This window comes from Lytechinus pictus, chromosome 4 (genome assembly GCF_037042905.1).
Source record: "Lytechinus pictus isolate F3 Inbred chromosome 4, Lp3.0, whole genome shotgun sequence".
Classification (NCBI taxonomy): Eukaryota; Metazoa; Echinodermata; class Echinoidea; order Temnopleuroida; family Toxopneustidae; genus Lytechinus; species Lytechinus pictus.
Genome location: NC_087248.1, coordinates 9,051,896 through 9,153,277, shown reverse-complemented (window position 1 = coordinate 9,153,277; position 101,382 = coordinate 9,051,896). Strand labels below are relative to the sequence as shown.

At 36.4% G+C, this 101,382-nt stretch overlaps 2 protein-coding genes across 2 annotated transcripts; one reads left to right on the top strand and one right to left on the bottom strand.

Annotated features, from left to right (window-relative positions):
- Positions 1–24,200: 24,200 nt before the first annotated feature.
- Positions 24,201–51,516, bottom strand: LOC129259061 (proteoglycan 4-like). The gene is made up of 13 exons (XM_064098321.1): positions 51,477–51,516; positions 51,204–51,390; positions 44,001–44,163; positions 42,786–42,900; positions 41,284–41,469; positions 40,378–40,560; positions 39,916–40,079; positions 38,827–38,975; positions 37,481–37,683; positions 33,642–33,911; positions 32,170–32,304; positions 28,164–28,300; positions 24,201–26,585 (listed from the first exon to the last, which is right to left on the bottom strand). Exons 2-13 carry the CDS (start codon positions 51,369–51,371, stop codon positions 26,434–26,436), a joined length of 2,025 nt encoding a protein of 674 aa, XP_063954391.1. The 5' UTR covers positions 51,372–51,390; positions 51,477–51,516; the 3' UTR covers positions 24,201–26,433.
- A 6,110-nt stretch (positions 51,517–57,626) lies between these two features.
- On the top strand, positions 57,627–63,756 carry LOC129259598 (gastrin-releasing peptide receptor-like). The gene has a single exon (XM_064098904.1). It carries the CDS (start codon positions 59,819–59,821, stop codon positions 60,668–60,670), a length of 852 nt encoding a protein of 283 aa, XP_063954974.1. The 5' UTR covers positions 57,627–59,818; the 3' UTR covers positions 60,671–63,756.
- The last annotated feature ends 37,626 nt before the right edge of the window (positions 63,757–101,382 follow it).

Genomic DNA, 101,382 nt, shown 5'->3' with positions numbered 1-101,382 from the left:
GAGGAGTAAATTTCAACTAAAAGTCCTCTTTATAAAATACAATTGGAAGATTGCTCCTGAAATTTATTTTGGGTGTGTGTAGGGGGGTTTCCCTTCTTTCAGTTTGTAAAGAAAAACAACTGGCTAGTGCTTTAATTTGAGTAGCCCACACCCCTATATACTCTATGTGTTTTCGTATATTGAGGAGTAAATTTCAACTAAAAGTCCTCTTTATAAAATACAATTGGAAGATTGCTCCTGAAATATATTTTGGGTGTGTGTAGGGGGGGGTTTCCCTTCTTTCAATTTGTAAAGAAAAACAAGGGGCTAGTGCTTTAGTTTTAGTAGCCCACACCTCTATATACTCTATGTTTTTTCGTATATTGAGGAGTAAATTTGAACTAAAAGTCCTCTTTATAAAATACAATTGGAAGATTGCTCCTGAAATATATTTTGGGTGTGTGGAGGGGGGTTTCCCTTCTTTCAATTTGTAAAGAAAAACAAGGGGCTTGTGTCTTCGATTTAGTAGCCCACACCCCTATATACTCTATGTGTTTTCGTATATTGAGGAGTAAATTTGAACTAAAAGTCCTCGATCTTTATAAAATACAATTGGAAGATTGCTCCTGAAATTTATTTTGGGTGTGTGTAAGGGGGTTTCCCTTCTTTTAATTTGTAAAGAAAAACAACGGGCTAGTGCTTTAATTTTAGTAGCCCACACCCCTATATACTCTGTGTGTTTTCGTATATTGAGGAGTAAATTTCAACTAAAAGTCCTCTTTATAAAATACAATTGGAAGATTGCTCCTGAAATATATTTTGGGAGTGTGGAGGGGGGTTTCCCTTCTTTCAATTTGTAAAGAAAAACAAGGGGCTTGTGCCTTCGTTTTAGTAGCCCACACTCATATACACTCCTATATATTCCTCGTTTTTATATATATTGAGGAGTAAATTTGAACTAAAAGTCCTCTTTATAAAATACAATTGGAAGATTGCTCCTGAAATATATTTTGGGTGTGTGTAGGGGGGTTTCCCTTCTTTCAATTTGTAAAGAAAAACAAGGGGCTAGTGCTTTAGTTTTAGTAGCCAACACCTCTATATACTCTATGTTTTTTCGTATATTGAGGAGTAAATTTGAACTAAAAGTCCTCTTTATAAAATACAATTGGAAGATTGCTCCTGAAATATATTTTGGGTGTGTGGAGGGGGGTTTCCCTTCTTTCAATTTGTAAAGAAAAACAAGGGGCTTGTGCCTTCGATTTAGTAGCCCACACTCACATACACTCCTATATATTCCACGTTTTTATATATATTGAGGAGTAAATTTGAACTAAAAGTCCTCTTTATAAAATACAATTGGAAGATTGCTCCTGAAATATATTTTGGGTGTGTGTAAGGGGGTTTCCCTTCTTTTAATTTGTAAAGAAAAACAACGGGCTAGTGCTTTAATTTTAGTAGCCCACACCCCTATATACTCTGTGTGTTTTCGTATATTGAGGAGTAAATTTCAACTAAAAGTCCTCTTTATAAAATACAATTGGAAGATTGCTCCTGAAATATATTTTGGGTGTGTGTAGGGGGGGGTTTCCCTTCTTTCAATTTGTAAAGAAAAACAAGGGGCTAGTGCTTTAGTTTTAGTAGCCCACACCTCTATATACTCTATGTTTTTTCGTATATTGAGGAGTAAATTTGAACTAAAAGTCCTCTTTATAAAATACAATTGGAAGATTGCTCCTGAAATATATTTTGGGTGTGTGGAGGGGGGTTTCCCTTCTTTCAATTTGTAAAGAAAAACAAGGGGCTTGTGTCTTCGATTTAGTAGCCCACACCCCTATATACTCTATGTGTTTTCGTATATTGAGGAGTAAATTTGAACTAAAAGTCCTCTTTATAAAATACAATTGGAAGATTGCTCCTGAAATTTATTTTGGGTGTGTGTAAGGGGGTTTCCCTTCTTTTAATTTGTAAAGAAAAACAACGGGCTAGTGCTTTAATTTTAGTAGCCCACACCCCTATATACTCTGTGTGTTTTCGTATATTGAGGAGTAAATTTCAACTAAAAGTCCTCTTTATAAAATACAATTGGAAGATTGCTCCTGAAATATATTTTGGGAGTGTGGAGGGGGGTTTCCCTTCTTTCAATTTGTAAAGAAAAACAAGGGGCTTGTGCCTTCGTTTTAGTAGCCCACACTCATATACACTCCTATATATTCCTCGTTTTTATATATATTGAGGAGTAAATTTGAACTAAAAGTCCTCTTTATAAAATACAATTGGAAGATTGCTCCTGAAATATATTTTGGGTGTGTGTAGGGGGGTTTCCCTTCTTTCAATTTGTAAAGAAAAACAAGGGGCTAGTGCTTTAGTTTTAGTAGCCAACACCTCTATATACTCTATGTTTTTTCGTATATTGAGGAGTAAATTTGAACTAAAAGTCCTCTTTATAAAATACAATTGGAAGATTGCTCCTGAAATATATTTTGGGTGTGTGGAGGGGGGTTTCCCTTCTTTCAATTTGTAAAGAAAAACAAGGGGCTTGTGCCTTCGATTTAGTAGCCCACACTCATATACACTCCTATATATTCCACGTTTTTATATATATTGAGGAGTAAATTTGAACTAAAAGTCCTCTTTATAAAATACAATTGGAAGATTGCTCCTGAAATATATTTTGGGTGTGTGTAAGGGGGTTTCCCTTCTTTTAATTTGTAAAGAAAAACAACGGGCTAGTGCTTTAATTTTAGTAGCCCACACCCCTATATACTCTGTGTGTTTTCGTATATTGAGGAGTAAATTTCAACTAAAAGTCCTCTTTATAAAATACAATTGGAAGATTGCTCCTGAAATATATTTTGGGTGTGTGTAGGGGGGGTTTCCCTTCTTTCAATTTGTAAAGAAAAACAAGGGGCTAGTGCTTTAGTTTTAGTAGCCCACACCTCTATATACTCTATGTTTTTTCGTATATTGAGGAGTAAATTTGAACTAAAAGTCCTCTTTATAAAATACAATTGGAAGATTGCTCCTGAAATATATTTTGGGTGTGTGGAGGGGGGTTTCCCTTCTTTCAATTTGTAAAGAAAAACAAGGGGCTTGTGTCTTCGATTTAGTAGCCCACACTCATATACACTCCTATATATTCCACGTTTTTATATATATTGAGGAGTAAATTTGAACTAAAAGTCCTCTTTATAAAATACAATTGGAAGATTGCTCCTGAAATTTATTTTGGGTGTGTGTAAGGGGGTTTCCCTTCTTTTAATTTGTAAAGAAAAACAACGGGCTAGTGCTTTAATTTTAGTAGCCCACACCCCTATATACTCTATGTTTTTTCGTATATTGAGGAGTAAATTTGAACTAAAAGTCCTCTTTATAAAATACAATTGGAAGATTGCTCCTGAAATATATTTTGGGTGTGTGGAGGGGGGTTTCCCTTCTTTCAATTTGTAAAGAAAAACAAGGGGCTTGTGCCTTCGATTTAGTAGCCCACACTCATATACACTCCTATATATTCCACGTTTTTATATATATTGAGGAGTAAATTTGAACTAAAAGTCCTCTTTATAAAATACAATTGGAAGATTGCTCCTGAAATATATTTTGGGTGTGTGTAAGGGGGTTTCCCTTCTTTTAATTTGTAAAGAAAAACAACGGGCTAGTGCTTTAATTTTAGTAGCCCACACCCCTATATACTCTGTGTGTTTTCGTATATTGAGGAGTAAATTTCAACTAAAAGTCCTCTTTATAAAATACAATTGGAAGATTGCTCCTGAAATATATTTTGGGTGTGTGTAGGGGGGGTTTCCCTTCTTTCATTTTGTAAAGAAAAACAAGGGGCTAGTGCTTTAGTTTTAGTAGCCCACACCTCTATATACTCTATGTTTTTTCGTATATTGAGGAGTAAATTTGAACTAAAAGTCCTCTTTATAAAATACAATTGGAAGATTGCTCCTGAAATATATTTTGGGTGTGTGGAGGGGGGTTTCCCTTCTTTCAATTTGTAAAGAAAAACAAGGGGCTTGTGTCTTCGATTTAGTAGCCCACAGTCATATACACTCCTATATATTCCACGTTTTTATATATATTGAGGAGTAAATTTGAACTAAAAGTCCTCTTTATAAAATACAATTGGAAGATTGCTCCTGAAATTTATTTTGGGTGTGTGTAAGGGGGTTTCCCTTCTTTTAATTTGTAAAGAAAAACAACGGGCTAGTGCTTTAATTTTAGTAGCCCACACCCCTATATACTCTGTGTGTTTTCGTATATTGAGGAGTAAATTTCAACTAAAAGTCCTCTTTATAAAATACAATTGGAAGATTGCTCCTGAAATATATTTTGGGAGTGTGGAGGGGGGTTTCCCTTCTTTCAATTTGTAAAGAAAAACAACGGGCTAGTGCCTTAGTTTTTTTAGCCCACACTCATATACATTCCTATATATTCCACGTTTTTATATATATTGAGGAGTAAATTTGAACTAAAAGTCCTCTTTATAAAATACAATTGGAAAATTGCTCCTGAAATATATTTTGGGTGTGTGGAGGGGGGTTTCCCTTCTTTCAATTTGTAAAGAAAAACAACTGGCTAGTGCTTTAGTTTTAGTAGCCCTTACCCCTATATACTCTATGTTTTTTCGTGTATTGAGGAGTAAATTTGAACTAAAAGTCCTCTTTATAAAATACAATTGGAAGATTGCTCCTGAAATATATTTTTGGTGTGTGGAGGGGGGTTTCCTTTCTTTCAATTCGTAAAGAAAAACAAGGGGCTAGTGCCTTCGTTTTAGTAGCCCACACTCATATACATTCCTATATATGCCACATTTTTATATATATTGAGGAGTAAATTTCAACTAAAAGCCCTCTTTATAAAATACAATTTGAAGATTGCTCCTGAAATATATTTTGGGTGTGTGTAGGGGGGTTTCCCTTCTTTCAATTTGTAAAGAAAAACAAGGGGCTTGTGCCTTCGATTTAGTAGCCCACACTCATATACACTCCTATATATTCCACGTTTTTATATATATTGAGGAGTAAATTTGAACTAAAACTCCTCTTTATAAAATACAATTGGAAGATTGCTCCTGAAATTTATTTTGGGTGTGTGTAAGGGGGTTTCCCTTCTTTCAATTTGTAAGAAAAACAACGGGCTAGTGCTTTAGTTTTAGTAGCCCACACCCCTATATACTCTAGGTTTTTTTGTATATTGAGGAGTAAATTTGAACTAAAAGTCCTCTTTATAAAATACAATTGGAAGATTGCTCCTGAAATATATTTTGGGTGTGTGGAGGGGGGTTTCCCTTCTTTCAATTTGTAAAGAAAAACAACGGGCTAGTGCCTTAGTTTTTGTAGCCCACACTCATATACATTCCTATATATTCCACGTTTTTATATATATTGAGGAGTAAATTTGAACTAAAAGTCCTCTTTATAAAATACAATTGGAAAATTGCTCCTGAAATATATTTTGGGTGTGTGGAGGGGGGTTTCCCTTCTTTCAATTTGTAAAGAAAAACAACGGGCTAGTGCTTTAGTTTTAGTAGCCCTTACCCCTATATACTCTATGTTTTTTCGTGTATTGAGGAGTAAATTTGAACTAAAAGTCCTCTTTATAAAATACAATTGGAAGATTGCTCCTGAAATATATTTTTGGTGTGTGGAGGGGGGTTTCCTTTCTTTCAATTCGTAAAGAAAAACAAGGGGCTAGTGCCTTCGTTTTAGTAGCCCACACTCATATACATTCCTATATATGCCACATTTTTATATATATTGAGGAGTAAATTTCAACTAAAAGCCCTCTTTATAAAATAAAATTTGAAGATTGCTCCTGAAATATATTTTGGGTGTGTGTAGGGGGGTTTCCCTTCTTTCAATTTGTAAAGAAAAACAAGGGGCTTGTGCCTTCGATTTAGTAGCCCACACTCATATACACTCCTATATATTCCACGTTTTTATATATATTGAGGAGTAAATTTGAACTAAAAGTCCTCTTTATAAAATACAATTGGAAGATTGCTCCTGAAATTTATTTTGGGTGTGTGTAAGGGGGTTTCCCTTCTTTCAATTTGTAAGAAAAACAACGGGCTAGTGCTTTAGTTTTAGTAGCCCACACCCCTATATACTCTATGTTTTTTCGTATATTGAGGAGTAAATTTCAACTAAAAGTCCTCTTTATTAAATACAATTGGAAGATTGCTCCTGAAATATATTTTGGGTGTGTGGAGGGGGGTTTCCCTTCTTTCAATTTGTAAAGAAAAACAAGGGGCTTGTGCCTTCGATTTAGTAGCCCACACTCATATACACTCCTATATATTCCACGTTTTTATATATATTGAGGAGTAAATTTGAACTAAAAGTCCTCTTTATAAAATACAATTGGAAGATTGCTCCTGAAATATATTTTGGGTGTGTGTAAGGGGGTTTCCCTTCTTTTAATTTGTAAAGAAAAACAACGGGCTAGTGCTTTAATTTTAGTAGCCCACACCCCTATATACTCTGTGTGTTTTCGTATATTGAGGAGTAAATTTCAACTAAAAGTCCTCTTTATAAAATACAATTGGAAGATTGCTCCTGAAATATATTTTGGGTGTGTGTAGGGGGGGGTTTCCCTTCTTTCAATTTGTAAAGAAAAACAAGGGGCTAGTGCTTTAGTTTTAGTAGCCCACACCTCTATATACTCTATGTTTTTTCGTATATTGAGGAGTAAATTTGAACTAAAAGTCCTCTTTATAAAATACAATTGGAAGATTGCTCCTGAAATATATTTTGGGTGTGTGGAGGGGGGTTTCCCTTCTTTCAATTTGTAAAGAAAAACAACGGGCTAGTGCCTTAGTTTTTTTAGCCCACACTCATATACATTCCTATATATTCCACGTTTTTATATATATTGAGGAGTAAATTTGAACTAAAAGTCCTCTTTATAAAATACAATTGGAAGATTGCTCCTGAAATATATTTTGGGTTTGTGGAGGGGGGGGGGGTTAATATCTCTCAATTTGTAAACAAAAAGAAAGGGCTAGTACTTTAGTTTTAGTAGCCCACACTTCTATATACTCCAGTTTTAAGAATATTGAGGAGTATGTAAAAAAAAAAGTTCCTGATAAATGAAGAAAGCTATCGTATTTTTGAAGGGGGTGACCCTTTTTATTCAATTTTACAGTGCGTATCAATAAAAACGGGACAGTTATGAAACGTCTATCAAAATACCCTTTTGAATTATGATGTCTATATTTTGATGTTCATAGATGCTCTGAAATCTTATCGATCAAATTCAAAATGTTTTTTTTTTAATTTGTTCATGCTTGAGTGCACACGAGATGGTTTTGTCGGGGGTTCAAATATAGGATTGCGCTAAGTGGTAGGAAATGAAGTGTATGGTTATAAGACTTCTTGCCAATCAGCAGATTATTTTTGCCATAGTTTTCAGATTTTGGTCGCAAATGTCACGTACAAAGCTGTATATTTACTTTACGTTTTCATTTCAATAAATTATTTTTTTAGCAATGAATATTCTTTCATACTAACATTTTTTGTCAACCAAGAATGACCCAATTTGTAATTAGGAATTTGAGAGCTTGTAATCAATTCAAACCATTTTATTTTATGCAACAAGCAGATAAATCCTTTTCTGTTAGAATTGATAATTTAATATCCTATCTAACACACAATTATAATGATTTGAATAAAGTACAGCAAATTCACCCTATTAACAACTAACAATTAACAATTAGGGGTTTGGTAAATGATAACATCTGTTCTCGTTGTGAAGTAGAGGAAGATATTCATCACGCTTTCATTTCTTGTGATTTGAACAAACCATTCTTTGAATTTTTGAAAAAAATAATCCAGCAAATATTTCATAAAGATTTAGAAATCAATCATTAAAATTTTGTTTAAACATGAAGTAGACGAAAAATTAGTTTTACTTCTGACTATCGCACTTTGGTGCATTCACAAAGTCATCGTTTTAAGAAACATGAGTGGAAACGAAAAGAAAGGCAATCCCAGAAGGAAAAACCAGTAAGGCTGGACCAGTTACACCAGTAAAATTTAATTGGTAACTCTGGAAATTGGAACAAAATATACTGGTCTGCTATAAGCTGGACCAGTAATTTTTTGATGGTTAAATTTAACTGGACCAGTATAATTTTAACTGGACCAGTAACAAATATACTGGTCAAACTAACTGGACCAGTAATAATTTTACTGGTCCAATTGAACTGGACCAGTACAAATTGTGGTGGACCAGTAATTTTACTGGTCAAATTATACTGGACCAGTACAATTTTTGCTGGACCAGTAATAATTTTACTGGTCAAATTAAACTGGACCAGTACAATTTTTGCTGGACCAGTAATAATTTTACTGGTCAAATTAAACTGGATCTGAAATTCATATTTTTAAGAGAAATAGAAAGAAGAATAGAAATGAAACCTCGGTACAGGAAAAGATATGTTCATCTACCCAAAGAGATTATGGAATATATTTGAAACACTGTGAATTTCATGTTTCCATTTAATGTTTTTTTTAATTTATGTTAAAGATTACGTAAGATTATTGCACAATTACATTATTATGTAAATTTTTGTTTTAATTTCTGAAATTTCCTGTAATGTCATGTATGCTCATTTTCATAATGTGTTATGTTGTTTTGTTGTAAATAAAATCCTCTAATTGAGGCCAAAAAAAAATGCAATTAGGCATTTCTTGGGTTGACTTTTATCAATTATTAAATATGCAATCCTAAAAAATAACTTTTTTTTTTAAGTAACTAAATAAGTTTGTGAGTGAATTTTTAAACATAATTTTAAAAACAATGGCAAAACTAATGAAAATGTTAAGAGGAAGTTTACTGCTTAGCAGGAAGTCTAATGACCATGGGCGGAAATCTGTCCCGAAAGGTAGGGGGGACAACAGGGGCTGATCCAGCCTTCGCCAATAGGGGGGGGCGAAACATTTTCAGTCATATGTTAATCCCCGATCGGCAGCTCGAAGGTAATTTTTGTCTGTTTCATTGAAGGAGAAGTCCTCATGGTCAATTTTTAGCTTTATCCTTATAAATCAACATAAATATATGATATCGTTTTCCTTATTTATATAATGCGAGCGCGAAGTGCGAGCAATTTTTTTTGGAAAATTTATGTATTTTTTTCCTAAAATTTGAACATTCTGGGCAATGTTTGTTATCCTGAAAAAGATGTATATACAACTAAATATTTACTACGACCGCGAAGTGCGAGCAGAGGTTAACTGATGGAAAAGGTACCTGTTAAAGACTGCTTGCAATTAGCCATGAAAACGTTACATATTTCAACAATCAAATAATGCGAGCGCGAAGCGCGAGCTGAAATTTTTTGAAATTTTTACCTAAAGACTGGAAATTCTAAGCACTTTTTGTAACTTTAACATAATATAACTAAACAATTGATGCGAACGCGAAGCACGAGCGGAAGGTTTTGAGATTTAGACCTAAGAACGAGACACTCTGTTCATGTTTTGTAAATCATGAAAAGGATGAGTAATTGGGGTCTTTCTTACACCCGGTCCTTACATTAATAAAGCGAGTGCAAAATGCAGCCAGAAAATGTTCATATACGTTTAATTTGAATTGATCGAAAGGGTTTGCACTTAGCCATGAAGACGTTACATATTTCAACAATCAATGCTAGCGCGAATCGCGAGCTGAAAATTTTTGACATTTTTTAAAAAAAGAATCGAAAATTTTAATCAATTTTTGTAATCGTGAACAGAGCAGCTATATAACTAAACAATTGATGTAAGCGAAGCTTGATCAGAAAAAATCGAGATTTAGACCTAAAAACGGGACACTCTACTCATGTTTTGTAAATCATGAAAAGGATGAGTAATAGGGGATCTTTCTACATTAATAATGCGAGCACAAAGCGCGAGCAGAAAATTTTTGATATTGTGATCTGAAACTGGATAATGATTTAAATAGAGAACAAATTGAATATCTGAATAAACATGAGCGTGTTTCAGATTTAGACCTAAAATCTCGGCATTTTACACATCTATCAGCGAGCATAAACTATTTGATATTCCGATCTGAAAAAAAAGAGTCAATTTCAGCTATATATTTCAAGCACTTTGTAGGAAAATTGTGAGGTGGATATGGATCACACTTAATAAAGAGCTGATATTTTTCATTATTATTTGAGTTTTGACATAGGACCGGGACATCCTTAGGACAAGTCATATGAAAATGATGACTATCTTCCTATTCCTCTTACTAAGCGCAAGATGAAACAAAAGGGACAATTTAATCATTAAATTGATATCTTATTTATTAATGCATAATGCGGGCGGGAAATCTGATGATATTATGGCCTGAAAACTGGACATTTCAAGCACTTTTGTAATTAGGAATAGAATGCATCAGTTAAAACATTTTAACCATCAATGCGAGCGCAAATCGCGAGCCAAAATCTTTGATAAACTGTCATGAAAATCAATATTGAGACATACATAAATCGCCTATCAAAATACGAGTAGCACTATCTGCTACGTTTTGACAATCAGACTTGAAAAGGGATATTTTCAAACTAAATGGAATACACAAAAATAATAGGTACTGAATAAATCGAATTTTGCGAGCGCTCAGTGCGAGTAGAAAATGTCAATATTCAGACCATAAAAGCTGAAACTTTTACAGATCACTTTTTTTAAAATCCGTTTGTAAAAAAAAAAAATGAAAGTTTGATTTCCGAGGTGAAATGTATAATGTATATTGACTTCCAAACATGATATTTAAGCTCTATATTGAAAAATCACCTAACAGGCAATGCGAGCGCGAAGCGCGAGCGAAATTTTTTTATGGTGACATGAAAGATTCTTTTTATTTTCCAAGTTTTCCCCTCATCTTATTTTATTTACTCTGGAAAATTTGACAAGCAAAAAATCCAAAGGTTTTCGCCCAAAATGTAAGGTCATTTAGTCCAAAATACACGTATTATTTCGAATGTGAATGATGCATTTTTCTCCATCATAAAAGACCAAAAATAGTAGGGGGGACATTTGATATTGTGTCCCCCCTACTATTTTTGGTAGGGGGGACACGTCCCCCCTGTCCCCCTTGGGATTTCCGCCCATGCTAATGACCATATATTTTGTTTCCTCTCATTTCTGCACAAACCTATTTTTGAACCCTTGACAAATCTCGTGTTCGTTCAAGCATGAACAAAATTTATTTCTTAAAATTGCATTTAAAATATAAGGTTTCAGAGCATCTATAAACATCAAAATATAGACATCATAATTTGAAAAGAATTTTTGATAGACTTTTCAAAACTGTCCAGTTTTTATTGATACGCACTGTATTGATAGAATGAAGGGGCTTGTCCTTTGATAAGGTTCACTGGCCCTCTCTTATTATTTGTGCCCTTTTAAAAAGTATTTCTTTTTTACTATTGAGGGGTGAATACAAATGAAAGTATTCTTGACTGAAAAGCAAAAGTGAAGATTGCCCCTGAAAGAAATTTCGGGTGTTTGTGGAGGGGAGTTTCCCTTCTGTCAATTCGTTTATAAAGGGGGGGGGGGTTAGTGCCTACATTTCAGTAGCCCACACTCCTATATATTATTTATATCCTTGTTTTGTCCTTATTTTAGTGTTGACAGTAATTGGGGATTAAATAAAATTAAAAAACCTCCTGATAGCAAACGGAAATATAGCTCCTAGAAGACCATTCGGTTGTTTGTAGGAAGTTTATGAAACCTCATTTCAATTTTTGGATACTAAGAAGGGCTAGGGCTGATTTGTTTAGTTGCCCGCACTCCTATAATATACTCGATGTTTTAAAAATATTGAGAATGATATAATGGAAAAAGATTGCCTGTTGAAAGCAAATAGAAAGATTGCTCCTGGTAGAGCTTTCAGTTGTTTGTAGGGGGTTTCACATATTTGCAATCTAGGGAACTTACAAACAAGGGGCTAGTCCTAAAGTTAAAAAAAAATAGTGATCCCACCCTCCTGGGAAGATTGATCCATAAAGAAATTTCGGGTATGTGGAGCGAGTTCCCTAATTCCTTCAATACGTTTGTATTAACAAGTGGCAAGTGCGCGTACACACACACACACAAACACACACCATCACACTGACACACCCTCACACTGACATATATACATATATATATATATAACTTCGAGGGAATTGAAAAAAAAATGGTTGGAATTTATGAGGGCTCCAGCCCACAAAAGCCATCCCCCTCTCCATCTGTACGCCAGTGTTGATAACAAAAGAGAGTCAGAATAACAGCTATAGAAACAAGTGACCAAGCGAGAAAATTTCTTGGGAATTGGAAGTTAATTTGCATTATACACCACTTAAAAAGCCTATACAGTGCGAATTATATTTCTGTTTCACAATGCTCTTTTTCGCGTATTATCTTGCTTCAAAACAAAAATAAGTGGGGTTAATGGTGGAGAAGGCCGTAGCCCCCTTAACCCTATCTAGCCCGAGGAGGAGGGGGGAGCTTAGAAAGCCTTGACATTTTTCGCTAAACGTCTGTAATGGGCTAATAAAAGTAAAGCACTAACTATTTGTTTTTGTTTACAAATTGAAAGAAGGGGAAACTCCCCTTCACACACCCGAAATTTGATTTAGGAGCAATCTTCCAATCAATCTTTATCAGAAAGAAAATTCATTCTAGATTACTCTTCAATATACGGAAGAAACATAGAGTATATATAGGGGTGCGGGGTACTAAAACTAAAGCACTAGCCCGTTGTTTTTCTTTACAAATTGAAAGAAGGGAAACCCCCCTACACACACCCAAAATATATTTCAGGAGCAATCTTCCAATTGTATTTTATAAAGAGGACTTTTAGTTGAAATTTACTCCTCAATATACGAAAAAACATCGAGTATATAGGGGTGTGGGCTACTAAAACTAAAGCACTAGCCCGTTGTTTTTCTTTACAAATTGAAAGAAGGGAAACCCCCCTACACACACCCAAAATATATTTCAGGAGCAATCTTCCAATTGTATTTTATAAAGAGGACTTTTAGTTGAAATTTACTCCTCAATATACGAAAAAACATCGAGTATATAGGGGTGTGGGCTACTAAAACTAAAGCACTAGCCCGTTGTTTTTCTTTACAAATTGAAAGAAGGGAAACCCCCCTACACACACCCAAAATATATTTCAGGAGCAATCTTCCAATTGTATTTTATAAAGAGGACTTTTAGTTGAAATTTACTCCTCAATATACGAAAAAACATCGAGTATATAGGGGTGTGGGCTACTAAAACTAAAGCACTAGCCCGTTGTTTTTCTTTACAAATTGAAAGAAGGGAAACCCCCCTACACACACCCAAAATATATTTCAGGAGCAATCTTCCAATTGTATTTTATAAAGAGGACCTTTAGTTGAAATTTACTCCTCAATATACGAAAAAACATCGAGTATATAGGGGTGTGGGCTACTAAAACTAAAGCACTAGCCCGTTGTTTTTCTTTACAAATTGAAAGAAGGGAAACCCCCCTACACACACCCAAAATATATTTCAGGAGCAATCTTCCAATTGTATTTTATAAAGAGGACTTTTAGTTGAAATTTACTCCTCAATATACGAAAAAACATCGAGTATATAGGGGTGTGGGCTACTAAAACTAAAGCACTAGCCCGTTGTTTTTCTTTACAAATTGAAAGAAGGGAAACCCCCCTACACACACCCAAAATATATTTCAGGAGCAATCTTCCAATTGTATTTTATAAAGAGGACCTTTAGTTGAAATTTACTCCTCAATATACGAAAAAACATCGAGTATATAGGGGTGTGGGCTACTAAAACTAAAGCACTAGCCCGTTGTTTTTCTTTACAAATTGAAAGAAGGGAAACCCCCCTACACACACCCAAAATATATTTCAGGAGCAATCTTCCAATTGTATTTTATAAAGAGGACTTTTAGTTGAAATTTACTCCTCAATATACGAAAAAACATCGAGTATATAGGGGTGTGGGCTACTAAAACTAAAGCACTAGCCCGTTGTTTTTCTTTACAAATTGAAAGAAGGGAAACCCCCCTACACACACCCAAAATATATTTCAGGAGCAATCTTCCAATTGTATTTTATAAAGAGGACTTTTAGTTGAAATTTACTCCTCAATATACGAAAAAACATCGAGTATATAGGGGTGTGGGCTACTAAAACTAAAGCACTAGCCCGTTGTTTTTCTTTAAAAATTGAAAGAAGGGAAACCCCCCTACACACACCCAAAATATATTTCAGGAGCAATCTTCCAATTGTATTTTATAAAGAGGACTTTTAGTTGAAATTTACTCCTCAATATACGAAAAAACATCGAGTATATAGGGGTGTGGGCTACTAAAACTAAAGCACTAGCCCGTTGTTTTTCTTTACAAATTGAAAGAAGGGAAACCCCCCTACACACACCCAAAATATATTTCAGGAGCAATCTTCCAATTGTATTTTATAAAGAGGACTTTTAGTTGAAATTTACTCCTCAATATACGAAAAAACATCGAGTATATAGGGGTGTGGGCTACTAAAACTAAAGCACTAGCCCGTTGTTTTTCTTTACAAATTGAAAGAAGGGAAACCCCCCTACACACACCCAAAATATATTTCAGGAGCAATCTTCCAATTGTATTTTATAAAGAGGACTTTTAGTTGAAATTTACTCCTCAATATACGAAAAAACATCGAGTATATAGGGGTGTGGGCTACTAAAACTAAAGCACTAGCCCGTTGTTTTTCTTTACAAATTGAAAGAAGGGAAACCCCCCTACACACACCCAAAATATATTTCAGGAGCAATCTTCCAATTGTATTTTATAAAGAGGACCTTTAGTTGAAATTTACTCCTCAATATACGAAAAAACATCGAGTATATAGGGGTGTGGGCTACTAAAACTAAAGCACTAGCCCGTTGTTTTTCTTTACAAATTGAAAGAAGGGAAACCCCCCTACACACACCCAAAATATATTTCAGGAGCAATCTTCCAATTGTATTTTATAAAGAGGACTTTTAGTTGAAATTTACTCCTCAATATACGAAAAAACATCGAGTATATAGGGGTGTGGGCTACTAAAACTAAAGCACTAGCCCGTTGTTTTTCTTTACAAATTGAAAGAAGGGAAACCCCCCTACACACACCCAAAATATATTTCAGGAGCAATCTTCCAATTGTATTTTATAAAGAGGACTTTTAGTTGAAATTTACTCCTCAATATACGAAAAAACATCGAGTATATAGGGGTGTGGGCTACTAAAACTAAAGCACTAGCCCGTTGTTTTTCTTTACAAATTGAAAGAAGGGAAACCCCCCTACACACACCCAAAATATATTTCAGGAGCAATCTTCCAATTGTATTTTATAAAGAGGACTTTTAGTTGAAATTTACTCCTCAATATACGAAAAAACATCGAGTATATAGGGGTGTGGGCTACTAAAACTAAAGCACTAGCCCGTTGTTTTTCTTTACAAATTGAAAGAAGGGAAACCCCCCTACACACACCCAAAATATATTTCAGGAGCAATCTTCCAATTGTATTTTATAAAGAGGACTTTTAGTTGAAATTTACTCCTCAATATACGAAAAAACATCGAGTATATAGGGGTGTGGGCTACTAAAACTAAAGCACTAGCCCGTTGTTTTTCTTTAAAAATTGAAAGAAGGGAAACCCCCCTACACACACCCAAAATATATTTCAGGAGCAATCTTCCAATTGTATTTTATAAAGAGGACTTTTAGTTGAAATTTACTCCTCAATATACGAAAAAACATCGAGTATATAGGGGTGTGGGCTACTAAAACTAAAGCACTAGCCCGTTGTTTTTCTTTACAAATTGAAAGAAGGGAAACCCCCCTACACACACCCAAAATATATTTCAGGAGCAATCTTCCAATTGTATTTTATAAAGAGGACCTTTAGTTGAAATTTACTCCTCAATATACGAAAAAACATCGAGTATATAGGGGTGTGGGCTACTAAAACTAAAGCACTAGCCCGTTGTTTTTCTTTACAAATTGAAAGAAGGGAAACCCCCCTACACACACCCAAAATATATTTCAGGAGCAATCTTCCAATTGTATTTTATAAAGAGGACTTTTAGTTGAAATTTACTCCTCAATATACGAAAAAACATCGAGTATATAGGGGTGTGGGCTACTAAAACTAAAGCACTAGCCCGTTGTTTTTCTTTACAAATTGAAAGAAGGGAAACCCCCCTACACACACCCAAAATATATTTCAGGAGCAATCTTCCAATTGTATTTTATAAAGAGGACTTTTAGTTGAAATTTACTCCTCAATATACGAAAAAACATCGAGTATATAGGGGTGTGGGCTACTAAAACTAAAGCACTAGCCCGTTGTTTTTCTTTACAAATTGAAAGAAGGGAAACCCCCCTACACACACCCAAAATATATTTCAGGAGCAATCTTCCAATTGTATTTTATAAAGAGGACCTTTAGTTGAAATTTACTCCTCAATATACGAAAAAACATCGAGTATATAGGGGTGTGGGCTACTAAAACTAAAGCACTAGCCCGTTGTTTTTCTTTACAAATTGAAAGAAGGGAAACCCCCCTACACACACCCAAAATATATTTCAGGAGCAATCTTCCAATTGTATTTTATAAAGAGGACTTTTAGTTGAAATTTACTCCTCAATATACGAAAAAACATCGAGTATATAGGGGTGTGGGCTACTAAAACTAAAGCACTAGCCCGTTGTTTTTCTTTACAAATTGAAAGAAGGGAAACCCCCCTACACACACCCAAAATATATTTCAGGAGCAATCTTCCAATTGTATTTTATAAAGAGGACTTTTAGTTGAAATTTACTCCTCAATATACGAAAAAACATCGAGTATATAGGGGTGTGGGCTACTAAAACTAAAGCACTAGCCCGTTGTTTTTCTTTAAAAATTGAAAGAAGGGAAACCCCCCTACACACACCCAAAATATATTTCAGGAGCAATCTTCCAATTGTATTTTATAAAGAGGACTTTTAGTTGAAATTTACTCCTCAATATACGAAAAAACATCGAGTATATAGGGGTGTGGGCTACTAAAACTAAAGCACTAGCCCGTTGTTTTTCTTTACAAATTGAAAGAAGGGAAACCCCCCTACACACACCCAAAATATATTTCAGGAGCAATCTTCCAATTGTATTTTATAAAGAGGACTTTTAGTTGAAATTTACTCCTCAATATACGAAAAAACATCGAGTATATAGGGGTGTGGGCTACTAAAACTAAAGCACTAGCCCGTTGTTTTTCTTTACAAATTGAAAGAAGGGAAATCCCACCTGAGGTCTCACAGGCCTAATTCATTCCCCATAGACTCGTGTGTTAAATTGGCACTTTAAAAAATTCATAAAAAATAAGGATGAAATTCGGGGGTCGAATGTTTACTACCAGTGGATAGGATATATATCTGGCAATCCATTTCTGACCAGAAAAGGGTCCTTCGACTGGCTCATTTTAAAAATAAATTGGCGTGTTTGAAGACAGCGTCGGGGGGAGCAGATTCATCACCTCAAACAGCAAAATAGCCCTAATCCTTCCGCCAGTCAAAATACAGTCCAAAATTGGTGATATTTCTTCCCAATTTGGGAAAAGGAAGTTCAGTAATTACCAAAAATAGAATCAGTGTTAGATGGAAAATCATATGCATACACTTTGTCAATCAGCCATATCAAAATTAAAAAAAATGGCAATGGGTTGGCTCGAATGAATATCTATGGCCTGCCACTAGTTATTAGGCCCGTGTAGCCCTGACCCCGTTTGTTTGATTTCTACAAGAATGCACGCTTCTCTTCTTGCGCAAAATCCTGTATCTGATCTATCTTATATCGCGATATTGTTGGCTGGAACTGTTGGCTGGCTTGCTGTTGGCTGGCTTATTGTTGGCTCACTTGACATAGGCTCCCTAAGCTCAGCCTTCAGGTACCGGTAGTGCCCACGTACGTGCATAGCGCCAACTTAATGTGTTCCGCCATCTTGCTTGTTGGTTGCCGATAAAATGCGCATTTTCAGATTTTTTTACACTCAGTCATTAGCCGTGACTGAAACATTGACCAATCAAAAACTAAGATTCTACAAGAAATATGAATATTCATATACGAAAGTATAAACATAGATAATTCAGTTTTATGTGAAATTTAAACCCAATACTTCAAAATAGGGTAAGTTTTATGTCTCTAAAATGACCCTTAAAACCAGAATTTTATTCTTAAAAAATAAGGATTTTTCAAAGTTGCCATGGTAACGCGGCCTGAGATAAAAAATCTTAGCAAATACTTCATTTTAGTGATCGAGGATGCATTTGTTCACGGTATATGTCTACATAAGTTATAACATTTTTTTCCAGACCATGGATGAACTTTCAAAAAGAGAAATTTTAGGCAAGTTTTTACGATTTTCGGCAATTTTCTGACACAGGTACATTGAAGACGTAATTTTTACAGAATTAGAAGAAGACATTGTGGATTTTCCTAATTATCACGACGGATTTGCAACTTACTTGTAAACAAACCAAACAAAGTCTATGATACATTTTCGATAATGCGAAAAGAGACATTCAAGTCTCTGATTGAGAGCCGTAGATTGAACATTCGCACGGCGCAATGGTAACGTTTTCGCCGAATTCGTCGGGGCGAAAACTCCAAGCGAGCCGTACCACTCACCAGTCCCGAACGCTGCGCTGTATGTTTGATGATATATCTGGTGCCATTTCGTGCTTATAAATTTGTTTTTTCTACAATGCCACTATCTCATTAAAATTGTTTGTCATGATAACATTGGAAATATTATCGTTTAATGGCCCAAAGGATCGACTGTCATAAAAGATACTTTGAAATATTGTCAGAGAGTGATTAGTTAGGTGATGTTTATGGTCAGAATTTAGTCGTGGCTTCGGGTGAACTTACGCGAACGCGGTCACTTGCTCACGGGGCGAGTCGGCCTGGCCCTTTGGTGGAAGGCCGTTGGGCAACGTGCAGTGCAGCTAGAGCAGAGTTAGGGAGTTAGGTAAAAATACTTTGAAATAAGAAATCTGCAAATATTTTTGTCTTATCCCTTTGGATTAGAAATTCAAATTCTCAAAGTTGAAATCCAATTTTAGACAGTGACATAACAAAGAGTGGTGCTGTTAGGGGGGTGGGGGGGGGGGGGGGTCTTGCATGCCCCCAATTCACGAACAAGAAAAAAAAAAAGGAAAAGGAAAGAATCTTGCGAAATTGTTTAATTGGATTTTTGTAACAAAAATGTCAAAATTATGCTCATGTCGCTTGCTTGCAACTATATACTTTTATAAATTTTGCCCGATATGCCATATCGTATACTGGTATTGGTAACCCTCAATTTTTTTCGCCCGTTACGCCACTGATATAAAAGCTACTTTAGTCTTTATGCTAACATTATTTGGTTGCGGGATCAAAGCATCAGCTATAGCTAAACATACTTTATGCCTGTTCAACTTCCAATACAGGTTTAGGTCTGTATTTATGGGTGCCTTTATTATTTTCATTTTCAATTAAAACAATTATCATTAATTATGTATTAATTTAGTATTAACCTCCATGATACATTTTATTGTGTTAAAACCATACAATTTCTGTTATATTAAGCCCTTTTAAAAACATGCTCAATAGCAGACCCCCCCCCCCCATATATAAACACAATAGAAGTGTATATAGAATTAATTGACCCCCCCCCCTAGCTCCCCTATTGAGGACAAAATGAAAAAAATGCTCAAAATAATCGACCGCCCCCCTTTTACGAGGCAGCTGAGCTGTCGGTGGCATGATGTCTTCATTGACTTTTTTTTTGCTTGTAAAAAAATATTGAAGAAATAGGGGCTACTCTAAGTATCCCCTATGAAAATCGATCTGGATCTGCGGGGCTGCGCCCTCTCCAACGTCATAGCTACCCCATATCTTTAGGTTCTAGCTCTCATCTTTTTCAGCTCCCTGATTTTTTGGAAGAAAAAAAAAATGGGGCGAAAGAAAAGAGTGAAATAAATCAAATACGATTAATCAAAATTTGAGTTGTTTGAAAGAACTAAATTAAATTCTACAACCATGAAGAATAACAGCAATCTTGATTAATTCTGTTTGAATTTTTTTTTTTTTTTTCAAAATCAGAACCAATCAACCTTTTTCTGATTATTCTGTCACTTTCCATATTTTGGAGAAAAAAATTAAGGTGTTCATCGACGCCCTGTACTGCATGATGAAACTGTATCCCCACTCGGCCCTCTTCCCCCCCCCCCACTCGCCCTCTTAACTCCCCCCTCTCTCTCTCTCTCTCTCCCTCTCCCCCCCCCCCCCCCCCACCACAAAGCCCCTTGCTCATTTCTCTTATCTCACCTTGACCTTAATTAATTAATCTTAACTATCTGGCGGTACAGTCAAACGTGACTGGTCGCCATCATAGTTTCATCCCCAACAAACACGGAACAAACAATAACAACAATTCTGTTTTTCGACCCAACATCATTCCTTTCAATACGCGTAAGGCCATACGTGGGCATGCACAAACAACGTGGGTTCACAAAAACAGACCCGCGTTCGGACTGAAATTGTGATTAAAATAAAAATGTTATTAATATAACAAAAATATTGGTATAATAAAAGATATTTGATTAACGGAAAAACATCCATCACTAATTCATAGGAACTCTGGAAAAGATTTGAACGAGGTTTTTATCAAATGTAATCAAGAGGAATTAGTGTATGGATGAATGGCGTTCGAGCGTTAGCCGGTGAGGGCGCGGGCCAAATCTGGCAGTATGGCGTCGTCCATTAAGCTGACGTTAGCCAGCGGCGACTGCACGTACGTGTGCCCGTAGTAGTGGGTTATGTGCGTGCAACAGGCGACCGCAACAGGCATGTAAAATTACGCAATATCGATATACCGGTATATTGAAGGTGGCTGCGATAGAAAAATCAAATATGCAAAATATTGATGAAATTGATTTTGAGTGAACAAAATTTTATTCACCTTTCTGTACTGACTGAAAATATTCGATATTGTGCATACTTCAAATTAATAGATAGCTTTTCACACTTTGGAGTAGATTATACGCAGACAATTGTTTTATGGTACAATATTTATTTTGAAACGAGGGCACACCTCTCTCTCGCTCCTTCGCTCTTTTATTTCAAGAGAATCAAAGAATGTAAACCCATCGGATTAGCCTCATTTAAGAGAGGGGTTGGGGGGTCTTTAAAAAATGCAAACAAGCATACCCCCCCTCATCACTAAAATGCCAATAGACAAGACTCCTGTATAAAAAGCAACTGCATGTATTTTGCCACCATGAAAAATTGATCAGCATGAAAAATAAAAGAAAACTCTGTATGACCAGAAATGGAAAATTGTCCAGGTGTTTTTGTTCCTTTTTTATTTTCCACCTTGCATATTTTGGGCAGAATATTCAATTAATGCATATGTGGAAACCCTGGTGTATATATAGATGGAGGGATGATGGGCATGTGACCCCATTTGTGAATAGCTTATGAAACACAGTTCAGAAGCCGCATCGGCAAGCTGTATGTTTTGTTTTTTTTAAGTTAAAAAAAAAGATGCAGATGCTTAAAATGTATTACATGATTAACTCATATTGTTGTTGCTAAATATATTGTTCTCAATTACATAAGAATAAATATAAAAACCGTCAAACCTTGTCAAAGCGGTAGGAAGAACTTTGGTCTCATATTTTGGTACTTCACATTTCTCAAGGCCTTTACTAAAACTTGGCACCCCCTAAATGAAAAATCCACACCAAATCGGTAGCCAGAAATTAATATTTAGATGGGAAATAAAATTTAATAAAAACCATTATATGATCTTAACCTACTTTACCATGCAAATATTAGTTTTCAGAAAAAAACAAAGATTGAAATTTTTCAGACTATTGAATTAACTCTGACTGTCCCAGCATTGTGAAAAAGATGACAAACTACAGATTAGAACAGAATGCAATAAAATTTTCACAGAATATATTAACCAAGCACAATACATGTATGTTCAAAACAAGAAATCAAGGCAAGAGAAATAAATGTACTGGCAATTTAGTTTTCATAAAGATTTTATAATAAAAACCTGTCAAAGATGGCATGTTTGGATCGATTGCATTCAATGTTTTCCTTTCTGTGTATATGTGTCTGTAAAAGTATCTTATTGCCATGTATGAAGTGTTAAACAAGAGTGGAACATACAAATGAATCTCCACTTAATTAAAAAATAAAAATAATAACTAGAACCCCCCCCCCCCCGATCCAACTAAAAAACCCAGTGCAACTTTTTGGTGGTGCCAAATACACATTGACTTAAAGAGTAGATGAATTATACAAAAATGTGACATTTAGGGGAAGTTCACCCTGACGATAATTTGATGAAAATCCATCAAAGAATAAGAGAGTTATGGATTTTTAAAGTGTTTAATTTGTGAGGTCACATGAGAGCAACTGTTATATATTATCATGCAATATAAATTCCACAAATTAAAATCGTTATAACTGAACATGATGAATAAAAATGATTTTATTGCAAAGAAAGGGGTATGGAATGTGTCTGGTGATATATCCACCACACATATAAAATCACTTTCATTTCTTTAATGGCATTTTGTTGAATCTATATCACATGGCTTATGAAGTAGCTGACCATCAGTGATGTCACAAAATCAAACTTTGAAAATTCTTAACTCTTGTTACTCTTTGGCAGATTTTCATCAAACCTTTACCAAGATTTTTTTCTCAATTTTTTTCTACTTTTAAAACCAACTTGTTATCAGGTTGAACATTCCCTTAAAAAAATGAAAGAAATAACACAGCAACTAAAATAAAACAAAACACAGACAACATATCTCTGTTAAAGTGTCATTCACGCTTCTCTTTGTTATTAAATGAATTTACAATGGATTGTTATGTATATGTATTATGGTACTGTAATCATTCATTATAAATTATCAAAATATGAGGCACAATCATAATATATATATTAAAGTCAAGGTCCAATAGTTTAGAACATGAACATACAAATACATTGCATAGTATATTAATTACAAATAATACCAATCTTGCCCTCCAAGCACATTGGAAAACACACATAGGCACGTGATAGCATATCAAAATCAAAACAAATTGAAATGAAAATAATCAAAAACCTTATACAGAATGGGTAAATATTTCACAATGAGAATATTTCCTGTTATATGGTGCACATCGACATGTAACATTACATGACATGCATGGTCCATTACAGATCAAATATTGTCACTTGTTATACAGATCAAAGATTTTTGGCATAAGTGCATGTATTTCACAAAGTAATTCTGTAAATCCATAGAGCTAATCTACAGGTCATATCAGGTAATTTTAAATGAAATGAATTTACATGTATATTCCTTCCTACAGAAAAAATATAGACTATAGTTACGGACTAATTTACTGCAATAGGTGAGTGGGACAATGCCATATGACAGTTTGTGATGACCCTTCAAAACAGTGGAGTCTATTTTCATGTTATTGTCATTGTGTCTTCATCTACATATGTGAGAAAGATATAACTATTTAGTTGTTTATTTGCAAATTCTTAAAATGACACCATTTAGAATATTCAACTAATATAAGCAACTGAAGCAGACTACACACATTAACAACTCAAATATGACAAGGAAAAATTTATACTTAGTATTTGTTTGTTAATACGTTTTGTAGTACCGGTAATATGTCTTCGATACACACCTAACACTGTTGAAACTGAAATTAAAATGGGATACAAATTATATACCTCATCAACAGCATCGGTAATACACAAGGTTACATAGGGACAGTTCTAACATGCCCAAGGCATAGCCAAGGGCATTTGGGCTATTAAAGAGGTAACAAGAGTGGGTAATCATTCTAATGCCCAAACAAATATATTACCGGTCAAGAGAACTAGACATCACTCTAGACATTACTGCCAGTCATGAGCAACTATGCCCATGAGCTGAAATAAACAGGGAGCCTTTCATCAACATTTTAGTCCAACAAGTTGTCAGATCTGATAACTTTCCTTGACTTTGATTGGCTGAGAAGCAATGTTACTATGGTAACTGTCAAGACAAAAAAGGACTAATCGGATAAAACGTCCCACAAGTACTTTCATGAAACACTCTCCAGGTCATGTGACAGATTTTAATCAATCATTCAATTAGGATATGCATCATTTTATATTTAAAAAAATGTGGCTGATCATACATATTTCATTCTGTATGTAGATATCGTTGGTCAATGTTTAGATGTAATGTATGAAATTACAACCATAATTATTTATTCCTATGTTTGAATTATAAATTATGATAATTGATATCTCTAGAAAACAGCAGTAGAACAACAGAAGCAGAAAACAACAGGAGTAGAAAAACGCATTCCTTCCAACATTTGTTGGATACAATTTCTAGTGAAATCATACCACCTACTGCCAATCAAATGACTTTAGTTCTCCTTTCTTCAATGTGTCTTTACTCATTCATGTGTGAAAGATATACTGGTATAATACGGGTTGCACCAAGTAAAATACTAAAACTTGTAAAAATACATGTAGATGTCTTTTATCAATAACTTAATTTGTTATTAAGTTAGAATAAAACGCTGATGGTTTAAAATTGTTCTGAAAAATATTACACTCTGACTTAACCTGTAGTAACGTAGTAACTTGAAGGAATCATGCTCAGTCCCTTAAAAAAATAACTTTGAGATAAGATGGCGGTATTCACTCTGCACTCTGCATTCAGACCTTCGTACTAATGGGTGATAAAAAGTGGATTACATCTCAGGGTAATTTGCATACAGGGATCATCCCATTGTTCTGAAATTTAGCACATTAAGAACATCCTGTTCATTCTAATTGGATGGAGGGGGGGGGGGTCAATTCAAGAACCAAATTTATAGAGGGTGGGGGATTAAAGTGAGATTACAGCACATCTTCAGCTTGTGGCGCCTGCAAGTTACTTAGAAAAAATATACACTTTCAGAATACATATGACAAGAGAAAAGTCATTGTGTTAACTTAAAAAATTAAAATTTGAAAGTTATAATTTTTTTGTACTTTTATAGTGGTACTGGGTAACTAATTATGGGAAAATTGTTGGATTTACCCATTTTCTTTTCAGGTTCATTTCAGAATATTTTTGTTTTCCAGTTCCCTGATTAAACTCCAGGATAAAACAAATCAAGGGGTTGTTTCATGAAGCAAAATAATAGTCAACAATTTCAAATGATTATTGTTATAAGCTACTGAAATCATTGCATCTGTAAGAAAATCACTGATGCATCACGGGACACTCCCCTGTACATATAATGAACATTTCCAATGAAGAGTTAATGTATGAACATAGAATTCTCCTCATACATTCTTTTATTTTCCTAATTGCTGACCATCCCTTTCTCTTCTTTGCCTGGCTGCTTCATACCAAAAAGTCTTGAAAGTAATGAAAATGATTTGTATCTACTTGGTCTAATAGCAGATGGTCTAAACTCTAATTATCAGATCATCTAACACAATCATGGTTAAACACATTCTGTCTACTATTAATTCGGTCTAGTTACCATTTGGTCAAACCATCACTTTATCAAACTACCAGTTGGTCTAATCTAATGCCTGGATGGTCTAATTTCCATTTTGTTCAATTATTATTAGGTACTTTGTCATATTAAAATTTGGTTCATAAATATTCAACATCATAACATGTACTACATACATGTACTACATACATGTATACATTCATGTAGCAAATGAAATGTGAGATCCAGTGGATATTAAACAAATTGAGAACAGCCTAACTGGAAATGGCAATTAGACCAAATGGGTTTTATGTTGGAAAAACTGGTAGTAGAAACTTGGTAGACTAATGTAGAGAAGGTAAGATTAGACCTAGTCACCATGTGGGGTGAGATGAAACAAAGAATAGACCAAGTGGGTGTAGACCAAGTGGCAATTTACTATGACGAATACCAACATTGTGGCCTTCAACTTGCAATATGAGACTGAATAATATGCTACTTCTGGGCCCCCTCTTACAAAGAGTTACATCTAATCCAGTCAATCCTATCTGTATGGAAATCCATCCATACCATAATTCTTTCTACAGGAAATTTGCACAATTTCTTTAAGTAAAACAAAGAGAATCACACTCAAGAGAACAATGAATGTATGAATATACATCATATCTAGGAAATATTTTGAACAAATTTGCATGTTAGATGTTGACTTTGCTGGCCGTCCATAGCTGTGATTGATCGGATCAACTCTTTGTAAGATGGGGGCCTGATGTGCCAGGCTGTTTCTTGCTAAGACATTAGCTTTGCTTTAGAAGATTGGATAATATACTACTTCTGATGTAACTGGCTGTTTCTTGCTAAGAAGTCTCTCTATGGTTTAAATGTAGAAGAGAAGCAACGCCTTAGACTTGCTTTAGAAGACTGGATAATATACTACTTCTGATGTGCCTGGCGGCTTCTCACTCAGAAGTCTCTTGATGGTGATGAGGAAGAGTAGCATGGCCTTAGACTTTGGCCCCAGGCTCAGCATCTGGACATCCTCATCGGTCAAGTAAACACCATCACCTGGATGACAAAAATGTATTAGAAAATTTTAACAGCATTATATTTTATTTTTCTTTCCCATCACAAAGTAAAGACACTGTCACATCATTCCAAGCGTTGTGTGTGACTTATGGGTATTACCCACCTGCAACCTGCGCATTTGTAGCAAAAATAATTAAACAATTTTTGCTATACGCAGGTTGCCCGCAGGTCGCCAGCATCAAATGACAGAATCTTGCACACAGATACCAAAGGGCTCTTTCTCTAGCATCTCGATCATGCATATTGATTTGATTTGATTTGATTTATTTTATTAAAAGAATGGGAAAAGAATGGGAAAAATACATATGGCTATAATAATGCATAAGTGACAAATTACAGTTTGCTACTATATAGTAAAAGACAAGTATAAAGTGTAGGTAGGAATATATCATAATCAAAGGTAATCTTTGGAAAGGAGAAGTAAGAGCCAAGGCCCCGGTTTTCATTCTCTAATATGCAAATTATTTGTTTTTCTGTGTTCTAAAAGGCAAATTTTATATTCTCTGTTTACAAACATAAAACACATAAAGTAATTACAAATAATAATAATAAAAAACTTAGGCTTCAGTCACAACTCAGAGCAGCGAACGACCGATTAATAGCCTGCTCGGGCGCCGCTAGAATTTAGGCATCGCTCAACAATTTTGTAGAAGTTGAGCGGGCTGTAAAGACTTATCAGTGGCCAAGCAGTGCCCTGTCAATTACCCATTACTCAAGGCTAAATCTGGGTCAAATCGGGAGAACTTTTCTGCTTGGCATCCGAGCAGTGATCGGCTGATGACCCACCGATTCCCGGATGGTCATCCACCGGCCTATTTCTCAGTAATCGCCCAGCTGATCTTGAATTCATCGCAAGATCATCGACCGATCTCTGAGCGGCCAGCCGGAGGACCCTCGACAGCCTTTGATCCAACAGGTTTAATTTTTTTACCTAAATCGTTCGACTGGCGAGCGCTTGATTTTGTCGGCGCCCGGATGGCAATCACCTGGGTACCAAGTGTATTTAGGTCAGGGAGTGCAAAAGAGCAGGCGCTGCCAGAATTTTAAGTCGGCGCTAAATCTTGAGCGGCAACGGAGCGATGCCCCAAAAACCTGTGGTGGCCGGGCGAAATTGGCTAAAAACTCGCCGCCCGGTCACTGAGCAGGCAAATTTTTGGGTTTGTGACGGTAGCCTTTGACAAAATGTGTCAATTATTTAAACACTGGAAATAATGCGTGCTAAACACTGAGAATAGTTTACATTGGAATATTTTTTACTGATAATCATAATCCAGTTTTGTGGGCTTGAAAAATTTCAGTTTCGGTAATATTTTTAAAGAAGTTTTTCATAATGAAGAAAACTAGGAATTTAAATGAGACATACAGGAGTTGGGGGAGGAATTGAGAAGGATCGGTTTTCTGCATACACATATAAAGGAATGATACAATGCATTAGACAGTGGGCAAAGAAGAAGTTTGAAATTGCCTAATTGCCATTGAAGCCATAACCACACATGGTTGCTGATTAAGTTCATAGCAATCATCATGAAGAAAGTTCTGGAATTAAATAGAACATACCACGTTTATGTTTGATGTTGAGGATGGTATTGATGCAGGAGATGGTCTCATTAACGAGGGTTAAAGGAAGGATTCTCTTCATATGGGATGACTGCTTGGAGAACTCATCATCCATTACCATGGCAACAAAGGCGATGCTAAATGACAGAAAGAGTTTATGAAGAAGAACATGTATGAAAATAAAAGGAAAAACAAAAATAAAATATCAATGAGCACTTGTGGTATAGATATATCAATTTTCCTTATGGAAATATACATTTGGTAAATAAATCTATTACTCTGCACATGCAACTCTACAACTACTGTTATTAATACTACTACTACTACTACTACCAAAGTTCTGCTCCTACTTCTACATGTATGACAAATGCATATATGACAGCAAATACCAACATTTGGTACATAAATCTATTTCTCTATATTATGTAACTACAGTTACTGTTACAAATACTACATGTACTACTACTAGTAGCACCACCACCACTACTACTACTAGTAGCACCACCACCACCACTACTACTACTAGTAGCACCACCACCACTACTACTACTAGTAGCACCACCACCACCACCACTACTACTACTAGTAGCACCACCACCACCACCACCACCACTACTACTACTAGTAGCACCACCACCACCACCACCACCACTACTACTACTAGTAGCACCACCACCACTACTACTACTAGTAGCACCACCACCACCACCACCACCACTACTACTACTAGTAGCACCACCACCACCACCACCACCACTACTACTACTAGTAGCACCACCACCACCACCACCACCACTACTACTACTAGTAGCACCACCACCACTACTACTACTAGTAGCACCACCACCACCACCACCACCACTACTACTACTAGTAGCACCACCACCACCACCACCACCACTACTACTACTAGTAGCACCACCACCACCACCACCACCACCACCACTACTACTACTCCTACACTACTATTGCTGCTGCAGCAGCTACCATAGTTCTCGTACTTCTACGAGAAGTACACATATAGGGGAGTATAACAATCAATACCAATAGCATTACCCCTATTAGAAAGCACGTGCAAATTTTTGTCGCAATCGACGGCCGAGATCATAAGAGGAGGGTGAGTCAGCCCCCACTAGGGGTAGTAGAAATAGGAGCCCCCCCCCCAACAATTTTTGTGATAAATGCGCCACACAAAATTTGTTTAATGCGTCGCTCGCTGACTTTTTACTTTCAAATTAGTGCTGTAGCCGAACCGCCGAACCGAACGGTAGTTCGCCGAACATGGCACTTCCGAACCGAACACTAAGACTTGGTTCGGAAGTTCGGCAAAAAAAAAAAAAAAACGGCTTTCAGCTAATAAATGTATAAGTTTACACCCTTTCTAATCATTATATTTGCGCATTCTCTATTTAATCTTCTTTGCAATTGTATGTTGGAAGTATGCGCTTATTTTGCGGTTACTAGATTTTGTTTTCATTTTCATGTTGACATTGTGGTTTTTACGGCCCTGATTAAGAAAGGAGATCCGATGAATGATGTTGCGCGAGCTTGCGCTATAATCATTTTACTGGCTTTCATCATCTCTCGCTCTGTGGCCGAATCGCCGAAGCATGGTAAAGAAAACCAAAACTGTATGAGTGTTCATTGGTTAAATCTAATTATCTAAAATATTGTTGTTTTTAGGTGGCGAACAAGATTCTTGTTTGAAAATCTTCAAAGTATTTTGAATGAACGAGCTCAATAAACTGAAAGTGAAAGATGAAGTACCATTAATATTACGAATTACGATACGATGTGATTAAGATCGTAACTCGTGTATTGTTGCGGCGGAGAATAAAGATCTGATTGAGGTGATTGACATTATTATTGAGGTGTCGGCTCGCTACTGTCTAGTTTTCATGATTTTAGAGAGAAGTAAAGAGTTTTGAAAACGAGAGATCCAGTGAAAGTGGGAAATAAAGTGAGTGACTGTTAGAGATGGAAAGGAGAGACGCAAAACAAATAATATAGAAATGAGATGAGGTGAAGTTATATTTTTTATTATTAACAATCAGATGAAAATAAAAATCAAACACTCAAGATCCCCTTCCCCTCGTTGACAAGTTGAATGAAGATAAAGCCATGCGGAAACATTCATCTCTTGGGGGAAAATGACCCCCAATCTTTACTTTTTTTTCCCTTTCTTATCAACTTCTCAAATTAACCATAAACAATGCGATGATCACTCTACTCCCCCTGTCCCATTACAGTCGTAAAACTTTGCATCCCACTTGGTCTGTATGTTCATGGTCGAATGAAATCTGACCAATGAAATCATAGAAATCTCGGGAATTGCTCTTCAATCAGTGAGCTGAGTTTCGCGAGCAGACAAAGCACATGGATGTATGTACCGATGCGACAATCAGCGACATGCGATTGGTGGTTTAGTTCACCCATCGAGCCAATTAGCGAAAGGCGCATTACATAAGCACGCTTTCTTTGACACGCCCCTGGCCCTACTGTGCCTACAGTTCAGTGCACTGGCGCTGGCCGCCTCGTATGTGATGCAATTGCCAATCACGTTTGGCCGGACTGTATATAAATATTCATGAGCTCAGAGTCCCGCTACAAGGGGACTGCATGCGCTGGCCTAGCTGGTACGAGTGCGAGCGTAGTTAATTTGGCAAGTATCCAAAGTGTGGTCCAGGTATGGACGACTAGGAAGAGTCGCCATTTTAGAACTGTGAGTTACCCAATAAATCTGTCATCAGATAATCAAATTCGAGATAACAGTTGATTCGTTGAGCGCTATAACTTTCATAGTTTCATGTCAACAAGATAGAGATAAAATGGTTTGATGTGACAGAGGTACACGCGAGCACATGCAGTCAATCAAGTACAAATTGTCTACCGGTACGCTACGTATGTACCTGAATGAACTATAGCTTTATCAGTCTATCATTACCGAACCCCGAACCGAACCAATGTTCGGCAAATTTCTGCCTAACCTTGCCGAACCGAACCCGAACATGGCGCCTGACTTGCAGCACTATTTCAAATCTCGCGCAACTTTTGCGACCCCCAGGTGCGGGGTTCCCAATGTATGCAACATTTCGTAAGTGCGTGAAGACCCCAAAGTTGCTCAAAAATGTGAATTCATAAATGTCTTGTTATTTTTCCTTTTACTGATTGAAATAAATTAATTTCATCTTGTTCATGGTCAAAACAATGTCCCCAACAATTTCCATTAATAAAAACAATACAAAACAAAAAAGCTGTAAAAAAAATAAAATACATAAAAAATTAATGTGATGTTGATTTTTTTTTAAGTACGTATGATCAGATTCCTATAAAGAGTCTGTGAACAAAAAATTAGCATTTCAGGGACATTATTTAGTTAATTAGAGCGAACTTTTGATTTTACGCATAAATTAGCATTATTTATTTAATAGCAATGAGATTTTTCACAGAAATTGATCTTACAGTTTTGTAGATTATGCCATGGGTAACAAGCGTGCCAATTTTTGTCGCGATCGCGCACTTGACGGCAGAGATCATAAGGGGAGGGGGGGGGGGCTGAATCAGCTTCCCCCCCCCCATCTTCTTAAGCTCAAAAATTGCCCATTCTATTTAGTGTTAAATTGCTTATCTAAGTCCCCAAGCATGTCAGTCAGGCTCAATTCAAATTCAATTGCCACATTAGATTATTTCATCCCATCTTTCTACCTTTTATTATTAATTTCTTTCATGTTTTCCCAATTTAATGGTTTGATACCACTATTTCACCTTTTTTTTGTTCTCCCGTTATCCACAACATGATTTCAATACAGGCACAAAATATTATTTTTTAAATTTTTATCTTTAAAACCAACTGCCTAAATCTGTAACATCGAATAAGATATAACATGGCCGTGAATGGGGATTTCAAGAGGCTCTCTTTTAACTTTCCATGGCTCTTTAGAGCACTTCAGGGGCAAAGTTGCAAAGACCCTGTGTATTATTTGTTTTATTTTCAATGTATACATACTCCTCAAGTTCAGGGTATTGGCTGTGAGTAGGTTCTTCCACTTTCACTGCATGGTAGTGACCTGAAGGCCTCTCAGGAATGGTGTCTACAACTGACTTTGACACATTAGCAGGTTGCATCCGTGGATCAACATATCTGTGAAATATCAAAGATAGCAATAGAAATAAACTTTTGAATTATTACACTACATGCAAAATATTGAAGTCTTGAAATTCACCTTTAAATTTAACAAATCTGTAACAGTTTAATTTTAACTCTTCATGCAAATATTTCATAGAATTAAACCACCAAGACATGTTCAGCATAATTATACAGTAGATGTGTAAAACATACAATAAATAACACAAGTGAATTAGTACATACATGTAGTTATAGTAATTTCATTTTGGGAGAAACAATTCAATTAAATTCTCTATTTCTTCTACACTAACTACGGCATTAATGAAAGTCATGAGGAATTTTAATTCTTAATAGCATTAAAGGTGTCTTCCATTTTCTATGTCGTAACAAAAAATGGAGTCGTGATAGCACAGTCGGTAGAGCAGTGGTTTTGGAGCATTTTGATAAGGCATTTATCATCACTACCAGGTCCCTCAATTTAAGTCAGTCCTCTTGTTGCTTGTTTACAAGCATTCATGCTTTATTAATTAGGTAAAAAAAAATTAAAGGAGAATGAAACCCTTGAAACCAGCTGAGGCCATATCAAAGAGAAAAATCAAAGAAACATATTGTTGAAAGTTTGAGGAAGATTGAATGAATAATAAGAAAGTTATGAGCATTTGAATATTGAGATCACTAATGCCATGTAGTTCCTCCCATTGGCAATGCGACCAAGATCTGTGATGTCACACACGTACAACTCCCTCATTACTTTAGTACTTATTTCCCTTATATTCTCACTTTTATAGAGTCTATCACAAGGTGAGGTGTTCTCTTTATGAGAGGACAAGTACAGAGGTTTCACAACATTATATAATTGATGAATCGTTTTTCATATGATTAGAATGAGCAAAAAGAGATGTTTTGGGGTATATTTTCAGTGTCCAAAAGGGGAGGGTTGTTCATCTGTGACATCATAGATCTTGGTCGCATTGCCAACGGGAGGATCTCCATAGCATTAGTGATCTCGACATTCAAATGCTCATAACTCTTCTATTGCTAGTCCTATTTTACTCAAACTTTTGTTGATCTTATGCTTTGATTTTTCTGCTTTCACAAAAGCTAACTTGCTCCAAGGGTTTCATTCTCCTTTAACACCACCATGACAAATATGAATACAGAAATATCATAATTGGTCGGAAAGATGCTTGGACTGACATTAAAGGAAACTTGTCTGTAAATCAAACAGACGAGATTCACAGTTCCTTCTTTGTGGAAACCAATTGCCTACTAGACCCAGATGGACCATATACAAAGCCTACAAGACATATATAATTCAATAGTGAACTGGTTAAAGGAGAACTCATCTATACCTGGTGTAAGACATAGTAAGCTCAGGTGTCTTTGGCATCTCATCAGCCATGAACCTTGAAAGATCATACGACTTGGAGTCGCCAAGCTTTCCAGAGAGTCCAGGAGGCGTCTCCGGCATGTCATCCAGGGAAGGCTGAGGCTTCTCGGTATAGAGACGCTGGGGTTCCTCTGGCGTCTGTTTGGGTTCATGCGAGGTAAGGCGGACTGGTTCCTCCATGATGAAAGAGGGTTCAGAGGGTGCGAGGTCACCAAAGGCTTTGGAGGTGGTCCTGATTGTAAGAAGATCAGAGTAAAAAACACAGAAAGGCTGAAATAACAATAATGATATCTATTATTTACCCAGGGTAGCCACTCGAATAATTAGCTGGCTTTAGCAGGACCTGCATAATATGAGTCTTATTTAGATTATATAACACAAAGCATCATATTAAGGTCTAAAGCAAATTGGATGGAATTTGGGGAAAAAAATACTAAATTTTTTCTTAATTTAGAAAAAGGCCACAAAAATGAATCATCAATTTTTAAACTTAAGCAAGGCGATTGTATACTTACAGATATGAAAAATATTAATTGAGAAATAAAATCATTCTATACACAATTATATCAAAAGCCTATTGTCGACTCGAGGCAAAACTCCTTATTCTTAGGACAAGAAAATATTCCAAAGTTACCCTCAGACTCCAAGAGTAAATGTGACTTGCCGTTAACGTTAGAGGAATGTACACCATCCTTATTACTTATGTCAAAAAACAAGTCACCGGGAAACGACGGTTTAACGGTTGAGTTCTATCGCAAGTTCTGGGGTAAAATTGGACAGCTTTTGGTAGATAATCTTAACTACAGTTTTCAACAAGGTCAACTTTCTAGTTCACAAAGAAAAGGTTTAATTACACTCATATCAAAGAAAGGGAAAGACAAAATGTTAATCGAAAATTACCGACCCATCACTCTAGTGAATGTTGATTTGAAAATTGGTTCTAAAGCTCTTGCAGAAAGATTAAAGAAAGTTCTGCCTGATTTGATTCACCCCGATCAGGTAGCATTTATAAAGGACAGATTTATTGGAGAAGCTGTCAGGACAGTTAAAGATGCTCTTTTCTTTTCCGACTTGAAAAATATTCCCAGAATATCATTAAGTTTGGATTTCCAAAAGGCATTCCATTCACTAGACCATTCTTTTTTGTTGAACGTCCTCCGATCATTCAATTTTGGAGAAGGATTTTGTAACTTTATTAAAGTTTTATATACCAATTTAGAAAGCGCGGTAATGAATCGGGGTCTGTCATCGGGTTATTTTCCCGCTGAAAGAGGTGTTAGGCAGGGAGACCCATTGAGTCCTTATTTATTTGTTTTAGCTATAGAGACATTTGCCATAAATATTTGTGAAAACAAGACAATACATGGTTTAAAAATATCGGACAATTTAGAATTGAAATTGTCGCTGTATGCGGACGACATAACGGTTTTCCTTTCAGACAATATTTCATTTAGACACCTTTTGAATACACTTCAGAATTTCCGAAAGGAATCATCACTCTCTATCAATATTTTCAAAACAAAGGCAATGTGGATAGGAGCCTGTAAAGATAATCAACATTCACTAGAGAATATCCAGTTTGAGAAGTCTTTGACAATTCTTGGGGTAGATATAGCTTATTCACTCAATGTTTTTTCTTTACAATTGCAAAGAACACTTGATAAAATTAGAGTACAGTTGAATTTATGGAAATCTCGTCATTTATCTTTAATAGGCAAAATACAAATTGTCAAAACCTTTGCCTTATCGCAATTACTTTACCTTGCAAGTTTGTCAAAAATCCCAGATTATTATATAAAAGAAGTTAATAAGTTAGTTTTTGGGTTCATTTGGAACGGCCCTGACAGGATCAAAAGGGAGATACTTGTTAAGCAGTATGAAGATGGGGGGCTCAAAATGATATGCTTAAAATCTCTTCTACAAGTGCACAAAGTTAAGTGGATACAAAGAGTTTTTACATCCAATTTAAAGGGATGGAAGATTATCCTGTTGACACTGCTTCAAAATGTAGGTGGTGACTTTATATTCCATTGTAATTATGATCTTAATATTTTAAACCTGACAATTCCTGAATGGTATAAAGATGTCATGGTTAGTTGGAGCACAGTATTTCAAAAAAACATAAAAATATGTAACCAAATGCTATGGAATAATAGATGCATATTACAAAATGGAAAATCTTTTTATAAGCCAGAGATAAAAAACAAAGGTTTTGTTAAAGTGTCACATATGTTGGATGAGTATGGCAGACCATTAAGATGGAAAGATGCCAAAAATAAAGGCTTAACATTTGTTGAATACTTTTTGCTTCTTGACTGTTACAAGTTTATGCCATCACAATGGAAAGTATTTTTTCTATCTCAAAACTTTCATCCCATTGTCGACAACATTTTATTGATTCCAACTTTAACTATTGATGGCATCACTAGAGAAGTAACGGGTGTACCAAAGTATATTTTTTACACATTTTTTATGAATGAAAATAACCCATCAATTTCAAATATATTTACACGTTTAAAAGACACTTTGAATATGGGTTTCAACAAGAAATAGTAAGAGAACTCTTAAAACTACCTCTAAGTACTACTATAGATACGAGACTTCGAGCTTTACATTTCAAGATTATTAATAATTTGATTCCTACCAAGGTTTGGTTATTCCGTATTAACAAGGTAACTGATACACTTTGTACATTTTGTAAAGTATCACCAGAAACTCTAGTGCATCTTTTTTATTCTTGCCATGTCGTTAACCAATTTTGGAATAATGTTGGTACACTTTTTGCTTCACTAGATCTTCCTGATTTCCTCTCAGAAAGATATGTTCTTTTTGGTATCTGTAAGCCCCAAATTCCCAGAAATATATTTATATTGAACTTTCTGCTCCTGTCAGGTAAACAATATATTTTTAGATGTCGATGTGACGAAACAAAACCTACTCTCCCCCATTTTTGTAACTTTATTTTATCATTTGAAACTATTGAACATACCATAGCACAAAGGAAATGCAAATTAGAAAAACATGATGGCAAGTGGGCTATCATTCTGAATACTTTAAAGAGGCGATAAAGCAGAAGGCTGTTTCTGTTATGTTTTTTTTTTTTTTTTTATAGGCCAAGTGCCTGATTTTTTGTTTGTGTTGTAAACAAACATATATGATTTTTTATTATATACTATTTTGTATGTTAGACATGTTATCTTATATGCCAACGTCATCTGAACTTTTATATATGATCCATTATATCATGAATGTTTTGTTATGTATATTTTGATGAAAAGGATCAATAAAACATGAATTACAAAAAAAATAATGTGTTATTTTTGTCCCTCTCAAATCTTATGCTGATCACCTCACTAAATGGCAGAATTTCCCATTTACAAAGTCTTTGGTATAATAACTCAGCAAAAAATAAAATATAAACCTACAACCTCCCGTTCATGAGGCAGGCAAAAACAAATGCCCTGGAGTTGAAGATTATGCATATTCAACTCCAACACATGTAAATTTCAAGCTCATCATAGTAGGTGAGGTTGGTCTTATACATCAGTTTTTATTATTGAATCCCACTCTATCCCATAAGTCAGGGCATAAATTAATCTAAGGCCATTACAGTTCAGACTGTTAGATGCCCTTTTTACTGGCTTTGATGCCCCTTCATTGGGCTTGGAGATTTGTAGCACTCTTTTTAAATTTATTTTTACATTTACAGAGTAATATAGAGATGTGTCCTGTCAAAAAGGCATGAAATCTGTAGCCACGGAAAAGAAATACAAGTAAAAATCACACAAAGGACCAACTGACCTAATATTCCACTTGGCCGTCATTTCTGGGGTGGGAGGTGTATCGGTTTGATGGCCCAGATTAGCAAACATATCAGGTTTGTTTGGTGGCTTGTCTGAAGCCATGGTGAACTCTGGCTGGCTTGGGATTGGTGCTTGGATAGAGGTAAAGTCCCATCTAGCCGTCATCTCTGGAGGTTGAGGAGTCCCAAACTGGTCATCATTCTGCAAATTCAAAGTTTCGAATTGTAATTGAATGTGAAATGCTTTAATATACACCGTATAAGAGATCTGACATGACAATCCTGACTTTTTGCATTCACTATGGGGGAAACTCTATACAACGCATTAACGCACCAATTCCTTTGAAAATGCAATTAAAATCACAATGGAGAGCTGAGAGGCTTTTGTCAAAAGTTGGTGGACTGGGACAGCATTGGAATCTCTTGACTCTGGACAATGACATATTTGCAATTGTTCGTCCGGTGCAACTCATCGGATGAACTGCTGTCCCAGTCCACCAACTTTTGACAAAAGCCTCTCAGCTCTCCATTGTGATTTTAATTGCATTTTCAAAGGAATTGATGCGTTGAAGAGAGTTTCCCTGTAGTAAATGCGAAGTCTCTATTCACTCTCACACACCCCAAAAATAGTCATAATTATTGCTACATTACTTTGATAGATGATATCGAATGTGGGGAGCTAAAATCAAGTCAGTCAACCACAAGTTTGCACCAAAAATTTGCATGCATGTTCCCCATAAGATAATCTACAAAACTGCAAACTCAGTTGTTTTAAATTTACTGTTTTAATTGATTGTGCTAATTTATGTGTAATACATGCATTGGATGACATTTATCTTCTGCTATACATCAATGAATGAAGACACACATATTCTGATTTGTGGTCTTGATACATATTTTTCCTTGGTCCTTGCAAACCTACTTTTAACCAGCCTATTAGCCCCCAATTATTTTTTGTCTTGTCAGACACGGGGGCAAGATGTGCGAGACTTGTAAGGAACAATGACATTTCACAGCAATTTTTTTTCATGATTCAGACCTATTGTTTACAGGAGGGGGGGAGGCTTACAAAGCCATAGTCATTAATAAATATTACCCAGACAGGCTTACAAAGCCATAGTCATTAATAAATATTACCCAGACACCGGACTTGCATCTGATCAGGGTTCTATAACACAAAGCTTAAGAGATTACACGCAGGCTTGACTTTTACGATTTATTATACATTGTAGTCAATTAACAAATCATAAAAATATGTTCTACGATGATTGCTTAGCTTTGTGTTACGGGCCCCAGAAGGAACATCTTCTGTCAAACAAACAATCTTCATGTTCTGTGCTCTTACCTCTGTTAGATTGCTTGGAATGGCGTCCAATACAGATGCAGCACCATTCTTGTTTGCTGTTTTATATTGCAGAGACTTCTTGGCTCCCTGGTATCCGCTGGACTCATTGGATTGTCCAGCATGACCACGAGGAAGATCACAAGCCATGTCTGATTAAACAAGAAAGGGGTTCATTAAAAATAAATACCAGTTGTGGTAACAATCTCAAAATGAGTTGGAACAGAATCTAATAAAATTACCACCCAAGTGTTTTATGTATGAATAAAAAATATGTGCCAAGTGGCTCTGGCAGAAAACGCGTAATTGCTGAGAAATGAGTAAAAAAAGCATGGAGTTCCATCAAATGTCAGGTATTTCTCCAAGCAATATTAATACACTGTCCCACATATGCATTTCTGTGTTAGTGATTGTCAGAATTATCAGGGTTGAGCTAAGATTTCATGATTTCACAAAGGTAAGTTTACATTAGTGTACCAGATCTAGATATATGATAATATGGTGACAATTAACCTTGATCTTAAAGACTTTCTCATGAAATAATTGTTTGCTGCAACTACTATCTTTTACCTTTGAGAAAAAATAGTATAAATAGCTTGCTTTATCTCTGTAGAATATAAGAATGAAGCTATTTACAAAGATAGGAAATGCACAATTTTTTTGGGGGGGATACTAACCAGGGTACCCTGACTCATACATCAATAAGATTTTGAAATTTTTGCTTCAAACTGTGCTTGAAACTTGTAACTGCTGTATTTATATCCGTGAACTTTATGTTACTATCATGGCCTGTTCTGTTCTTCATACATGTATACCTAGACAAACTGCAGAGAGAATATATTACACAGATATAATAAACTTTCAAGAAATTGTCTCTTTTAAAAGTAAAATCAAGAAATATGAACATATATTTTGGATAAATCGAGAATTAATCCAGGGTTGGCAAAAAATCTCCCGACCCCCCTAAAAATAGGTGTTAGGGGGTGGTATAAGTAAATAAGTAGTCAGGTAGGAACCAATACCCCCCCTCCATCATGTATTTTATACTGCATGTACATGTAGGAATAAAATCCATTTGAATGTGTAACCTACCTATAAACTTGGTGGGAGTCTCTTCTGGGAACTCATTTCCCCCAAAGATCCCAGGGGTCACGGTGACTCGGGCCGAGGGGGTGGTTGTCACACCAATAGGAGTGAACGGACATGCATTGGCCTGGGTAGGGGCACCAACAGGGGACCTGGCTCTTTCCATTTGTCTGGTAAATATAAGAAAAAGAAGATGAAAGTGTAGAGATGATAGCTACATTATTATTCAGCGATTCATCGTCCAAACGATGTCTATACTTAAAAGCGCTATACTTAAAAACAACCATATTACATACATACATGTATAAAGTAAATGTCTAGGAGGAAAACATCTACATAAGTTTATTAATGAAGCTCTCTCCTCAGCTTTTCAGACCACAAATCTTGATTAAACTCCTTAAGCCTTTTAGCTGAAAGCGCCCTAATATGTAACGTATGCTTTTTCTTTTACATGGTTATGGTACATACTTGCTGTTGTAAGTGGAACTAAGCTGGGTGCTTCCTTGCATTGCAGCATGTCTCTGCTGATTATGAAGATTCTTCTTGGAGATGTTTTCAAGGAAGTTGGAGCTCAGACCAAAGTCTTCTAGTTTCGGAGTGCCACCAACCTCTGGCAAAGCTATGTGTGGGTTCTTCGCTGGTGTAGCATGTCTGAAATTTGATTGAAATGAAAACAAAATTTTGTCATTCATTAAAAAAAATAAAAAATAAAATAAAACATTTTGGAAGTCCATAGATATATATAAGGTATGTTTTTATACTGATGATACATTCGGTGTGTAGAATGATTTATTGTTCACAGAGAAAACAGTCAAAGTGAATTTTACATTGGCCAATGACACAGAATTTTTATTTAATTTAATGGTAATTTTTGAAGCAGAAGTCATCCCCTACCCTCCTTTGCTGATGAACAAGGTACACTGCAATGTACCTTGTTCATCAGCAAAAAGATATGTCGTTGGTTTAAAATGTTTCTGCATGGGTAATTAATTACCCATGCAGTAACATTCAAACCAATGACATATCAATTTCACCTTGTGGTAGTGGTTTATTTTATATTGCGGCTTTTGCCCTTCTTTGACTAAAGAAGCCAGTGACATATCAACCAAAAGAGAGTTATTGCTGGTCAAAGATCATGGCATCGGTGTATGAATGGAATGTACACATTTTGTTCATTTACACAAATTATGGTTTTGTTCATTCTTGCTTATTTTTTGTCAAAGTGGGGGAGCATAAAACATTCCAACTGGGTAATAAGGTTACCCAGGTGCACCAAGGTGAAACTTGCCGAGTGTGAAAGGGATATTACATTACCAAAATAAAACAAACAATTTAAAACATCTATGTCATCAGAGTGAATGGATTACAGCTTACTTGAGTTTTTCAACAGGTTTAGGTTGAGGAAGCTTTTCTGCAACTTCTTGAGGATCTTTGTTATCCTGGTGCTTGCTCCTTGACACCTGATCCAGGAAGCCTCTGCTCAATCCAAAATCTTCCAGTCGAGGTGTTCCCCCTTTCCAGGAAGATCCCAGGTTTGGCTTGTTGGATGGAGTCGTCGGTCTGCGCCAGGATAAAAAATAGTCAAGAAACCTAATTTGTTCATATCGATTGTGCATTGTTAACATACTGGAAATGATGTATTGTAAGGTGTGTGTGAATGAGTGAAAGAAATACACGATGGCTATGGAGAGGGTGATTTGCCTCCCTTAAACAAACAAAAAAATCCTATTTTATTGTACAGTTTGACTCCTAAGTAAATTTAAAGGACAAGTCCACTCCAACAAAAAATGTATTTTAATAAAAAGAGAAAAAATCCAACAAGCATAACACTAAAAATTTCATCAAAATCGGAGGTAAAATAACAAAGTTATGACATTTTAAAGTTTTACTTAATTTCACAAAACAGTTATATGCACATCCTGGTCAGTATGCAAATGAGGAGACTGATTACATCATCCACTCACTCTTTCTTTTGTATTTTATTATATGAAATATTCTAATTTTCTCCTCATTGTCGAGTGAAACAACAATTAATTCCACCCTGAACATGTGGAATTAGCATTGTTTGATACTATGTGGTTCAATCAAGTTGGTCCTTATACAAATCAGTAAAAATGAAAGATTGTATAATTTAAACAATAAAAAACAAAAGAAATAGTGAGTGAGGGACATCATCAAATGTCTCATTTGCATGTCACTGAGTTATGCATATCACTTTTTTGTGAAAAATAAGCGAAACTCTAAATGTCATAACTTTCTTATTTTACATCCGACTTTGATGAAATTTTCAGCGTTATTTTTTATATTTATTTAAATCAACATTTTTCTGTGGTGGACCTGACCTTTAACAAGATCCATGCATATCATCATAGCATTGTGTCGAGTCCATAAAAAGAAAAGCAGAATCAATAGTCTTCATTAAGAAAAAAACGTTGAAAATTCTACTACAAAACTGCCATTATGAAGCAACATTGCCATTTTAAGGATCACCATAGTAAAGCAAATTGAGAATTTTCAGATATAAATAACTTTCTCATTTCATGACCAATTTCTATCACATTTTTGTTATATTGCTTCTTTCAATCCCTTTTCTCATTATAATTTTTCCTCTTTTTTTCATTTTCTCCCAGTTTCTTTCATTCAGCACTTTGTACTTTTGACCTACCATACATGTGATGGCAAGAATCAAGCCATAGGACATCAGAATTGTGTTATATTGTTATAATTGTATTTCATGTTTTTCGTCACAGTTGACACTCTTACATTTTGGACGAACAAAACCAACTGAACCAAACGAAGAATTCATGGAATTCCTGGAAAAATTCCTATTCAAAGTACATGTATTTATTAAATAGCATTAGGCATGCAGAACTTACACATTTTCTTTCATTTCCTCAGCATCATTTGCAGAGGTAGCAGAAAGGTCTCCTTCTGGATGTTGTGATCCAGTCCCAACTGCTTCTTTCTCAATGGAATGAAGAACAGGAAGCCCTGAGAATAAACATGAACAAAACATGAACAGTGTGAACAACACTCATGCCATGATCTAATAAGAAAGCTGTATTTCATTACCATTTGGCCATACGCCTTATATGTATGTTTTATTTTATTTAAATGTTCTATAAGTTCTACATGTACGTTTAATTCTGTTGCAATGACTTGATTCCAAATCTCTATTTCATAGCTTCATAATGCAAATCAAATCTGAATTATATTTATGATATTTTTTAAAATATAATCTTAAGTTTCAATCAGTTTTTTTTCCAATACACAATTATAAAAATCCCAGGCTGGTATTATCTAATAAAATCTCACTTGTGCATGTCTCAATCAACCAACTGTTTTCTCATTTAAATATGAATATTTTGAATTTATTATTTATTTTTAATTAATTTTATATACAATCTTCAAATGTAAATAATATTCAATGTAAACATTGCACAATTAGTCTTCGGACTGCAGCATTGTATTATGTTTTATATCTAAATAACCAAAATTGATTTGAGTTGAATTGAACTACATGTAATGTACACAGTATGTCTCCCCATTCTGTCACCTGGTTCCTACATGTAATACCACAAAGGTAAATTCCGACAAACTAGTGATTAAGACCAAGAAGCATTTGGACTCAATCAGAAAAAAACTAAGTATGCAAAAATTGCAATTATTTTCTTCAGCAAAAGAAACAATAAAGTCCCCATTTTTTCAAAGTCTGAAACTTTGTACATGTATTGATATACTCAACAAAACTTGACTGCATCCAGCAATGCCTATCTGAAGGTAATTTCATCTGTGTAAACAACACTACAATATATATATTTCTACATGAATACTACATGTACCGCATTGTAACTTAGACATTTTATCAATACACAAAATAAACACTTTTTACAGAGAGTTGCTCTCATGACTGGTGTACAGTCATAACATGGTTCCATTTCATAAAGACTTGTTGTAACAAATGCACAATTTCTATTTACAAAGTTACTATCAGCAAATCACTTGTAACTTCTATTGCAAATTTGTTTTGCCCATATCACATTTCGTTCTTTAAAAATTACATAAAGTTCTTCATTTCAAATTTGATTCACCTTTGACTTTACTTGGCTGTGGCTGGTAGCCATACTGCTGAAGATACCCTTCAAGGAGATTGACCTTTGACCTGTATGCATCACACAGCTGACTGCAAGAATCAAGAAGTTTGTTGAACTCTGATGATGAAGGCAGATGGGATTGTATGTTTCCAGCTTCACGCTAGTATAGGGATAATGAGCAAAGCCAGAGAGAGAAATGTTAGAAATAATGATTTTTATGTTCCTGCGTGTCCTGTGAGGTTCACTTCTATTATTTTTTTTTTCATTATAATTTTTATTCTAAGAACTAACTGATAGTGTTACTGTTATGTCTTATGTCTAAATCCGAAATCTTATTCATGTTTAATATTCTAAATAATCGAAGTAACTGTCTTACGTTAAACTCAGACGGATTTTCCTTAAGTAGGGTGTCTGAAGCCACACTGAAAAGTGTCAGCATAAAACAGGCTGATTTAGGGGGAAATATGGCACAATTTTTCGGGAAATTCAGGCTGCTAGAAAAATGTGATCTGAATTGATTATTAACTTGTGTTAGGCATGTATGGAAAGATTAAATTCAGGGGCCTCTTTTGACAGTCAGGAAAAGTTTATAGGATTATTTTAAATAAGGATTTAGAGATAAATTTCAAACCCATATTTGTGTGTGTGTTGAGATTGCCATTTCCCCATGCGTTTTCTATGGGAAAATGAAATTTCTGTTTTGCACAATTTTTTTCACTTTGTCGCAATTTTTCATTGTGATCTGGTTTCCAAATCTTTATAAAAATTATACCATCAGAAAGAGCATAAAAAATCCTATTGGAATCTTTATGGACAAGTTTTTGGCATTATATGAATTTATAACAGCTCTCGGAAGCTAAAAATTTGGATTTGTGTGTGTCCACAGTCTATGGCAGAGAAATGCTGAAAATTGACCCAATTTCATTCTTTGAAGGTCATTTCTCTTCAAATTCACAAATAAAATATATTTTCTTGAAATAAGAAAAAAATATTTTTTTCTCCAGACACCCTAACAGTAATGTAATGAGATGAGTTGTATCTATTTGTACTGCGCGTATGTACACCCCTTTGCATGCGGGGTAAGGCGCGGCACTGTCCGAAGTAATAAATAAAGGATTAGTCAACTTGTATTATGGAACCTTAACAAATTGCCTTCGAGTCCTTATTTGTATGGGAATACAAATCACAACATGGTGGCAGCGGTGCAGAACTTTTATCATAGAAATGACTGGATCGATTTGATTCGATATATCTACCCTAAAGATCAGATGAGAAACGTTTTATATTGTGCCGTGTGATTGACGGAATTGACTGAACCGGCCTGGTTGTTTGAGCGAAAGCCCAGTGAGACACCGTGCCGAAGTCTTCCCGTTGTGTGCCGAAGGAATCCACTACGGCGCTTGGGGTGATACGTTATGGTACACACACCCATGAACTTTTCAAGCGCAGGTTGCCATGACATCGACGCGGACTGATATTGATTGGTCAAGCATCGCGACATAAATTATGTTGATGAGGATCGTCGACGTCACAATACGACCGGACGGGACCCTTTTGTGATAACGTCTACATCTAGCTCTTTATTGGGAACGACAAGTAGACCAAGACTTGCTGAACTGGATCCCGGTGAAATTGAGATGTAACAGAGGGCCTGCAGTTCCATCATAAGAGAGACTTTCCATAAGTTTCCACGGGCTGCCTAACTGAGTATCAGAATGTTCAATGATTATGAATCTTAGATTCCAGTTGAGACAATGAGAGACAAATTGGGTGGTTGACTTAGACTGGATCTGCCAGAAGATAAATTTCACAGATGACAAACTAAGACTAAGTGACCGCGTCAGTGAGTATGTGAAAGGACATGTCAAAATCAGAGCCTATCTATTTCAAATGAGGAACTGAGACTATGAATGTAGGCCTATATTGAGCATTGAGGACACTTTCTATTGAATTTGATGTTCTTACTCTTTCTATTGAAATTGATATTCCTTGATGTGTTAGACTTAAGGCAATTCCCTGAAATTATTTATGTATGAATGATGAATTATTACATGTTTCTCTATTTTGTATGTAGACTATATTTGATGTATGGATTCTAGATTTAGATCTAAGGTGTAACACAAGGTTTTACCAAACAGATCTGTACACAAATCTTCATCTGCACAAAAGAAAAAATTTAGCAAATTTATCACACACAAATAGTGACGAGTTAATAATTTCAAAATGGGGGAAATGACCGGTATTATACCACCTTGTATGGACTGGAAGTCCCAAGATCCTCCGTCATCTTTTCAGAATTTTAGACAATATTGTGAAGTAATTTTCAAAGGTCCATTGTCAAAGAAATCAGATGAAGAGAAATGCAATTATACTCTCCTGTGGCTAGGACAAGAAGGGATACAAGTATATAAGTCCTGGGCTAAGGAATTCAAAACGCCTGATGAGATTTTTGAAGCTTTCTCCAAGCATTTTGAGCCTAAATCAAACTTCCGTGTGAGTAGATTCAACCTCCAGAAGTTCAGACAAGATCAACATGAGACAGTTGATGATTTTGTGGCCAGGTGTAAACTTCAAGCAAGGAAGTGCAAGTTTACAGATGCTGAAATGGAAGAACGTCTCATCGAACAACTCATCATTGGTACCAAGCATGTCAAGGTTCAAGAGAGACTCTTAGGAAAAGACGAGACACTCAAGCTGGATGCAGCACTTGACACGGCCAGGACACATGAAGCAACAGAAAGCCACATGAGCATGATGAAGGCTGTTGGGAACCCCAAGATGAACATGGACGCAGTTCGAAAGAAAACACACACCGAAAGTAAGTGGCAGAAGAAATGCCAAAACTGTGGTAGATCTCATCCGAGTAAGCAGTGCCCAGCATATGGTACCCAATGTCGCGGATGTGGAGGACAGAACCACTGGCAGAAGTGTTGCAGGAAATCTTCCCATGGAAAGAAAACCACCTCGGGAAAATCATATCAGAAGAAGCAACAGGGTGAGAAGTATGAGATGGGACCAAAGAAATACCAAGGTCGCCATTCATCAAAGCAAGTCCATGAAATGCAAGAGGATGATTATCCAGAGGACGAGATGGAAGTATGCAGATTTGAGACAATTACTATCGATTACATTGAGAAGGATGAAGCTTTTGCAGACATCGATATCATGCTTAAGCCAAAGAAACCAGCAGTCCTAAAGGTTAAAGTGGATACAGGAGCCCAAGGAAACCTCCTACCTTTACGTCTGTATAAGCTAATGTACACAGACCGAGTGGGCAAAGATGGCCGACCACTACCTGGGATGCTCAAGAAGTCAAGGACAATTGTTACAGGATATGGCCAGAAGGTTATACCATTGTTCGGAATCCACACAATCACATGCATGCGAGGCAACAAGAAGATTGACGCGAGATTCTATGTGGTGAATGCTGATGGACCAGCCCTAGGAGGATTGCCATTATCGCTGAAGTTGGGTCTTGTGAAAATGAACTGTGAGGTGAAGGAGTCCTCAGACTGCACTATCACAGACAAGGAGCAGTTGAGAAAACTCTACCCTGATCGATTTGAAGGCATAGGACAGTTCAGTGGAGAATATCACATAGTCATTGATAAAGATGTACAGCCTGTCATACACCCTGCAAGGAGATGTCCAATACATATCAAAGATGAGATAAAAAAAGAATTGGACGAGATGGAAAAACTAGGTGTGATAGAGCCTGTTTTCGATCCAACAGATTGGGTATCAAGTTTGGTTTATGCCCAGAAACCAAATGGACGTTGGCGTGTATGTCTGGATCCCAAAGACCTCAACAAGGCAATCAAGCGAGCGCATACCACAATTCCTAACCTAGAGGAGATAAAACACAAGTTTGCAGGAGCTCAGGTATTTTCAACGCTCGATGCCAAGCACGGATACTGGTCAATAAAGCTGGATGATGAATCAAGTACCCTTACTACCTTTAACAGTCCATTCGGCAGGTACAAATTCAAAAGACTTCCGTTTGGATTGTCTGTATCCCAGGATATATTCCAGCAGAAGATGGACCAGATACTAGAGAAATGTCCGGGGGTAATAGGCCTAGCTGATGACGTCGCCGTCATTGGAGCAAACTCAGAAGAGCACGACCAGAATCTACACCATCTCATGCAAGTAGCAAGGGAACATGGTCTAGTATTCAACATAGAGAAGTGTAGAATCAAGAAGGACCAGATCCGATTCTTTGGATTGATTTTTGACAAGGATGGTGTTCACCCAGACCCTCGGGTGCCATCAAGGCACTAGCAAGTACGAAGCAGTTACAAGAGTTCCTTGGAATAGTAACCTACATGTCTCCATTTATCCCCAACCTTGCAACACAAACAGCTCCACTTAGAGAGTTGATGAAGAAGGATGCAATCTTTGCATGGACAGCATCGCATCAACAGGCATTCGAGTCCATCAAGAAGCTGATCAGTGATGAAGTTACCCTAGCGTACTTCAATCCTGAGGAAGATGTGGTGATCGAAGTTGACGCTTCATCTAGAGGACTCGGGGCTGCCTTGACACAGAAAGGCAGACCTATAGCCTTTGCATCAAAGTCACTGACTGACACAGAGAGAAGGTACGCCAACATCGAGAGGGAAATGCTCACTGTGATATTCGCTTGCGAGAAATTCCATACATTCGTGTATGGCAAGCCATTCAAGATTCTTTCTGACCACAAGCCACTTGAGATGATTCATCTAAAGAACCTCGGAGCAGCTCCCCCAAGGTTACAGAGGATGCTTCTACGCCTTCAAGATTACGATGTAGTCATCAAATACAAGCCTGGACGTGAGATGTTGTTATCAGACGCAATGTCCAGACTCAATCCCCTACCAGGTCCGACTATAGAAACACCAGTGCGCATCAATCATGTCATGTTTTCTGAAGAGAAAATTCAGCAAGTTCGAAATGCAACTGCCCAAGATGATGAGTTATGCGCATTGAGAGATGTCATCCTTCAAGGTTGGCCTGGAGATCGACGTGATGTAGCACAACCACTGAGAAAGTACTGGGCATACCGAGATGAATTGTCCATTGAAGATGGTGTGTTGCTCAAGGGGTCAAGAGTGTTCATTCCAAAAGCCATAACACAAGAGTTTCTAGACAAACTACACGATGCACATCAAGGAGTGATAAAAAGCCAGCTACTAGCCAAAAATTCCATCTACTGGCATGGCATAAATTCACACATTGAAGAAAGAGTGAAGTCATGTCCAATATGCCAGGAATATGGAAAGTCACAAACACCAGAACCACTGCATCCTCATGACATCCCGACAAGACCTTGGCAAGTCATCGCAACCGATCTATTTCACCTGGATGGGAAGGAGTATCTGTTGGTTGCGGACGTCTACTCCAAGTTTCCGATCGTGAAGAAACTCCAGCATACAACAAGTGCCAATATCATCAGTTTGATCAAAGAAATATTTTCAGAACAAGGCACACCTGAAAAGTTATTGAGTGACAATGGCCCACAATACAGTAGCGCACAGTTCAAGACCTTCGCTGAAGAATGGAGGTTCACTCACATAACCTCAAGTCCAAGATACCCCCAGTCCAACGGTTACATTGAACGACAGGTCAAGACCATCAAGACAACAATGATGAAAGCAAAGCAAGCCAAGCAGGACATCAACAAAGCCTTGCAATACTTGCGAGCCACTCCCATTGACCATCACCTACCATCACCAGCAGAAATACTGTTAGGCAGGAAGATACAATCAGATCTTCCAACTAGGATCAGAAACCACGATCCTAACAGAGACGCTATCAAAGAACGCCTCCAAGCAAGACAAGATCAGCAGAAGACCTACTATGACAGGAACACACGTTCCCTTCCACCACTACATCAGGGACAACAGGTTCGAGTGCAAAATCAGGAGAGCGGAAAATGGGAAAAAGGAACAATCCTTAACAAGAGACCTGAACCTAAATCTTATGAAGTACGAACACCTAGTGGTCAAACTCTACGCCGCACCCGTAGGCATATCCGGGAAACCGGAGAAAAACATGAAACGCAACATGAAACAGAACAGGTCATTCCACAGCCTGATCATGACAGTACTGATGCAAGTAGTGATACACTCAATTCACAAAAGTTCAGTGACAAACAAACTCAAGACACACATGTCAGAAAAAATGGCAGACAATCCCAGAACACATATATCACTAGATCAGGTCGTCATGTGCACAGACCTGAACGTTTTGACCCTTAAGTGTATTATATGTAAATATGTTTAGGCACGCAAAGTTAAAAGTGCTAAAAGCTTGTTAAATATTATTAATATGTACGATGATTCAGATGACTAAGAACTGGAAATTTTTTTGCAAACAATTTACGTTAAAATTTATATGTGGATTGATGCACTACAAAGCAAAACAAGTGTGTTTTAAAGAGTTCAAACTTTTAACTGTTCATTTTTATAGTGAAAAATAATTGCCGATTCATTGGCATTGTCTGGAATTTTTTTTTGTTAACATTGATGAAAAGAGAGATTTTCAATAGTTGAAGGATTGAGCATATGTACAGTTTTTTTTTGGGAGGGATAAGTTTTGTGAAAATGTATGACATATGATATTGCAAATGAATAGGAAATGTGCATGCCTAAAAGCTTTTGCAAGTGAGAAGAAATTAAGTAACCAAAAGAAATCATTCCAAAATGTTATGGAAACTGTTCAAATTGTTTTTAAGGATAAACACGATGTTGTTAAAAGAAGGGAGATGTAATGAGATGAGTTGTATCTATTTGTACTGCGCGTATGTACACCCCTTTGCATGCGGGGTAAGGCGCGGCACTGTCCGAAGTAATAAATAAAGGATTAGTCAACTTGTATTATGGAACCTTAACAAATTGCCTTCGAGTCCTTATTTGTATGGGAATACAAATCACAACAAGTAACAGCTAACTTTTTTACCGCTTTAGCCTTTACTTGTCTTCTTAAAAAGACTTAAGACAGTTAATATTTTTTTTTAATAATAAAAATATCATGATTATCAATAAGACAATATCAATTCATTTTTCAAGCCAAAATCCAATCCGGCTCAGTGACAGTGACATAAATAAATCTAGTAACAGTCACTCACACTACTACTACTACTACTACTAGTGCGAGGTCAATTAGTAGTAGTAACACTAGTGACAATGTACACTAAAAATAGTACAACTACAAATGTACCTTCACGTTATGGGCATCTGCTTGCATTCGTCGCAGAACTGGGCGGGCGGAGTCCCCGCTTGAACGAAGAGCAACTGGCCTTTTCATCCGCTCCTCAGCGAGAGCGCTCTCATTTTGAACGTTTCTTGCAATCCGTCTTAGTTGACCAAAAACGTTTTCCCCATCCATTTCTAAGCTTCGTGTACCTCTGCAACAGAAAATTTGTCAGAAACTTGCTTCTGATTTGATGAAACACCTCTAAAGGTAGCTAAAACAGGGTAAAAAATTACCTACCGTTTTGAATTTGTAGAAACCGCGGCCGCGAAATCAATTATTATGTAGTCTTTATCAAGACCTCTCCGGTTTATTTTTCCTTCCCAAACAAAATAGGGGAATGATTTTCTTTCTTTATTCTATTCAGTATAATTGTTTTTTAATTGATTGAATGGCGGTATTGAAGATCAGAAATTAAGATTTAATATCACGACACTTAATGCAGTTATGATATTGCGAATATAAAATCTTAATTATTGGACTGATCTGTTTAAATGCGCAAAAAAAAATATATCTCTACATGTATATATACCAAAGGGCCAAATATTTCACAACTTAACAGACATACGGATCCATGGCTCATTTCAGGTAGGCCTAGGGCAGTGATAGAAAGTAGTAACAGCTAGTTTCGACTTGATACTTCAATAAATAATGTTGATTCATTTTTTTATTAAAGTGTATAGGCTGTGTAGTAAGACAAATAATGTCAGTCATATCATGGTAGTAGATATAAATCCCGTAACGTTGGCGTTAAGACAAGTCCACCCCAACAAAAAGCTGCGTTGAATAGAAATAGGAAAATCAGATAAGCATAACGCTGAAAATTTAATCGAAATCGGATCTAAAATAAGAAAGTAATGACAAAGTTTAAATTTTTTGCTTAATTTCACAAAACAGTTATATGCACACCCTGGTCGGTATGCAAATGAGGGGACCGATGACATCACTCACTCACTATTTCTTTTGTATATTTTATTATGAAATATTTTAATTTTCTCCTCATTGCCATTTGAAAAAAAAATCATTCCTCCCTGGACATGTGGGATTCCATTGTTTTAACATTTTGTGGTTTAGAAAAGAATGTCCTATTTGTCAAATTCATAAATATTGAAATATTGTATAATTCAAACAATAAAAAACAAAAGAAATAGTGAGTGAGTGACATCATCGACTCTCTCATTTGCATATCACTGAATTGTGCATATAACTGTTTTGTGAAAAATTTGCTCAACTTTAAAATGTCATAACTTTCTTATTTTACATCCGATTTTTATGAAGTTTTCAGCGTTATTCTTGATGATTTATATCTATTTATTCAAATAAACTTTTTTCTGGGGTGGACTTGACCTTTAACTGGCCTTAGTTTTTCCTTTCACCTTTCTTTTTCTCTTGTCATGGATTTTTTTAATGGGGGCATGGCCACCAAGCACCCCCCTGATCTTTACACCAATGTATTGGGATTTACATCTACTACAATATACATGATTTGTTTTACTTTACTTAAAAAAAGATGAAATCATATTTGGAGTATTGATCGAAGAATCAAGTCGGAAACGTTGAAGACAACTCTCTGTCTTCTTGACACCACCCCATCTACGACAAGATATACGGCAATCTGTTTTCGTTCGATGATGAAGGTCCTAGATCCCAACTCCCCCTAAAACATTATCAAAATTAAGTTATGACAATTTATTGAATTAACGAACAAATGAATAAATAACAAATATAAGTAAATTTGATTTGATCGATTAATAGGCATATGGACCTAAGTAAGTAAAATGGATAATAGTAAGTCTAAAGGTGCGTAGACAAATTAAGAAAATAATGAAATAAAAAATGATGATTTCATCACTTTTAAAAGAACTAATTGATAAGTAAAGTAAAGATTAAGTCCACCTCAGAAAATTGTTGATTTGAATAAATAGAAAAAAAATCAAACTAGCATAACGCTGAAAATTTCATAAAAATCGGATGTAAAATAAGAAAGTTATGGCATTTTAAAGTTTCGCTTATTTTTCACAAAACAGTGATATGCACAACTCAGTGATATGCAAATGTGTCAGTCGGTGATGTCCATCATAACTCACTATTTCTTTTGTTTTTTATTGTTTGAATTATAGAATATTTCAGTTTTTACAAATTTGACAATAAGGACCAACTTGACTAAACCATATAATATTACACAATGATAATTCCATGTGTTCAGGGAGGAATTAGTTGTTTCACTTAGTGACAATGAGGAGAAAATTAGAATATTTCATATTACATATAATAAAATACAAAAGAAATAGTGAGTGGATGACGTCAGCAATCTCCTCATTTGCATACCGACTGTGATGTGCATATAACTGTTTTGTGAAATTAAGCGAAACTTTAAAATGTCATAACTTTCTTTATATATTACGATCCGATTTTGATGAAATTTTCAGTGTTATGCTTGTTGGATTTTTCTCTTTTTATTCAAATCAACTTTTTGTTGGGGTGGACTTGTCCTTTAATGAATATAAAATAAAAATTTATTTAAAAACCAAGATAATCACGTAACATATCCAATATGGGGCTAACAATGGCGTAGATATTGAAAGAGGTGGGTGAAGTGGGAAACACGTAAAATACCCAGGTATAAATATGCCAGGTAGGGGATGAAAGAGACCCAAATGATTAACAAGTGTTTCAATTCTATAAAAAAAGTGAAAAGTAGATTTGGAGAAAAAAAAATCGTTACGAAATTTACCATGATGTCACACTATTTTCGGTTTAACTAGAAGCTTTCATTTTTATTCATTACTACACATTGGCATGAAGAAAATCGACATGAAAGGAGTGGGGGGGGGGGGTCGGGGTGACTATAATATAACCGAGCTAAGGGACATTATTGTTGTCAAATTTACACGCAATGAAAATCAGATAAATTCGTCTCAGGTTTGAGACATTTCGTTTAAATTTGGTTGAAGATATTGTGCGAAGTAAAGTTAAGGAACCCCCCCAAAAAAAAATAATTAAAAAAAAAATAATAATTTTTTTTTTTTTGTTTTTTTGGGGGGGTAATAATTGAACGGAATTCTTTTATTATAATGTCTCATTACCATCCGATCATGATCTTGTCCAAATAAAGATATTTTATACAAACTTCTAGTACATAAATGGAACAAAATGAGGACCATTAACAGGGCCATGCGTGGGAACGATTTTTAAATAGGGGGTGCTGAGGGTTGTTCGAGGGGGGGGGGGGCATTGGCGGCGGAAGCCAAAAATATCAAATAAATCAGATAAATTCGTCTCAGGTTTGAAACATTTCGTTTAAATTTGGTTGAAGATATTGTGCGAAGTAAAGTTAAGGAACCCCCCCAAAAAAAAAAATAATAATAATAATAATTGATTTTTTTTTGGGGGGGGGGTAATAATTGAACGGAAATCTGTTATTATAATGTCTCATTACCATCAGATCATGATCTTGTCCAAATAAAGATATTTTATACAAACTTCTAGTACATAAATGGGACAAAATGAGGACCATTAACAGGGCCATGCGTGGGAACGTTTTTTAAATAGGGGGTGCTGAGGGTTTTTCGGGGGGGGGGGGCATTGGCGGCGGAAGCCAAAAATATTAGGGGGGACCGACAAACATTTTTGACAAGGAAAAAAAAAAGGTTATCGACCAAATATTTTAGGGGTAGACGCAGGAAAAAAAAATTGACAAGCAAAAAAAAAATAAAAAATCAACAACTAACAACTAAAAATTTAGGGGGGGGCACGTCCCCCCGCTTCCGCCGCCTATGGGGGGTCGTCGTTAGACATACAATGAGAAACAAAAAAAGAAAGGGTTATTGCTCCTTAATCTCAGTAATTTGGGAGCAATAACATACTTTATATCATTATTACAATTTTTTGCCTGCCAATCTCATCCCAAAGGGGTGCTCCCTATGGCATGTATGGTAAATAACATACACAGCACCCCCTGAATATTCTTAGGGGGTGCTTCGGGCCTTCAGCACCGCCAACACTGCTGCTTCCCATGGCCACAAAAGGCTGTTTCCGAGTTCGGAAATGGGGAAAAGGTTATTTCCCGCACACATTGCTTCCAAACGCGAACGGCGCCATCACAATGCCGCCGCAGCAAGTTTGGGCTTTTACGCTATTTTCACCATTTTATTTGGTTTTTCGTAGATTTTACGTTATTTTCACTGTAAAATTGGGCTGGAAATATATACGATGTTCCCGTAAAAACGGTATTGTATTACAGTGTATACTTTAAGAAATACTTACCTCGACTTCTAATGGTTATAATAAAACGATTATTGGCTTTTATTTCCCCCCCCCCCCAATTTCATGTCGAAGTATAATTTGATATTATCCATTTAATTAAATAAACAATTTTTCTAGCTAAAGCCAATTGCAACAATATATTATTTTTTAAGTGGGAAGTCGTTAGGAGCGGAAAAAGTGGGCATAGCCGTACGATGATTTTTTTTCGCTGGGGGCGAGCCTTTTCGAAAAAATAAAACTTAAAAAGCGAGGGAGCGAAGCGATAGAGCTTGTCATTGGGCGTTTTGGCATTTTGTGAAGTAAAATTAAAGGATTTCGTGTATACTTTTGGTTAATTTTGTGAAAATTTTCAGTAAAAAATGTAAGTTTTCAAAAATTTCTGGGAGGGGGGGGGGGGACTGCGTACGGCAATGAAAGTGGGAAAGAGAGAGGGAGGGGGTAGGGGCAGACATACATACTTACGTACTTACATAAAAAAGTGTAGATAACTGTATTTGACCCCCCTCTAACATTTTACAATTATTGTGATAGTTTTCTTATACATGACTATGTCGCCACGGACTGTATAATCTTTTGCCCGTAACAAACTGCCGAACGATCGATAATTTTTATTTTCTCTGCCCCCGGTCCCCCATCCCAATCACTGTGAAATCACGGAGTCAATGAAATCAGTTAAGTTAAAAAAGAGTTTCGTAACTCCACCGACTTCAGCTCCTGAAATTTAAACAAAATTATCTGTCCATCGAATTTCATGGGAGGATGTACATACCTCCTTAAAGTGACAGCGTATATACACCCTTCTCGCATGTTATTTCTCTCTTTAAAAAAATAGGCCATAATATTGCCAAATTATTCTGATGAAATAATGGAAAATTTAAAAGTGCCTTACTCATTTTTTATTCTTTCTTCTTTTGTTATTTATTTTTTTTATTTTTTTTTATTTTTTTTTGATAATCCTCACTGTGCTCACTTTTTAAACTTGTGTTTCTTGATTTCACCCACACACACACACACCCACTCACACACACACACACACCCACACACTCACACACACACACACAAAGAAATTAACTAGTCTTTTGAAGACCGTGCTGACACAACATTTTATCGAGGAAAACTAGACCATTATTATATTTATGGGTTGAACAAAATCGCCCTAGTCACGTCTCCCCAAGTAATTTCTTAAAAGAAAAATGCGTAATTCTCCATTCATCAAGTCCAAGTAATTCAGAAGTTTTGAAACAGTAACAATGCTCCCCTAATTGTAATGACGGACGAACACCGTTACCCATGATCTCGTAATTAGAAGTAAATGTGAACGCGAACAAAATCTGATTTTCTGTTCGTTGTGCAAGGAAGCCTTGAACGGGCGAGGGCTTTAGATCATCAAGAACTGTATCATGTATATAGATAATGAAGTCTTAGCTAATGGACAACGGACAATGGTTTGTTAACCTTTATCAAGGGACGGTAATCAGGATAATATTGTTCAAGATTAAGAGTGACGAAACATAACGAAGATAATGATTTCATGAAGCACCACAATGACAGCGAGAATAGAATGGGAATGTGACACTGACAAAATAAGAGAGAGGGACGGGACGAAAAAGGGAGAAAAAGAGATGGAGAAAGATGGGGAAAGTCAGACGTCGAGAGATAAATTCTTTGTGCTCTTAAAATGTTTACAGTTTATGAATATTCAGCAAATAAAATTGTGGATGACAATCAATATTACCTCTTGTTTATCACGCAAGGTGCGGCCTATAAGGACCAAGATAACAGTTATCAGAATGGACACTTTTTATTTCCATTACAAATATATATATATATATATATATAAAAACGCTGAAGTGAAAATTGCACATTAACTGTCCTTCACGTCCTCATTGATCAGACAGAATCTTGCATGCGTGCTACGGGCACTGACCGGAATGCAACTTACATGCTCTTTCCCGCGCTCGCCGTAACAGCTCGGCTGTGATTGGTCAAATATCTGGAGGAGGTGTAGTCTTAACTTGTCCATCATATCAACGTGATGTTAGGGGCGTTACGCACGGAAATGGGTAAATGAACGGCGGTACGGTACGAAAAAAATAAATAAACGCACTCGCTTACCAAGCATCCTATGCAATGTCCTTCGTTTCAAACCGAAACGTTAATTTTCCACGTGGATTCAGTTTTCAGATGGTCGCCGATTTCACAACCGTGAACGTCGCATTTATCAACCCCGGCTCGGAGACTTGACTGCAGCTCAGCTTTGGAAATTATCACCATCTTTAACCGACATTCACAAGGGAACTTGTTCATTCATCATTTTCGATCCACCAGAGTCCCAGTTGCGGTGGTAGACTTGTCCGTGTAGGTTCGGAACAACGGATGGAATTTCCAACGGTGGTAAATTTATACGAAAGGATTCTATAACTAACGAAAGTTCTTTATCGAGGTTCGAACCCCAAGGAAGAACTGTATCATATCCACAGTGGCTGTATGGTGTAGCGGACAAATTATTTTGTCGACTCATCTATTTGTTACATTCTTGTGAAGGATACAACATCGAAATATCATTTGGAAATCTTTTTATCACTATTTGCACAACTTTTGAAGCAAGAAGCTAATGTACTGAAAGTCAGCCAAGTGACCGTGTCTTATATTTGCTTATACCAGGCATAAATCGTATAATAAGGGATCAAAGACCATTCATATTCGCTGGAACAAATATTACAAATCATGTCGTGGATAAAGAAGACAGTTTTAAATGCCGTCGTGTGAATATTTATTTCACTTGTTCATTTCGAACTAAGAACTGTTTTCAGCTAAATGCTTCTTGGTATCATCGTATCATCGAATCTGTATCAGTTATCGAATTCAAATTGAAATCTTTCTAATGTCATGAATGTTAACCTGCGCTTCCCTTTGGAATTGTAAATCCAAGATATTTATTACACATTATTTTCCTTTCGAACTGGGATATCAATAATTCATTTGATTTTATTTAACTCTAGATGGCCCATGATTAAGGGGGTACGTGTCTTACAACTTGAATGACGAGAAACGAACTTGCAGTAGGTCCCTGTGTTATTTTACATTCGATCGTTTATGATATTTCATCATTAATTGACCAACTGTATAATCCAAATAGATGACCAGTATTGATGATTTCAAAAGGCTTCTTCCTTAATGTCCTCAGTTCGTGACATAATCAGTGCGGCTGTCAAGAGATATCAAAGGAAGAGACCATTTTCCAGAGCTTTTCGGTAACTTTTGTCGGTGACGCACTGGAGAGACAGTAACACCGTCAGTGTAATCAGGTAACAAACGAAAGTACTCCTTCTCTAAGGAAATGGAAGAACACACGATATAGAAATATTTGCAGGAGTAGGAAAACTTAAAATCTTCAGGAAATCCTTCATTCTTATTTTAACTAACCGACTTTCTTACATCAAGCACTTACGTAGTTTCTGCAATTTTATAAGACTGAAATATTACGAAAGAATTCTGTGAGAATTGGAAACAGACATATAAAGAGGATAAAAACCAATTGAAGCCTGACAAATTTACTGATGATTTTTTTTCATTATACAAGTAATAACAGTAGTTTAGAGGAGGCAAAAGGCGGAGCAGAAAATTTGTATCCCCATTTTCAACTCAAACTATACGATTCTTTCACGTGTTCGAATCATGCTCTCGAGAAACAATGTCTGGATGGTTCCGAAATGGCTAAAAGCACGACCTGGATTCAAAATATGCAGTTCGTAAGTGACCGGCAAGGGATTTTCTGTTTAATCCAGTGATCTCTGTTGGGCGATATTTTAATTACGAATCGCACAATATAGAAGCTTGTATCAGAACTTAGTGATATCGATTCTGCCGAGGAAAGTCCCCGAACACAAACTGGAACAAGATCAAGAGCATGCATGGAGAGATCGAATTCATGTGTTCACTTGATGGTTTAGTTTAAAGAGTATCGGTGCTGCTAGGAATGCCATCAAGGTAACGGATGTTTCCTCGGATCTTTATGAGAGGCAACTGATAAGCTCCATGTATACTTGCATGTGATGTAAGAATATCATATTTTTGAGATATTTCCTAAAAGACTCCAAATGTGCTCAGAGTCAGTGTTTGCCTGCTTTTATATATTTGTCCACCGGGAAACATACGAAGACGATATATTCAAGTTTGCCTCGAAGTCTCGCTTTACAGAAGACCTTGAAATGTTTTAACAGTGTTGCATATATTTAAGAAAGATATCGTAATCTGGAAACAACGTTCCTGTGTACGACTTTGGAGGTCATTCAAGTTGTGAGCCTTGCTCTAAAATGGATGGAGTGAGCTATTCTCGGGTAGGGAGCACACCCTATCCAATGCCGCCCGGTAACCAATTTACCGTGGCTCTTGGAAACATGAGCGATGGCAACGTGACCAATAGTAATATCCCACCGCTGGCGTTCCAAGACTACTTCGAAATCTTTGTCCTGGTGGTGATAGGTATCTGCGGTGTGGTCGGCAACGGGACGTTGATCTACAGTGTGCTGATGAACAAGGACATGCGGAGTGTTCCCAATGTCCTCATAGCTAATGTTGCCGTAGGAGATCTCCTAGTGTTGTCCTTCTCAGTTCCTTTGACCATCCTGTCGTACATCCAGGACGATTTTCCTCTAGGACTCACCATGTGCAAGGTTCAGGCGTTCATCCCGGTTGTTTCGGAAGGTGTCTCTGTGTTCACTTTCACAGCACTTAGCTTCGACCGTTACAACGCCATCGTCCGGCCCATACAGAGGCGACGCAGCCCCGTGGTCCGTCGCACCTGCGTGGTGGCGGTCTGTATCTGGGTGGTAGCCATATGCCTTGGGATACCCTCCATGTTTCTTGCCTACCTCAATTACGAGATGGACCCCTATGTGCTCTGCTTTATTCTGCCGCACTTCACCCTCCAAGCTCGAATCCATGAGGTCACCCGATGCCTTGTCATGTACGTTATCCCACTCACTATCATCACGTGTTATTACTGCCTCATCGCAATCCAGCTCTTTCAAAGTTCCCGAGACATGCCTGGCGAAGGTCATCAGGAAAGTAAGCAAGCAAGAGCTAGGAGACGTCTCGCCAAGGCTGTCCTTGTATTGGTCTTTATCTTCGGCATCTGTTGGTTCCCGCACTTCATGAGGAGGTAAGAACGAATATGATTCCTATAATGTTCTTTAAAATTAGTCTCAGTGAATGAGCGTTGGTGGACATCAGGGTACCTTAACCATGGTAACCACTGGTAACATAATGTTTACAATTAAAAACAAAATAATTTTAAAGACCATTCCGCTTAGTTACGTTTTCAAAAATCCATAAAAAATAGTGATCTTAGTTGACCTTTGGCAATTGCGCTTTATTGCAATTTTATAGTTATATATGTATTTTCACATGGGACCTTTGTTATCATAACAATATGCTGGTCGCAATTATGCAATAATCAATTTCGCATGATACCATAAGATTTAACAGATCAACTATCATAGTATCACATCTGGCTCTATTCTAAAGTCGACCGCCCCTCCTTCATTACGATAATATTCAACAGTAATATTATGGTTATATGAAAAAATGATAATGTCCAGGTATCTGGTCAATGGTACTTACTAATGAACGGTAAAAGTTATGTAAAATCATACAGTCAGCTGGCACCACTCAACAATGCGTTTAGTGGCGATTAAAAGGGGTCGTAATGGCCTGTTAATTGTCTCATGAATAAAGTTATGTAAGAGAGTACAATGCCAGCAAGGCAAATTCGATAAAGTGATATTAATATTAAACTTTTTTTTTTTTGGGGGGGGGGGTTCGATATAAAGTGTTCTAAGCGTTGTATACCCGGCATCTCCATCACCAGTTGGAGCTTGCTTCTATATGCGACTCATGCACATTTTTGATTCCTTAGGGAATAATATTTCAATTACGGCGATTTGAACTTTCATAATTCCGATCCAGTAATATGCATTCATGTATATGTTATCTCATGCTAGAAACCTCTCATGCGGAAGTTAAGTCTAACATTGAAAATGATTGTCATCCATGTAAATCCGTTTGATAAAAAGAACATATTGGTTTCATCGTGTTAAACATGGATAAATATAGATTAGAAATAATCTTTCAATTGTTTATTGCATTGATTTCGAAAAGAATTGAAACACCCCTCCCCCTCCCTTGAATAACATTAAATGTATGAAGGTAAGTTGTTTCATCCCATCTATTTCGCTATTCGAAAAGCTATCTTCGGTCGACAGCAATTATCCTCTTATCTGTATCGTCTATATGTCGACACGGTTAAATATGTAATTGAGAGTGTCATTCTCGTAATGACATATCATTACCCGCGCTATATTGTTACTAGTAATTTGTTGTCCTCGTATCTTTAGTTGGACTAATCATTTACTTTACTCAAAGTGACATCTTAAACGAATGCTATGATTTTTCTTGGCATGCGAGCGCTATTTATATTTGAATATTTACCCCCCCCTCCCGTGCAGCTTGATAAAAAGTGATACTCACTTTTACTGTATACTCCATCGTTAACACGTTCCAAGTGAAGGACAGTTCAAGTAGAGGGAATTAGAAATATTCTACCTAAGCCCTTTATACTCACAAAGAGAAGAGAACGGAAGAAAACTATACACGATGAGCAAAATATATACATGTAATATCAAAGGGAACAAATAAAATTACAAAATAGTGGAAGAAGATTACTATTATGTATTAAGATATAGAGAGGAGGCAAGTGAGTTCGATGCGAAAAGGTGGAGATAAATCGGAAAATGATGAATAATTATGTAAATTGCTAGAGAGGGGGCCTAATGAAAAGAGAGGAGAGAATAAGTGCGATCATAAGGGTATGTGGATGAGCATGAATATTTTCCTTCCAAGAATGTAATTCCAAATATTGGCAATGGATAATAAGATCACGTACTCAATTCGCATTTCTTGAAGCACCAGTTTCCATTGCATTTTCTAGCGGACTATATACCTACTTTAATCACATTTCGTTTTGATAAATTTTTCATCTTTAATGATAGTAGCGGCGTGAAATAACCTTGAACTTGTAATTTCGTTGCTCCACTTCCTGCCGTCAATGGCGCTTGCTCGTGTGTTTATTTTACTTATTACACCCACGTCAGATCAGCCCATTAATAGTATGCATATTGCCTTTATAATTTCCATCCATGCATACCTAATATAAAACGTGGTTCTCAAACAATGTACGGTCAGAAAGTATGGATGAACTAGTACAGACGAACGAAAACTGTCAAGCATTGGCATCAGTGGCGTAACTATGGGGGGGGGGGGCACGTGCCCCCAATCGGCTGGCCCTCCAAAACAGGGGGGAGGAGAAAAAGAGGGAGAAAAAAAGAGAAATGTAATGGGGGGAGAAATTAGTGTTTATTATATTAAATCATGTTATATTTTATATCACATTATATTTTTTTCATAACTTTATGGAACATAATTTGCTTAGAGCTCATGTGTTCGTCATTCCTGGTGCTCGAATTGTCTGTTTAATGCGATAATATAATCCTGTTGTACTATAACACCCCGTTATCAAGTCAATATACACCAAACATATTTCCTCGTACTTCGAGTTATCATTGGTTTATGTAATGACATATGCTTCTTTTTCATTACTACTTAAAGTGATTGCCCCCTTTTAAGGTCTGAATATAAAAAGAAATCCGTGCTTACGTTCGAATTAATGGGTTGGTAAGATATGTCTGCTCTTCATGAATTCATAAAAACAGTCCTTAAATGTCCTTTTTCTGGTATGAATATAAAAAAAATTTCAGCTCGCGCTTCTCGCTCGCATCATTTGGATAGTAAAATACATATGGTCTTAGTGAATACCTACAACATTTACAAGCAAGCCTTAGAATGTCCCTCTTCAGGTCTGAATGTCAAAAGCTTTCAGCTCGCGCTTCGCGCTCGCAATATTGATTAGTGAGATAGTATAATGTTCACGATTACAATGACTACAAAAAGTGCGTCATGTGTTTAGGTGTAATCCTAAAAAAAATCAGCAAGCGCTTGGCGCTCGCATTAGATGACTATGGTGAGATATGTATGCTCTTCATGAATTCCTAAAAATGGTCCTTAAAATCTTCCTGTTTGGGTTCAGTATATGCACGATTTCAGCTCTCACTTCCCGCTCGCATTGTTTGTTTAGTGACAAAGGCACGTATCATGATTACAACAATCTGCTTATAATGTCCATTCTTTTAGGTCTGAATATGAAAAAAAATCAGCTCGCGCTTCGCGCTCCCATTACCTTGATCAGTGAGATACTTATCCGTTTAATGGCACAGTCTTTTGAATGTCTCTATTAGGTCATTATACCAGGCAATTGAGCGCGCTTCGCGCGAAATATAAGTGACTCAATTTTTTTTGCTGGTGCCCCCAAATACCGTGACCTAGGGTACGCCACTGATTTGCATCATCGTCAACATAATTTTATCATTTCCGTCAACATCATAATGATAATTATGCAAAATGAAAACTCATCTTTCACCGTCAATATTTTCACCATCACTAACACGAGCAGCGGGAAAGCAATCATCACCATCGTCATATCATAGTCGCGGTCATCATCATCATCATCATCATCACCATCCTCAACGTCATCATCATCTTCATCCTCATCGTCATCACCGCAATCATCACCATTATCATCGTCCTCATCATGATCATCATCACCATCGTCATCTTTATCATCATCATTATCATCATCATCATCATCATCATCACAATGTCCTTCTCCAACGTCATCGTAGTCATCATCACCGTCATCATCACCATCATCATTATTATCATCATCATCACCATCATTATCACCATCCTCTTCATCATCATGATCACCATCATCATCACTACGTTGACCTTCATGGTCATCTATTATGAATGTTCCCTCCTTTCGTATTCCCCATCCTCATCACATTTTCCATCTTCTCCTACGGTGTCACATTGAATTATTAAACATTGTATCGCCCTTGTAAATGTCGATCATTCTCATAAATCAGATATAGATCTATTCCATTACAACTGTGTGAAACAACTAAGTATGTCTTTTTTTAAGGGACATTCGGGGTATCAGTAACTCTGTACCAACAGTACTTGTAATATATGGATTTGTATAAATTCTTTGGACATCATTGACATGTATATCATTGGACATCATTGACATTGACATGTATATTACGCGCCTCGGAATATAATATTTCTAGATAGATGGCGCTATATAAATGCCTATTATTATTATCATCAACAGTTTGATCGAATATGACATAAACTTATTATATAATATATTTAACACAGCAATGGTCATTGGTAGTTTGCAGTTCTGTGTTTTGTCATAATTAAGTTGCAACCTTTTGAAAATGAAAATTTAACCATAATTCGTCAGAAAGTGTTTTTCAAAATAGACGTTATTTGAAGAAAAAAAAATCCCTTAAGTGAATATTTTCAACGAAATAGATATCCGTTCTCCTTTCTTGATGAAGGAATTATTTCAGTATTTTACAAGTACAACATTCTTTGCCATTTTTTACTTCTCTATTTTTACCATTCCTATTTATTTCAATCGTTAACCCATTAAACATCGATTTCTGTCAAGAGGTATAGACAACCTTGAATGGAGTTCGATCTATTTCGGTACATCTGTCATTGAAAAAAATATATAACTAAGAGATTGATTGATCTGGGACTAAGCCAATTATTCGATCCGATTGTATCTTGGTCGGTCATATCGGATAATTCCTTTGGATATCTCAGTCATCTATCCGGATAAAACATCATCTCGGTTTTACTGAAGGGAGGGAGCGGGCGGGGGAGGGAGAAGAGAGAGAGAGAAAAGGAAGACAAATGTGTTTAAATGTGTGAGCGCGCGTGTTGGGAAAGAGAGGAATGCACTCATGATGAAGACAGATATTCAGAAAGAGACAGACGTAGAGCAAGAAAGAGAGACACATGTCAAAGGACTATACAATTTTATAAATGAATAGAAATTAGATGAAAAGCAGAACAAATGAGAAAAGGGAAAATAAGGGGGAATAAAGAGAGCTGGGTGGGAGAGAGAGAGTTTTTAATGTGTGATGACAGAGGGAAAAAAGAAGAAACAAGAAAGTTCAATATGAGATAGGGGTAAAGACATAAAAAGAGAAAGGAGATTCTGTTGTTCCAGATCTATTTAATATTTTGTCTTTAATTCTATTAACTCTAAAGAATAGAATTAAATATAAATTTGAAAATGGTGTAGAGTATCATGCACAAGAAAAAGGTTGTGAAAATTGACAACGTCAATTCTGCAAATTACGTACCAACGGGGTTGACTAATAAATCAGATATACCATCCCACATACCAGCTAATTAATCAACTCAAAGTTCACTCAATCCCACTTTAATTTCGACATAATTATTTTACTGCCAATGCTAAGCGCGCCACGAGTGAAAAGTGATTGACGCACTTCTGTCAATACAAGGTCGTTACGTTTCAAAATGATAGATAGAATCCTTCACCATGAATCCTATATCATTTAATCAATATTTTTTCATGTATTATATTGTTTCCCTTTTGTCGCGTTATCTCTCTTTTTTCCCCATTCGCCATATATCAGTTACCTCTTTGTAAGCTAAATTCATTCTAAAGACATTTTTTAATTATTTCTGCTTAATACTGCTTTACCTATTGCTCCAATGATACTGGTTATATTCTGTAGATATTACAAAAGTATAGTGTACCTTGGTCATTTTTTTAGGACAAAGGTGACGGGAAATTGAAATACATGTATTTTAAATGTGATATTAATTAATTGTACGAATGTGCTTAGCGTCCATTGGGTTAAAAAGTTGATTTCATGAAAGTGCCACTCTCTTTCTCTCCCTCTCTTCCATTCCTCTTCCCCTCTCACACATCTAGTTCAGGAACATGCACACTGCCTTTTGGAAGGTGGGATGATGTTGACAAAAAACTGTCTTATCGCCTCCGAACTTGTTAAATTGTTATGCTATACGCTTTTTGAATAGGGAAGTTGATTTTCAAGTGCAATATTGATTTCGTTTCTAATCTGGGATTGCTACTCTTACGAAAGGCGAGGTATAGGCGATGATTTTGGAAGTGGGCAAATCATGCAAGAGACAGGGAGAGAGAGAGAGGGGGGAAGCCTTCATCCTAAAAAAACATTAATATCGTTAATTCTGATGCTCATTGCGTATGCCGATCTGTATATCTGCCCCGCCCCCCCCCCCAATTATATCTTATCATATAACTAAACGATTGAATTGATAATGTATTAGAATAATACAGATTTCTAAGGAAATGTGGGATGTTATTTCACTCAACGTTCTGAATTATTAAAGAGGATTGCATGAAATACAGCCCTGTTCTCGAGAGACATCGGTCGCATACTAATTATCAAGCTGCCAAAAATGTTTCTTTTAGTTATCTATATCTATTTTTAATATACTTTGGAAGTTAACTTGATAATTTGTCTATTCATTCACTTGCCTATCAAATTGTCAATGAATTCAATCATTCATTTAATCATTTATGTATTCATATATCTATTTCCTTATTGAAATAGCATGCAAGGAGAAATAGTAGGACCAGGGGACCGTTTCATAAAGAGCGACTTTAAGAACGACTGGTGAACCCTTCGTAAGCGCTAAACCATCGCCAATTCAATACCATATACCACAAGAAAGGATCACCAGTCGTTCTTAAAGTCGCTCTTAAAGGTCAAGTCCACCCCAGGAAAATGCTGACTTGAATAAATATAGAAAAATCAAACTAGCATAGTGCTGAAAATGTCATCAAAATCGGATGTAAAATAAGAAAGTTATGACATTTTCACAAAACAGTGATATACACAACTAGGTGAGTCAGACGATGATGTCCATCACTCACTATTTCTTTTGTTTTTTATTGTTTGAATTATACAATATTTCATTTTTTATAGATTTGACAATAAGGACCAACTTGACTGAACCATATAGTATTAAACAGTGCTAATTCCACATGTTCAGGGAGGAATTAATCAATGTATCACTTGACAATGAGGAGAAAATTAGAATATTTCATATTTCATAAAATAAAATACAAAAGAAATAGTGAGTGGATGACATCATAGTCTCCTCATTTGCATACCAGCCAGGATGTACATATAACTATTTTGTGATATTAAGCGTATCTTTAAAATGTCATAACTTTCTTATTTTACATCCGATTTTGATGACATTTTCAGTGTTATGCTTGTTGGTTTTTTTCTTTTTATTCAAATCAACTTTTTGTTGGGGTGGACTTGTCCTTTAAAAAGGCAATGTTGCTTAACTTACGAACAGCTTTATGAAACACCCACCAGGAAATCTATTACCAAAGAAAAGAAAGTGAATTGCCACAATCAATCGAGGTTTTGGTAGCATCTATATACATCTGCGAGTGATCTTAGTTATTAACATAAAATCATATTTTATAGAAGAAATTTAATTAACCTAAGTGGCACATGTACCGAACCGTGAGGTGGAATTCATATAGACAAGTGTCACTGTCAGTGACTTTAAAGCGCAAATGCATTCTAACAAGCTAATTTGAATAATTTGAGCAAATTCCAACAAGCCTGAAAATGACAAGCTTCATATAGACATTGGTGAAAATTATATTCTTCATAACTTTACATTTTCACTAAGTCTTGTTTCCAGTATCTGTAAACAGATACATATCACTGATATAATGAAAGCCGATGATAGGCTAGCGGCATCGTGAAATATTTCACAAAATAACACAAAGTGTCAAAATTATCACTTTTAGAAATTGTTTTAGCTGTTCAATATTTCTGTATTGATCATAATCAATTTAAAAACTTGATGGATATAGTCCTTCAATATTATTTTAGTAGCAGATTTTTTTGACGGGAGTATAATAACAATTGGAGTATGACAGATTGATATATATATTTTGAAAGGATGAAATCAAGGTCTGCGTTAGGATGATTTTTTTTATGTTTTTTCCTTTTCATTCAATTTTCACTTCATTGATTAATTTGAATTTGATATTGCAACGTATTCAACATTCCGCACCAATGCATATTTATTGTCGAGAGCCAAAATGAAGTGGTTCAGGAGAGAAATTAATTAATTTAAATTAAACTGCATCCCACTTTCATTTCTTTTAAATATTTTTTTCTTGTTAATTAAACCCAAATCCCACAATGGTCCATATACTGAACTCAGGTTTAATCTAAACACTGGTCTATGGGTAGCCAGTTGTGGCACATATTCAAATATGAACTTATTTGACACTCGAATCTTTCAGGGAAGAATAACATTGATAGATATTTTCATCGTTAAAGCATGAATAACAAAATCGTATGCCTAACAAATACACAATATCAACAAAATTTATTCATTTTTGGCTCCCCGTAATTTAGGTACATAATTAGACCATGGTCTGAGTTACACATGACTTCAGAATACGTTCCATTTCGGGGAGTATTTAACTCTATGGTTTATACACAGACAACGGTCATACGCCGGCCATCATCATTATGATCGCTCATCTTCATTTTCCAGAGTACATCACGTGACACAATTCCACCCACGGCTTACCCTTTCCCTTTATTTCAATCTGATCTCGTAATTACTGCATTATTTGCAGACGACGAGCTACATGATCAGCAGAATGCTAAATATTTATACGATGGCATACACTTTTCAATTTCTACCGAATAGTAGGGGAGAAAGAAATGACTATAGCTAGAAGGAGAATGAGTGACCGGTCCCGCGTTTCATATGATCCGTATTTATTTTGTTTTCTGATCTGTGGATTTAATACAGAGAGCTTTTTTGTCTTCAGGTGGATTCTACCAAGGAACTCCCACTTCCATGATTCTACAATGATCAGAATGAAGAAATGAAATGTGTTTATAAAATTGTATGAAGCAGAGTACGGGGGAGGGGAGGCTAATAACAATGAGAAATATATGGATAAAGTTGATATCGTCCACGATGATAATGCTGGTGGTGGTGGTGGTGGTGATAATGATGATGACAATGATGATGATGATACTTGATGACAATGTAAAAATTGTAAAAGATAGTATTATCAACAAACTAATAAAGCAATGCTGATTTGTGATCCAGGAGTATACATTTTTACCCAGGGCTGTTTTTTTAAACCGACCTTCTATCTTTAGATTACACTTTGCATCGAGTTGTATGAACTGGTTAAACACGATATTTTGTAACTTCAGCAGTAAAACGCGATGAAATATCATATTCCAAATGAATTATGTTATATCAAATCTTTAAAAAGATTTCAGGAGAAATTTGATGTCAGTAGGCCGACAAGAATTGTCTTAATAAGGCCCAAAGCCTCTTTCATAGAGAAGAAGTTCCGTAACACTTAAACCAAATTGTATAACCATTCAATCATCCTCATTCAATGAATGACTCTATTTATCTCCTCTTTCGATTGGTTATATTGGCCCAAAATGACTCTATTTATCTCCTCTTTCGATTGGTTATATTGGCTCAAAATATATTTATGACCTGAAGTGCGGAGAATGAAAGTATCTTATTTGCCACTGGCGACGGTATATAATTTGCCAAATTCTCCCCAAGTCAAGGAGATGATAAATTGAATATTCATTCCCTCATCAAATTACGCAATTAATTCACTACTCTTCATTTAATTATCAGCCCCCCCCCCTTCCTGCATTTTTAGTAAGATTAGAGGGAGTGCCTCTAGTCCAAGTTCATCATGAGATCATGATAACAAAACAGAACATTCATGCAATTCGCTCCTTTTTCCTTTATTCAGAATGCGCTATACATTAACGTAAATAAATCAAGTCGTGGGGATAACATCGTGTTTGATGATCACGAATGCGTCAATGAAAGCACAAATGACTGATCTCAAATCAACCCAACTTTCTTAGTCGAGGAATAATACGTAGTTCTCACTGTCACGAGTCGTAATCTTAATGATCGTATAAGATCGTATCAGATCAGTCGAGGAAATTGTTCTGATCGTATTCAATTTTGAATGGTTCAAACATTTTCGCGATCAGTTACGAATCGCTCGGCAGTGGGAACGTGGTGACGGGTCATTCGGGCATGGAATCATTATGTGTCGCTGATCGTAAAGTACAGCACGTTACACAATGCACGATCCGCTACTAACCGATTTTTAAAGAAATTGTAATATTGTTTTATTTGAACATTTCAACCTATTAAACCTCTCGGTTAAATTTCCGAATTGTGGTATCAAAATTAAAATCTACTTTCCAGTCTATTTCGAGTACCCCTGCAGGAATAAAAAGCAAATTTAATTCCAAATCGTATCATCGGTTGCGACTTGAAGCCGATTTGGACTTGACTCCGCAAACTAACTAGGCTTGCAGCAAAGCTGAATATTAATTTTAGTATTTCTAACACTATGCCTAACTTCAAATGAAATCATCTTATTTCTTGGAACTTTCGTATTTAGTTCATAATCATATTGCATCATGTAGTGTTTACCGCACATCACTTGATTATGTTTTTTGGGGTCTCGAGGAAATGGCGCGTGAGGGCTTCATAAAGGACTGGCAATTCATATTTCTTACATCATAATTATAAATGCTGTCATTGTAGAGCCATGGGTAACTTAATGCACATCCATACATGGGAATTTAATTTTATTGTAACTTCAACTCTCCGTTAAGCCATTATTGATTCTTATTCGCTGATGAACAAAATGATATTAAAATGAAATTGTTTGCTTTTCAGAGCATGAGGTTGTGAATAATCTATTTCACAACCACATTCTCATACTTCATAGAGTTGTAAAAATGCAGTAGTTTTTTAAGTTAATTTGTTTTCACAATAATGAGTTAAGGGGCGTACTGCGTGTCTATTTATTAAGTGATACGATAACAGCAATACATCATGTGCATAAGCTGATGACCTTGATAAACATGTGGTTGAAACATACAACGGCATTTCCAGAAGAGTTGAATGGTTACCAATTACACGTTACAACATTAATCGAGTAAACATGGTAAGTAAAATTAATTCACCCTTGCAAAAGTGAATCCGGCTTTCTGAAAATCTATTTTGATGGTGATACCAGTAAAAAAATGGCAAGAACTTTTTTCCAGCATCTGTTAAAATATCAAAATTAAACAGGGTGTGTTGGCAGCTTGGGGGAGTCCCAACTTATGGTGAACTTGAAGTGAAACAGTGACGGTTGTTTTGTAAAATCAAGGGGGCTCTAATAGGCCGATTGACTACGTCAGGATATTGCCCTGCAAAATGATGAGGGCAGATGGGAGTTGAAGCTTGTTAAAAATGGTTTTCAAACGAAGATGCTTCCATTGTCAGCCATAGATGTCAAATTGATATCGTATACATAAATATGACGGTCTATTCCTCTTCCCACAATTCCCCTTGTCCACCCCCCCCCTTCCGATCCATCACTATACCGCCAGGTCCTTCTACCAAATCTCTCCATCGGTAACTCTGGTCACTGACCTGGCCTGGGGTTCGTTTCACGAGGCATCTTGCCACGCTCATGAAAACCGATTTTTGCTGAGATCATGCAGTACTCTCAACCAATCAGATGTCAGGTCTTGGAGCTTTTGATAGCCGTCACGAGAATAAATGGAAGTTTGTGTTCTGAAATTCTGCCCTGTATACGGTAATCATCATAATCACGGATAAATTAATGGTGTTGGAGAATATTTAGCTAGGCATGTAGTTTGAGCAAGGAAGAAATGCAGGGTACATAGACCTACCAAGGAACTACCTTTGACTAAAATGTAGGGTCTACTCATAAATCACATTCCTGAGTAAAGTAGACAAAATACACTATCGGCGTGTCGTCGATCAGTAACTAATTAATATGAAATGTGTTACCGTCTTGCTTTCAAGGTGACCATGTATGGTAATTTTTCCCTTAAATATGTGCAGCCTACTCATGCCTTGTGTACTGAAGGCCCTCTCGCTGAATTGAAACAGCAAGTTTGTATGTGCTTGTCTTTTCGTGGAGACACACTTGCGGATCAAAGTTTCAATCAGGGTCTGTGCCTGCAGACTAGATTCCATATGCGCGATTATAGCACAATTCACGACCAGGATGCAATTATGGTTGATCCGGGAAAAAGCGGCGGGAAATTGCCGATTAAATTACAGGGTTCAAGCACCGTTTCTTGGCCAGGCGATCGACTCGCCGTTTTCCCGGGGGAAAGAGCATTAGGAAGTCTGGGACGATGTCGGGATTGACTGGGTCTTTCGCTCGCTAATGTGCTGAAAGGAATCGGTATGATGGCGATCATGGCGGAGGTTGGAAGTGCGTTGAGAGGATTCTGGTGGTATTGGGGCGTCACAGTTGTCGGGCGGGTTGCAATTTCTGAGGGGCGGTGCACTGGGCGTGTACGGGTAGATAGAGTGGATGAGATAGCGCGTCAAAGGTATTAAGTTAAATTAAAATGTATCAGGGGGTGTTTGTGCATGTCTGTAATGGTGAGTGTGTGTATGCAGCGGCCGCGTAACCGGGGGGGGGGGGGGGGCGGGGCCTCAGCCCCCTTACCCTAAAACCGTGTACATAGTGTACAAAACGTAAAAATTATAATCTGTATGTAATATCTGTATGATCATCCTCGCCCACGCCCACACTTTTGATAAAGTTCTGCGATCCCTTTGTGTGTGATGTGTGCGTGCATGAAAGGGTGGGTGTGGGTGTGTGTGAGAGAAATTTATAACTACTTAAACAAAGCCAAGTATAATCGCTAGAGGGTATTCATTTGTCTCGCAATCTACTATGGTCAACAAGGAATTCGTGATCACTCTCGCAAAAAGTGTTCACTAGCTTTCTAGGAAATTCGTGATCACTCTCGCAAAAAGTGCTCACTAGCTTACAAGTATGTTTTTTTTATTCATTCCTTGTTCTCCTTACAATTTATACTGATATTTAGCTTTCCATCTTATCTACTGGAGCCCTCGTCAAAAATTGATATCAAAGTCGTATACAACCCTTCAAATGCTCTCAAGCATGCTGAGTGCTTGTAATATCGATCCTCTGCTACATGTAATCTGACTTCCAGGCTACTTGAGGTTCCGAACCGTTTCGTTAGATTAGCTCTTTAGAATGATCAGAATGATTTGTAAACCGTTCATATGACGGAACGTTATTTTTGGTTGAAATCACTCTTTAAAAAAGAGGTATGAAATAGTGAAGTTATCAAGAAAAAATGTATGTTCTAAAGCATGATGTAAAAAAGAAAAATGAGGATTGACGTCTGAAAACGAAAACCTACAAATATGACAAGAATGTTTAGATACTGCGATGGGTACAACTGACTAAGACGGTGTAGGTTTTACACGGATTGATTGGATAGTTTTTCCTCACGTGACTTGTGTATATTTTTTTCATATTGCACAGTCATGCAGTATAACGCCGATATCCGCACTCGAAGTGTATCACGTTTTGACTATTAAATGCTAGTGAGTGTTTTTGTATTTGTTTTCTTTCTATATAGGTTAACCAAATATGTTACATTATTTTCTGGAAAGCATTTACACTTAGAGCAAGACCACGCATTATCAAAATGATTATTTAAAACATGGAGTAAGAAGGCGTCATTGCCTCCATAATCGCGAAAGTCCCATTCGTGCATATTAAGAAAAACAACGAATTGGCACAATTACCTGATTTTACATCCTATGAAATCTCGGTGTCCTTCAAACAAAAGACTTGTCAAGTTTTGTAGCTTTTCGTTACATTATTGTAAATTTTCCGTAGACGTGTGGGTAAATATATTAAAGAGAAGTGGATAATTTGGTAAATAATTAAATCTCTAACAAAATCATACTCATGGTATCGTCGAAAGCTTTCTGGAAAACGGTGAAAAAGATTGGGATACATTATATCTTACGGATGACCCCCCCCCCCCCCTTGCCCTGCTAATCAAGTGCTCTCTCCTTGGAAATTAACGTCTTTTAATACTTCCAAGTCGTATTAGTAAAAATAGTATCTTTACTTCTTTTTCCTGAAAGTCTCCGTCTCCAGACGGACAGCTATCGAACTGTGTAAACAATTATATTATACCTAATAGGATATAGGAGAACCGCATAGGGATTGCAGATCTGGGCAAGTCACCCTTGAGACTGAAGCTCAATACACGGCAGTTCGAGTGGGGGATTTCCCGTCTTCGTATGTCGTATAACCATGATAACTAACCACGCTAACAGTCGGGAGTCGCCAGTGGCTCTGGCGATGACTCGCTTTATGTGTCACCGTTGTCGTCTCAAGCCTTTAGCCGGCACAAAAGAGAAAATGCAAGATTTGTATCAGAGATCTTGTAATTCAAAGAGGGGTTCTGGGATGCTGGCTGTTACATTATCACTCTATTCCTGTGTGGTCACATGCATGTATATCGCCATGATCAGAGTTTCAGGAGATTGTCCAGGTCTTTTATCTGATAATTCAAGAAAAAAATCTTTACTCGCCGATGGCATTCGTCGACGTGAGACAATGCCCCCTCGATTTTTTTTTTTTAGTTTTGTACATCAGTCTAAGGGAGACAACCCCCATCCCGGTAAAAGAAAATCTTACGATATTTCAATGACTTAAACATGTATAACATGAACTTTTCATATTTTTGTAGTATTAAATACATTCTATTTTCTAAAAAATACACTCAAACAGTTATATCCAACGTAATGTCAAATTTATGGCTTTCTCATATGCATTTTCTAAATACATTATTGTCATGAAATTTATCAAATGAGACCTGTGATATATATCCTGAAACTCATCTTTAAACATTAAGCTGATAACGAATGGACATGATACCGCCACCTTTCCCGGGCTAATTAAAATATTTAAGGAAATATAAGAAATGAATTAGATAAATCAACAGTGTTTTGGATCATCTTAATAATAAATGATTTTATGCATTGAAATTAGGATTTTAATAGATTAAACATGCAGAACTATTCAAGAACCAAGTACTTTTTCTGCCGGTCCTCCCTTTACCAATAGTCTCCACAGTCTGTTTTAATCAAGACAATCATCGAAGAAAAAAAACTTTTCCAAATTTCTCTGTTTCTGCCTGCGATGACTTCAATGCTTGATGACATGAACCTTGAATGGAAATATATATTTCTATGAATTACAGGGCTAGCTGGAAAGTATCTACTTGGATATGACACCTTCCTATCCCACTTTAAGACGTGATGTTAGGGCACATTTTTATATCAATTTCATTTCCACTTTTCACGGCAATGTTTACAAAGGTCTTTACGATGAACATACAATGGTCTTTCCCATTTCACGTTCTTGCCCCGTTCATACGTCCTCAGGGGAGAAATCCAATCATTAATACTTGACCGTGAAACGGGAGATGGGTGAACCAAAACTCAAGTGTGCTTAGGGCACGTGAGGACCTCAACATTGAGAGTCAAGTGTACCTGTATACATTGGCGAAAGACCGAGAAATGAGTCCCATTTCACATCTGAAAGTTTATCTTGTTGAGCCATTCGATGCCAAAATACACCAGCCCCCTTCATAAAACTGTTTTTTGTCAATAAATCGAGCGTTACACATTCAATATTGAGCGGTGATTTGCCTAGCTCTCTCGTTTGACAAACAATTTGATCGGTATAATCCTATAATGATTTGCTATCAGTATATTGTTGACATTGTATGACTTCTTGTTATCAAGAAAGTGATTATTGATATCAAATATTCTTAATTTTAAGAAATAGGATTACCAATAAATCGGCTTACAATATGAGAGGGAATGGCGTCATGGTCATTCATGGATTGGGTTCTTTTCCACATGAAAATGTAAATCATATAAACCAAATAAAAATCTAAGAATGATATGAACTTTCCCATTTGGGCTCTGGGTCACATTGTACATGTTGTAGAAATGTGCGCCATAGAAAAATGACCTTGCCCCAAATATCAAAATTTAAGGCCCGCTTTCCTCAACCCATTTAAATCCTATGTAATTTGAATTCAAAACATTGACTAAATTTGTGTTGCAGTTGCTCCGGATAGATTCTAGCCCTGTTCTGAACAGGGCAAGATGATTGTCTGTGTGACTGATAAAATTAAGAATCAAGATTCACATCACTTCCAACATTATAATTACGTCTACATAGCGGGAACTTATTTCTTTTTGTTTAATGCGATAAGAGGTTTCGTCGTATAAACCCTTTTCGTAAAAACTCTTCAGGGGCGAAGGCTGGTTTTAGCATGGGAAGGTGCACATCTTGGGGAGGTGGAACTAAAGTGTTATGGGGTGCACATCATGGGGAGGTGGAACTAAAGTTTGGAAAATCAGCTGTTGAAAGGAGATACAAATTTCGTTTTGCTTGCCAGTGTCAGCCTCAGCCAAAGGGTGCAGGTGCACCCAGTGCACCCCCAGCCTACGTCCTTGCTCTTGTAATGTCATTACACGCCGAATACTTTATATTGTTTAAGGAAACACTTTTTTGCGGAAAATGATTTAGTCACAGAATACAATTTTTTTCTCTTCTATCCGTCTTATGTCAAACCATCCACTACCAATTTTCTTCTCTACGAGCAAAATTTTCATTCCATTGATACACATTTTACATCATGCTATCTTCTCTACACATTTGCTCTTTGCAAGCTAAAGGTCTTAACCTGAAAACACATCACGCACTCTGTATGGGTCTTTGGAGAAAAGAGTCGTGTCAGTGATAAATTCCTTCGCTTGGAAGATTTGTCAAATATTAATTGATTAATTCAAAGTTTTTCGTGAATGGATCCCCGAGGTCTAGAAACGGTGAGTGCATGATTGATTATAAAACATTCCTGGGTGCCCTTATAACAGAAATCATTATATTTTACAAGTAATGCCAAATGGAACCGTGCATATCTGGTAAGACGAATGTAAATGGAAAGCATTAACGGATCGTGCAGTGGGAGTAAAATGTGTAAACATTATTTCCATCCAATCCCAATTTGTTAGGAAAACATACCAAAGTCCCACCTACTCATCCTGCGAGCATGTATTTTTGTTGGGGGTGGCTGTGGCTTGACTGTTGGCATAATGTTTGATGATTTTTAGAGAATAAGCCAGTTCGGAGTTCCATTCTGCGCATGATCAGGAGAAGGTCATTTGGACTAAAAGTGACATGGTGGTTTAATATCTGAGATATTAAATTTGATGTCTTGATTATTCATATATTCTTTTGAATTTTGTTTTTCATTAGATCCACAAAAAACAGCAATGCGTCCACTAGCGACTGGTATTTCACAGTATGCCTAGTACATTATTATAGCAACTTGTTAATGCATTCAAAGTAAAAATGCAACAATTACTTTCATAGAGTGTTCATTTGTGTGCTATTCTAGTCACATGGTTTATACAATTTCTGCATCCTGCTATGTAAGGCATGCTTACATAATATCTTGCTTTAGAATCTGCCTATCATAATGAAAGGTCATTTGACCAAAATTTTGAATATGACAATCATCAAGTAGTTTGGTGAGACATTTTCATTCTTTTAAACATGTTTTATATATATATATATATATATATATATGTATTAAGAAGAGTTTTCCTTAAACTCCTTAATTTTGTAAAATATGATTTTACAGTTGTGGCCACAATGCAATATTTGCATATTTGCAGTGATCAATCACATAAACTTAAAAACAAATTTTAAGTTCGAAAATTTAAGAATGTTTCTATATTTTGTCTTTACTTACGATTACATAGAAGTTTGATTACATAGAAATAAGGTTACTTAAGATCAAAATCTCTGTAGATATTATGAGAAATGAAGGAAATTGTCGATTGGTTAATGGGTAAATAATTGTATAAATAAAATAGATGTAGGCCTTATACCTGTAACATAACATGATCTTAAATAACGATTAAAAAAAAATCTTTAATATGATTAATGAATAACTGACATATTATATATAGTGTACTTAACCTGAAAATGGGCACAAGTACTGTCACGGGAGGGGGGGGGGGTATCCATCCTCTACCCACCTCATACCACACACACAAGCACACATCATCAATATCTCCAGATAGGCCTACATCTGCTCCTGGCTTCGGCGAGGTTAATCCACATCAGCCGAGCATCAGATTTCTCCTATATATATACATGATATAATTTATATAATAACTCTGACCTAAAATCATAACAATAAACTCCTTGATGCACACCACATCTGACACATGCTAAATTTGTTGAGATAAGCGGGGTACCTGGATATGCCTGATGCATTTATTGGAGTAGGGCATTTAGAAGAAGGTGGGCTGGTTATTAGGGGTGATTTTTTTCCAGAAGAGATTTGGTTTAATTTGCGAGAAGAGTGTATGGAGAAACAATATGGACATAAAAGGTACGGTGAAATCTAACACCTTTGATCAGAACAAGAAGTTGAACCTGTTTTATTTTATTCGTCATGCTAAAACCGGGCTTTTGGTCAGTCAAACCCTTCGTTTGGTTCTTGCACGTAATAGGTCTTCCACACGCCCGGGCACAATGAGGTCGAAGGGGCCTTGCACATTTTTTTTTTTTTGGGGGGGGAGGGGGGGGCGTCATTCTTTGGTCAATACTGTGGTGCTGAACTTTGGCCTCTGGTTATTCTGTTTATTCTTGTTTTATGAATTTTGTGCTTGGCAGATTAAAAATACCGGATACTTTCATCTCATTGATAATTCGGGGAGAAAATGGTATTAGTCAGAATACCAGACAGCAATAGATTCGAACACCTGAAAAACTATATGCTTAAAACAGTATATTTTGAAGTAAATTGATTAGACACCTTTTATGGGCTATCATTTGATGTGTGACTGGAACCCCCTTCCCATCCACCCCAGCCTTACGCCATAGATATTGCCTCTATATATTGTTGACAACACGCTATGTTACACCGTTAGGAGTCCATGTTTATTGTGACATCAATGTATTGCTCATAAATTAGTTCTGACGCATTTCATCTTCACAAACATTCGGCATATTGCATTTCCAATTTGAAAATTCCATAAAGTCATCGCTGGTATATTGACTATTTTTGAAGGAAAATGCATGAAACATATTGAAAGAATAGCCCAATTGACCGTAAGGTATACTTGTCTATTACACCTGGAAGGAATAATCCATACAGACAATAAATTTAGAAGATTGCCTAAAGGGGTAAGGTTTAAAGGGGGTTAAGAAAAAGTATATTTTGGAAAAAAATTAAAAGGGAATAAACAGATAAAGATAGATAGATAGAGAGAAGATAGAGAATTTCAAGCAATTTCTTCTAATAATCATGATCGCAGTGACCTAATCCCTCTGCATATGTAGCACATCAGTTTCTGACGTTGAAACTCCAAAAGCTTCTATTATATCCTTGGCAGTCATAATAGAAATGACTGTTTTCAAGTCAAATTGGGCTACAAAATGGTTTAGAAAACAATAGTTCCACCGACTTATTTTTATCTCGTCATTTTCATCTAGTAATTTCCTCTCGTCATCTTCATCTTGACATTTTATACCGTCATTTCATTTACCATACAATTGTTTTATCTTTAAGACCCTTCATTGTAATATAACCTTGGCCTTTGACAACTTGATGAGCTTTCACATGATTTTATTGATTTTCTTTCCTTGTTTTCGGTTGTACGATACCATGAATACATTCTGCTGACAACGACTGGGTATTCATGTCACGAACATGAGTTAACTGTTTCATATCTTTCTCTTAATATATGAAATATGCTGAAGGTGGTTTTACGCAGTATTTGTGACAGGGAATGGGTTTCTATTGAATTTTCTGTCCAGGGTAGTATAAGACAAGTAGTAGCTCAAGCTATCGTTTCTCTGTGAAGGTTTGATTGGATAAATCTGATGAACTTGGGAAAGGCATTTTCTTGATCCTACGCTGCCAAGCACCAATTGTTCGTTTGCTGTGTCATCTGATACTTCGAGTGCCCCAATCCAGGAATTAACAAGATCGGGGTGTTAAGCTAACTAGATCTTCCACATCTATTGGCATGTTTTTGTTTAATCTTTGGTGGCCCAAAAATGGAGTAGTGTGTGTGCGTAGCGCTTTGTATCCGAAATGAAAAGGCGCTATCAAATCACTATTGGTTTGGAAATACTATACCCTGGACATAATATTTTGCTTTGAAGTTAAGATAAGTTCCTCTACGTTTATTGAAGAAAGGGAAATTATTATTTTTTTATCAGTCAAACGTGCAACCGCAACACAAGAAGTTCGTTGGTATACCTTTAGAACAACAAAAAACATCAGATAAGGACTACTACCATAAAAATGGAAGATACCATTTTGCACCGTATGGAAGTAAGGGTCATATACACTTATTATTTAAAGATCATGATACATTTCAGGTCAGAATTAAATTAAATTAATGCAGAAAGAAAATAATTAATGGGTACGAAAAAATGCATGTTTACATCCTTTCAAATTATGTAGGTTGCCAAAATACTATTGCGCTTTATGTGTTGATTGATAATATTTCTGTATAAAATGATTGTCAAGCGACGTACATGATAACAAAATTAGTGGCAAGAAATTGCGCTCTCTAGTCATTGTAACGTATAGACTTAGTGTTATCAGCATATGATGTGAAGTTACCGGAGGAAAAACGAAGTAAATTCTGAATAAAGACTTTCGATAAGATAAAAACAAATAACATTCGTTTGATCTTTCCTTGCTGAAAATTAGATAAGCTTACAATCACGAAGTGCCTGTTTTCTCAGAACTCATCCGATCATAATAATTGTTGGAAATTACCATTACCAATTTACCATTCCAAATACTTTTCACAACCTCATCTTTGGATCTATACTTTATAAAAAGATTATAAGCCTAATTATCATTATAATAACATAAATGAATTCATTTATTTGCGTTAATATTTTCAAACACATTTTGATACTCTAAAAACAGTCTTGTCATGATAACTTGAGAGTTATAAAAAAAATCATATTCTAGTAAAAATGACCGGCCTTCTAAGAGTAATTTACAGAAATTCAGGTCATTTTAATACAAAGCAAGCAAGTTTCTTACAAACAACCTTCTAGGTGTCCCCCCAAATGTCTATATCCTTACCAAATTCAGTAGTATGTTTTGACCTTTTTGAAAGAGAGAAAACATTTCTCTCCCTCTTTGACATTAATGATGTAAAACCAGCATTGCTCTCATTAATATCGCAACAATTTCTAGAGAGCCGCCAACTCCATATCTCTCAATGACAATAATATAACCAATCAAAACAGCCGCTTTATTGTCACTGTCACACCAACAAACCCGGTACCAAACGGACCGATGGTACGTCGTTGAAAATAACGTAATAGCTTTGATCGGTCTGGAGTCGGCTTAGGCGATGTGACTGGGGCAGAAGAGTTCACTCACGGGCAACAATTTATTGAGAGGGAAGGAGAGAAAGATAGAGAGAGGGAGGGAATCAACAGTCATGATAATGAGTAGAATAATGGGATACTTAATTGCCGTTGATCGTCCTAATATTATGTCTGCGTTGTTTAAATTTCATCGATTTGACCAACTTTGAACACCTGAGCATTGCCAATATGAGCGCTTACTATGTTACTCGGTAGAGCGCTATTAATATGACCGTCGATGAATCGCTGTTGTTCTAAGGGAAAACGAACGTGACATCATTAAGGACACACGATGGTTATCATCATTAAACAGCTGAGCTATACACAAGATAGCAATTATGAAAACTAAACTGGGGAGCGTTTCATGAAAGGACTTGTCAGACGTTTTATCCGACAAGTCCTATTTTATCCGAGAGTTACCATAGTAACACTGATTCTTAAGCCAATCAACATCAAGGAAAGTTGTCAGATCTGACAACTTGTCGGACAAAAATCTTGATGAAAGGCTCCCTTGATAAAAACGTCCCTATTATTTCTTTAGACGGACTATCAGAGGACAAGCGACCTTTCCCAAACTGCACATGCACAGACACTAGCGTACCTACGGGGGGGGGGGGGGGGGCAGAGGGGGCAGTCTGCCCCCCTGACGAGCCACAACCCATGCAAAGGACGTATCCCTGCCCCCCCTGACGAGCTTGAAAGACCTTTTTTGCCCCCCTTACGAGCTTGAAGACTTTTTTTTTTTTTTTTTTGCTTGTCAAATTTTTTCTAGTACGAAATCCTTCATTTGTGATTGAAGACTTTTTTTTTTTTTTTTTTTTTTTTTTTGGCTTGTCAAATGGTACGAAATCCTTCATTTGTGATTGAGACCTTTTTTTTATTTTTTTTTGCTTGTCAAATTTTTGGGCGGACGGTTTTGCCCCCCCCCCCCCCCTGTGAAAAATCCTAGGTACGCCACTGTGCACAGATGATAAGATAACTGGGTTGCAAGACATCGAGGAAGGGGGTGGTGTTTCACGAAACTTGGTTTTTCTTTTCTTGGTGCTATGTCGGGTTAGTTTTTTTTTCATCTACAAAATAATTTGTATGCTGGATACCTGGATACTGCACGTTACAGAAAGAATTGTTTTAATTACGGCGCACAATAATCAAACGAATGTCTCAAATGCGCGCTTTTGATTGCTTGATAGTTGTGATTGATTGCAGCTCTTTACGCAACTGGCCCCATTAATGCCCCTTTTCCACTATATGCACACTGCGAAAAGAAAGTAAATTCCAACTCTTTTCTTTAGACGCGACTGTACTGTCACAGTCGGCTATATCGTTCCTTGATAGAGGTGTTGGATGACATGGTGGTATGACTTTTCCATTTTTTTTACAGGTTTTAAGGGTTCTTTGCGATTCACTGTTGTGACATCCGATGAGTGTCAGGTTCCGTAGGTTCTATTCTTTGACCATGTTGACAGCTGTACGTGAGTGCACTTTCACACTCAGGTGAAGGACGAGTCTTTAAAGGGGAAACAGAGTTGGCACCAAACTGAAGAGGATTTTGCGAGATTTCAAAGTCATCCTTATAATATTTCCGAGCAACTGTATTATACAAAACATCACTTAATACCATGTATCCTGTCTATACGCATACGATCTGTCAATGACTCCCTCACATGCATTTGAAATGTAAAACGAGAAATTTACGAAGACTTTGACAAAAATAATGCAATGTATCATCTAGATTTTCAGTCCCACACATACATTGCTTTCTAATCATATTATCTGGGTGGTTAATCATTAGTGATAAAGAAACCATATTTTTGCACACTGGTGCATATTTCATATTTGATCAGTTCAAACCTTGCTACACTCACACCCAGTGGCGTATATGAGCCAGAAAATTTGAGGGGGCACAGTATGGAGTGTGACAACATTTCTTAAAAGTATTGAGCGAGAAACAATTGGCTATTCAAAATGAAAATCTAATTCTCTGATAGACTTGGACATTATAATTGTTCAAAAAATAACACAATATCTTGCCCCTATCATTTTCTCAAATTTTTTTTTCTTGGTCACGTCATTCTTTTGATTATTATTATATTTTTAAGGGGGCACCCCCATATATTCGCCAGTGGTCACAGGGATCAAACATCTCAAACCGATATGCCATTGACAATAATAGCTTTTTTGTCGATATGGATCGGATTTCACCGAGGTTACAGTATCATTCCGCCTTTGATATTGCTTTATTTTCTAATGCAGTTATTATTTCCTGTTTGCCTGCTGGCATATCATACAATAACAGTTTTGGTAATTTAAGTAGCTTTATCCGACGGATTCAAAATGCACCTGTCAGTGTTTTCAATTTTATACATGAAAAGGCTAAGACTTCCCACGAGGGAATTGGTCCTTTCTACTGCAGTCACACATAAGAAACCGACTCCAGGACGACGAAAGCTGTAACGTTATTTCCAATAGCACACAATCGTTCGATTCGGTATTGGTTTTGATGTTGATATTGTGCATTACCCTTAAATGTTTTCTAACATTTTTTCTCTCCTACTGAATCTCAGAGTGTGACATTTTGAGACCCCTTTGAAAACACGCTTTCTTGTTTGATGTCCCTGTCAACTGACATTCAACACATTCGTGAGACCGTACCTATACGTGGCCAGCTACTATATCAGCGATCATACCCCGGGCAAAATAAATTAAATTTTATGTTAACTCCATCTTTTTTTTGACGAAAGGTTTAAGGCATGGAAACATGCTAAAAATCATCCCAAATGTATTAAAAGTTGTGCGTAGAAGTTTGAAAAATGAGATCTGCGCATGAGTGTTTCTATGATCGAATGATAATTGACCCAGTTGCCTGCATGATCCTCGGGGCATATATCCTAAAAATCACGTTTACTGATTTTCAAAGCGCGCTGATAGTGATGTAATTGGTCATTAGAAAATCGTTTTACCGTAGGAAATATTCATGTTATCGCAGTGGATATGACAAAACCCTCTTCAATGTACTGACAGGTTATGACGATTTTCTAGATGTGTGTGCGGAATACAATGGGGAATTTGGGGGATACAGCAAGGTAGACGTCAGTTTCGTATAAAGGCATTGAGCAATATTTCTGTATGCACAAAATTCAGTCGGAGTTTATCTGAAAAAAGAAAAATATCGTTCAATCATTCAAGACACTAACACCACTTGTAGGTTTATTCAATGGTAGAAAGTTATATACACACACACACCCACCCACACTCACACTTTATTCAACTACTCCCCCCCCCCCCCACCCCATTCAACTACGAGCGTCGGCTCATACATGTGCACACACCAACCTAGCATAAACCACACGACTTACCCCAGCATTAACGCTACAACGCACGAAACCACACTTTTTAGTCTGGCGCCATGGACCACTCGGCCACTCCACCCACCCACACACACACCCGATTTACACGAACCACACCGGACCCACACACACTCGCACTCCCATCCGCTTCCAAGCTTTTCATTTCCGGTTACTTCAATAACTATATTGAAGTGGGGTTGTGCAAATCTTCAAAGGGCACCATCTAATAATACTATCTTATAAAAAGGAATTTCGGGAACATCTCCAAGTTCATTGTACACGATAAACATGAATTTGAATAAGCTTGATTGATGAAATGTAAGAGGGTTACTACTTCAACACTTATGCGATACTACTTGAGAATGATTAACGTGATTAATGTGACAATGTATTTTCAAGGCGATTTTGGTGGAAGTATTTTTTTCCGAACCGAAGCCGAGGAAAGATATATACATTCATATCGCCGAGGAGGTGCTGTAATTACAATTTTCCATTCCCACAGGCGTTAAAATTGAAGGAAAGGATGTAGGAAAAAAATATATACTGATACATCTGTTTAGCCAAAATGTGGACTGGTTTCACAAAAGGGGGTTTTCAGATTATGTAATTTCAACACATTAATTAGCATCTCTATACGGGGAAATGAAACGCCAAAGAAATTGAAGATGGCAATATTGTAGGAAAATACATAAAAGACAACAACAAAATCAAAGTGCATTTTTAAAATACCATCTTGAAAAATGACATTTGGACGTTCTTGAAAAGTAACGTGTCTGTATATCTTATGGCATTAAGCACATCTGAAAATAATGAGAATGTGAATAATGATAAACCAACCTGGACTTTCTCAAATGTAAACAACGGTCTGGGCAAACACAGGGGGAAAAACCCATAAAACAACAATTTGTAATCTTACCATTGACCTTTCTTGGCATTTATAACCGTTATGATTGAACTTTTAAATGGGGGACAGCTCTAATAAAGCCTTGCCTATTAGCCCAAGCTTTAATAGTCCGTCGCGTTATTACCTATACTTAATCACTTTTACCCGATGGGGATTAGAGATCAAAATTGCATCGTTATGATATTGCTTCCAGCTCGGTGTGTGATTATATTGTTAGATTTGTCAGTCAGCCTCGGGCAGTATTATGATGCCCGGGTTTGACAGTGTGTGGGTGAGTGTGTGGGGTAGAAGGATGGGTGTACCAGCTAAGATGCATTCAATTTAACGAATTTGGTCTTAAATGCTATCAGATTTTGTAAAATTCGTGGTGTTATGATTATGATAATGAGTTATATATTGCATATCGAGCTGAAACGTGAGTGCGTTAACTTGGTGCATGAGAGTGTTGGTGTGATGCATGTTGGGATGCGCATGCGAGGGTGTGTGTGTGTTTATATTTGCGCGGGAAATGTTTTCTCATTTAATCAAAAAATGATAATTAAAAGCAACAACAAAAATCAGTCACGCTACCAAAGAGAAAGTGCATACGAGCTACATCACTTAAGGTTCCCAACATGGAAACAAAGTTTGATAAGTTATAAGTAGCAATAAGTAGCATTCGTCAACAACAAACGACTGAAATATCGTTATGGCTTTGCAAACTTGTGTCCCTCACTAGCAATATTCGATAATAACAGTATTAACAGAGGCAATAAATTGATCGTTTAGGGTGTAGAGACCAAGGTAACAATCAAAAGGGATAATTTCTCACCCATAATGTACCATGTTACGGCACATTTAGGTAAATTACCAAAAATGTGCCGTAACATACCCTCACTAGAGAATGTCAAAGTGTTTCATGGTGGTCAGTGACGTGACTGTCTTGAATGTTCCATCCTGTTTCCCGTAACATAATTTATAAAGTCTTGTAATGACAAATGCACAATTTCTTTAACAAATTTACTATCTGCCAATCAGAGTGAATGATTTCAGTAGCTTTTAACGGTTACCGCAATTTTTTTAAATTATAAGATAAGTTTTATGAAACTGTCCCCTACCGTACTGTAGACAAGTTACGAAACGGGATAGGGAACAAAATAAATAATCCAACTGAAGTTACAGCAATAGTAATGGGTTTTTTTCTTGATATTAATCAGCCAAAATCAATATATACTTTGCTATTCATGACATTCTTGATCTCTTCTCTCTTACATTTAAACCATGTAGAGATGATAATCAACCGCTGGAAAATTATTTCAAGCCACATGTTCAATACATATTTGGTTCGCAAATGTTGATCATTAGGTTAGCTCGAAGCCCTGGAGATCATTTGATTTATTACACGTCCATCAAACTTTACTCTCATGAGTACGTCGAGTATTCTAGAAAGTGTTTTATCAATATTACTATAATTTTTGTTTTCACATCGTCATTGATGATCATGAATATCATACTGCATATCGTAAATTTGATTTGCCAGATTGTTAATTAATACATGTGCTTTTATGTACAGCTTCCTTATACTTGATTGTCAAAAAGGATGGTATGACCTATTATTTCAATCACAAGATACATGTGTTACACCATCAGTACTCTCACCTGCATATCACGCGTGTTTGCACATGTATTCGATAAAAATATGCAACACTTTAGAATGTCATAACTTTCTTACACTCTAAATTACAGGGATTTAAAATAAGTCCAGATGGACTGTAGCTAGGGACCAATCGATTTCTGAATTTAGTTTTAATCCTAACGACTTAAATTTAAATCTCAAATGATTTAAATTTAAATCTTTCGAGATTTAAAAATGAATCTTAAGGATTAAAACTAAATCCGGAATTCGATTGGTCCCTAACTACAGTCCATGTGGACTTGTTTTAAATCCCTGTAATTTAGAGTGTAGATTGAACCCGATTTTGATATTTTCAGTGTTATGTTTGTTAGGTATTTCTCAATTCATTCGAATCAACTTATTTCTGTGGCGGACCGAATCTATTTGGGTAAATTCATTCTATCTTGACGAATCTTAACCTGGAACATCAATGAATGGGCGAGTATCAATTTTACGCTCCGTTTGCCAAGCTATCATGAATTGACTTCGGGGAATATACCCCACACGCCACCAGAAATAGGTAATTATGCAAAAGAGTATTCCCCAACGGTCATGGGGTCTATTTAACGCGAATTTGGCGGAGTCGTGATCGAGGGGTAGTCACTTGGAAATTAGTCTAGCTACTTATTATAAATTCTCTGCATTATAGGGCATGAATTGGGCGGCAGGGGAGTCGGAGGGAGTTTTTTTTTATGTGATGATGCTGGGTTATTTTGCATGGGTTTGATTCGTTGAGTTTATGATATCTTCGATGAGGTCAATGTTCTTACAGTAGCGTCTTATGGGAAAGCATGTTTAGACGTGAATTTGGGAGACGCGTAATCTGTTTTAAATCAGTAGCTAAATCATTATATACATTGATTCATAACATTCTTATTAATAAGGACAAAATAAATAAAGGAGAGAATGTAGGAAAAGGAGCAGCAGAAGCAGTAGTAGTAGTAGGAGGAGGGGGTGTAGTAGAAGTAGTAGTAGTGAGTAGCAGTAGTAGTAGTAGTAGTAGTATAGTAGTGGTAGTAGTAGAAGTAGTAGTAGTAGTAGTAGTAGTAGCAGCAGTAGTAATAGTAGTAGTAGTATAGTAGTGGTAGTAGTAGAAGTAGTAGTAGTAGAAGTAGTAGTAGTAGTAGTAGTAGTAGTAGTAGTAGTAGTAGTTGTAGTAGTAGTAGTAGTAGTAGTAGTAGTAGTAGAAGTAGTGGTGATGGTGGTGGTGGTGGTGGTGGTGGTAGTAGTAGTAGTAGTAGTAGTATCAGTAGTGGTTATTGTTGTTGTAGTAAAATAGTAGTAGTAGTTATATTAACAGCAGGACCTTTTCCCTTAATCTCGTTATTTTTTTTCTGGTTCTCCTCCTCATCTTCTTTGTATTCTCCATCTTCTCCTCTCTTCTTCCTCCTCCTCCTCCCTTTCTCCTCTCCGCTTTCGCCCTCTTCACCTTCACAGTCTACTTCCCCTCCTCATTATTCTTCGGCTTGTCCTGATGTACATATATATCTTCGAAAACTGACATACCAGACACAAAGTCATTTCATTTCATACCTACGTTATTGGAAGGCGTTTATACTCCCGCTACGGCGCCACACCTGGCCAATAACAAGCTACAGCTGTGCACAGGTAGTAACATAAGGCTAGACTCTCCCACACACACACACACCCACCATCCATCTCACCAAAAATTTATATCCATGTGTCCTCCCGAGTCGCGCTAATTGCCTCATCCCTTTCGTCGTTGGCACTCTGCCCTCCGTTATCCTAAGGATGTTTTATTATTAGAATAATAATCCACATCCCTGGTTCTCCTTTTGACCAACATCCCGCGTCAATCTAATTGGAAGAATAAATGGCACTATGCATGGAGATGCGAATGAACGAAAGGCAGGAGTTTGGTGTGCAATGCCTATTGGGTAAGTCAATTACAACGTCCTGCATAACGAGATGGACAGATGCCCCAAAATGTTTATGAAATTTGCTGTTTTCCGAGAGCGGGGTGAGAGAATCGTTTGAAAGAGATACAGAAAAATATGTGAATGTTTAACGAATTGATCATTTTGTCACGAGATCAATATGCAATAACAAATATAGATCATGGATTAATTGCTCTTCAATTAATTAGCTAATTAATCCCTAGTGATTTACAGTATTGATATAAGCCTACACTACATGTGCGATCAGGGGCGGATCCAGGATTTTCCAAATGGGGAGGCAAATTTTGACAAGCCAAAAAACAAAAGGTTTTTAACCACAAATTAAGGATATTTCGTACCCAAAAAAATTTGACAAGAAAAAAAAAAGGGTCTTCAATTTCAAAGGGGGCACACCTCGGTTTCAATGGCATTTTTACATTACACATTTTAATTTTTCTTCTCAAAGGGGGGGGGCACGTCCCGTGCCCCCTGTCCCCCCCCCCCCCTGGATCTGCGCCTGTGTGCGACTGTTGCTTGCACAAAAAAGGCATGATTTGCGATATTAGTAAATTGGAATTCTCTGTAATAAAATGACACCCTCACAGAACGCGTGTATCAACGAATAGGTATCAAATGACTGTACAGTAATAGGGTGAAACATGAAATGGGAGAGAATGTGATAAAAAGGAGACAGAGTGAACATGTTGAATTTAAGGAAAAGGAAGGAAACAAGGGGATGGACGCAATTATTCTCCTGTTGAAATTTCTGAAATGAATATCGTGGAATGCCTTTGCCAATTACAAGACATAATCAAGACATAAAATAAATATTGCAGTATACTATTTACGTCACAAATGGAAGAAAAGTAAAGGTTTGTATTTAGAAAAGTGATGGATGCAGAATACAAAGAAAGGATAATGGTGTTGGGAAGGGGTAAAAAAGAACGATCAAAATATTTGCAAAACCAAACGGTTCACCTCCAAATGTAATGTTATTTGACTTTACCAGATAATTTACTGAGGACTCCTCTCCTCGCTGCTTCCATTAATAATTTCGGGACCTCAGGCCCAACTAACGCCGAAGTTTCCCGCGGGTTCTTCGTTTTACACAGCTGCTGCCCACGGAGTTTGGGTCACGTAACGTTGTTTTCCTTTCATTTCGGACAGTGTCTGTAGATAAATAAAGCATTTTGACATTGGAAGGAACACTAATGTTTCGGTTTCAATCCGTGATTGCAACACGTTAACAAACAGTGGTGATTAATGGATGGATCTTTGAATGGGTGTTTGTATGTCATGTATGTGGATGCATCTTCTTCATAAAGACCATTTGATGAATTAATAAATTTTGTCAGAAAAGCAATTACGAACTTGACACTGTCTTCTGATAAAAAAATTGGATGGCATAATTAAAAGTTAATTTATTATGACTTAAATTTGTTATGGTTTTATACTCAAAAGCGTCATTTTTCTCTCTATCCATTCAGAAAAAAGTTTTACATTGTTTACTTAGAAGCAGAGCTAGTCTGAAAATAATTCAAATTTTTGAAATTTCATTTAAAAATTGCAGAATTCGATATGCCTTTGAAAATGGTTTAAGTAGATATTCTATAGTTCAGGGCCTTTATCCATAAGGATCACAGTAGACACACTGCGTAATACGAAAAAAAAAAAACCTTTTTTATCGCTTGGGGATTCATGAATATTGTGATTCAAATAGAACGTATAAATGACGTCCCTTATAAGAGTATAGACTATCACGAATATTGCTCTTTATTTATGATAGTGACCCCCTTCCACCACCTACCCACCTTAGAACCTGCTAAAATATTTAAACTCTCCAGACAAATTGAAGATTCAAATTTGGCACTTTGCCATCTTCAAAAATACACTCTAAAAAAAGTTTACCCAATATTGGGTAGAATGGGAATATGCATGCTTGTTGGGTAAAAAAAAAACCAAATATGTTGCAAATTTTAGGCAATTTGCGTTGAAAGCCACCCTTCAAACATGCATTTTGCCCATGCAATCTTGGAGGGAAAATTACCCAGCAAACATACTTTTTCCCTTTCTACCCAATATTGGGTAATTTTTTACTCTCTGTTTTTAGAGTGCACAAGTACAGTACAACTCCATCATTGCAGTATAATAATGGATGGATAGTTTTAGATTAAGAGTGAGCATGTATTACTCCCCTTGAAATATGAATTTTTCTTTTGGATTTTTGACCATCTTTCTAATGTGACACAATTTTTATTCTTATATTAAAGAGGAAATGTATTAGATGGATTTTGCGACCACATAATACTCGTTATTGTTCTACGTAAATAAGAGAGATGAGTAGCGGTTCCGCGCAAGCGCAGTTATTTCCCATTCTATAGCCACGTCACAAAACTTAGTCGGAATACTAAAGCTTGCTGTCATAAAACTATACAATGATGCATTCTGGGTATTTTTTTATTCTTGAACGGGAGCCGATGTTGGCAAAGATGGCGGAAATGGTTTTTCTAAGATATTATCTCTCCAAAGTGGCACTCTATAGGCTACTATTTCTTTTAAAAAGATGTTATTTTTAATAAAGTAAGAGTGAATTCGGAGTGTGCCATTTCCTCTTCTTTTTATCCACAACTACGTTTTGAGAATCACCCGCTGGAGTAACATGATTCTACGATTACCTGATAACGGGAAACGACCTGAAGTGTCGAAACGGACTTGAAATTTACAAATCCCGGTAAACAACGACGGCGGGAGACATCCGGGTGATTCATGCAGACTTCATAGAATGTGAGATTCTTGATGATAAAATCTAATATGATATATTTCTCCTAGGCTCTCAGGTGTGCAAAACATCGGAGAAGAAAGTGTGAGGAGACATAATTGTGTCATCATGCTTAAAGGCAATGTTCACAGAAAAAGTCGGAAGCAGGACCCCGTTTCATAAAGACTTTTAGTCGATTGCAAAATGCAGACAACGATTGTTGGTTGATACCGTGTGCATTCTTTTTTGTTTTATAACATGTTTTTATTGTCTTCTCTCAATTCAAATATACATTAACAATATAAGTCCATAAGCAAATTATACAATAAATGAAACAAGTATTGTCACAGAAACATACATTTGTACAAGCGATCATTCAGAAAAGAAAGTTAAATGATAATGATAATGAAAAACAATATCAGTATTATGAACAAATTGCGCATAAAACTGCAAAATGAAATGGCAATCGATAGTTTGCGATCGATCGGTGGTGTTACGGAAACGTCACCAGAATCCTCTATTATTTTATATGGAGGTTCGGTAACTCCCGCGTGAAAGCATTGCAGCTGCAGTGTCGGGCAAACATGTGACAAAGGAGATGACGACAATTTGTTACCAACCAGTTTTACACCACACTACATGTAGAGTTGAGCTTACATTCGAAGGAGAACAGTTTAGGTTTGACAAGTAAACCATTGAATTACGAAAATGGTTTTGATCGATTTGAGCCGATATGTCAATATTCGACATTTTGAAATGTTATGGAACTATAAATCTTCAAGTGTAAAAACAATGGGGAAATTTTTTCTCGAATTTTAATGAGTATTTTGATTATTGGATTTCATGGTATTAAAGCAATACACGTTTAACGTGATATTCTATAAAGAGATACTGAATGCTAAAACCTACATTTAATATTAGATTTCAATTGATTAATAAGACATAGAGCAAACAAGATTAGAACAAAACCAAAGAAAACCAACAAAAAAACCCTTGATAATAACAACTTTTACTTTCATGAATTGTTATTCTTCTGCCATGAAATATTAGGGCTATTCATTACACAGTTAAAAAAAATTACATTTTAAAAATATAAATTTTACTTGTTTAACATTGTTTCATTATTGTGCCAACGCTCCTCAAGAAAGACAGCCGGCGATATTAAATAACGAACACCCACAACATATAGGGTGACATTAATGTGAAATACAGCGGGTTCTGAATATCAAAAAGACGAGAATAAAAGTGATTTAGAAAGATATTAAAGAAGGCTGTCACGTCAGTTAAGTTAGGATGATGGAAAGGATGATGATAATTATCACTCCGCCCATGACCTAATTCAGATATGATGAACGGGTGGTGAAACGCATCTTATTTAAGTAAGGGACAGATAATTGGAGAGGGGGTGTGAGAGAGATAGACAGGTAGAGGAAGATAGAGAGAGAGAGTGGGGGTGGCGAGATAAATAGACAGTAAAATACCAGCATTATTAAAGAAAGAAATAGAGAAAGAGAGACATTGTATGTACATGGTGTTGTCCGTCCCTTGTTATTGTCAATTTAAGGTCTTGATTAAGGAGCTTGAGAGCGATTCCGCATCAAGTTAAGTGAAGAAAATAAAATGGGAGAAAGGTAAATTTAATGGATATTTGAGCAAAGCAGAGCAATGAAACACTTTTGTAGTGTTAGTTAAGATGAAAACAATTAAAATGACAGAAAGTCAGCGGCTCATATTATGCCTTGTCTATAATAGATTCTGAATCTAATCGTAACAGAAACCCGATTCGTTTCGAATCACGTGGTTTTGCATGGAAAGGTGTTAATGGTGACGTCACTTAGTTATTCAGCAAGGAGCTGTACATCGTATTTTCAGCGTCCAGCTGTACTCGTTAAAAAAGCGCTTTCTTGTTACCGATCGTTTTAGGAAATCGGAAAGTTCTTATGTTGCTCCAAACGTTTAGGCAGCAATCAATTTGGAAGCACGCCTCTCATCCCACGGACGTGTTGGTGCAAATGAGAGGGTGCAGCCTATACAATTAGGAGCAGCGAAAATGGGTCATGACATTTTAGAGGCCATACAACAATCATTTAGTTTAAATATTGACAAATGTATAATTACTGTGATCCATGAAGAAACATAGGGAACATTTGGTTAAGCAATTAAGGAGGAAACCCAAAATCAATCCCTGTCTAGTCTTCACTGTGTGGTCTGATTGTCCTGGTAAAATTAACAGCCCAGTGCGTGTACAGTTGTCCGGAGTTCTATACAAGTGGACTATCCTCAGTCACATCGGCAAAATCGACTCCAAGTCTATTACATTATTTCAATGACATACCTTTGGTCAGTTGAGATCACGCCACTGGTGTAGCTGTGACATTAATGGATGGTACAGAGATGTAGGGGGGGGCTTGGAGGGCTCTCGCCCCCCAAAAAGTTTCTCCCCCCCCAAAAAAAACAAAAAAAAAAACAAGAGAAAGGATGTGATATAATTTTCCGTATCATGTCAAAAATCTATTACAAATTTGATTTTTGTAATAAAGATGTCAAAATATTTGTTTGCTCGCTCGTAACTTTTTATGAATTTTACGCGATACGCCATTATCTAGCCCCCTCCATCTTTTGACCCATTACGCCACGACTTGAAGTTATAGGCCTATGTGAACATGAATCTTTGTTTGCATAGGAAAATAAATATTTCAATCTTTCCAGCTAATTCATTTGATTGGTGAATATCAAGGTCTTAAATCAATTAAAAAATACTACCTCCATTGTTTTATACAAGTCGACTTACAAACACGTATAGGGCGTTCAAAATATTGAGTATGCGCAGTAGAAGAAGGAAAAACGCTATACTCATTCCCCTACAACTGTTTTAGTATTGTAAACACTGCTATCAGCTATCAAAGAAAATACCCCACTACTTCGCATCATTGCTTGATAGTTTGGATTTGGTGACTGCCCTCAGCAATCTCTGGCTTGATCAAGAAGTTTGCTTTTAACATGTTGATGTTCTGCGGCTCATGAACTGTGGGCACTAACAATCCCTACAATAATACGAGAGACATCAATAAGACGGTTTCTCGCCTCCAGAGAGTATTAATTGCCTCATGTTGAGATCTATATGTGTTGCATTTTTGTAAGACTTCACAATAAAAAAGAAAATTGTAATGCGTGTTTTATCTCTTTTTATACACACAGCTGAGCAAGCATATTTACAATAATGTTTAAACGAGGCGATAGTGACTTAGAATAGATATGTAAGCCCCGGGGAAACATATATTCGGAAAAGGGGAGAAATAAATAAAGAGAAACGAAAACCAACGAAGGACATTTCTCACGTTTCTGCGATGCATATTTGATATAAACAAATGTTAATTGTGGCTCAACAGCCGCCCACCACTGAAATGTTTGGATCGATATATCGAATAATCAACAAATTAATAAATGTTAATCTACCAGTAGAAATGTTCTATTACAAGCTGCATCTGTCGATATAAAAAAAAAAATCGTCTAAATTTTGTTTCGTTTCTTTGCCGTCTTAAGTCATAAATCCTACAACCTGATTTCCCAGCTTTTTTATTGTACCTTTTCAAAAACAAACATCCATCATAATCAGTAGTTAAAAACATGTACGATTTACAGGTCCTTTTTATGAGAATCATCCCGTAGAGTCGTCAAGTTTAGTCCGGAACATTAGTCATTATCATGTAATTAGTTTGAATAAGTCACTTCTTGGAATGATAATGATGATAACAACTACAACAATTATAATAATGATAATATTTTTATAATTATAGTAATAATAATAACGTAAAATTATAATAATGATTATAATAATGATAATGATATTGATAACTATTATAATTTTTAATAAAATTGGAAACACAATACCTGTACAAATGTTATTGATAACCTCATTTTGATACGGCGAACACTAACAGGCCCCGATCGGGGAGAGGTTCATCTCGGCACCCCAAAATCCATTTTAAAAATACCATTTCAGAAGGGAGTATCAGTTACTTCTTTTGAAATTATTTTTCTCTTGATTCCTCCCCCCCAAAGATATAAATTTAAAAAATTGCACCCTCCTGGAAATTCCTGGATCAGCGGCAGAGCCATATGGACCGATGAAAGTGTAATATCAAGGTATTGATTAATCATTTGACGAAGGAGGATTTTTTATTTCTTGAAAAGGCTAAACGATTCAAAATTAAAAATAGCATGCTTGACTATGCATTAATAAAAAAAATACTTCTGAAAAACACCTGCAAGAATATGCCCGTCGCTGCGATCTGCCTTCAATTTGACTTAAACATTTATTTATTACTTCCACCATCACATTTTATACCGCGTGGACTAAACATGCTGAAACATTTCTATGTAATCACCAGAGTTATAAGTATTTCAAGTGTTTTTTAACTTTTAGTACTAGCATTTATTTTCCAAAATTTTATTGATTGATTTCTCAATCATCATACCAACCCTTATCAGCTGTAGCTGTATTTTAGGTGCAGTTGAATATCCTTGTCTTTGTGCATCGACAGAAAGATCATCATATAACAAAAAAAAGTATACCAGGTTTATTGTCTTGCTTTCGCCTATTTCAAAATTAACTATTTATTGAAAACTTTACATGTATAAATATATTTTACATTTTTAACTGCTTGAATCATGTTTTGGTAGTTCACCTATGTTTTTCGGGTGGCATATAATACAAAATGCACATTCTTCCCTGTACATATAAAACCGCGAAAAAAAAACACTCACAAGACCATCATATTCAATTCATTTATTTATTTCAGATGTAAACAATATAAAATGTACAAAGAACCGCAAGAACAACAAATATCAACAAAATATAAATGACATAAATACATTGAACATAGACACATGAAATATTTCTAACCATGATGGAAATAATACAGTGAATGAAATGAAATGTATTTGATACTGTGTCATATAAAACGTATTGAGCAAACAAAAGTGTAAGCAAAAAAAGGGGGGGGGGGAGAAGAACACAAATCCTGAATAACTGTTGGAAAAGAAATGGACGAAACAGTAATTAAAATATATATTTTGTTTAAAAATTTGGGAAAGGAGGGGGGGTTCCTTCAATACCCTTTGTAATCCATCAAGAATTTCAAAATACAATTAACGATTAAGTTTGGGCACGTCACACGCTATATAATTACGGAAGGAATCTTATTCTCACGTTTACGTGTAAACAACACGAAATGAATTTTTTTTTCATTAATGTTTTATTGAACATAAGAACCCCAACTATTAAACTCTAATTCTAATAAGGAAACGGCAACTTATCTTTCCCATGCAACAGAGAAACGATACCAGGGTTGACAATTTATTTTTGTCATCCATTACCTAACGAGATGCAGTGCTTTTCAAGCAGGCTGAAAAGAATACTATAGAAACCGAAAGGAAAAGAAAGAAATTCGAAAATCCAGACCTCTAGATTACTCGAGCTTCAGCTTAATTCGTTATTTCCCACAAGAATTTAGAGGAAGCACTAAAGCATAGAATGTCCAATCTTTTCTTTTTCTCAGTGTGATCAAGAACATGAAATGACTAAACGGTTGATGTTTCTATGGCTCGTGGCAATTTTTCATCGTATGTTAAAACCATGTTCGTACGTCTAGTTTAATTTAGTTTTGTTACCATGGTGACGTTTCGTTCCTTTTCCACTATTGTGGCCTATTTTCCGTCTCTCATTTAAAGACGTGTCGTAATCAGTAGATCTAAAAGTGACCAAAGTCATCGGACCTATTGTAAGTCTGGGGTCCAAACTGCGTCACTGGACTGATGCTCTTTATCAAATCGGTGTTTTTGATGCTTTTGCCACTCTCCATCCAGGTGGGTATGTATGGACATGATCAGTGTTATTAATTCTGGCAGCTCGCATTTCAGTTTATGATGACCAAGCGCCTTGAGCATCAGAATGTGAAGAATAAGAAGTGCTGTAAATTATTGTCATTTGTAATCTGTGTGTATTAAGTAGCCAATATAATGTATGTAAAGTGGTATATGCATTTCAATTTGACCTTGCATTTATAAGTACAAATGGCGGAAAAGAAAACGCAATTTTTAGGAAAAATGTATATGAATATGAATTATTCAATGATTGGATAATAACCATAAATGTAGTGATCACATAGCAATATATTGAAAACACAAATCAATTCAAATGGGGACAACTTGATCAAATTGATATGTACTTATCTATTCCATATACAGATATCACTCAAAAATGGGGGAAATTAGGGGGATTTTTTTTTCTCGATCTACCATTGAATACTCAGGGCTGAGTATGTGAAATAGCATTCCTAGTAACCTGAAATCTTTACAAAGCCTTTCAATTTTCAAACGAACGTTCAGAAATTTTCCCTTTCACTCCTATTATTTTGCCTTATCCGTTCCTCTCCCAGCCCCTCTTTGTTTTCGTTTTTTGTAGCTGTTATGTATTGTATACCGGGATTGACCTTTGAAAGGTCTTAAGCCGAGGCCTTATGTCAATCCCACCACTTTATGTTGTTGTATTTATACAAAATTGCTGTACCTTTTGTATTCAGTATTTATTTCACTAGTTCGAATGTATTTCTGAATGTTTTTATTTTATTTTTCAGATTGTGAAAAATAACTAAACTTGAAACTTCAACTTAGAAAATGAAAGTTTATTTGCGTTATGGCCAGGTGACAGAGACTACCATTATCTGTCAGAGGTCAATTTTATTACATCACCAGGCATGCCAAGGGCCCGGTTGAGGAAAAGGTTGTAATCAAGGCAACTCGAGAAATGAAACGCAACTTGGTTTGGGCGCCAATCATACACGCTTATTAACGGCTTGTCCTTGATTCCTTTGAATGCGTTCAAGCAGTAACTTATTTAAAAAAAAGCTCTACTTGAAAAAAAAAAAGATTTAGCCTAAAAACGCTTCTTTGTGGAGGAAGGGGGAGAGGGGGGGGGGGGTCAGTGTTAATGACTTCTCCTACAACCTGACAAGGCAAGCCAAATAAACTCTTTAACGCATTAGATTCTTCAGATTACTTTTATGGGACAGTTATTGCGTCCTAATCATCAACATGATGAATGTTTGAAAAAAAATCTATTGAAAAATTGCCCCCATGCCACCATCTCAGAAACATATCTGTAACGCACTTATTCAGTTCATTGTTGTAATGTTATTTATCTTCTCACACAGAATTCTCTCGTCATTCAACAGTTTTAGTGGGAAGGGGTTGCTAAAAAGTTGCAATCAAAAGCAACTCTAAAATCATTCGTAATTTGATTTTTAGCCAATCACAGTCGGGCATTCGATGCTTGCGTTTGATTTTGATGATTGCGTTTAATTAAGCGCAATTTTTTATGTCTGGTGAAGAACACGAGATCGAAGGGAATGGAAACGATAGCTAACCATTCATTTAGTTCATATTTTAACAGTTTCATTTAAATATTGTCAATTTTGATATATGAGCACCTATATGATAATTTTCTTCTCCGCGAACGTCTTTGTTTCGAGGCACAATTTGATTCCGTATCACATTTATCATACAGGCAGTTGGGTCCCCATTAGCTCTTCCGGCATATCACAAGCGATACAGACATGCATTTGTCAGACTGGCAAGACTAGGGTGAACATACTCTCCCTTCCATATGTGACGTTACCTCTTGATCCAAATATCTATCTATCCATCCATCCATCCATTCATCTATCTATATATCTATCTTCATCTACCTATTTGTCTATTTACATATTTCATATTACATATGTCTGTCTATCTATCTATCTCTTTATCTATCAATCTATCTTTCTATTATCAATATATATCTTTCTATCTATCCATCCATCCATCCATCCATTCATCTATCTATCTATCTATTTATATTCATCTACCTATTTGTCTATTTACATATTTCTATCTATCTATCCATCCATCCATCCATCCATTCATCTATCTATCTATCTATATTCATCTACCTATTTGTCTATTTACGTATTTCTATCTATCTATCTATCCATCCATCCATCCATCCATTCATCTATCTATCTATATTCATCTACCTATTTGTCTATTTACATATTTCTATCTATCTATCTATCTTTCTATCCATCCATCCATCTTTCTATCTATCTATCTATCTATCTATCTATCTATCTATCTATCTATCTATCTATCTATCTTTCCATCCATCCATCTATCCATCCATCTATCTATATCTATAAAGATTGATGTTAACAAGCAAAACCGTATACACTATTTCAGTTCCACTCTCTCCCTCTCTACCTACAACTCACCCTCTCATTCCCTTCATCAATCCCATCCTATCTTTTCCAGTATCTATCTCATTTCATCTCCCTCACAACTTCTTTTATGCCCCTCGCCACCAGTTTATTTTCTCCTGTTTTGTCTTTTACTCTCATTCTTTCCCGCGGTCATTGCAAGACAAACACACTTTTCGCCCACTCTGGAAGTTCATCCAAATAATGTACTGCAAACACACATATGAAAATCATAAACCACAATCGCAAAAACACTTCTTCCAAGATACATACACATGCATGCAATCAAACTTCGACATGGACATCTATATGGTTTGATTAACAGGGGCAAACGATTGATTTCACGGGCAATTTGAAATCATTTCCATCCCCTCCCGATATGACGAGAGAGACGTTGACGGCTTTCATAAGCGGTATTGGACCGCATCAATCGAATCGTATTCCCCCCTCTGGTAGAGTTCCAGTCCGAGTTTCAGGCGGTCCCCGCATGTGCTCGCGTTTCTCAGTGCTCTGTTTATGATTTCGTTTGATGTTCGAGCATGTGCTGGTAAAGCCAAGAATAAGGGGCCGTAAGGGTTGAGACAGGGTGGATGTAGATTATAGAATTAAGGTCGT

Coding starts and splice junctions, on each gene's coding strand:
- LOC129259061 (XM_064098321.1), bottom strand. CDS start 51,371: ATGGATGGGGAAAACGTTTTTGGTCAACTAAGACGGATTGCAAGAAAC. Junction 44,164..51,203: donor CAGATGCCCATAACGTGAAG/GTACATTTGTAG, acceptor TCCCTATACTAG/CGTGAAGCTGGAAACATACA. Junction 32,305..33,641: donor CTTACTATGTCTTACACCAG/GTATAGATGAGT, acceptor GATATTTCACAG/ATATGTTGATCCACGGATGC.
- LOC129259598 (XM_064098904.1), top strand. CDS start 59,819: ATGGATGGAGTGAGCTATTCTCGGGTAGGGAGCACACCCTATCCAATG.